Source organism: Rhipicephalus microplus, chromosome X (assembly GCF_043290135.1).
Source record: "Rhipicephalus microplus isolate Deutch F79 chromosome X, USDA_Rmic, whole genome shotgun sequence".
NCBI lineage: Eukaryota > Metazoa > Arthropoda > Arachnida > Ixodida > Ixodidae > Rhipicephalus > Rhipicephalus microplus.
Window position 1 is genome coordinate 83,845,973 of NC_134710.1, and position 115,000 is coordinate 83,960,972.

General features: G+C 44.4%; 1 long non-coding RNA gene across 1 annotated transcript; it reads right to left on the reverse strand.

Annotated features, from left to right (window-relative positions):
- Positions 1-14,010: 14,010 nt before the first annotated feature.
- Positions 14,011-76,424, reverse strand: LOC142776897 (uncharacterized). Its single transcript, XR_012887866.1, has 2 exons — positions 75,911-76,424; positions 14,011-15,368 (listed from the first exon to the last, which is right to left on the reverse strand). It is a non-coding gene; the product is annotated as an uncharacterized LOC142776897 (long non-coding RNA).
- Positions 76,425-115,000: the final 38,576 nt, after the last annotated feature.

Genomic DNA, 115,000 nt, shown 5'->3' on the forward strand with positions numbered 1-115,000 from the left:
ACGCTCTGTGACTCTGTCATTCGCGGTTCCCTGGCTCCAGGGTCGTACTATCAGCAATTGTGAATAATTACTGAACTGCAATGCATTGTAACCTCGCTCGGAAGTAAGCCGTCCGAAGGTTGCGAGTGAATTCGGAAGGTCGGGTTCAATTGAACCACGCTGGCGCCGACACCCTGTGCTGCACTTGCGGAGCTCCACAGATACATTGCGCTAGTAGAGGCAACTGATGACCGTCGAGAAATCCGTTTGCTCTTGCAGTTCGTCGCGGCGCTTCTACTGTGAATCGATTACTTGCCAAGGCGTGGAAAATTTTACCGAAGAGCAGAAGGAAAAACACTGCCCAACAAGTGGACGTTTACAGGCATGCGCGCCAAGCATCTTCCTAGCTTTGCTTTCCCCCTTGCCTCGCTTCAGTTCAGTGACGTGCCATACGTCGTGGAACGTAATAAAAATTGCGCCAAATACAAAGACCGAAGAGGTACAGTGCGTCTTCTAAGCTCAGCGTTTAGCCTTTAGCAAAATAATGATAAGTTCTTCGTTGTCACGGGAGAGGTGGCATGATTGGGGAGATCATAGCTGGGTAGGTGAACGAGCATATCCCTTGGCGCTAGACCTATAACTGGGCTAGTATGTCAAGGTGCTGTCTAACCAGAACGTCCTTGACCAGTGCCAATGTTTGGCCTTATTGATGTGACTTAGTAGAGTGTTGGGCCACATCTAACATAAATGTATCTTAGGTACTATCTTAAATAGTCTTAGGGTATCTTATATCTGTATAACAACACGTCTTGCAAAATGAGCATTTGTATTTCTGATACAGTCAATACTGTATCGTGCATCTTTAGATCCAAGATACTGCTAAAAACACCGCCACGCGAGGCAACAAACGTCGTTTTGCATTGTGGTTCTCGAGCTGCTATTGCTATCACCCAGGCACCTGAATAAAACTCACGACACTGACATTCTTGTTTAGTTCCGCCAGGGTGCTTCAGCAAGCAAAGGCGATGAGGTCCACGCGTCCTTATTGGTGAAACAGAGTGATGTGACGGCGCTCGAGCCATATTGACAAGAGCGCGAAGGTCTACGCGCAGCCTATGTTCAGTTTTTTCCTTTTTTCTTTCCTTTTTTTGTTCTGTTAGTGTGACAATTGTTCGTAGCCATGACACTGCGCTGCGTACTCTAATGCATGCGGCGTCATTCACTCTGATTCCGGTGCCACTATATTGTGGTTATCGGAAGTTTGTCTCGCGTGGTTCTTCGTTGCAGTCTCCATTAAGAATACAGGAATGTGGCGCCTTTGCGTCCCGCAGCTTTCATTTATGAGTGATTTAAAAGCTCTTTTGTATGTAAGCATGATTTACATACGAATGATATTCAAACAACCATCGCACTATCGGTGCTGGTGTTATGCAAGAAACAAGCATTTACGTTTCAGAAAATATTTTGATGTACCCTGTCTTTGTTTTTCCAGATGAATCATTCGAGTAATTATTTTATGGTGCCTGTACAATTGTGTATGTACAATATGTTTTTGTGCCTGCACAATTCATCTGAGACGTTTCTGGGCGGCTCAAGTTCTCTCTCTAAGAAGAAATGGTAAAAGATCGCACGTTACTGAATATGTTGCTAACGAATGCTTTTCGTCAGCAGATAGGTACAGTGTAAAAAAAAACATTGCAGTTTTATGTCCTCCATGAATTGTGAGTGCTGACTACGTAGTTCATTGTCTTCGCACGATGTGTCACAGACAATATTTCTACCAACGCTGTTGTTGCTGTACACATACTGGTTGATAACATATTCCGAAAATGGTGAAATGCTTGCGGTGAAAGCAATACTGCACAGCAAGACTTGTATAATTATACGGAGACGTTGTGCCGTATTAGCAACGTTCTTGTAAATACAAGTAAACTCGCTAGTTGGTCACCAAATTCAGCAGCAACGCCTATCAATTACAAAAATGTCAAGCAAAAACTACTAACAGCGCATCCATCAATGAGCTATCATGTTATGTAGCAAAACAAAACCCAGTAAATTGTATCAGAAAAAAAAACTAATATGCCTTGAGCAAGAAAGCCGTAACTTTTTGTGATACAAAAAGGTATTTTGTTAGAACTAAACAAAGTTGGTCGCAGTGAAGAAGTTTACAAGTAAACGCATGTTTACATAAGCATTTGCTGCTTCATTTCATAGATATATAATAGCTAATTTTTTAATGCATCAAAGTATCATAGGATACAGATGGGAAGTATCCTATCAGATACAGTTATTATGGAAGTATCTTGTATCAGTATATCAAGTACTTCTTCTCCGAATATCATGTATCGTATCGCGAACCATTTCAAAGTATCTTTGGCTGGCCCTGACTCAGTAAGGACGTAACCTGCTTGGGCAGGCAAGGCCAAATGGCTTTTGTAGGGCTATAGAATGAACTCCGAGTACTACTCATATTTGACGGGCAATGCAATGGTTGCGCTTCAGCTGATTTATCAGGCAGGGTGGCATGATCAACGGTGGTAAAGCTAGCAGAAGCCAGACAATGACAGCCCTATCAAACGCCTTATTGCATGCGAATTCCGCCTGGGCAATAACATGTCATCGAGTATTCTCAATATGTCAATGGATGTTGAGGCATGTGGGCACGTACGGGCAACGAAGACGGTGGCCGGCTGGTATCTTGGACAAGAAAGGGCAGCATTCCCTTATATGACGTTTCCTGCCAACTCGACCCTGCTCATCTACTGACTCGCTGCCAACACCTTCAGCATAACGCCATTACCTAAACGCTTGGACGTTCAACTGTTCAATTTGTTCAACTGTGACCACATTGTGGGTTTGATGGGTGTTATCCCTATTGGAGGTAATATGGTGCAAGAAAGAAAGCAGCATCAAAGGCTTTATTCTCCCAAATCAACATGTTCTGCCCCTTTCCCCATCTTAGTCTCCCACGTGGAAAGCGATAAGACTAGTCTTTTTATTCTTTTTTTTTTTCGCTTAGAGATTTAGTGGTAGTGGACTGTTGGCTTTTCGGTCGCCGAAAATTTTCAGGTCTATATATATGGCCAACAAGAAGTACCTTACATAAATGCGCGCAAGTCAACAAATTTCTAGAAGAGAGGAGTGTACTCTAAAATTATTAAGAAAACCTGTTTAGACCAGCTTTATACATGTGATTTGACCTGACCGAGTATATGGTGCTTTGCGTCACTTCATCTGTGAACTCTTTCTGCGTCCCTATAACTGTACTTTCCCGATTTGAGGGCTGCTACACGACTAAACGTTGTGTAGAGTTTTCGTTTACGGCATTCATAATGTTCGTGTAACGGTATTTTGTGTGAACGACACGTTTATCGAAGGGCACACTTTTGTTTTGCATTTTTATTTGTGCTGTTATATGTGAATGGGCTTTTATGAACCGTCTTCCTGACCACTGTTGAAGTTTTTTTATTTAATGCATTACTTTTCACAGATGATAACATCAGTAAAAAAAGAGTAGCCGACCTATATGCCAATGCGCCAGCATCTCCTACGTATCATATAATAATAAATGTTGATCGAAGCAAGAGTAACCACGAGGATATCAACGACACAGAAGATAGGCATGGGTTGGAAACCCGTATGATAACATCATTTTCAAAATGCATCTTCGATACTCTCCTGTAGGTTAATTTTATTGTTTAAATCAACCATCACGCTTTGGAGGCTTGTATGGCTTTCTTGGCGTTTCGAGCTTCTTAAGGTTTCGTCACCGCTCTCTCAACTCTCTCTCTTTCTCACCATAGATTGTGCGGAAGGTGCTTACCTTCCACACAATCCATTTACGCCTACTGTCATCAACTATATAGCATGTTACTGGAAACAGAAGTGAAATCTGAAAGAAATCACAACTGTCGATGAACGTGGCTCCTACCTATATACGTGACATGCCCTGCATGTGTCCGCGTTGCCTTCCGCGGTCACTCAGTGCATGACAGTGGCGGTCTGCCTGCGCAGCACGAGGTCGCAGGTTCAATTCCCACTCGCTGCGGATACATTCTGATGGAGATTTAATGAGAACATGCTCCTGCACCGTTCTTTATAAGCACGTTCACTAGCCCAATATGGCCGAAAGACTCCAAATCAGAGAGAAAGAAGGGAAACAGGGGAACGTTCAACTTCATCCGGTCTATCAGTCCTGCACTCTATCCTGCACCACTTCCTTCTTTCTCCCCGCCGCGGTGGTCTAGTGGCTAAGGTACTCGGCTGCTGACCCGCAGGTCGTGGGATCGAATCCCGGCTATGGGGGATGCATTTCCGACGGAGGCGGAAATGCTGTAGGCCTGTGTGCTCAGATTTGGGTGCACGTTAAAGAACCCCAGAAGGTCGAAATTTCCGGAGCTCTCCACTACGGCGTCTCTCATAATCATATGGTGGTTTTGGAACGTTAAACCCCACATATCAATCTATCAATCTTTCTTTCTACTTACGCAGCAAGTCTACTTTTAATTATGAACCAACTAGCTAGTCTGCAAACTCGTGTTGCTGCAACAAAAGTCCTAGCAATAGTTTGCCTCGGAACATTTTACTCGGACGTTAAAACCAATGGTCACTGCTCAAAGGTTGCTGTCTCGCACGCGCACACCGTCACCTGATATTCTGTATACTTTTGCAGACAAGCACCCAAGTCTGTGCAAGCGCCACGTATATCATCGGCGAGTGTACACTTTGAACTAGAGCATTGCACTCACTTCCTGGAAAACCGATACCCAGTCGTCACGCTATTTAGCAACAACTTTCTTTCCATGAAGTTAACTGTCCTCCAGAACACGCATCTAACGCCTTTTCAATGTCGCTACTGGTGTGCTCGCCACAAATATGTGAAGTACTACCAACAAAAATATTGAAAATCAGCTCTTAGGGAAGAAAAACAAAAATTGGAGAGGCCCTTAAGACATGACGATAAATCTCTCCACTATCAACTGGATCTGTGTACAGCGGTTATGCAATATCGATAATGGTTTAAAGTGGCCATGACATGGTCAGCCTGCAATTTCTTTTTTTCTGCAATAACTAGCAATATAGAGCCTATTATGCCTACAGGTCTAAAACAGGGGTCGTAAAAGAATATTTAATGAAAAAAAAACAAGCCCGAGAAGAAGCCAGCTGTAAACTCCGCCCACCCGCGGGTTCGAATCCCGGCTGCGGCGGCTGCATTTCAGATGGAGGCGGAAATGTTGTAGGCCCGTGTGCTCAGATTTGGGCGCACGTTAAAGAACCCCAGGTGGTCTAAATTTCCGGAGCCCTCCACTACGGCGTCTCTCATAATCATATAGTGGTTTTGGGACGTTAAAACCCCACATATCAATCAAACTCCGCCCACCACCGACGACTGCCATTTTGCTGTGGCGCGTGGGGCGTCATAAGCTGGACGGAGGGAAGCCGTCACATTCTACCAAAGTTTCAGCCATCGCACATCGTTCAATTTGAGTGTCAAGCTGAAGAAAGCTAAAATATCACGATTAGACGTGCAGCTTACAATGAAACATTAGCATTGCCGGAGCGCAGACGCTTGCTCAGCCAACTGCTTGTTACGTCACGGCTTGCGAGTGCAACAGTGTAGCCCGACTCACAGGCCACTCACGTGCTTATAGTATTATTTATTTCTGAATTGAGTGCTTGACCTTATACGTTAAAATCTCACCAGCTTATTTGTGAATGAGAAAAGAATGACCCACATAACACAGATCATGATCATATGTGGGTTTTAACGTCCCAAAACCACCTTATGATTATGAGAGACGCCGTAGTGGAGGACTCCGGAAATTTCGACCCCCTGGGGTTGTTTAAAGTGCATCCAAATCTAAGCACATGGGCCTACAGCCTTTTCACCTCTCTCAAAAATGCAGCCACCGCAGCCGGGATTCGATCCCGCGACCTTCGCCGCTAGACACCCGTGGTGGGGAGGATTGCGATCGGAAATTGGGCGGCTTGGTCCTTAAGGAGAGTAATGTAAAAGTAACGTTTTACATTTTAGTAAAGAGATCGCATGTTTATTTCACAGGAGGTTACGTAATTTCCGCGCGTAAAAAGGAAAAAAACTACACCCGAGAAAACCATCAAGCTCTTCAAAACATCCCTTTCGAAACGAAAGCACAGGCTTCTTGCTTATATAGTTCAGTCGCGTGTGCCGCAAGCGCTATAAAACGTCCGGACTTTGGCCAGGCCCATGGCATGTCGCGAGCCTCGCGGCCACGCCATGAGGCGTCACCAGCATCGAATCGACGACAGCGCACCTCCGGCGACGGCAAACAAAACGCCATTTCAGCCTTTTCTTTTTTTTTCTTGACAATTTTATTCATTAGATTTGAGAAGGGTAAGCATAAAAAACCGTTTCTCATTTAATTTTAGGTATTCAGAAGCATGCGTAGTGCGTACGCCTAAAAAATTGGACAGTGACGCACTTTAGGGGGCAGCGCGGACCAGAAAACAAACAGTCATGCCGCAGTGCTCGTAAAACGCACGCGAATACGTTGTTATTAATTACAGAAAGTTTGCCGGATACTGTCAACGAGTTGTTAGGACATTTTAGCAACAGAAGTGCTGGAACGTTACCAGTATACCTTTACTTACTACCGCGAAGGTTACGTGGAGTGCGGTGAATATATCAGCCAGCGCTGGACAGCTTCTGTGCTCCGGTCATCTGCGTTGGGGCTATGTGTAGTACGTACCTTGTTTACTCATGAAGCGTCTCTCATTATCATATGGTAGTTTTGTGACGTTAAACCCCACATATCAACATCATTGTTTACTCATGAATGCTAATGGATGGATATTTTTGACGGCGGTACATGTTAAAATGTTAATTACATGGCCTTTATTTTAAGTAAACATCGACTGACTAGCAATAAAACAATTTATTGCTGCAAGTTTGATCAGCGTTGTATCGCTTGGCCTGTATGCGGCATCACTCACTTATTGAAGTAGGTATGCCAGATATTTGTACATTGTACATTGCACTTCATTGTACTATAACAAAACGAGAGAAATTTAGACAGGGAGTGGGGGACAGCTATGACGCAGATGCAGACGGCGTAGGCAATGACGGTGTCGTCGGCTACGCAAACGGCTATAGCCGCCATATCGAAACGTCCTGGTGCTTTGGAACATATGTCGTTTTATACGCAACTATAATTTATACAAACAATATTCATAAAAATCATTTGTTCACAAAAGCGATTTGAGTGCACAAGATACTATTTTCTTCAGTTGTCAGTAAAATAGTAATCTTTCAATCTTTGTACAACTGCCACCGGAATCCAGACAGTGCTATGATCGCGTCTATTTTTTTTTTTTGTCCCCATTGGCTCTATGGACATGTTATTCCCTTTCTTTGGCCCGCGAAGCTCTCAGTGCTGATTGCCTTCACTTGTGAAAACTTGTTCCCGCTGTGCGGTCACCTCTGCCGCACCGCAGCACTCGTTCAGAAACTGCCGTCGCGCGCAGTTGAAATGCGGCTGTGAATGGGTGCTCGAAGATTTGCGGGCCCGCAGCACTCTTACTGCTTTTCAGATGAGCCGTAAACGTAATAACATCACAGCGAGAGAGACCGAAGTCAGGTCATGTGGAACAGCTTGTACGACAGTTTATACTATTTCGTAAGCAGTCACTCACCATGTTATGTTCTCGAGGATACGTATGAGCAGATTTCATTGCTCAGTTACTTCTTTCAATATTCAATAACATCCTTGCTTTTCAATATCCAATTGAATATTCGGCATTTGAGCCCACTATGCGGCACTATTCGACTCTAGTTAAATATTCACACAGGTCATGCTTGATGAGCGCGAAAAACATGGTGACGAAAGCAGGGCGCTTGTGCTGTGTGTATCTGATTCGTCTCCGCGTTTTTGACGCTTCTTAAGCATGAACTGTGGTTCTCAGGGAGGGTAGTTGGTTGACATTCATTATGACGAAACAGTGTAGATAACGTATAACAGGTGAAACAGACAATGGCATGTGTTATCTTGTGCTGCTCCGCTTGTTTCGTTTTCAGTATCGCTTTCTGCTTCTATATTGTCATGTGGCACCTCGTGCGGCAGTGACATGTATCATATGTATATATGTGTAAATAAATCAGTTGGTGACGAGCCTGTTGTTCGAGGTGGACGTTATTTATCTCGGTGCTCCGCGCCCAAGTCGTGGGTGGCTGCCACCGGCCGCGTCGGCGTGCTGCGGCGCTTCGTCCTTCTTCTTCGTCAACGTCGCGGCCAACTCAACCACGATACCATACCATGCCCCGCCTGATTTTCTTTTTCTCGAGTCGTACAGTGTGCACAAGGCAGGACGTACAAGTGACGCAGTGCTATGTACCTATAAATGACTCCGAAGGCTGGCACGAAAGAGCAGTGAAAAAAAAAAAGAAAAAATGGCGAAGCTTGCCCTAAGCTACACAAGTCTTCAAACAGTGAAACTGGGTGAATATAAAGACTAATCAGGTTGCTTATAGGTTTTTTACAGGCCGTATAGCTAGGTGATGGATGTTCTAGGTTGCTTCAAGGTTGTTGCTATGCTTTAGCACGGTGATTATAGGTTTTTTTTTCTACGTTGATTAAAAGCGCTGAAAGGTTTGAGTAAACCAGAGACACGGCACGGGTGTCCAAACTGCAGAGACCGAATGGGGCGCTAAAACTGAGCGTTCGCAGCTCTCATAAATGTACGGGTGCGTCGTCATCGTTGAATAGGCCTTCGAGGTCTCCTCGCTGCCGCCGTGCCCTTTCGCGTTGCCCAGCGTTCTCTGGTTGTGCGCACTCGCGGTCTTCAGCTCGCCGTAATCCCTCTGCAGCCATCGGTTGGGCCACCTGTGCACTTTCCTCATTTTTAGTGGATGGACCCAATTACTTTGTTCTACTTCCTTTTCGTTTATGTCATAATAGCTATATTACAGTTAAGACATAGAGATTACGTCCCCTGTATTTTACTTATGTAGGTATAGATTGGTTCCATTCGGTTGTCAAACAAGAATGAGGGAGCCCTCAATCAATCCTCCCTCTCTCGTTCACTAATGAAGCGATACTCAGCCACGGATTTTTCTCTTTTTTTAACCGTTCGGTATTGAAACCCTCGTGCCTCCAGAGGGTTGTGCAGCGCTGTTTGACGAGCCGCACTGAAGAGGCGCCACGGCCGAGCGCGCGAAGGCGGCCTTGTCCGGCCACGGCGCGGACAGCGTGAGGGGCCAGCTGGCCGGGGCTGAAGTCGTGGGGCGAGCCTCGGGCAACTATTTATTGAAGCAGCTCTACTCCGGGCGCTCTAAATTTAAACGGCCCACCCGCTCGTCCTCGCTGGCACCGAGCGCGGTTCGGTCGCACCTAGGCGAGAGGCGGGGTTCTGCAGCGCGACACGCGGCTGCTCGAGTGAGACGGATGAAGAAGTGGCGGACGAGCACGGACTGACCGCTGCCCCGATGTGCCGGGCGCTGTGTACTTCGTGGCTCAATTCATCTCGCGTTCGTTACGCAACGCACTGTATAACAACGCCGCGAAGAAGGTCACTGCCATTAAATGTGGTTTTTCCTTTACTCTTTTTTTTTACCATCCCACTCCGTGCGGCCTGCTTCTTAACGTAGTTAAGTGGAATCTCTATCGCATGCCATGCGACCTTACAAAAGAGAGTGAGAGAAAAACGGCTGTACGGGCCTTCAACATAAACTTCTCCCTCTTCGTCTTCTTCCTTGTTTTTTTTTTTTTTTTCAGTGCGTGCTTTAGTGGCGGCTTGCCGTCTACGTTACTATAAACTTATGGCGCTTTCAAAAGCTTTTGTGACGCAAGTATATCGGGCCTCGTTCAACAATTGGCGGGGGAAGATGAAACTGTATGCACATGGACGCATAATTGAACGAAACGGGAAAATTTTGCTCAAATACGCGTTTCGTATGCAACAGTGGTCCCGTAGCCAACAGAGATTTCCTAGCGCACCCCCCCCCCCTCCCCAATATTTAAATGATGTTTTTTTTTTTCAAGAATCAACACCGAAAACAGCGGTTTTTCAAGGCAGTTCAACAAGTGCCCACTTTCCCCCTCCTGAAACAGTTTCTAGGCTAGGTCTGTGCATGATGATGGAAATAAAACATCGCAGCATTTCGCACGTCTGTATTTCTGTTTCAACTTTTTGAAGTCGATGACTTATGTAAACTGAGTTCCAATCACTTCCCGCGTAAGTGCGCGATCCAAAAACCTGGTTTCTACACGCTCCAATCGTGCTTGTTTTTAACTGCGAGACGCTTCCATCAAAGCTGATGGGTGGTTACATGAAACGACGAGTTTTTGCCGTCAAGTTGCTTGATAACAGTGCCAAGTTGCGTGATACCATAGGTTCTCTCCTTGAAGGCTCCGATAGTCCACAAAACGCCGCTCAAATTTCGCCCTCTGTACGTCATTTCGATTAGGTTAAATTTCAAAAAAAATTAAGAAATATCCCGCGCTTCGTATACATTGGTCGCACGTTGAAGAGCTCCAGCTGGTCATAATTACTTTGGCGTTTCCCTGCAAGGCGTGCCTCACCGTCAAATCCGGGTCGCATCACAGTACAGCTCTAATTTTTTTTTTCACTTTGTTGACGACGAAGTCGCGTAATCGACGCAGAAGCATACAGAGGCCTCTGCTGCGTGCATGCAACAAACGAATGCTCAGCGACAACCGAATGCTGTGTTTTTATTTGCTTACATTTTAGCACAGAATGAGTCACCTTGAGGCAGCACGACAGATTGCTTTCGAGCAAGCAAACACTGAACAGTAAACGAGCATCGCGCGTGCTTTCTGTGGTGTTATTCGATCCCCGAGTCTGTTTTGTACGGTTTGGATCGATGACCCTAGCATGCCAACAAGGTTTTCATTTGCAAGCATAGAAACGCGCTAGCTCACAAGTGTAATGGAGAGTGAACATATAATTGGCGCGGTGGTCAATCACATTGTCGCTGCCTTGCGCGGAAGGACGTGAAAAGGAGCGATCGTAAGAATAGTGTTAGAAAAAAAAAAAAATAAGGCGACTTGGCACTAGGGATGCCGAGCTTGAAGGCAGTTTGAGCAAATATTGCTGTTATTTTATTACTTCCTTAGAATTCTATATAGACAAAATTGTTCAATTGCTCATTTTTTTATTCTTTAAAGTCGTCACTCCTCCACCTTTCAACCAAGCAAAATTGGGTAAACAATACAACCTTGTTTCACTATTTTATTTAGTGTGTATCATGTGTACATAATGCTCACCCTGCTTGGACTTTTGTCCGCAGTATGGTATAAATAAATAAATTAAGTAACTACGAGGGGGGTAGCCTTTTTCGTTTCCCTTCGGTTTTATCTTTCTTTCCACTTCTTTTTGGTATTTTTTAGTATTTGCCAGTCTTTCTCTGATTTTTTTCTTTTTCTTTCTATTTCTCGCTTGCTTCCTATTTTTCAACTTTTAATCATGGTTTTGACCCAAAAGTGCTCTGCAATTAGTAACACCATCAAAGCGCTCGGAGAACAAGGGCCTCAGATGGCTCTGCTGAATACGATGTGGTTTTGCCTGCGCCACGCCAGGCGACGACAACCTGCAGCACGCGATCGCAGCATATGGCAGCCCGGCCCCCATGAAGTGTTTTGCACTGATGTACGCGCACACACAGGATGGAATTTTTAAAGATTGATTGATATGTGGGGTTTAACGTCCCAAAACCACTATATGATTATGAGAGACGCCGTAGTGGAGGGCTCCGGAAATTTAGACCACCTGGGGTTCTTTAACGTGCACCCAAATCTGAGCACACGGGCCTACAACATTTCCGCCTCCATCGGAAATGCAGCCGCCGCAGCCGGGATTCGAACCCGCGCCCTGCGGGTCAGCAGCCGAGTACCTTAGCCACTAGACCACCGCGGCGGGGCTGGAATTTTTAAAGGCAGGCCCCCAGGAAGTATAACATAATTCCGCTTACAGTACAGAAAATGCTACCATGGGTGTCCCTCAGCGTGATGGTCCTCCGTTGAAGGCTTTTCAGATGCGCCCTACGGCGGGTCGCTGTGCCACACTATGTAAAATTTTCATTTTATAAGATTCACTATGTACCAACGCATGCTGCCATGCCATGTGGCGTAGAGTTCGCTATAAATACGCCAGAGGTAACTCTGGCGCTAGTGTCTTTGGGTGCTGCAAGGCACGGCGCTTCAGCGAGCATGGACATAACGAGTAGTACAGGAATTCGTCTAATCTTTGTACTTCTGGCTCCGTTCGACTTCACGCGGCTTGAAACTACTTTGTCACAAAACAATGATCTACAAATGTTCAGGTGTTTTACTTCAGTGTCTTAACCTTTTAGGCTCGCCAATTCAAATCATCGGGTAACGACTTTCAAAAGGGTTTGTTCTTTTAATCGCTTTGATTTATATGTGGGGTTTAACGTCCCAAAACCACCCTATGATTATGAGAGACGGCGTAGTGGAAGGCTCCGGACATTTCTACCACCTGGGGTTCTTTACGTACGCCCAAATCTGAGCACACGGGCCTATACACAGTACATTCGCCTCTGTCGAAAATTCAGCCGCCGCAGCCGGCATTCCATCTCGCGACATGCGGGTCAGCAGCCGAGTACCTTAGCCACTAGACCACCACGGCATGGCTTCTTTTATTCGAGACACGACCAAAGCACTGCAGTGAACGAAGTTACAAGTGCGTTCCGAACCCGCAAGCACGAAGTCATGTACTACTCATCATTCCCATGGTCACTAAACGATCGCAGCGCCAGTGTCCCCTCTAGGTAATTTTAGAAAACTCGATGTCATGTGTGATACCTTACCAGTGTGTACAAAATTGACGTTTCCGTAGAACGACGTAATGCGGCGCGCACCTGTAGGGTTGTCGAGCACATAACCGCAGATTCTCGACTCTGGAAGTACGAACCAACTACCCCAGCGACACGTATTGCTCATATAGCTCGCAGGAGAGCAAAGCTGGGGTCGACAACCATCTCGTGCCTCTTTCGAATGTGCACAATAGGCAGTGGCGTTCAGCCTATCGCCAAAGCAACGACAGCGTCTTTTGGCATTCGCGGCAAGCGGAAGTCCATCGATTTGGCTGCTCTGCGGTGGGGCTGTTTCAAAGTGTGCGCGGAAGTTTTCCAAGAGGTGCGAACTGTGCCAGGCGACGCTCGCTCTTCTAGGGGACGATTATTCTCGCGTGTGTGCAACTTTCAAGTCGACCAGCGGGGCAGGCGCGAGGGTGCGAACGACGGTAACTGCGCACTTGGCAGCGTGGCGCTTCTAAGGAAAGGAAGTGGGGGTGCTCTTCCACCAGCGCGCCGCCACCTTAGCCCGAGTGCCCAGGGGGCGCCTTGCGCGGTCGGGCTCGTCATAAACCGGTCACCCACGACCGTTGGCGCTGCATCCAGCCGGCCCGACATTTGTCTCCGATATGAGCGTCCCGTGACCTTCGCGACGTTCCAAAAGTCGCGTATCGAACTGAGCCAAAGAGGAAAAGGCAGCCGGAGCCGCTCATATGCACCGAAATAGCGTGCTATTCATCAGCGCTTCGTTGTCTTAGCGGGAGGCACACCCCGGCACCGCCGGAATTTGGCCGCGCTCTGCGGAAGGGCGCTCGGGCTCGGCCAAGGGTCTCGTGGCATCAGTCGACGTCATCGTGACATCAGAGGTGGTCCCCCGAAACTGCGGCGACACCGAACCGAAGCTGTTCGATCGGGGTACCCCACGAACGGTACCACCATCACCACCCGCACCACCAGACCACTATGGCTGGCGCGCCGCCTGAGAATCGATGCGTCACGGACACGCTCTCGCGCTTCGCACAGCGTTTTCGCGTTATCGCTACGCCTGTCCTCCGAACATCCCTTGCCTCGTCTAAGTAGCGTGATGCCCGTTGCTAAGAGAAGTTTTGTTGTGGAGACATAAGTCAAAACCTTTTTACCGATTAAGGTGATGAAGTGACTGTGTTTGAGACGTTGTAGCCTAAACGTCAGCGAAAATCCAGGAGGCTCCGTTTGAATCAGTATTTCCATGTAAATGCCTTTATTCTAGTTAGATTATTCCTTGATCTAGCTGATACAATAGGTGTAGTCCGGTCGCCAGGAAGCTAGTTTCGGTCGAAAATCATAGCAAAGTCAATGTGCGATTTCGAAACGTCTCCCACTGAATAGATTCCCGCAGTAGGAAAGCAGTCTGAAGAGCGACCTCTTGCAATGAACGTTCAATAATTTGCGAGAAGCGGATCCAAGTAATTTCAAGCCTAAACCCCAAATCTAAAAACAATGCCTAATCCATGAAGAAAGAAATATTCGTGGCTAACTCTATATACACACTCAGTCATGTCTCACAGTGGCTTTATTATTACTTATGGCTTCTTTCCGTGATAGTACCAAGCCGTTGCAGGAACTTGGCATCGGAACACCGTCACCGCGATGACACGTGCTCAACGGCCGGGGGTGGTAAGCAGAGGCGCTGCGCCAAGAATTAAGTGCTCTTGTCACCCCTGGATAACCTGCCGATGGTTAGCGCCAGCTAACAGGAGGAACAAAACATAGGCACTTCTTCTAAACGTAAAAACTCGTACCACTGGCTGTGTATGCGAATATAATTCATTCTTCTATGATGGTGTCGACAATTCGCTCTTCCGTTTTTATTTCTTTTGGGCCTGCTTTCAAAGAGTAGTAGCATAACGTTTAGATCATTGCACATAGTGTAAGATACATTCTCCACGCACATGCGTTGAACTCCACGTCCGACAGCTTGTCATGACGGATAACATCGGTTCATTAGAGCATGCACACAAGTCCTTGGCTAGAACTTGCGGTTGCGCCCTCTGCGTTGCAAGTATACTAATCGTGTAGCACGTCACATCGTGTATGTGTTCTACCAGCAACCCAGCACGGCTGCACGCATCTGCCAGGCTTGCTTGTAATTGCGACGGGTGACGTGAGGCGCTCCCCGGCTGGATACCGTTCGGCGCATCTCTTCGCCGCGGCGCGGGCCTTTTGTGCTGCGTGCGCTGCGTCGACGTGAAGGCGTACGGGTGTCGAACGGAAGGCGCTGTGCTGCCGCAGGGGGCGCGTCCCACGCGGCAGCAGAGGCTGCAGCCGTCGGCGTCGCGCCGCCCGAGGAGGACTTCCCCCAAGGCCACGCTGTAAGCCCGACCTTGAGGGCGCGTGCGTTCCATCTTACAAATGGCACGCCCCGGCCGGCCGCCCGGAAGACGCCGATCGGTTGGGCGCACCACCACTGCACCTCGCCCGGCAATGACAGTGGCCGCCTGCGAAAGGAAGCTGGGCCGTCTCGAGGGGCTCCCATTCACTGCAGGTGGCGCGGTGCTGTAGGCAGGTGCACGCCAAAGGATGCGCGTGTGCTGCAGCGTTCCTGCGTCCCGATCAGAAAGAAATCGAAGTAGTGATGTTTTACATCAATACTCTCCGGGAAAGCGAAATTCTCAAGAACAACGGAGGCATGGTATTAGCGTTCCTAAACAGCAAATAACAAAAGAAAGTACGAGTAAATAGCAATAACGAGCAATTATATCGACAAAGGTATGTGGATGATTAGCAAGATTACGAACATTTTGTACCGGGCTGGCCTATACGGTGAATCGACCACCTAGTAAGAGGGACACAACCAAGCCACGAAAAGAGCTTCATTATTACAACGGTTGGCCACTGCAAATACTGCCACTCGAAAATAGGTGATTTTGTCTTACTAGCATATTCAACCTCCTTGGTCTACGCTATTCTGCTCTTATCACTCTAGCATAACCGCCCGTCTACTGTGTGTTGTCAAACCTGTGCTACTCTTGTATTTTACTGCGGGTATATAATGTCAGTTAAAAAATAGCAGGAGCATTGAAGTCAAAGTGAACACAAAGCAAATTACCTGTTTTCTATTTTTATTTACCCATTAATAAAATTATGAATGAGCATCGAAGTTATGACGAAGTAGATAATAATACAAATAAGGTTAATTTCCTCTGTGCTTCTCATGCTTTCGTGCACTGTCTGCTTGCTTCATAAGCCGTCGCTACTAAAGACGAATCCGTTGCGTTATCGCGATAGTTGTTTCTCCCCTATTCAATCTTGCGACGTGTTGCAACGAGCATAGCCACCATTAGATGGAGTAGGATACCTATTATTTCGGTTGAATGCTCTATTGAGAAGAAAGTAGAGAAAACTGCTTCAAAATTGCCAGCTATATATATATATATATATATATATATATATATATATATATATATATATATATATATATATATATATATATATATATATATATATATATATATATTCTGCCCTGACTGTCTGGAAATAGAGTAGAGTAGATCCGTCAAATATGTTCACAGAAAAAATGGCCAAAACAATAAAACTAGTAATGCAGCCCTAAACCGCGAGAAGAATAAGCGAGCACGAAGCATTAACATCGAAGCAGCGTGAACCGTTTTGCACAGCCGTGGCCATGTCTTTGCAGAGCGCGCGAGGAGCTGGTTTTCGCTCCGCGGGGCGAAACATCGAGGCAGTTTCGGGCTCTGATGTGCTCAGCCTGACAGCTAGGCCGCACATGCTTCCGATAGAGCACTTCAGAGCCCGAAACTGCCTCGAGGTTTCGCCCCACGAAGCGAAAACCGGCTCCTCGCGCGCTCTGCAAAGACATGGCCGTGGCTGTACGCCTACCATGTTCAAGCCTCAGATTCCACGCGTATTATATTCAGAAGCCAAGCAACCGTAACTTCTCGATTACACCAGGACATCAAGCGGAATTTTAGTTCCATCCCATCATGTAGGCATTTTAATAACGATGGTATAATCCTACTGTTTGTGTAGCACATGGTGCCTTGACGATGATTTTGATTGATTTATATGAGGGCTTTAACGTCCGAAAACCCCCATATGATTATGAGAGACGCCGTTGTGGATGACTCTGAAAATTACTACGACCTTAGGTTCTTTACCGTGCCCCAAATCTGAGCAGACGGGCATACAGGATTTTTTCCTCCATCGAAAATGCAGCCGCCGCAGCCGGGATCTGCGGGTCAGCAGCCGAGTAGTGTATACCTCAGCCGAGTGGTACCTTAGTGCCACCACGGCGGGGTGTCCCGACGATTAGTGAACCAGCCTTAAGGAACGTGCCCCCTATTTGGAATAATGTTCACCGGGGATTATTAGACTTTCTAAAACAGGCCCAACTGTAGAGTATACACGAATGCGTAGCATCACGATGGCTATGAGTTTCCTGACACCGCTGTCGATCGATACCATATCGTCCTGTACGACCAACTTCTGTATACCGTGGACAATACTGATCTGCTGTCGCAGTCGGCGTACTTTCCCGAACAAGGACCGACGAGCCCCAGTGATAGGTCGCCGAGGACAAAAGACGATCGAGTTTAGTGTTTTAAAGACATTTACCTTTGGGCATTGTTTCCTTATCGAACGGTGCTCAAACAGGTGTCACTAAGCATGAACGGATGCGATAAGGGCGTGATCACCGCTGTTCTACTGCCAATATGGTACAGAGCGTGTTGCATTTCCCTCACTAAAACCAACCTGAGTGTGGCATCGAAAACAAAATCAGCCTAGTTTTATTAACTTATTTTACATGAATAATGTTTAGTGCCATGCTTAAATTCTTAAAAAAATAATTCACGAAAAAGATCGTTCGGTGAAGGAGTCCTGCCAGCAACTTATTACGGCGAGTTTTGCTTGTCACTGAAGTACACGCCTCGCAACGGCTCAAATTCGCGGCGGCGGCCACCGTCGCGCCGGCCACTTGAGCTTCGTGTGCGCCTCTTATCCTTTTGTGCGGGCGCACGCTTCTCTGCGAACGGTCGGCGCAGACCGCCGAGGCTTTGCAGGCATTGTGCAGGCCTTGGAGTCTGGAAGCCGCACAAAAATCTGCTCCTGCATGTGCGGAGGCGTGCGCAACCGATGAAGCCAGCCAGAAGCGGGACTCGTATAGGCGTCGTGTGTCCAAGGGAGACGAGCCCCGGGTTTTAGAAACGTGCTGTGGGAGCACTCGAATCCGTTCTCTCTTCCGAGAACCAAGGCGCGCACGCGAAAGTAACAGCATAACTTGTCTCGCGTAACATTTTTATCCTATTCAACTTGCAGATTGGCGCGACGACGCACGCTGCTGGAATCGCCTGTCTGGACCGAAGGCCGGCAAGTCTTGGCGCAAAAAGTGAAGTTAACCGGAAAAAGAACAATGTGTCTCGTGGAATTGGCCTGTAGCGTATTCCACACCTGCAATCATCGAGGTCAATTGTATAATTCTGTTTTCTTTTTTTTTTTTCGTTCCAAGTTCTTGTCTGGGAGCCTTTTTCCGAACGATTTAATGATTTCGAATGGCACGACTGCAGAATCTTGATGGCACGATTTGTTGATAAAAGTGTCGCGCCGCGTAGTCCCTTAAGGTAGATTCTTCCAGGTTTGCCGGACCTCGTGTGACCAACCGACAACCGCGTACTGATGCAACACGGTAGCAATCACGCTTCGCGGCACCGTCCTTTTATTGCTCCGTCCTTTTATTGCGTGCACGTGACCGCTGTTTCCTTTGCGCTGATCGACTCTGGTCGGCCGTGCTCTTGTTTTATTTCTTGTTTTTTACTTTTACTACCTCAGCTGAGTACACGTGCGACGCGCGCACTTCGCGAAACTGCTCATCCATTCTGTATACTCTCGAACTTGCCCGCCAGTCTCGCATGGTAGTCAGCCAGTCCGCGAAAGAAAGGCCGCAGGGAAAATTTCTGAGATTCACCGTTCCTTTCTTCCGTCTCTGGAACCGCTACGCTCCTTCGCGTCCAACTATGCACGCTGCACTCATATTAAGTACCTTTGTTCTTCGTTTTCACTGAACAGACAATATATATATATATATATAAATATATATATATATATATATATATATATATATATATATATATATATATATATATATATATATATATATATATATATATATATATATATATATATATATCGGTGTACACACTTTTTTTAAAGCATCGCTGTCAACTGTCCATACGGTAAATCGTAGTGGTGATGCGAGATGAATGCGATGTACTTATATTTAGGTGCACGTTAAAGAACCATGGGTGGTCGAAATTATTTTGCAGTCATCCACTACTGCTTACCTTATATTCATATATTGGTTTTGGCTCGTAGAACCCCGTAATTACAATTTTTATATGTAAATAAATTATTAAATTAATATTTGGATCAACTAATTAGAGATGCTGTCAAGGTCTTCCATCATTAGGAGATCCCGAGCCGACATCTGCGAGGTGTGCACGTAACGTGGGCATAGGAATCAGCAGCAGAAAATGAATACGTTCGATCATCGAGGCCTATAAGACTACATAATATGTCGTGCCAGTCTCTTGTTCCTGTGAAGTAAAAAACAATCCTTATATTCCGGTTCATTTGTTAGCAGTATAATGGCGTACTTCGGTGCAGCAAGTGGTTAGCGTGCACTCACTGGCAGCCAGCCAAGAGTCGGAGTGTCAGTTCAAAGGAGGTTGGAGTGTAAAATCATTTCCCATTGTGTCATCTTTGTTTTAGCCTGGTGAGTCATTTTTCTTCCGGCGCATGAGATACGGGAAAGCGAAAGGTAAAACGCGAAACGTCATCAGTGAAGCAGTTTTCTCTCTTTTTTTTTCTTCCTTCGCAGAGAGCCGCAGTCAGCGGGTATGTTCCGTCGTGTGACGACGTGAACCGGATCAGCGCTGCTGGCGTTGTCGGCGCTGGTGGTGGTGCTGGCGCGGCAAGGCGAAAGCCGGCTGCGAGAGCGAGCTGGGGAGAGGGGGGATGCTTAGTTCGGGACCTTGCCGCCTGGTAGCAGAGGGCGCCACTTGCTGGAGGGGGTACCCTTTACATCGCGACCGATGTTCGGTTTTCCGAGTTGGGCCGCCCTGGAGGAGTTGAGAAGTTTCTTTTTCGCAGCACCGCCGCCGCAGCCTCCTCCTGTCCAGGCAGCACTACGCTTGTTTAATTATGCGTCAAAACGTGCGCCGTCTGTGGAGCGGTGGCAGAGACGCTCGTCTAATTAACGAGTCACGTCTTTGTCTCTGGACGCATTAATTACGGCTCACAGTATGACCCGAGTGCAGCTCTGGGAGAGAGCGCCAGATCGACGTTCCGCAGTGAACATTTAATGGAACTCCCGCGGTCCCTAGACAGCACACACTGCGGCGGACGTAGGGAGCCACCACTCTGAGGGTCTGGACGCCGCGACGACCCTGGACGTCGCAGTAGCGCAGACAAAAGGGGCAGCGAGGGAGAGCCCGCTGTTTGGAAGTGTTGCATCAGTGCTTTGTCGGGCCTCTGCTAACGAGTATACTGAAAGGACTGCTGCTTCGTCAAAGGCGCTACTAGGCGACACCTATACGGAACATGCGCGCCAAAAGGGCAGGCTTCTTTGTCGAGGTGACTGCTTGAAGTCATGACGGTGGTTTTTAATTAGGGGTGCGCGAGCAGGAAATTCAGAATCGAATCGAATGCGAGTAAAAATATTATTCGAATAGTTTTCGTATAGTAGCCCCACCGCGGTAGTCTAGTGACTAAGGTGCTCGGCTGCTGCCCGGCAGGTTCAGGGGATCGAATCCCGGCTGCGGAGGCTGCATTTTAGACGGAGACGGAAACGTTGTAGGCCTGTGTGATCAGATTTAGGGGCACGTTAAAGAACCCCAAGAGGTCGAAATTTCCGGAGCCCTCCACTACGGCGTCTCTCATAATCATATTGTGGTTTTGAGACGTTAAACTCCGCATATCACTCAATTAGTTTTCGTATAATAATTAGGCAGCCATTTTCAAAACAGGTCTGGAATTCCACATTTTATTTCAAACAAATAATCACGCACTACAACAAAAACAAATGAGCAGTACGGTTACTTTTACCCAGCAGAAAATGTACCAGTTATGTAAACTGAGTTAAGTTTGTATACAGTAGCCACTAGAGTCTTCCAGATATTTCACAACTTTATGCTGAAATACTGTAATTATTTTGATATTAAGGCTAAAGCTTTGTCATTAGTCTTTAACTAAAGGTGACGCCCCAAAACTGAACAATTCTTCCCCAATAAACTTCATCATTGATTTCATGACGATGACAGTTGATTAGAACGCTTTTGTTTTGACAGCACTAGTGTTCTAAGAAAAGACACCTTCACCCTTTGATCAATATAGCATCGGTTGTGCAGTGAAGGCTCGGGTTGCATACATCTCGGCATTTCATTATTAATTATAATAAAAAGCAAGGAACCTTCGCTGTTCAATCTTCTGTGTCTTTGGGGTTTTCCCGTCGGTGCTCACTATTCGGAAAGTGTTCGACAAATATCCGGTATTTCGAATTTGCTCTTCATTAGATTCAAATTTCGAATGGAATGGGACACCATTCAATTCGTTATTAGAAACTAGAATATTCACGCACCCATAATTAATTACGTTCGTCCCCTATTACCACAGTGGCACCGAGTGTTACTAAGCACCACATATCATCATCCCGTCATGTTACCATAGTGGTTCCAGATGTATCTCTCCAAACGATAGGGTGCTGTGAGTAAGAAACAACACTTAGCAACTACTTGTGCTGTGAAGGAAGTGCTACTTAAATTGGTCTGTGGTTGGAATCTCAGGACGCGTTGCCACAGTTGTCGCACTGGCTATCAGGCATTTGATTGCGTCTGAGTAAGGTTCGACAAAGATCCGTGTGACCAGCTCAGCGTTGTGTCGATTATTCCTTGGCAGTCTGCGTGGCTGTGCACACAATAAGAGGATCATCTCTATGCAGCAAAGTAAAAAAAATGACGATACAATCGGTTGATTTCTGCCGACCAGAAAGGCTATGTCTTCAGGGCTTGGAACGCAATACGCAGATCATTAAGGGAGGAGAAGTCTCCGAATAATCTTTAAGGCCTTCCTTTTTCTCAACTTTTATGCAGTGCTGTGTTGGTAAAGCAGATTGTGTTCAATTATCAGCGGAAATTCGACCAGCTCCGCTTGGTGGACACAGATGAAACAGTGAGGCTGTTGGATTACAAAGAAGGCTTTTCTTCGCAAATTATTTTAGCTTGTTCAAGGAAGTGGGATTTTAATGAAGGGGGTTGAATGATGTGGGTGAATAAAGTGGGAAGAGTTGCCGGAGCATCGGAGTGGTGAGGGGTGGGAGTCATGAGTATATATATAGCGGCACGAACCCACTTCTGATCTATGCGACACCCCCACCCTTCCCCACCCCCCCACCGGACATGAAAGCCTCAATTAAGAACAGCTTCGTTGTACAAAAATAACTCACTCATTGTCTGACTGGTCACTTTATCAATGAACTGATCATTGTATTGATTCAAAGTAGAAAAACCTTTAAAAAATAAAGTGAGGAACCGCGAGTTGGCTGGCGCATGCATGACCTTTCTCGCGGGTCCAGAGTGTTAGCAAAAAAACTTGCGCGCTCACGCAAGCTTTTCATCTTTTCTGTGAGCCCTATGTCTGAGCTTGTATCGATCACTGGAGGTTAACATCTGAGTTATCGATCTCAAGGCACTGGTTTAAAAAGGTTAGCCTTTCCTCAAGCACACTGTACGGCAGGTGCATGCGGCCCCTTGCTTTTATCCTGTGGGAAACAACCGCCTTTGACATTTGTCATTTGTACCAATGCATGCAGCACAAGTTGCCATTTACAAATACGAAATATAACTACCTAAACGAAGCCTAACCAGACGTTTCTCGCTAATCGTAAATTTGAATAGAGTCACAGCGTGAAACACGTCGCGCAGGTACTCTGTTCATCTGTTAGGGCGGAAAGTGTTCGCACTTGCATGAGTGCATGAGTGTGCAGTGGCTCTCGTCCTGCGTCCGGTTTCAATGCCGCACTTTAACACTTTGTATTTCATCTGCTTGCCTTTTTCATTGCACTTTTCCACTGACACGCTTGAGAATCTGAGAATGACCCTAATCGTTTGTGGCTGGCTCCTTGCGGACATTAACGTAGTGAATTATAAAATGTTCTCGGAAATGCGTCATTCTTTCTTACGCGTTATATCAACCCATTGACCACATTGCGTGGACGACTCATTTCACTTATCTGTGACAGCGCCCTTTTTGGATTGGAAACCGAAAATTAGTAGATCAAGAGCCAGAAGGGAGCAATATAGGTTGCCTGTGTTTGTGCCGTCATGACTGCTCGAATAAAGGAGCACTACGCGACTATTGTTTAGAACGCCAAACAGGTTGTGTATCAAATAGGGCTTGTGGTGACCTCGCAATTAGCCATGAGGGGAAAAATCTTAGTACAGCTAAGCCTTTAATTTTCATTGTTAATGGTGAAAGTACGAGAAACTGCAAACATTGGAGAGGCACTTCGTGCAATTGAGGTAATCATATTTGGAGGGAAGCACTGGTTCATGTGAAATTCACGCTCATGTCGCTCCAGATTATCAAGAATGTATCCCTTACGTGGGATATCACATTCATTCAAGATCAAGGGTGATTGCTCTTAAGGGGAAATATTTCATGTTAGGTTGGCACTAACCTCAAACGCCCCGTAGAGAGCCGCCACCTATGCATATTTATTTCTGGGCAAGCAAGCTCCAGTAATCGCAGACAGCTGGCGTGTTCGCTGGTTACAGAATTATCGGCCGAACCGACTGTAAGATTTTCGGATAGAAACCAATAAAGCATACGATCCTGCTCTGTTTTCTTCACGGGAGAAATATCTTGATTGTCTTCTGTGGTTCTGGGACTGGCCGACGACTACACAACAAGTTCGAACCTAACAACTAGTCCGTGTGAAGGTATGCATCAAGTGAATGTGCAGGGAAAAAAAAGAAAGAAGCCTGAAACAGTCAAGACGGGCAAGTTCTTCTTGTTATAATTTACAATAAAGAGGCTTGTTCCATAGATCAAGTAACAAAACAAATATCATAATTGTTGGTCTGTCTCATTTTGCTTTTTTGGTGTACTGTGGCAAGCGCGAATAGTACGGGGAGCCAGTCATCTGGGAAACCGACCTGAATACATAATAATTCTGGAGATGCTACGTCACAAACCCCCGACATGATTATCAAGATGCCTCAGTGGAGGGCTCCGGTACAATGTGGTGTTCTTTAACGTGCGCCTAAATACAAATAGACGGGCCCTTAGCGGTTCCCCTCGATCGAAATGCCACGGCTAAGGTTGAACCCCGCGACGTTCGGGTCAGCAGTTGAGTGCCGTAACCACTAGACCACCGAGGCCATAGCTTAGTTCGTCAAATAAGCGAGTGAATTGAAGCAAGCCTATGACAACCTTTGTGGAAGTTACCTCAAGTACGAAGTTGAGCATGCATTAAATGCGCCCACATTTTTTTCTTTTTTTTATTCCGTAGGGTACTTACTGAATGAGCCTAATAGTTTTTGACTATGCATACACCTTCAATGCTGTGTCACCGCGTATGTAGCTAATCTCCTCGGCAGTTCAATGACAAGGATAGAACTCTTGTGCTCACTTAATTTACTGATTCTTCTCTTTTTGCGTTTAATTGTGGGCTACTGTTCCGTAACGGGTATTTTTAAACGTTCCTTTGCCATCTCGGTCGTGCGTGGTTCCTTTTACGCGACCAGTGGGTGCAGAGTCGGCACCACTCACGAGGATATGAAAACCAGAGAAGGAGGCGGCTCGCCGGTGCTCCCCAAGACACACATCGCACGCACGGAGAGCGGCCCGTCTCGTGCCGCTGAGTGACGAACGCGCCCAGTCGGCCAGGCATACCCATCGCTATAGGCGAAATAAAAGGGCCAGAAGCCGCACTTCCCTTTCAGGCCCTGTCGCTCCGTAAAAGCGGGCTGAAAAAAAAAAAAGTACCATCTGAAAAGCGCCCACCGGCAAACGCGCGCGAGCGCGCCAGACCTGCGCGACCTTGAAAAGTGGCCCCCACGTGACGCCGACGTCAGCGGATTCGGCGGAGGACAGCCGCTCGCCCGGAGACAGCACGCGCATGACGTCGCACGCCCGCCAGGCCAATTGCGCCGACCGCCGCCTGCGCACTACCGCTACTTGGAGCCGCTCCAACGCTGGCGGTTCTGCTACTTTGTAGCCCGCGATCGCTACGCCGTCTCGGCGGCGCGGAAAGTTCCGAAGCGGCCCGCAGAACAGCCGTGACTGAGCGTCTTTGAGAGCTAACTCCTCGGGGAGCCCGCTCGAGAACGTCTTTTGTTTTTGTGGAAGAGCTTCTATTGCGAGCTCGCCATGGGCCCCCCTGGGACGGAGCTCAATTCTCGCGATCGTGCGAGATGAGGCTTTCTTCGGCAGATCGCTCTTGCTCCCTCACAATGCCGTGCTTTTGCCCCGCTCGGCCCTTTTCCTCGACGGCTCGCACGGCGCTGACTCGGCGGCGCGTCATAGTCGTCCATTCCTGGAAGCAGAAAAGAATGTTCGCGTCGCGAGCGTTGCAAGTGCCCTGCAACCTGCTTCAAGCAACTAGTGCACTCGTTCGCGCGGGCCCCGTAGAAAGCCGGGACGCGTTCGGGCTTCCTACGGGGCTACACCCCCGGTTTGCTTAGCAGGAGTGGCTGAATATTTTCAGCTGACCTCGCTTCGGAACAAGCGATACATTATGTTGTCTCTGCCTGTGTGGCTGACCTTCTTCAGGATATGTAAACTGCAGCTTTTCTCTGCGCAGCATATGCCCTGTTGACGGGGTTGATGTGGACCACCTTGTCAAACTTCACGGAAAATATAACAAAATCGGTCTCCACACTCCTCACCATGACTTGACTGGAACTGGAAAAAATAATTGGCACATACACATGCAGACGGTCCGAATTAAAGTGTTGGGGGAAAGCTTGCGCAAAAAAAAAAAAAAAAGCAGCGCTGTTAGCCCAGCGGATCGACGGCAGCCTATTCATTCTCATTCAGAAAGATAAGCTCAGACACACGGGGAAAAGAAAGTGCTGTTCTTTCTGAATGAGTACTATAAAGCAGCCAGCCCAAACCAAAGTACTTCTATCCATTCTGCCAGCCGAATGATTAATCCCACCCACTATGAATTTTCGTTGTTATTAAAACCATGAAAATTGGTTAACTGCACCGATAACCCCAAGGGCGTTACTATAAAAAGTATTGCGGGCCTTGTGATCACCATCTGATGGGAGTCAATGAGCTAATCAAATTATCAAAGTCCCATTACTGCTTCTGATCAAGGCCCAGGGGCCATGCGCTGCCGTATCGACTGGCCGCTGTCTTCGCCTGCATACCGTCATTCTCTTTGTCACACCAATATACACTACTACTCACCACCACCGTTATTGACAGCCAAGTTAATTGCTGTTCTGCCACGGTAGAACGAGAAATCTGTCTAGTCATGACTCTTATGTACCCGTGAATTCATACATGCATTCTTTTTCTTTCTAACTTCACAGAGAATTATTCATTACAAAAAAAGTACCTGTTTTTCCTGCACGCAACATATTTGTGAGCACTTTATGATTGAAGGCGGCGTACAATAGTTGCTAGAGTTTTACGAGCCAAAACCGCCAAATGATTGACACACACCATGAGGGCTCAGGAAATTTTTCCCACCTAGGATCATGAAATCACATGACCGTGTCCTTCTATGAACGAAGTTCTAGTTACAGCGAGGTATAAGTTATTATTGCAGGTTCTTGGTGTGATAGTGTAACTCAAGTCAACTGTCTGTGCGCTATTGATACCTCACTCATGCCAGCCATTACTACTCTTCTCGAAATGATTGTGCTTCTTTTATTTTTACGTTACTAGATTTACCGGATTATTCATGCCTTGTTGCACATTAGCAGGCTTAAACGAATCGAATAGAAGCATGTGGTTAACATTCACGGAAAGTGGGATTGTCTCGCGCTTTCAAGTAATTGGACAAGAAATAAATGAAATATTACCGTACATGACTTTTTTTTTCCTCGTGAGATGGAATAGGAGCGAAACTCATCGTGGTATGTGGATTAGGGGCTTATGTGTTGCACTGCTATGTTCAAGGGCACGGGTTTGATTCTAGGTGAACCTTAAAGAAAGCCACATGGTGTAAATTATTCGGTAGTCCAGTCCGGTGTGCTTCATAATCAAAGTTCCGGCACGAAAACCCTTACAACTTAAGTGTAACACGGTTGGATGATCCTTCTGTGCAACCTAACAGCTTGTCCGGGACTCACAGTAGATTCAGAGAATAACGACGACATAGCCTCCCTGTTTCTCGGCCCTAACTGAACACAACACTCACAAGCATGGGCCGGTTAAACGCTGTTGGTCAATCGGTTAAAAACTGAAAGCTCAACGGCCTTTGTGGACTTCCGGCTCGCAAATATTTTTCCATACCAACGCGCACACGCAAGACGCAGCTCCGCTATTTGTTTGGTCCTCCGCGTACTTTATATACGCAACGCTGAAGAACAACAAACGAGCTTTTTATCCGCTTGTTATGAAATGGGTATAGTGGCAGAGTGCCCAAGTCAACGGGTGATTATGAAATGTACGGCATACCGAGGTATTCTTGCAAGAAACAGCTATGCCATGCATCAGGCGCAGCACCCGCTGGTTCGTTTCACTGCTATAAGAATAGAGACGCAGTATAACTTCTGAGGCTGATGCTACTCGTTCCGGAACTAACATAACACGCGAACTTAGATTCGTAAAATTAGTAAACTTTGTTGAAACCGATATAAAAGGAGCACACGTGTTTGTTGAAGACTGCGTGTGGTATAAATGTACGGTCTGCCCTGGTGTTGTTCACTTTTTGCGCAAGCATCCCTTTGTAAAAAAAGCGAAGGATTGAGGAAGTTTACATGTTTAAAATGAGCCTTTTGAGGTGCGCTTATGCCGTAAGCCGGAGGCTCAGGCCCTAACCTTGACCACATGGGGATATTCGATGTGCGCAACCATTAAGATATATTCCGGCGGAGTTATTTTTTTATTTCATTCTTCTATAATCACTTCCTTTGCCTCTTACTATGCTTATTTCATTCACAATAATTGTTCTTTCTTTTTCGATATATTATTCTGCAAGTCCGACGCACACTGATTTGTTCCCCGCTATCTCTAAATTTATGGGCGTATGCCTGCTCTACTTTATGCAGTCTGGCTTTTCCCCACTTTAGTTTAGGTTGCTTTCATTTTAGACGTTCAAAAACATGCAAGGGGCCACGCAGAAACGCAAGAAATTCCACCTAAATTCCGTAACCTTCGTTTTCGCAACATGCAACTCAAATAATGCTTGTAGTAATTCAGTCCCCTGGTGGCACGGAAGATTTATCTTCATTCTTCTCCTCCGTACACCTTTCCTCAGCAACTAAGCTTGCCCTACATTTTGAGACCCGTTCGATCTCTTCTTCAGGGGACAACTTCAGAGTCACCCCTTGAAGGAGAGACCAAATGGGTCGCGAAACGTAGGGCCAGCTTTTAATTTTTTTAAAATAAAAACTATAGACTGAAAGTGGCTGGAAAGTTTCTTTGATTCGTATAATTTTTACCCAGCCAGACAGATCTATGTCAAATATGTTTACTTAGAAAGCCATTCAGTTGTTTATGAGCGATTTCTTTATTATTTTTATTTTTTGTTCTAACAAGCATTTAGCGGACAGCTCATCGATGATTCGCTTCTTGTATTGTGCAGATGTGTTCGCATCTTACAGTGCCTTTTGCACCTGCATTAGAACAAGATAACAAATGGCCTCTGTGGGCAGAGTGGTCAAAAGAGCACGAGGTAGAAACCAAGGCGCCACACATTTAGCCTATGAGCTCATCATGCCATGGTAATACCTGTCGAAGTCGCACAATAAACGCCGAACCCCATAAGCACGAAACTACACGTGAAACAGGGTGTTCGCGCGACGTGTCGCGTGGTAGTTTTCGAGCGATCGCTCGGTTTTTCTTATTGGAAACCATCGCCCCATCGCATGGAAGTGCTGTGCTCAAAGCGCTGGAACAGGATGTACTACATGACAGACGTACTGCCGGTTCTCTCCATGTGCCGCGATACCACCACCTCCTCTCATGCACCCCTCCGCCCGAGTCACGTGTGCACAACGAAGTAATAACGTAATGTTTATGCACTTTCATATAACAGAAGTTCTGCACAGCAACAATAAACGCCTTCCGTTGTATTGAACAAGACATTTTATTTTTACGTTGCTTATTGCCAACTACATGGCATTTTTGTTACGAGTAGACGGCCTCATGCCAGCAACAGTGGAGTTGGCTCGCCTAAGCCACCGCGTGAATGAAGTTTGCCTGTGCAAGCGACTGTTCACGCGAAGGCAATCGCTAGTCGCTGTCGTGAGCATTTTTGCGGTTATGGGGTTCTGGCCTTAAATTCACAAAGCGACCGGTCACAAATAGTCTCAGAGGCTCGCTTTTGTTCCTGAAGCGACTGTTTTAGTTCTCTGCTTGATTGTGCGGTCACGCAAGTGGTACTAAGCGGGTCATAACAGTCGTTTTCACATAAAACTTGAACTTTTAGCACTTCGTTGCACTACGAAATTTGTCTTTTTCGCGGTGGTGTGACCTACGAGAGTTTGCGGTGTGATAGAACCTGGTGTGTGTCTCGGTACCCCCCCCCCCCTCCTTCCCCCGCTTTATTTTTTTCAGTGAGCAGTACCACTTTCTGCCCTTTAAGACAAACTTACCCAAGAATTTTTACATACACTTTAAAAACTAAGGGAGTGCTGGGAATTCTCTTTGGGAGAGTACGTGCATCCTCACGAAAAAAAAAAATAGCAGAACTTGGGCCGAAATCGGAATTTTTAATTGTTTTTGACGGATTTCCTGATGCGCAGATTGTAAGGATGGCTGAATAAGCATTACGACAAAAAGAAAGTTAAGTGTGAAAAAAAAATATATTGGAGTGAGACCCAAACTTTTGACCTCCAGACACACTGCAGATAGCGAGTCTGACACGCTAACCACTACACCACAGTAAGCGTTTATTTTTTATGTCATAAATATAACGTTGAAAATATATCTGCCTTTTTTTGTTTAGACACGTCGATTTGAGTGTCGCCGCGCTTCTGAAAACCAGCCAGACTGTCTTTACTGTGTTTGTTTTGTTTATTCGTGAGGTCAAAACACCTATGCGACATGTTTTTTGCAGTATAGAAAAAGGAATATTAGCCCAACCTATTAAATGAACGTCATTTACACTGACTCGCTAAGTGGTTAGTCATTTCTGTCTACGAAGAATCATGTTTATGAAGTGTACATTTAACATTTTAGTTTTATGGTACCCTCTTGGACATATCTCTGGTCATTCTTGTTCGCGTTCTACGACTGAAGCCACCATACTTCACTGTAGCCGTGCCGTACGTTAGGCTTACGGCGCCATCGCCCGTGTGCGATGGTCGTAGCGAAAAACATGAACGTATATATAAGGAGAATGTCATAGCTATTCACGTTGAGTTTAGATCGTGACCAATTGAATGAGATAGTATTCGCTTATTTCACTACGCAGATCCGAGAGTTAAAACGAGGATACTAAGAGTTCTGAGGACGTCACAGTGCGCTGAAATCCACTGGCGTGCGTTGGAAGCGCTGTTCCTTTTGTTAAACGTCTCTATCGTCTCAATAGATGAATACAGTGGTTTTACTGCATATATATGTGGTTATTAGGTAGTGCTAATCACTCGCGGTGTGCCTACGCATGTACAAGTTATCAAGAACAGGAGTATAATCACGTTTTGCTATCTCATGCCTGAAGAGTATATGGGCATTAAACACTCTCTCAAAAAGAGTAAGAGTAGAAAGCTGTTTCACTCTCTCGTTTCATACAGAGTGAAAATGAATTTGACTTATCTATCTGCTTCATAGAGAGTGAAAATTAATTTCACTCTATCTGATGTTTTGAAAGAGTAGAAGAACACTCTGAAGAGTAACTTGGCCTAGTTACTCCTGCGACACCCTCCGCAGTTTTTAGAGTGCAGGTGCGTTGCGAAGCGCAGCAATTTTCCCTATGCGCACTGATGCCGTATAATTTTTCGTCGAGTGGTGCAAGACTAATTTAAGCTATACTTAGTTAAAGGAGAGCACAGTTCAACAAAGCTCCATTGCGATGCAGAATTGTTCTGAATCGAACAAAGTGTGCATAAAGTGTGTCTAATTTATTAACGCATCGTTTCGCTAGCTAACGTTAAAAAAGAGAATTAGAAAATGAAATCAGGCCTAGGGAGTTTATTCTGGCCTAGGGAGTTTAAACAATAATAAAGTAAGTCGGCTTCGTGTTTAATATTCAGGTATGAGGCTCTGTCTTCAGCATTTTTTATCCTGATTAATCTACCCGAAAGTGGCAGAAAAAATGCGGGAGTAATTTTGTTGAGGTCGCGTGGTTACGTCCAGCATCGTATAAATCACCATACCTGAATGGGGTAATAAAAAAAACTAATTAGTTGCTGGTCAAAGCAAAGTTTGCTTCGCACTCTCGCCTATTTCTCACCTTCTGGCTGCTGCCTGTCGCTGGGTTACTTCTTTGCACGATTGGCTGGTAGCCGGCTATATATATATATATATATATATATATATATATATATATATATATATATATATATATATATATATATATATATATATATATATATATATATATATATATATATATATATATATATATATATATATATATATATATATATGTGTGTGTGTGTGTATGTATGTATATGTAAAGGGCTCTTTGGTCTTTTTAAAGGCGGAATGCACAAAAAAAAGTTGCACATGTCCGGGCAAGGGCAAGGAGGGGAACTTTCCGCATAGTGGAGTAAAGCGCCCGTTTTTTGGAGTAACTGCAGGGATGTTCACACCGTGTGTAAATGGCCCAACGGTGTCTATAGAAGCCTGTTTTTTTTTTTCTTCTGGGCGGTGCCTTAGCGTGGTTCGGTGTAGTGGTTAGTGTACGCGCATGCTGACTGAGTGGCCGTGAGTTCGAATCCCGTGTGCTAGCTGCAAGTTTTTCGAAATTTATTTTTGAATGCGATGCTTGCACATCGATTGTACATCTAATCAAACTCCAGTACATACTTCAAAAGACTGAGCAAGCCAACAATCACCTTATTTTTTTCTTTTGCTAACAGTTGCTCATTTGATGAGTAACCACGAGAGCGTGGTCGCTCCTTCGCAGTTACTTTCAAAATCATGCAATGGGTGTGGCAAGTTGGTACTCTATTGGAGCAACCTATATACCCCTTTTCCTCCTTTACTTCTTAGAGTACAGTAAAGGCGGCAACCAAGTTCAGCAATATGTGGCTGATGAGGTGACGCAATGATATGTTGTCTTTTTTAACGAAAGTTTGTTTTAAGGGAAATAAAGTTTTTTCATTCCATTCCATTCCATTGTTTTAAGGGAGGACATGAACCATGAAGCTAGGAACTTTCTGTTAAAGTGCATGTTTGATTTTATTACAGGTGCCGCACGTGACACTTTGGGCCATGCGCTCGCCGCACAGCCACAACGCACGTGCCAGCACACCTGCCCCACCCAAGCGGAGGGTGAAAGTGCGTCGCCAATTGGCTTATTTGTCCCCCGCTTGCGTGCGGCTGGGGTCCCGACACTTGCGTTGTGGCTGTGCGGAAGCTCATGTAAAGGCTCTCAGGGAGGATATCCCGCAATACCAGTGGTAATACATAGCAATAAAAATTTATGCCTGGCAGCAATGACGGCAGAACTAATAAATAACTAGCATAAACGACTGAAAAAATAACACCATCTCCCGCCGAAGGTAATTATGTGTAGATGCAAAGCAGCGGGTGCTAACGTTTACACTGGCGGTGGCATTGACGCTGGCGCTCATCGCAGCGTTGCACAGCAGAGGAACCTCAGGAGGCGCAACGCACGCAGTGCTTGACCAGTGTTTCCTACTGGAACATGCCAATCGCTGATAATGGGCAATGAGAGGCACAAGACTCGGATTGAACGCAGAGACCCGCAGTCCGCTTTTAGTTAACGCGCATGCGGCGAATTTTTATTGTTCAACAACGCACATGAGAAATCTTCCACCGGCACTTCCTTGGAGGTTAAAATCCAGTGCCATATATACGGGGTGGCCAGTGAGTGGTTGTGCAGTGCGAACAGTACGTTTTTTCAGTCAAGAAACTCGCTATCAAGCGCTGACTGCGTCGGCGTTCGTGGTCAGAGAGGGAGGGAGACGCGCATGCTCTATGAGGGTGTAAACGCCGCGGGGAAGAATGCCTAGAGGAGAGAGAAGGGGGAGCGAGTGTAGACTAGTACTTCATACGAAAAAGGCCCATACCTAAATTATACAAGGACGCAAATAGGGTGGAAGTTTCTGGCAACTGCCACAAAGTAGGGTACAATGTCTTCCTACTATTCAGGAAGGAGGAAATAGGACACAATAATAACTTGTGGGGCTGAACGTCCCAAAACTGCGATATGATTATGAGGGTCGCCGTAAGGGAGGGCTCCGGCCATTCGAACGACCTGGAGATCTTTAACGCGCACTGCAATATAAGTACATGGGTCTCATGCATTTTCACCTCTATTGAAAATGCGACCGCAGCTGCCGGGATTCGATCCCGTGACCTGAGAGTCGGCACCGTAACCACTAGACCATCAAGGCGCGTGAGCATTTAAAGTTAGTAAAACAGTAAAAAAATAGTTTGATGGCAGGCGGCACAGACAAAACCAAAGAAATGGCGTATTCGTCAGTAGAAATGGAATAGGCACGAAGGGAGGAAGAAAAGCGAGAAGTGTTCGTGAACGGTAGGCTAAATGAGTTTATTGATTGAATTGAAAAATTGACAACGCTTGATTATTTATTATCTCGGTCCTTCAAAAGTCCTACGTAACTGGTTTGCACAACTTGTAAAGATGTCAACTATAACTGAAAAAATTTTATTGGAGGTATGACGAAATGTACATGATTCGACAAATATAGCAAGCTTAATAGCGGGATAAATTCCATTTCCCGCCACGAAATGGAGGGAATCGGGTTGTAAGTGCGCCTTTTTTGAATTCAACCATTAAGTGTTTAGGCCGTTTCAAGAAATGTGTCCAATATTTCTTATAAATCAGCAAAAAGCACTACATGCTCGCTGTCTTCACAGTTGCTTTTTCTGTAGAGGCAGGAATCTTAAATGAGTTGGAGACATTATTTGTAACAGTAATTAGAAAGTGAAATTTACTTTTATTTTTGGCGTTAGGCAGTTAAGTCAAACGCGCGAATTGAAATGCTTCATGCGAAAAACCTATTGCCGCTTTGAGCTTTCGGAAAAGCGGCTTCTAGTAATAATTGCAAATTAATGAAGTTTTCCGGAATTTTACAGTGAAACCGAAACTAAACTACCGATGAGCGGAACAAGCAGACGACTATACAATGCCGTCGCTGTTCAAAACAGCGGTTACACGGGTGCAGTTCTTCCCCTTTCGTTAACGAATGTGTGGTGCGTCATGCGTGCTGTAATTGCAAGCGCAGTCCACACACCTACACAACGAAGTCGGTTCATGGTTGATATAACAAAGAGCTCGCTCAATTCGGATGTTTCAGAAGAAAAAGACAGTACGGTCTTTCGTGTTTCGGTGTCGGTTTCGGCGCACAATTTAGAATTCCATTAATTCGCGGTTACTACAAGAGGCCACTTTTCCAAAATCTCAAAGCGGCAATGGGTTCTTCGCATGAAGGACTTAAATTCTCCTAATACAGTTATCAGTCGAACTTCCCTAATTAAAAAGTAATTAACTTAAGTTTTCTAGTTACTGTTTCAACTGATGCCTCCAACACTCTTAAGATGCCGGCTGGTGTAGAGAAAAAGCAACTGTGAATACTTCGAGCAAATAGCGCCTTTTGCTGATTTTTAAAGAATATTGGACTGATTTATATTGCCTCCCCTCTGTGATTCTAACAACACTGATATTCTTCGTTGTAAATATTGGGACAGACGTATAACGTATTCTTGGTCTCGAAAACTTCATATTAAAAAAATTATTCACAGCGTTTAGAGCAAGAGTTTTATGTATCGACTGACAAATCTGTCTCATTTTCCGAAATTACCTGTTTAAGGGTTGCGGGCTCCTCAAGCTGCGCGTATGTATATTTTTCCTGCAGTCCCAACATCAGAATTTCCCGGACGTGACGGAAAGGTAAACAAATTACAATTCCATGTTCAAGGCCGCGATAGGTCTCGTCGCATCGAGGAGCACTCCCTCTGTAGCAAACAGGCAATCGTCGACGCACCCACGCTTTAATTAATGTTAATTATTATAAATAGCAATTGAAGTATACGGGAATTCACGGCGTTTTATTTTACGCTGCGCTTTTGTTTCGTTGAAAATTTGATTTTTATTTGAAGCTTATTCAACAACAATAATAATAATAATAATAATAATAATAATAATAATAATAATAATAATAATAATAATAATAATAATAATAATAATAATAATAATAATAATAATAATAATAATAATAATAATAATAATAATAAATTCATTTATTATGAGCATATTACGTGCACCTATTCCCTGCGAGGACTTTACCAAGGTCTTCTGCACCCTTGTACGGTCGCTGCAAAACACTGTTGACCGGTTCTCCAGTAAGACATGTGCTTCCAATTCGCCAGCTAATCTTGCTCACTATTTTCAACCACAGGTACCAGAAGTGAAAGGGCAAAAAGAAAAATAATATAGCCGTTAATATGGCGACAAGGCTGTCACAACTTCCGTGCCAATTATCGAGAAAGCATCGCGAAAGTACATTCATCGACATTCAATGAGAATGTGTATTAAGTTATGCAAAGCCTCGAAATGGGAGGGCGTAAAATGTTCGAGCCCAGAGCAATGACGAGATAAACTGAAAAGTATAAAAGGTATTCTTATGTGAATGTGTGTTTATGAGTTTTTTAAAGCATTCTTTAAGCCGGATAACCTTCGTGTTTATTGTGCAATGTAAAACTGATTTCAAAAATTCAGAAAATAATGTTATTGTCTAATACCATAATTTGCTATTTTTCGAGGAACAATATATCAGGAAAAATCACGCAGAATCATGTGTGTTGCAGCGGGCTCGAGGAAATTCACTTTCCCTCAACAGCTCAGCACAAGACAAATAGGCGCTGATTCGAAGTTAGGTATATGTTTAACGCCTCCAATGAGTTAACAAGGTTTGCATATACTGCGCACTTTTCCGAATATTCTGCAATGGACATCTTACTTTACTGCAATTAAAAAAGTCCGCCAGCGCCTTAACTTCAATCAAATGAACTGTAATATTTTCATTTATTATTATTTATCTATTTATTTATTTATCATAAATGATTAATAATCAAACTGACGTCTACTGCGGTGCTCCGCGACAAGAAAAGAAGCCTTCGTACTGGTGCATTTGAACGACGCAGATGTTGCAGGAAAAACAACGCGAGGCCGACGGATCAGTCGTAACAAATATGGGCTGGCGTAAAAAGTTGAAATAACCTACGACAACATAACTTAAATTTTTACGTATAGAGCATGGGGAATGCGATTTTTTAAATGACGTACACAACAAAGCTCGCCGAATAAGGGTTCTTATGCGCAGTAGTTGGTTAATGCACATTGTGGTGGAACAGCTCAATTACGCGACATTCTCCTGTGTGTCTCGATTTGCCCGGTGTTTTGCGCTGTCCTGCCGTGGTGCTCATAGAACAATTTGTTTCACATATCTAACGCGTGAAGAGTAGCATAGAGTTTCCTCGTAGTATGCGGTGGTACCTTCTTCAGGGGCGAAGAACTAGAGGTCGTTCATTCACGGTGTCAGCTGTCACGGTACCAGCACCGGGTAAATCGAGAACCGTGTATATAGATAACTCTTGCTGCAGGCGTAAACATGTTTGTGATTGATTATGAAGCTTCCAATAAAAACCATATAACGCACTCAAAACACTCCTGAAATATTTCAATAAAAATTAAATCAAATACTAATTAGAAGTATTGTGTTAAAATATATCATGGTAAATGATATGAATATTAGTTGAAAGCCCAAACTGCAGCAATTCAGGGATAGTTATTCATGTGAACAGGTCAGCAAAACTTCTGGAGCTCACTCGTACTCACAAACGAAATGTTTTTTAAGCCACACTCACTCAAGCTCAAGCTCACGAAAACTTTCTTCAACAGGACACACTCGCTCTCAAATTCACCAAAATTATACTCACCTGGACTCACTTAGACAAACGCCTCAGGGCGAGTCTGGTGGAGCCCGAGCGAGTTTCAGTCCGTTCGCATAAAATCAGTTTCTTCGACCGTGGTGTCAATGCTCTTTTGACACCAATATCTCACGTAATCGGTGCTCTTCTTGCTGCCGTTTGACATTGTATCTTCAAAAACGAGTTCGAGTGATTTCACACCAGTCTGGTCGTTGTTCTTGGATGAGATAACAGCATAAGATATAATGATCAAGAAATTCCCAAGCATAGTTCATGGTTAGAGGAGATTAGGGCACACCCCTACGTAATTCACGCCTCTAATTAATAAATATTGAAATGGTGTATGAATGACACTGCTTTGAATACCTGTGAGTCATCATCATCATCATCATCATCATCATCATCATCATCATAAGCCTGACTACATCCACTGCAGGACAAAGGCCTCTCCCATGTTCCGCCAGTTAACCCGGTCCTGTGCTTGCTGCTGCCAATTTATACCCGTGAACTTCTTAATCTCATCTGCCCATCTAACCTTCTGTTTCCCTCTAACCCGCTTCCCTTCTCTGGGAATCCAGTTAGTTCCCCTTAATGACCAGCGGTTATCCTGTCTACGCGCTACATGCCCGGCCCATGTCCATTTCCTCTTCTTTATTTCAACTATGATCTCCTTAACCCCCGTTTGTCCCCTAATCGACTCTGCTCTCTTCTTGTCTCTTAAGGTTACACCTACCATTTTTCTTTCCATTGCTCGCTGCGTCGTCCTCAATTTAAGCTGAACCCTCTTTGTAAGTCTCCAGGTTTCTGCTCCGTAGCTAAGTACCGGCAAGATACAGCTGTTATATACCTTCCTCTTGAGGGATAGTGGCAATCTACTTGTCATACTTTGAGAGTGCTTGCCGAATGTGCTCCACCCCATTCTTATTCTTCTAGTTACTTCAATCTCGTGGTTAGGCTCTGCGGTTATTACCTGCCCTAAGTAGACATTGTCTTTTACAACTCCAAGTGCACTATTACCTATCTCGAAGCGCTGCTCCTTTCCGAGGTTGTTGTACATTACTTTCGTTTACTGCAGATTAATTTTAAGACCCACCTTTCTGCTCTCCTTGTCTAACTCCGTAATCATGAGTTGCAATATTCGTCCCCTGAGTTACTCAGCAATGCAATGTCGTCGGCGAAGCGCAGGTTACTAAGGTATTCTCCATTAACTCTTATCCCTAACTGTTCCCATTCTAGGCTTCTGAAAACCTCCTGTAAGCACGCGGTAAATAGCATTGGGGAGATTTTGTCCCCCTGCCTTACACCCTTCTTGATTGGTATTCTGTTGCTTTCTTTATGAAGCACTATGGTAGCAGTTGATCCCCTGTAGATTTCTTCCAGAATGTTTATATATACTTCATCTACGCCCTGATTCTGCAGTGTCTGCATGACGGCTGATATTTCTACTGAATCAAATGCCTTCTCGTAATCTATGAAGGCTATGTATAGTGGTTGCTTATACTCTGAGCATTTCTCTATTACCTGATTGATAGTATGAATGTGGTCAATTGTTGAGTAGCCTGTTCGAAATCCTGCTTGTTCCTTTGGTTGATTGAATTCTAATGTTTTCTTTACTCTGTTAGCAATTACCTTGGTATATAGCTTGTATACTACAGAGAGCAAGCTGATCGGCCTGTAATTCTTCAAGTCCTTGTCATCTCCTTTCTTATGTATTAAGATGATGTTAGCGTTCTTCCAAGACTCTGGTACTCTTCCCGTCAGGAGACACCTCGTAAACAGGGTGGCTAGTTTTTCTAACACAATCTGTCCTCCATCTTTCAGCAGATCTGATGTTACCTGATCCTCACCAGCAGCTTTGCCTCTTTGCATGCTCTCCAAAGCTTTTCTGACTTCTTCTATCATTACTGGTGGGGTGTCATCTGGGTTACTGCTAGTTCTTATAGTATTAAGGTCGTGGTTGTCTTGGCTACTGTACATATCTCTGTAAAACTCTTCCACTATTTTAACTATCCCATCCATATTGGTAGTTATTTTGCCCTCTTTGTCCCTTAGTGCATACATCCGACTTTTGCCTATCCCAAGTTTCCTCTTTACTGCTTTGACGCTTCCTCCGTTTTCAGAGCGTGTTCAATTCTCTCCATGTTATACCTTCTTACATCGCATACCTTACGTCTATTAATCAACTTCGAAAGCTCTGCCAGTTCTATTTTGTCTGTTGTACTTGACACTTTCATAATTTGACGCTTCTTAATTAGGTTCTTCGTTTCCTGGGAAAGCTTGCCAGTGTCCTGTCCAACTGCCCTGCCTCCAACTTCCACTGCACACTCTTTAATTATACTCGTCAGATTATCATTCATTGTATCTACGCTAAGGTTGGTTTTCTCACTAAGAGCCGAGTACCTGTTCTGCAGCGACACTCTGACTTCCTGTACTTTCCGTCTCAGTGCTAGCTCATTGATTAGCTTCTTGCGTATCAGTTTCTGTCGTTCCTTCTTCAAGTCTAGGCGAATTCGAGACCGTATTATTCTATGGTCACTGCATCTTACCTTGCCAACCACTTCCACATCCTGCACGTTGCCTGGATGGGCACTCATTATAAAGTCTATTTCGTTCTTATTTTCGCCATTAGGGCTCCTCCATGTCCACTTGCGGTTTTCTCGTTTTCGGTAGAAGGTATTCAAAATCCGTAAAATATTGCGTTCTGCGAATTCTACTAGTAGCTCTCCTCTGGCGTTTCTAGTACCGATGCCGTAATCTCCTCCTGCCTGGTCTCCAGCCTGCTTCTTTCCTATCTTTGCATTAAAGTCACCCATCACTATAGTATACTGTGTTTTTACCTTACTCATTGCCGATTCCACGTCTTCACAGAAGCTTTCAACTGAAGCGTCATCATGGCTGGATGTATACGCGCGTAAGCCTGTACTACCTTCATCTTGTATCTTTTATTCAGTTTAATTACGATACCTACAAACCACTCTTTCATTAATGCTATAGTATTCCTCTATGTTGCCAACTATGTTTCTGTGAATTAGGAACCCCACTCCCAGTTCTCTTCTGTCTGCCAAGCCCCGATAGCAAAGGCCGTGCCCATTCTGTAGCACCGTATAGGCCTCATCTGTCCTCCTAACTTCACTGAGCCCTATTATATCCCATTTAACACCCTCTTGCTCCTCGAATAGTACAGCTAGACTTTCCTCACTAGATAAGGTTCTAGCGTTAAACGTTGCCAAGTTCAGGTTCCAATGGCGGCCTGTCCGGATCCAGATATTCTTAGCACCCTGTGCTGCGTTGCAGATCTGACCGCCGCCGTGGTCAGTTGCTTCGCAGCTGCTGGGGACTGAGGGCCGTGAGTTATTTGACGTATGCACGTGGGAGGTAGTGGCCAGATACTGCACCAGGGTGGCCAATCCTTCTCTGGTGAGGGAGTGCGTTCCCGGCGGTGGTTACCAGTGAGGCCGCACCCCAGGCCTCTTAATGCAGTTCCATCAACACGCGGATATTTTTTAAATCCGGTTGGGAACTTCGCGGCACCGGGATTTGAACCACGGACATAACCTCTAAATAATTGTTCCAGCTTGAAGTTCGTTAAAATAACCAGCTAAATTATAAATAAAACAATAGAGAAGAAATTGCAGCTGTTGGGAAGCTGACACACCATAAACTTTTGTTGTTAGCGTGTATGTGTCCACTGTGGCAAGGCGGCATTATATATCCAGTGGCTGCCATGTTGCAGGTTAGTTTAAAATTATCATAAAAGCCTGCAAATAGTTCAGTTTTTTTCTTCTAGTTTATAAGATCTAAAATTTTGGCTCCAGATTCATATTACAAGTTTTAAGCCGAGAATTCGGTTTCGCCATTGCGTGGCGCTATCATCATCAGGCTTCTTCATTAGGTAGCGTTAGCGTTAGTCACACTTCCCGACACCCATGATTGTACCAAATGTACTTCTCTGTGTAATGTGAGTACCGCAAAAGCAGTATTCAACTGCCTATAAAAGCAAGGCGATCTCAGTTGCCAAAAAATATTTTATGCAGCATTTTAGACTTTTAGACCCTGTGGGAATGTGCACAGCAACCGCAAGACAGGGTGCTGTGGGAGGCCATCTCTGACTACGGAGTTTCGGAATAAAGTGCATCAGATGACGATGAACAAGTGGGTGAATTATGCAAATTAGTTCGGTGGATCCCCGCAAGGTGTCGGAAGAGTTAAGAAAGAGTAAATATACAACCACCAGCTTATAGCACGAAGCCACAAGGCAATTCGGCGATCGGCTATTTTTCCTTTCTTAAGTGAGTGAATACTAAATGTTTTTAGTTCCCCTTTTTCTTGGGCTATATTGGAGTGAAAAGTTTTTTTACTTCAATTTGTTAACCCCGAAACAGACGTCGTACTATATGCAGGTTGAAACTAAATGCGAGTTTTAAGATAAGTCTCAAACGAACTGTTGAAGAACAAGAAACATCGTCCTAATGTCACTTATAATTTGTAGAACAGAGTGGTAAATAATCCATTAATGCTAATGTAACTATGGTGCAGTCACTGCCAGAGGACAATAGTATATGTGGAATAGATTTAGACTGTTCCAGCCCACGCTCTCAGAAGGATCAAAGTTAATATACAATAGTAAGTTTCTTTATGGAAATAAGATATATATCAGAAAAAATAGTAAATCCTAATGTAAAAGTATTCCTTCAGCTCCTGATACAAGGCAACTGTTCTCGAAAGCTCTTTGCCAGCACATGAGCCTGTAGGTACCTGAAAGGTCTGATGCAGGCCCACTGTCTGAACTGCCACCAGGCCCTGGATAATTGCAGTATGGAGGTGCATAGCCCACCATGCAATGGCAGTTACCACACCGCGACTGTTGCAAACCCCATTATTGTAACAACACATATAAACTCACCCAAACCGTTGCATTAATCCAGTAGATGTTGCATCTTTTAAGTAAAATGTACGAAACAGGTTCCATCGTACAAGTAAGACAATGAAACATCACTGAAGACTGGTTCACGAACAACAAACGCCCATGTACACACGTGAGTATAAACGTGAATTCATGTAAGGCTGTTGGTGATGCTGAAGATGACCCGATAGTACCTTGTGTCAGCAAAATAAATTGCAACTCGCTTAGACTCACTCAAGAAATATATTTTGTGCTTTAAACTCACTCAGAATCACCAAAATATTCCTGAGCCGAACTCACCCGGAGTTTACACGCACCAAAATTTTCTTCAACCAGACTCACTCGGACTCACACTCACAGCGGGATCTGCGTCTTAGTGAGTTCGAGTGAGTCGACTGATGAGTGATTTCGCCGACCTATATGCCCATGTGTCACACCACAACAAACCACATACAACTATTGGGTGCAGCTCTCACGCCGCCTTCGGGGAGCCTGCTTATTTACCTGCGGATGACATACTTGGCGTATATCAGAGAAGCTTCGCTTGAAGGAAACGAAGAAGACTACGGAACCGCAAAAGAAGCACAGAGAAGCGCTGAAGAGAGCGTTTGACAAACGTCATCATAACACATATATTGCCGTGATAGCCCTAGTTGATATAGTTCTGGTGTGGAAGGGTTATGGCGGTCCTAACACAGGACTTGTGGGTCCATTTAAAGGGGTGAGACTGGCCACAATAGAAGTAGTGCTCCAGACCATTGGGTACACGACGGTGTGTTGGAAATAGCAGCCATTTCCGACGTCTTCCCTTATTTGGAGTGGAGGGATGAAATAAAGGCCGGCAGAGTGTATTGGCTGATACTACGAAAGACAGATTTCATGGAAACGGGGTGAAGACGAAGAAGAAAAATAAGGACATCGTGCTTTGGGTCTATGCCTGGTTGTCGTGAATTGCGACAATAATTGCTTAATAAGTTGATACATGCCTTTATGAAACTGCGTTTGCAAATAGATACCCATGGTGCTCAACGTATGAGCTCGATCATTTTGCTACTACAACTTTTTTCCCTTCCATTGCGCACTACTAAGGTGTTTTAGAGGAACTTGCTTGGCGAGTTGGCGCATGTCTATGTTGGGAACCATTGCACAAACAGACAAACAGAGGAAAAACGAAGTGGATAGAAAGAGCACATGTTTAATTTGTTTGTTATCTGAATATATGTGCATTGTTCACTCATCACAATCTAAAAGAAAGGGGAATGGTAAAGATGAAGACAACTAAGTCAGGCCTGCCTCGCATCAACAAAAGCTGCTCAGAAACTTGGTGTCCGCACAACACCATGTTACAAAAATGTGACTTATATAGCAATCGCGCATTTCCGTTATGTAAAGACCTCCTAATGGCTGACGCCCTAATTTGTCCTTGCTTCTGCTTAAAATCTTGGCTCTTTTTTTTTTTAGTGCATAATGGCTTACATCCCAAGCGGGCAACGAGCGGGAAAGTTCGCCCCTTCTCTTTTTCCAACTAGACAGTTTTAGTTTAGCGGAAATAGCGGGATTAGCAAAACAGTAACCTTAACATAATAGTGGAATTGAAATGAGCATGTACAATAAGCTATAAGACCCACGGGGCATAGCTGAAGCATGCATTTCTCAAGTTCAACGTTATGCTGCACCGACAATCTCTATGTAGACTACGTGAAACGTCGTGGCTGTTTCGGACGGCCGCCTAAAACAGAATTTGGCGTTGATGCTGAAGGATTCACTTCGTTCGCTATAAATGTTGGCCTGAAACGGCGTCGTTTACCTTCAAGCAGCTTCGATGGCCGAATACTAGCTAACTTGGTGGAGTTATCAAGATCACTTCCTACTTCGATCGTTCATAGTGCTGAAGATGGGCATGTTCTCTTACCCATTCATTCACGCAGCGACCTGTTCGGCCCTTATATCATCGTCCCCACTTGAGAGGTATTGAGGTATTTCACATATTCACATACCCTTTTGGTGGCGTATTTCACGAGCGTTATGGTATGCTCTTTACCGCAACCGCTTCGCCAATCTCCCTTCCCGCTGACCCTTTGGCATAAATCAGCAAGCTTTTGTAGTTCAGAAAAGAACGATATGAACACAATGCCTGTTGGCCACTTTTTTCGTGGTATGGGCGACTGTGTATGGTCGACCTTGCACAACCATGCATTTTTTGCGAAGCAGACACTCTGTGCTGCAACCTGTTTTTGTTTTTGCCTTCCTAAGAAGTTCCTGAGCCGCAGCTGTGATGATATTGCCCGGTAAACTGGCTGAAAGCAGTCCGTTAATTAATTACAGAATCTGTCATGCGTGGCAAAATTTAGTAATGGTAAATTTCAAGCACGACCCTGTGATTGGCTCCTTAATTTTCTCAAAATTCGCAGAATTTAAATACTCTTTCTGCACATGCTTTGACAGTGTCTTGTGTATTTCACCGACTGAAAGGAAAAGAAACTAGTTGCATAGAGTCATTCAGAGTGGATCTATTTCAGATCAAGCACAGGCCGTGTAGAAGGCCCACAATATGACGGTAAGGGTAAACTTTACTGTCCCAGAGTGGGAGCTGCCAGAGCCAACCTAAGCGTTGATTTTCAGGACCTGAATAAAGTTTACCATATCATACTCGTGGGGTACATTACCAGAGCATATGATACAAGCCAAACTGCAAGTCAAGACCTAAACACTGCACTGAACCGTTATATGGTATTTTGAACGTAAACATTAGAACCTTGCCTAAAAATGGTGAATATTGGCTACAAATAGTTAATGTACTTACTCACTGAATCAGCTTACGTAAGTCATGGCGCTCTGTTCAAAAACACTACTTTAAAGATCATCCGCATATCTGAACGCAAGTACCCCTTGATAAACAAAGTTGTGACTCAGGGAGTGGTCAGTGGCAGCTAAAAATGTAATAGGTAGGGACGGGGCAACACTATAGAGTGTACATATTTCCCGCCACTGAATGTAAAAGACTTCGTTATACGAGTCAACGATAAATAACTCTATTGAAGACCGAATTACGACAGCCGGGTTTCCTCCTGACGCCTGAACGGGCGCGCTTAATAGAATAAATGGGGGTACTTCTGCGCCTACTGTACGAGGAAATAACAAAATTATGGGTTTGCATTTAATTGGCACTATCCATAAAAGGACGACAGGTTGGACTGTCAGAGCGGGGCCGTCACTAGCGCCGTGCATCTGCTTGAATACTTCGACGTTATCGCCGAAACTAGCCTTGAAGTATTACTTAGAAAATGCCGCTGATGAAATTTAGTAACAGAACCAGGCTTATAACAAAAAATTTTGAGGCCACAGTACTGCAGATATTATACATACAAATGAAAAATGATCATTGACCAATCAGGACTTGTCGAGAAGATAGCTGTGTAAGGCTATTAATACAGGAGTGCACAAGCTAAGGGATGGCTGAATGTGTCAAAATAGGCTGAGGTCGGGCAGCATAAGCAGCACTGATTTGTCGTCCCATTAGTGTGACCAGTGGGCATACGTGTATCATAAAACTAATAAGGCCGATGATCATTTAGCTGTATTAAACTAATCCATGCAGATTTGTAGCAAGAATATCATTTTTATAAGGAACATTCAACTGCAAATTGCTAGTTCTAAAAACTTTGAAATAACTGGGAGGGAGAAGAATCTGCAGATCTTGCACAACATTCATAAAGAGGTTAAGTTAAAAGGTAGGACTAACGTGAGTGAGTTTGCACGAACACGGTAAATTAGAATTATTTAGAGTCGTCGCAAGTCGTTATCAGTGATAAAAGGAGGCTCCATCCAGAAAAAAGTATATTTTTGTTTTGAACTACGCATTACACCACATGACAACTAATGCGAACAAAAAAACACCAAATAATTGTTCGCTAGTGAAGATTGATTGATATGTGGGGTTGAACGTCCCAAAATCACCATTTGATTATGAGAGACGCCGTAGTGGAGGGCTCCGGAAATTTTGACCATTTGGTCGCTAGTGAAGGGAGGCAGCAATTAGAGCACTTAAAGCATTTGCGGGCCTTGAAAAGAAGTACACGTTTTCTGTCGCAACGGCAAGTTTGATCACTATAGGGCCGGATGCCATCCCGGAATCTTATATAAGGCCCAAATAAGTGATTAATTAACATAACATGGTATTTTTGAAGAGAGAAAAGGTTGTGCCAGAGTTAATATATGGACTAAGCATAAAGTGAAACAAAGTAATAAATTAGAAGTAATAAATCTGCTGTAAGTGCGTAACATACACAATTGCACATAATATGCGAACACTTATACAGGTGTCCTGCTTTCATGCTCCTAAGTTTTGAGAGGGCGACGAAATGAGACAAACATAAATTATGAAATAGACAAGTCGTTGTTAGTATTTTGCCAGTAATGCTAGTACATTCATAATTCGTTGATATGATGTGGCAAGCAGTATACATTGTAGTATATTGCCTTATATTTTTTTTCTACTTTCAAATATACAAGGTGCTATATTTGGTTGTAAATAACTGTCCTTTCGAATTTATCTCTCTCTCTCTCTCTCATTTTTATTGCGCCTGTGTATCTGAACTGACACCAAACCATCCTTAATGTAACAACTTCTATTCAATTTCGTTTTAAGCCTGGGGTGCTATTAATGTCCTCATGCGCCCCCCCCCCCTCTCTCTCTTTAATGGGGCATTCCTATCCCGAAGGTTCTATTCTTAAGCACGGAGCATACCGCCAGGTACACGGCCACCCCACTAAACGTTAAGCGTGTTTTTCTCGCGGTGGGCCACTTATTCCTCCTATCTACCTTGTATACTATACTAACTATACGTGAGCGATATCCCCAGTTTACACGATGCCGTTCGTTGCACGCGATGACGACACCGCCGCGCGCTCGCGATGCCACTTAAGATGCGCGTTTTTCCTGCACGTTCTCTGTCGGGCGCGAGCTCGCCCGAACGATCAGCTGCAGCCCATTTCCCTCGCAGATGTCCCAGACAGTCGCGCGAGACGCGACTGTCCTTGACTCGGCGCCGCCGACGTTCAAGAGCACTCGCTTACAGAGCTCGCGTTTTCAGTCTCACATGCGGCGAATGTCTGCATATCCGAGCAGCGCGCCGCGCGTGTTTCCTCGGTGGAAGTTTTCTTTTTTTGTGTTTGTTTATCGGTCTTTCAGCTCTCTTCCAGCCTTTGAAAAAAAAAAAAAAAACGTCGAAACTTCGTTAACCTTGACTGAACAGAGATAACTGGGAGCAATTAGCAAAAAAAAAAGCAGAAAAGGAGAGAAAGAAATCTGTCAACTTTCCGTTTGGTTAGTTAAAATTCTTCGCTAAACTTATTAATGATTCGTTTTAGTGACCACGATGAGATAGACATCCTTGATGGCTAATTCCACTTAAAAATATTCACTCAAAGAACAAGCGAGAAAACAACTTCAGGTAAATTTTGACCAATATTTTCTTTCTTTTTTTGTTTTATAAGTTATGTGGCCGTGATGTGAGGGGTGATTGAGTGGTCGTGCCGAATAAGTCGGCAAGCATCCTGCGCATATATATATTTAAGTTTTCAGTACCTGGCGCCTCCTGGCCTTCCTTGGTAGCTTTTTTTTTCCCAGTTGAATAAGTTCAACATTTACCGAAAAATATGATCCCACGAACATTGTTGCTGCTCATCGACACTATGGGCAGGTCGAGACCGCAAGGTTAAATTGCACTTCGTTATCTCGCTGCCACAGGTTCAAACAGCGCTATTTCAACGTGTGCCCACGCAGATAAAAAAATAAAAAGGCCAGAAAAGTTTGCGAACGCAAGATGAGAACACATCGCAAATACAAAAGCTCGCTCACTCTGCAATAGCGGCTCTTTGAACGATCATTTGCTCACTGTACGTATAGAGCAACACGATACGTGGACCACGAAAACTGTTCTCTCGGGCTGTTGAGCACGTTTCTTCCTGCGCTGACAAGAGCTTCTAATGCGATTTCACGTCACGAGTCCACTTTCTGTCCACTGGGGGACGGGCCTCTCAACGAAATCCCCACTTGCCCTTATCTTGCGTAAGTGGCGACTCCTGCAAATTTCCCAATCTCGTCACACCATCTAATCCATCTGTGACTGCGTTTCTCTTCGCAAGACAGGGAGCCGTTTTCTCTATTAGGCTACAGGCTATCTTCTCTACTGATTACATAACCAGCCTGACCGAGCTTCTCTAATCTCAACTATAATATCAGCTACGCCCCTTTTACCTCAAAACCAGATTGCCCTCTCTGTGTTGCGAAACGTTACACTTATAACATTTCGGGTTACAACACCATGGTGCCATGGTTTCGAATTCTCCCTGGTTTCTTTTTTTTCGCCCTACATTCCCCACAAATGAGTCCTCGTAGAATAAACTGATCCTTTTTTTTGCTTGATAGAAGAGCCAAACTAGACGTTCTAACCTATTTCCATTCGTTTGAGTATCTTTTCGTGATCGCTGTCTTATGTCAGCGTGGTTGGTATTGGCAGAGGACGAATATCGACGAATAGCTTAGAAATACGGAGTCTTGCAGAGCTTAATTTTTCATACTGCCTGTCATTTCAAATCGTTGTTTTCTTGCGGAACTACTGAATATATTCAGTACATTTTTAACACGACTTATTGAATCACCCGGGTGGTTAAAGGCTGGTCGCTTTGCGAAAATGCACGGAGTTGCCGGTTTAATTCTTGACCGAGTGGGTTTCATTCCAATGGCTCTGCAATGGTAGCAAAAAAAAAAGCCTCGACGAAAAAGACCTTAATTTTTTCGAGCTTTTTCGCGGGTGGTAATAAGTCCATACCCTGTAAACTCAAAGTTAATTCAATACGTCATGGCGCAGTTTACAGACACGGACGTTGAGCTTCCCCACCACCATTAAAAAAATACCGCCAGGTCTGCGCGGAACACGCAGAAAAATCATAACTAAATCTGGAAGAGCGGATTTTCTAAAGCCCGGGTTAGACTCTCTTTGGCAGCTAACACAAGTACACGTGCAATGTACCAACTACGCCATAAATTATCAGTAAGAGAGAGAAAATTAAAGAAAGCCACTCAGATCAGTTGGACGTATACGTTTGGTTTGCTACCCTATTGTAGACAAGCGATAATTTGGTCTTAAAAGGAAGATGAAATGGAAATGAATCACTTTGTATAATTGCTCTACCTGTATGCAGTCGCTCTTGAAGTCTGTCGACTTAAGGAGCCGTATTCATAAATGCACATGCACACTTATTTGCTTGCCAATAAACTACAGATAGTTGAGCCAAAATGAACGGTGTGTGCAAGGTCGCATGTAGGAAACAAGCGACCCGGCTAAGCTACTGAACACTGTCATCGGCTGATTCAGGTATGTACAGAAGATTTTTTCCGGTCGCAAGAAAACATGAAATGACACGTATTCACCCCGGCTTTCATCATTTCAGTTCTTTCAATGCTCTTCAAGCATTGTGTTTGTTCAACGATTTCCACGCGTGCGGCAACGTATATACTACATCCGCTTTCAAAACAATTCATGTACATTATATGAACTCATACTTCTAGACATCACTACAACAACTACGTTCAACGCAGGCCCCAAACTTGCTACGGCCTGATAACAGACTGGAATAAACGGAAAAAAAAAAAGCAACACACTTCTTAGTTGTGCCGTGTATAAGAAAACTATATATACGTACGGGCTCTACTGATGGTGATTTGTGACACCAGCCTATATTCCATACAACTATGATGTTGATGGGATGGCCAACTCTAATGTAGCTTACCTTCCTAGGTACTTGTTTTCATAATTAATTAAAAAATAAATTGCATTCATAAACTAGCATTCTCGAATGAGTTAAATTCTTTGAAAAGGCGGTGCCCAATCTAGTGCTAGCACATATAATTAATATTTTCGAGATTATTCAAGGGACACTGCTACTATGTTGGTTAACTGTGTGGGGGTAATAGGGCTAAAGAAACAGAAACAAAGCAATCCCGAATCATATGCCTCATTTTAGCGTTCGTGGAATTTGGGTCGCTGTGGATGTGTAAACTGCACAACGACTCGAACCGCTATGCGAGGGGCAAATGTATTGGAGCATGCAGTGCGCACAGTCTACTTCGGCCAGCGCAGCGTTCACAAGTAGTCGTGTTCTTTGAGGCGACCATTTTGACACGTAGACGATGGTCAGCTATTCTCGTGAAATACTGCGAAAGCGCCGACAGTGATAGTGTCAGAAATGCAGCCTCGGATTTCACACTGATCGGATGCGCAGCTCTATGTGGCTTCTGACGGGGTTGAACGTCCCAAAACCACGATATGATTATGAAGGACGCCATAGTAGTGGGCTGCAGAAATTTAGACCACCTGGGTTTCTTTTACGAGCACCTAAATCTGAGTAAACAGGCCTCAAGCTCTTTGGACTCCATCAAAAATGTGGACAACGCGGCAGGTATTCCATCGTGCGACCTTCTGTTCAGCAGTCGCGCAGAGTGACCTCTACAAAACACCATTATTCGTGACGTCCTGTCATCGTGAGATCATATCGCGAGTGAGAAACTGTAGAGTAAGCAGCTCGTCACTATATTGTCCTTCAGGGCCCCCGACTCGGGCTGGTCACGGCAATAAAGCCCCGGAATGGATGGGGCGGCGGCCCAGTTGAGGTGACGCCCCCTCCGAGAAAGAACAGCTGTTAGCAACAGCAAGCGGCCTCCACAAGCAGCCTCAGTTAGTTTGCTTTTCTTTTTCACCCTTTACACTGCAGGTAAGTGGCCAAAATAAAGCTTATTTCCTCGCACTCCTCGCACCGTTGTCGGCTCGTGTGATAGAAGAGACCCGTCTATAGATAGCAAAGGGCGAAAACGCGCCTTTTCGAGGAAAGTTGCAGCGCGTTCGTATCATTGCGTTCTAACTAAGTTGCCGACGTAAGGGTTTCCGCGGAAGTGAAAAAACCAAAGCTGAAGTTTCCTTCGGCTCATTGTTTATGACGGCTCTGGGCGTGATACATCTGCCTCACTTAGTTCACTCAGTGCTTTTCATGCGAAAGATTCGCTTACACCTATACAATCTTGCCAGCCAGCCACCGGAAAGAGTTTTTATTCTCATTTGTCCATAACTTAATTGGCCGTCCAATGAAGTTTGCCTTCGTCAATATGTATGGGTTACGCGTCAATGTTCAAAGCGTGATTTTGGTGCAACGGCGTTTCTAAGCGGTTATCACGTAAATTAAACCTCGTAAACGAAGTTTCAGAAAGCTAAAGTTTGATTGATTATCTGCCAGCAAATGACAAGACATGGAGCCAACACGCATTGTTTAAATATGGAGTTTTATTCAACGTGTCCTATTACAAGCAGCCGCACCACTGATTCTTGCAATTTCAAGTTTACCCTTCCCTTAATTAAGGATGCGCATATTACTTTTAACGATGACCTGACATATAACTATTCCAACAGTTCAATTCTCATTGATGGCAAATTAGCTTTCGGGTTTTTCGTGGCTTCGATTTCTTCTGCATCATGTGCGTCGATCTTGAACTCTACATGATATGGCAGACGCCTCCGCTGCACTGACACGCATCGACAAGTTTTTAGTACATGACAGTAGTGGGCGCTGATTGTCTGCCAAGTCTCATCTCAACATTTGCAGTCTTCTTTTTTTATTTTTACTTACTTCGTTGTACACTACATTTCTATGCTTCGCTGTCCTGACACTACATGGGGCCCTGTGAATATGTCTGGCAAGGTCAGCTAGTCCGATGTGAGTTCATACGCTCCGCTTACTGATCTGACAAATCAGAAACTCGTTGTACAAGTGGCCACGAGACTAGACAAAAACGTGTACCATTGAATAGAGTGGCGTTCCTGGCGTCGTGTTCGTTAAGCAACGCCAGACAAACAGCAGAAAGTTACCACTTGCAAAGCGTGCTAGGAAGCTGTAAAATTATCGCCTGTGATGACAGTTCGCACATACGACAGCTTAGGTGATACTTCATGCGTCGAATTAAGTTCAAGCTGGCCTATCAATAACCTTTAATAATCCATATACTGCTTGGTGAGACTGCAAAGTGTCTTATCGAAGATATCGTTTTTCTGTGCACTGAACGTTACAGCATAAAGGAGTGTGTTAAAAGATTGATCAATGCCCCACCGCGGTGGTCTAGTGGCTAAGGTACTCGGCTGCTGACCCGCAGGTCGTGGGTTCCAATCCCGGCTGCAGTGGCTGCATTTCCGATGGAGGCGGAAATGTCGTAGGCCCGTGTGCTCAGATTTGAGTGCACGTCAAAGATCCCCAGGTGATCGAAATATCCGGAGCCCTTCACTATGGCGTCTCTCGTAATCATATGGTGGTTTTGGGACGTTAAACCTCACATATAAATCAATCAAAAAATTGTTCAATGTCTGTGTTGTCGAAATGAGAAAGTGAATTGGCTCACGTTTGAGGGCCTGCCATTTTTTTATTACTTACTTGTATTTTGATTGAAAAGACGCTTCTGACAGTACAGCTCCGTGCAGTCACAAAGTAGCAGAGTAACCTAGCTCATCAAGGTAGCATTGTTAGCCGTAATTAAATTCTTGCATTTAATCGTTAAATAACTGTTTACATCATCCCGACGCTTCAATAACAGGAACTATGCTTTCAGCGAATACAGCACGCCCCTTATGTTTGTCGTTTTATACTGAGTGATTTGGGTAGGTAGGTAATGAACTGTATTAATCTAGCGTGAAATTCTAGGCCCCATGCTACGCCTCCAGTGGCCGTCGTCCTGGGAACACAGTGAGTTTCTTAGCCATAGTCCTGGCTCGCTGGACAGCCTATATTTGCTCCTCCTAATGTGCGTTGAAAAGGCGGCTCGCCACCGCTCAGCCACTCATTCTGGGGACAGGCTTTCTCGTCCTTGTAAGGACGGTGAAGAACGCGTTCGCAGATCAAAAGTACGTGAGCCATGTGGGCTGTCTTCTGCTCGTACCACGGACAGCCTGGTAACGGGTACAGTGAGGGACACCATCTTTGCAGGTGCCGAGGGTTTTCGAATGTATTAGTTTACAGACGCCTCAGGTCGGATGCCTGAGACTTGTCAAGCTGCTTGTAAGGTGGTGGGTGAAGTTGTCTTGTTTTCCTGTAATAGCTGTGTATTTCATGGTACGTGGCCAAGATGTCCTTAAAGTCTTGTATAGCATCGGAGTCTGTTGTTGTAGAGGCATATTGTCCTTCGTCCCTGGGTGCCTTCCCATTGTCCAGGTCTTCCACATCTGTGGCCATTTCGTACACGTCGCAGCCTGACAGGGGTTTCTGATGCAAGTGAAGCGTTCGAAGTGATCCCTGGAACCTGTTTCGGGACACATTCAAGGCATCCTCGAATAAATGTGCGCAATCTTGTCTGCGTAATTAGTCATAAGAGCGGGATTAAACCAAGCCTTGATTCGTGGAGATACCAAATCATTACATCTGCTGCTACATTTTGTTGGCTGTAGTGCTTCAGACTCAACTAAGGAAGTAGAAAAGAGAGAAGGGCTGTGACGTGTAACTTTAAAAAGACATTGTGACACACACACACACACGCACACACACACACACACACACACACACACACACACACACACACACACACACACACACACACACACACCAAAGAGGCATAAAAACCAAAGAGGCATCTGAAATGAATATTTTTAAATACATCCATAACACGCAAATAATAATGATATTCAACAAAAACTAACACGTATTGTAGTGAACCGTCGGGGTCGTTTATAGCTAGGCGCATCGAAGGACCAGGGACACGAACAGGTGTGGCAACAACTCCGCACAGGACTCGTGTGGGCATTGGTCACCTTCGGTTTGCCTGACCGGCCCGGAGCCGACTTCTCTCTGAAGGAAAACAGTGGTTCTCCCCGAGGGCCAGGTCCCCGTGAATGCCTTGGAGACAATATATCTTCACGAATCACCATAACGTTCAACGACGTCATGCAGTACATGGTGACTTTCGAAAGAAACACTCTAGAAGAATTTTTGCAAAGAATTTTCCATCATTACATAATGACTATGTCATCTGGATCTTCATTAGGGAAAAGCTCGGAGACGGGGATGGGAAAGAAAGGCTGTATTCTTGATTGATTGATTTGTGGGGTTTAACGTCCCAAAACCACCATATGATTATGAGAGACGCCGTAGTGGAGGGCTCCGGAAATTTTGACCACCTGGGGTTCTTTAACGTGCACCCAAATCTGAGTACACGGGCCTACAACATTTCCGCCTCCATCGGAAATGCAGCCGCCACAGCCGGGATTCGAACCCGCGCACTGCGGGTCAGCAGCCGAGTACCTTAGCCACTAGACCACCGTGGCGGGGCGGCTGTATTCTTGAAGTACACTTAGTTGACTGATACGCGATAAGGCTTTAGGCAATGAGTTTACGGTATTACGAGGTCGGCACCATCTTTGCTGCGGTTCCACAGTATAACTCTCGCGGACTCGCGTTTTCTTGTGCTTGTCCACTCTATATACATCTGAAACACGTGGTGTGGTTAAGTGTGGTTCATATTACGCATGTAAAAAATGATTAAACTGCAAAATAAAGAGAAGCGTAGAGTAGCCTACTACACCCTAAAATAATCCATCGCTTCTAATATTTTGTGTTTATTTGACTTGCCTCATATATAACTCTTTTAACGAGACCCATTAGCTTGCTTTGGATATCACTACTCACTCTTCAGAGAACCGGGGGACGCACGTCTCTCCAAAATGGAGTTAACGTGTGTTTTTAAGAAGATTGAATATGGGAGGTGAATATTTATGAAAGAAGATTCAAAGTGTTCCTTTTTTATTTAAAGTGTAGGCAGGGCGGTGCTCGCGCAAACGTAGTAAAATGTATCGTTACTCCTACTGTTACCTGAGCGTGCAACTTAAGATGTACGGTTAGGCGTAACAAGATGAGAGCATGTCCAAACATCGTTCAGTACAATTGAACATTACGCAATCCACTAACTACTTTTATACGAGTAGTAAGAAATAATCAACACCTGTGATTCGGCACCAGTGAAAAAAGCTAATCTTGTTTTTTGGGTCGTTTTTCCGTGGTGTTGAATGTTGTCTCGATAGGTGGCTCATATCTGCGAGCTAATTTTGATAAAGTGTACCTCATAAAAAGTGCACGTATTAATTAAGGACAAATGAAGTAGGCATACAATAAAAAAAGAAACACTGTGTGACGTGAGGGCAACATAATTTCAACGTATATATATATATATAAATATATATATATATATATATATATATATATATATATCCGCGCACCAAACTACGATTTTATCCTCCGTGTCTGCTTTAGCTTAAAAAATGATGCTGACCGTCTGATGTTCGGTGTTAGACAAAGACCTTTATGCAGCAGCTGAAAAACGGGGCTCAACAAGAACATAAATATCCTTTGTTGCCTTCAACCAGCAGCAGTCAATAAAGGTGTATAGAGTCAGGTGCCGGACAAATCAGAAGCTCTTGCACAATGTCTGAAAAGGAGTGCTCATGGCACCCAGAAAAATTCTTTATGGGCAACGCAGATGCGGGTATGGGCATTTCTGAGAGTGCTTCCATGCGTTTTAGAATGCCTGTTGGGCCAATATAAAGCCGCTTAAAAGCAATTCGCATCGTTTTCCTCATGCTTTCTCGTGAGCCGATACATATCCATATTCCTCCCGCACGACCAGCAACTGTGGCCACCTTCAGCATCTGTGCCCACTCAAGGAACCCTTTCCTCGTCATAGCTGATACTAATCATTGTGCAGGTTGTTCGACATCGAATTCTCGGATACCATTTATAATATTTCACCAGGTCCACGCCCTCAACGTGTTTACGCGTCGTCTACCGAACGGAACAGACACGACGGAAACACCGTGCAAGAGTGGGATAAAGAGAACGCATCATTCGCCCCGTCCTCACTCTCGCTTTCCAGGTATCGCTGTTTACTCTGTACTGCAGGCCATACTTAGGTTTAAATAACCGTCCACTGCATATCAGTGGCCAAGGCTCGTTGCCTGTGCGCGCGCCACCGTCGACAGCAAACTTTGAGCGCTTTGCTTGTGCTTCGAGTCCGCACGCGTCACAGCCAATGACACAGTGCCTCCGCACACGCGCGCGTTGCCCCGCAGCCATCTTTGGCGACGTGGCTGTTTTGCGGCGGCTTCGAAGAGTTCCATGTCCCGTAGTCCGCCATTACTGCGCCGCCTGCCGCCTGGCGTGGCGAAAACAATGACTCAGGCTGGGCCCTGGTAGCAACAGGACGGCGCCGAGACACGAAGGCTCCGCATCCGACGACGACGTGCGGCGGCGCGAAATATGCCGAAGAGCGAGGAGGCGCGCCCCAAGACGTTCAAGAACCTCAGGCAGTCAAAACAGTTTCCCAACCACGACTGGTTAGGTTGGCTTACTCGACCACCAGCCAAGGCCACGAGAGAGTGGGCGGGCAGCTGCGCAGCGCAGCGACCCATGTAAAGGCGCTGCTGGTTACTCAACAGTTAGAAGTGGTTAGTCGAGATGCCGTTCTCGGAATGCCGCTGCTCACATCCGCCGAGGCAGCTACGCTGCGAACCGTCAGAGCGCCCTTTTCTGCTGATGGTTTTCACAGGCTCACTCTCCCTTTTTTTCTTCGAGGCCTTGTGCGGGGGGAACAACAGGAAAGTGGCGCGTTCAAAACGCTCGTGCGGTCAGCACCCCGCGCGACTGCCGGACGTCGCACGCACATAGCCGCTGACCACGTGCCGCCGCGCAAACACGGCCCAGGGCCGAGCATGCTCGCTGCGCGCGCCACCTTGTTGGTGCTGCGCCTGCAAAGCACGTTCGTGAAACTCTGTCATCGGGAACGTGTCGTAACCCTCACGACTAAAATGTCTGCGCACGTCCTTGTTTTAATAGTTAGGGGCCGCCTAATGATAACGTATAGTGAAAATAAGTCTCCTGAGTAGCATTTATAAATGCGCGGCAGCACGTTAACTTTATTCTCTCGTGCTGACGATTAAACAAGATAGGTTAGACGCCGTTGAAGAGTGGTAAATATTTATTCATCTCTCTCGTGTGGATGACCTGAAGTGAAACCCATTCCTGGACTGAAAGACATGACGCCATATATGTTGTAATCATAGCTTGGCTCCATATCCTTGACATGGTTGCTTCATCCTGTCCATATGAAGCAACCATGTCAAGCACATCCAACGGGAATAGCAAGGTGATGTGGTGCTCCGTCGTCAGACAGAACTAGAACAACTGCAGTGACAATCACGAGCTGTCCATCTCAAAGGAAGTCGTATAGCAGTGCCAACCAGTTTGATGGCTCGACGGCAGAGATTAACTCCTTTCGGCATTGGCGTCTTTGGGGGATTCTTTGAAAGCATGCAAGTATACAAAGGCAGGATCAGTGTGGTTTCGTATGTCATTTTAGATGTGTTGTTATCTGAACGTCTAAAAGGGCAGCATATGGCCTGCTGAGAAATATTTTGAACAAATAGCCTTTGGATATAACTCTACACAACGTATCACAAAGCCAGCAGCACTCTGGGCGCCACCATTGACTGCAAAGCGAATGCGTTCACTGAGAAAAAAAGGCTAGCCCTCCAGGCGTCACCGTCAGGGATGATGTAGAACTTAACACGCACACTGTCCCATGCAACTAAAGAGGGAGCACGTAAACAAAGAAATGGTACATGAACTTCTTATAACGTGCCCGCGATTATATCAATCTGGTGACAAGTCAGTGTTGTTTACTATAAAGAATATAGCGATGAACTGTGCATCGAAATTACGAGCATGAAATTGAACCACATTCTATGCATGCTATAAAAGCCAGTGGTCGCCCGGAGCCTTCAAGAGAACATGGAGGCCTCAGGGAAAAAATACTCATTTACTCCTTAAAAACTCGCGCTAGATTGATCTGTCTGCAGCGGCGGAGCGAATACGAGCATCAATCGCGAACGCGCTGCAGGGCGCTCTATAGCTCTCTTTTTGCCCTCCCTGGCCAGTGGCTCCATCATATGCACCACAGTCACTTTGAATAGCTTAAATATCCCGTGAAGATGCTAATCCTACCAAAGCCCGTCATCGCTTCCCACGAATCGAAGTTTGGCCCCGATATAGCTTCCTTATTCCACTACAGTGCCGTCTTTGCTGGAGTCTTCGTGAGCAAAAAGGAAGGAATCAACAGAATGAACGGCAATGTTTTGGCCTCAGAGGAAGAGACCCTGCAATGACATACATCTCAGACAGTGACAAGGCATAAAGAAAGGACATTCTCCCTGAATAATACTGTTCTCACTTGACAAAGAATATCTACCGGTGGAAAGCTGTTTCCTTTACTTACTCTCTCTCTCTCTCTCTCTCTCCCTTCAAGAGGGTTGTAACGTGCTGTGCTTTCGCCCACTAATTTATACCGTTGCGAAAATGTTTCGAGTCACGTGCATCCAAAATGTTAATTCATAGCGAATCAAGTATTATACTTACCCATCGCTGACATATTTCATGAACAGCTTTCTTTTAGACTTTCTCTTTTACGATGAACGAAAGAAGCAGAATTGATTTTCATCTTTTTCTCAGACAAATTATATAAGCCAGCTTATAATAAAACCAAGATAGGCATATAAGGTGTTTGTAGTTCTTATTCGAAGTGTAGTAGTAAGGTTTGAATATTGAATGCGAAGAATTTCTTGGGGAACCAAAGGCATATCAACCATTTTTATCTATCTATCTATCTATCTATCTATCTATCTATCTATCTATCTATCTATCTATCTATCTATCTATCTATCTATCTATCTATCTATCTATCTATCTATCTATCTATCTATCTATCTGTCTGTCTGTCTGTCTGTCTGTCTGTCTGTCTGTCTGTCCGTCCGTCCGTCCGTCCATATATCTATCTATCTATCTATCTATCTATCTATCTATCTATCTATCTATCTATCTATCTATCTATCTATCTATCTATCTATCTACGACTTTTAGCTCTCCTGGTCGTTTCGATAATGTGGTCTTTACAAAAATTGGTATGACATAACATGACTGCATCGTGAGCACAAGTGACTAGTCGTTTAGATGTCATGGTCTTGCTGGTCTTCTGAATGTTTCTTTCCCATGACATATTGCAAAACTGGTATGGTATGACAGGAATGCATGGAAAACATTAGCGACATGCCCTAACGTGGAAATCATGACATGCACGTCATGTAACTCATGACTAGACGCCACGCTCATTGTGCGCTCACTGTCGTTTCGTTAGCTTCAAATATACCAAATCTAGTTTTACTTGACCTTAATGGATGCCGAAGCTAAATGACACGTCAAAACATAATAATCATGATAAGCATGTCATGTAAAAGGCGACTACATGCTACGCTCATTGCGCGCTCGCAGCCGTTTCGCTAGCTTCATATGTACCAAATTTGGTGTTACGTGACGCGATCAGATGACGAAGGTAAATAACACGTCCGAACATGATAATCATGTCATGCGTGTCATGTAAAACATGACTGCATGCTATGCTCGTATACTGCACTCGCGGCCGCTTAGCTAGCTTCACATATGGCGTTAATGGAGGACGAAGGTATATGACTCGTGTAAACATGATAATCACGACGTCCATCATGTAAGAACATGACTACATACCACGATCATGATGCACCCACCGTTTCGCTAGCTTCAAATATACCAAATTTAGTTTGACCTGACGTGAATAGATTAGGAAAGTAAATGACACGTCCAAACATGATAGTTATGATATGCATGTCATGTAAAACATGACTGCATACTATGCTCATTGTGCGCCCGCGGACGTTTTACTAGCTTCACATAGACCAAATTTGGGGTGACGTGACGCGATTGGATGACGAAGGTAAATAACATGTTCGAATATAATAATCATGTCATGCGTGTCATGTAAAACATGACTACATGTTACGCTCATACTGCACTCGCGGCCGCTTAGCTAGCTTCACATATGGCGTTAATGGATGACGAAGGTATGTGACTCGTGTAAACATGATAATCACGACGTCCATGTCATGTAAGAACATGACTACATACCGCGCTCATGGTGCACGCAGCCCTTTAGCTAGCTTCAAATATACTAAATTTAGTTTGACATGACGTGAATAGATTAGGAAAGTAAATGACACGTACAAACATGATAATTATGATATGCATGTCATGTAAAACATGACTACATGCTATGCTCATAGTGTGCTTGCGGCCGTTTGACTAGCTCCACATATACCAAATTTGCTGTTACGTGACGTGAATGGAAGGCGATGGTATATGACTGGTGCAAACATGATACTCATGACATGCATGTCATTAAGTACGTGACTACACATCATGGTCATGATGCGCTGGCCGGCGCTTCGCTAACTTCACATATACCAAATTTGGTGATACGTGCCGCGAATGGATGGCGAAGGTAAATGACACGTTCAAACGTGGTATTCATTGATTATATCAAATCCCAAAACCACCCCAAAGCTATCCCAAAACGACCATATGATTATGAGAGACGCCGTAATGGAGGTTTCCGGAAATTTAGACCACCAGGGGTTCTTTAACGTGCACCCATATCTGAGCACACGGGCCTACAGCGCTTTCACCTCCATCGAAAAGGCAGCCGCCGCAGCCGGGATTCGATCCCGTGACCTGGGGGTTAGTAGGCGAGTACCTTAGCCACTAGACCACCACGGTGGGGTAACGTGATATCCATAATGCGCGTGTCATGTAAAACATAGCTACATGCTACGCTGATCGCGTACTCACGGCCGTTACGGTCGCTTAACATACACCAAATTTGGTGTTACGTGACGTGAAAGAACGACGAACAAAAATTACTGGCACAGCTATGATAATCATGGCATGGAAGTCATGTACAGCATAATTTACGTCCACTACGTAACGTCGTGCTGGTTTTAAAGTGACATATCAATCTTCCTCATCCGTGCTTCGCATATCATCGATTCCCACTGTACGTGGGATCTGCCTTTTTTTTTACCTTTCATATCTGCATGCGCGAAGTAAAACCACTACTTCTAGTTTTCGCAGAAAACCACATATGGTTGAATGACCGTGTCATGGCCACTTAGAGCGACTTTCAGTCCGGTTAGGCTGCCTCGCTAACTATATAAAAGCTCAGCATCTGTCACGGCGTACTATAGCTGTCATTCCCACTTACAAAAACAACCGCTTGCCATTCACATAGTTCGTAGTCAACTCTAATGGGCAAATTCCTACGATCAGATTTTCCGCGCATCATTGCGTAACATACGGTCAGCCGTCTTATTCAAGGTTCAATGCAACCGCGATTAGCGGGGCGGCGTGATGATATAGCATCAGCCGACTATGGGGTATTATCCAAACCCCACTTAATCTCTTATACGGTGTGTCTCAATTCGACTCTTCATCTTCCCCGATGAGAAGTCAGTGCTATGTTGTGTATTTTTTTGCGTATATATTTTTCCCACTTTGAGGGGGTGCATAGCGAAAGTGGGCAGGCAAGAAAGAAAGAACGAAGAAAGAAAGAAAGAGTTATAGAGTCTTGGACTCGGGCAAGCTCAGACCCACCTTCGGCTATCGTGTTACCGCGATGGTACAACTGTGCTTGGCGCCGCCACCACGGTTTCTTGACTACGGCGAAAGAATGCCGATATGTCATGTGATGACATTCAGGAGACAGTGAACGAGCCTTGGAGAATCGCGCCAGACAGTGAACTGAGACGGAAGCTACGTGGAAAGTTAACTGAAAGGACATAAGCTTAGCCTCTCTGTATCTGTGTGCTCGTGTGACCATTATGTAATACAGCTTTTATTCGTTTTATTGTCAAACGTTGTCGACGTGTCTTTGATTGCTCACGACTTTTTATGCGATAGTCTCAGCATGCAGCACGTCTGTACTGATAGTCAGTGTTCATCGATAGAACTCCGTGCCGCAACCATAGGTCGGCAAACTCACTCTTGAGTCGACTCATGCAGCCCCACTCACACTCAGAGCGAGGCCTGATTGCCAGTCTGGGTCCGGGGGAGTAGTATTCTTGGAAGTGCGAGTGGTTCCAGTTGAGGAGAAATTGGTGAGCTTGAGTCAGAGTGAGCTCTAAGCGCAAGATGTTTTTCATGAATGAGTCCGGAAGAGCTTGATTTTTAATGCGAAAGCAATTATATGAACACTCTCGGCTGGATTTTGGCACCGGCGTCGCCATCACTAACCGTATATACATACATACATACATACATACATACACACACACACACACACACACATATATATATATATATATATATATATATATATATATATATATATATATATATATATATATATATATGATAATGCAAGCAGAAAAAAATCCAGGAGGAAAAGACTCCGGTGCGCGGAATCGAACTTCGGTACTCTGAATCGTGAGTGCGAGGCGTTAACCACTGAGCCACCAAGGAGCACGTCCTTCACCATTCAAACGGCAAGCTATCTATATCTACCACTTACCGCTGCTGACGGGCATCTTGGGGGGGGGGGGGAACTGTCGTGTTTTCAGCCTTACAAGCAAGATGCGCAATGAGCGAGCGTAGCAGCATCGTCACGACGCGGCGGCCGCGCTCTCGTCTCCCACGCGCACTTTGCCTGCAAAGAACAGGGGGTTGATGCTCCTCGCGCGCGCTTATCTCGCGGTAGGGAGGATCGTACATCTTAACCGGCGTTCACCTTTTATTGGAACGATTCTGTTTTAGTTACCGGGCACACAAAGGTCACTTCAATTATTGCACAGTCTACGTTTGCGAAAAGATTATACTTTTCAGACACAGTGAAGTAACAACTCAGACGCTTATTTGCGTTTATCTGTACCTAAGAGTACGTTTCGTGCGTCATTTGTGCGTGGAAACGTGGGGCACGTTGCTATCTGCTGGCTATTCTGCGCGTGACCTTCCAATTTGTTGCTATCGCGTTCTTTGCTTCGCCTCTGGGGCAAATCTGGGACTTTATTTTTTTTTTTTGCCGACCTATGGCCACAACTGATAACTAAAGATGTTTCCGTTGCCCTTTCAGGCATCGACTCAAAGATGTCGGAGTATACTTCTCACGCTGGGGCAGAATATAAGGATCCTCATCGCAGCAGTCACTGAGGGCCACTGTTCGTAATTGCTCCGTGATCACTCTAAAGGTTTCCCCTTCCACTCCTTGAGGAGAAACTTCCAGACGAAGGACGCTTGTTTACACTGCAATTATTCTGTCCATCTCTGTAGTGGGTACTTGGATATTCAAAGAAACGTGAGAGACTCTTGGGTACCGCTGGTATCTTTCTGTCAGAACTCATGGTGATCCTTCGCACATGTCACATACGCTTCAAGGGAATTTAGCCGGGTTCAAACTGCAGTCGCACCTGTCATGACTCATAAGAGAGCTGTATCGTCCGCTTGCGTTGCTAGCGACCGCGTATGTTCACGTTGATCATTTCGATATGATACGTTTTTTATGACGTGCTAATCACCCCTCTAATTGTACATTGCATCCTGGCTACAATTGTAGCCCAGCATGGTTCGCGTGTTCGGCCATGGCTGGGCTGGTTGGGTTAAGAGAGAGACGCCACGAGTGCTCTAATTAACGCACGTAGCATCTGCCCTCTGGTTGAGCCAACTAATGCACCGACACGCTACTGCACGGTCTTCAAGATGCATTTGGCAAGGCCGGAAGCCCTGCGAACGGAAAGAGGAAACCGAAAGTCCTTTGCCCATTGGTCGTATTTAACAGTCGCATCAGCAGTTGTCGTAAATGTCGCGGGCCCACCAGCATTTACGTCCCTTACGTTGCAATATTTACGCTAATTACAACAACGGCTGAACAAGCTCCTCACGTTGCTTGCGTTTACGCTTACGGTCCTTACCGAGAATCCGTACGGAGCGCACATAATCTGAACACGGCTTTATACGACACGTCAAGATATTTTAGCACCTTCGTCGTCGATTGAGTAACATCGGTGGCATATTAATGTATTTGTCTACGTATTTACAATTGATTAGCGGTAAGAATTTATTTAGTGAGTTTTCGTTATATTCGTTGTTTTATGGGTGCTCGACTGTTGACCCAAAGGTCTTGGGTTCGATCCTGGCCGAGGCGACCGCATTCCAATGGAGGCGAAATAGTTGAGGCCCATGTGCGGTGCGTTGTCAGTGCACGTTTAAGAACACCAGATGGTCGAAATTTCTGAAGATCTCCTCTACGGTGCATAATCATGTCGTGGTTTGGGACGTTATAAACCAGATATATTTATTATCGTTATTTTATGTGACGGCGAAGGGATGTTTAAATAGGCTGCGTATAGGTTAAAGCCAGGCGCTCTCAGACTCCAAAGAATGTGCTATAGAGCAATCCTGAGAATGTAATAGGGAAAGAAATAGGGGCAGCTTGTGTTAAGTGGCGCAAGGCTGAATTACTGCGGAGCCGGTGGTTTCCTAGCTAGCTCCGGCTCTCACTGGTCTCAGTGGTCACAACTGGCTGCTGGTGGCGCTTGATATGAAGGCCTCAGAAAGGATGAAAGATCATTCTGGAGAACCGCCCAAAAAGAAGCAAGTTTGACTTGATGACAAGTTTCTAAGATTTAAACTTGGTATAGCTTGGCCATTGTATCTTGTATGTTACTTCGTTAGCTTAATTAACATTACTTGGTATGACTGGGCCACATCTGTCTCAAATATCTAGGTTGGGCTTGGTTCATTCACACACAACTCAATTAGTGTCAATTAGACATAAACTTAGAGCAATTTACCTTGATTTTTCTTAACTATATTCTAATTAACCACGTGATACTATCCTCAACTATGACTAAATACTTTTTATTACACTTATTTTGCCTCAATCGGGCTTATCTGAACTTAAATTTGCGTAACACGGCAAAGGCAAGCTTGGCTTGGTTTAATCAGATTTTCTTATAAACTTAAATAAACTTGCGCTGATAGAGAGATATGCTTGCCAAGGTTTAGTTAGGTTTTCCTATACTCACCTGTGCTTAAGTAGGATCATCTAAGTTTTAACTAAGCTCAACTTGGCTAAGGCAAGTTGGGTCGAGTTTGTGTTTACAAGGAGCTGTTAAAACCGAAAATAAAAACAAAAACCTAACAGTTAGGTTGTACCTTAATCGATCCACACGTCAAATCAGTTGCCACGAATGCTTAGGATAAGTATGTACATTTACGTCAAACCTCCTGGGAAGTGAATCTTGAAAGTGGCGCAAGAACAACGGTACAAAGATGAAGCAACCAAAAAATCACACTGAGCGAAGTTTACTCGCACTGAGTCAGCGGACAGAATGTAATACGGTATGCCAAACGTCTAAAAGAATGTATTAGTTTTTACGGAAGCCGCGTTTTTTGCTCTGCAGCTATACGATTATTTTGGTACTTTTTCCGAGTCATGAACGAGTGATACCCTGGCGAGGAAGTTCTGAGAGGGTTAATATTATGACCCTGTCACTGCTTTCATACTTGAAATGTTAGTCGTTACGCTACAATTCCGTCTTCTTTAGCGGTTAACAAGAAGAGTGTAGATTATTATTTAACTCAATAGCCCCCATACAAATTCATACGAATGAAGAAAGAGAAATGGATTTTTTTGGTGGGTGGGGGGTTAATTTGCCAGTTTTGATAAAGTACAATTTGCATCTAAAATTTTAGCAAAAACAAAGTCGCTGTCTACGCTAAAATATTTTTATTAAGACGTTATAAAACTTATATGTCTTCAAAAATCACGGAAAACTAGAATCTAAGCAAAAGAACCAGACCTATAATGCAGCAATAAAAATAAATAGTATCACAGTTCTGTGGCTATGCTCTGTTTACAAACATCTCAAGTAAACGAACTTTATGAAGCATGGAAGCCGCTCCTAAATACACCTCTAACTCGTGCACGTGGTTTCGGCAATATTCTCCAAAAAATTACGACAATTTCTGACACCGTGACACACTGCCATTGGCAGCTTTAGAGATATTCTAATAATGTAACTTCCAAAAAATCTATCGTTGAAATGAGCAATTTATAAACATAGTGCTTCAGTTTTCTTCTTGGGTTTACCTACGAATGTCTGGTAACTTTTGTGAAGCGAAAGATTTTTTCTTTAAATATGTCATCCTCTTGAACAGTCGGTAGAAACTGGCTCTCTCCCATCAATGCAATAAATGTGGTAGAGGTCGGGAGGGGTTCCCCTATATAAAGTGTCCCCGAGTGTCACAGTTATGGAACTTCACCATCAAAGTTGAAATCTAAGACGAATGTTTCCGCTTGAGGATGCACTCACAGTACCAGAATACAGAGACTGCGTCTGTGTTCAAGTGATCCTTTAAATATGTTAATGTAGTCCAGAGAAATGTAATTTTGTACAAAAACACTCTACAACGCTGATTTTTTTACTTAACATATCAAAGTGCCTGAAACAGAAACTTACTTTCTCTTCGCACGCACTCAGACAGGAATTCCCAGAAAAACAGCGCAGAAAGAGAGACAACTATAGAGAAAGAAGGACGCAGGTGGTTGGTCCACAGTAAGCTTCTTTGGTACCCTGTCTTTTTGCGCTGTTTGTATGTGAAGCATGTCGTACCGACTCCCCCGAGCTTTTAACTGAGGCAGGAGTTCGGAGAGGGGTGCAATAAAACTAAGTGATGACATATTTGGACCCCGAAAACGAAGTAGCATTTCGAAATACACTTTAAACAATGCAGAATAAACACTCATCCGACTCATGCACACATTCTCAACGAGACATGAAGTGTCAAAAACGTGCTCCCACATCGTTATATATAACGTTTAGCTTCAATATTTGTGCCACGAAAGTTGAACCAACGCCACTATAAGCGGGGCTGCGGTGTGTCGACTTGCGCGAATTGGGTCATCGTGGTTTTGTGTTACAACGCATTTAGGCGCAGAACCAATTCTCTTCGATAATGTGTTCGTGCACTGTATAGAAAGAGGAACTATAAGCTCGGGACGGTTCTATGCGACTTTCTTATCTAAACTGCCCCCCCCCCCCCCCCCACTCGATTTACTTGCAAGCTCGATGTACGACAGTATCAAAATTCTATCAAGTGAAACATCGAGCTGAATCTTGAGGGTCTGGATCTTAAAGTTGAGACATTTGATTGTTATTTCAGGATTTCAGTGCTGTTTGTTTCAAACTACTTTATACGGGTTTACTTTCTGATGCATACGCTCAGCATAACAGTTGCAGTTATCGTAAGAACAAAAGTATTTTTTAGCATTATTTCTCTGACGCAACTTCATAAGGGAACCGAGTGTGCTCTTAATTGGTTATTGAGGCTCGTACAGTGATTTTAAAGAGGACCATACGAACAGCAAAACTTTCGAATCCAATCCAACACAAATCTAACAAGAAAAAAAAAGCTTCCCTTCCGTATGCGATGTCCAATAATTCCGTATGTTTCCGTAAGAATCTTACGGAAATATATGAAAAATATATGGGAAACATATGTATTCTTTATGGAAACATATGGAATTATTGTACTCGGATATGGAACGTTTCAGTAGGGTTCTTTCGAAAATCAGATACTGTGTTGTTTCAATTGTTGAGCAAAGTGGAATGCGAGGGTTGCGCGTGCTCCATCAGGCAACAGCAGGGTTAATAATGCTATGCCATACTTCTAGTGGGGGTTGAATGCCAGTCGGCAGAGAAAGTTGGGAATCCGAAGTGAAAAAGTTGAGGAAGCTTCGCACTACTCATGCCAAGCATGTAAGAACAATGGAGTTGGGTGGCCTAGCTCGTTTGTTCTTTATTTGTCTCTTTCTCTCTTTCCAGTCTCTGGTTCTTTCTTTCTATTTTTCCCGCTCCTTTGATCTTCACTTTCCTATTTTCTATTTCTACCTTTTTGTTTCTTTGTTTGTTTGTCTTGCCCTTTGTTATTACTTTTTTGCTTTTTGTAACTTTCTATCGCTTTGATACTGTTTCTCTGTGTATTTTTCTCCGTGTTAATTTTTAAATGCGACTCACTTCTTAGCTAAATTCGGTCACTTTGAATCTATCTATCTATCTATCTATCTATCTATCTATCTATCTATCTATCTATCTATCTATCTATCTATCTATCTATCTATCTATCTATCTATCTATTATGGCATGTCGTGTGCAACTTGACTCGCGTGCCCTGCTCATCGCTCGCTCGCAGCCATTTTGCTATCTTCATATACACCAATTCTAGTATTGCGTGATGTAACTGTACGATGAACATGAACGACAAGTGGTATTATAAAAATCATGACTTGTCATCTACAGCATGACTTCCATGCCATGCTCACGGTGCACTTGCAGCCGTTTCGCTGGCTTGATATGCGCTGAAATTGGTATTGCGTGACATGGCTGTATGACAAACATGATAGGTAGCTGGCAACATGAAAATCATGACATGCATATTACATGCGACATGATCTGGTCCTTACTGGCTGCTTCGCATTACATCGAGTCCCGCAACGCGTGAGATCTGCCTGTTTTTTTTTTCTTTCTTTCTCTTTCCTTTTCTTTGTTTTTGTCTTTCGCTTGCTTTTTATCTGTTTGTGTTTTTTCTCTCCCTCTCCATTTGTTCTCTTTCCCATCCGAGTTAATGCATACCAAATTGGAGAAATTTGCGCAGCGACAAAGTCTGTGCCCGGCGCACGTGAGTGAAGCAGGAGATGAAGGTAAGGGCGAAGAGAGAGAGCGCCGGTCGACTTATGGCGTCGCATACACTAGAAAGGCACAGACCGTTTACGATTACGATGTTTTTTTTTTTTGTTGTTAACTCGAGACAGCACAACGGCGAGCTTAAAGAGCTACATTGTTAAAAGCAGATGGGCCGCATCCACTATATAGAACAATGACGTTCATGACAAGTAACATGACGCTGCCGAATGCACTTAAGCGTAATGTGCAGTTGTTCGAGGGGCTAACGTACCATCCATTGTTTTGAAGGATTACGAATTTGATAAAACTGTCCTTAAAATAAATTAATAATGTAAGATTATGCAACTATTTCATGAGAGCAGCTTGGTCTCACTGAGGCATAGCAACGCAGAAAATTTAGAGGTATCGTAACTACCATCAAGAGACGTTACAGTGCTAGCCGCATTTTGGGATGTGTTATACTAAGGCATTTTAGGCCCTTCTCTCAGTTTCAATATGTTTTCATTGAAATTACGAGCACACCCACGCACACGCACCCGCAAGCACGTTTCCAATTACACTTTTTGGAGGGCTGCTACTATTTTTGCTACATGCACTACACACAATGTATGAACACTTCGAGGTGCAAGTCAAAACGATTGAAATCAAAATGTTTTCTTCAACCATCATGTGAGGCGTTCGGTCATCAATCCAAATTCCACCAACGCTGTTCAGAGGCCGGTAACGTCTAAGTGGTTGTTAAGTGAAGTGGTTTTCAAAGGCCAAATCTACGCAAGTGTCCTGGTTGGTGCAGCCAACTGCAACGCTCAGAGCAGTTTTCTTGTAGCACACGTAAAAGACAGGAAGAAATGAATATATACAGACATATCTGTCGATATGTTCCTGTCTTCTACGTGCGATACAAGAAAATTTACTAAAGATGAGCTAGCAACAAGCGCGCACCGCATCTCTATGAACGAGACATCATTTTGCTCTCTTAAGCTCGAGTACAAGCTTTCGCCCACCGAGCAGCATTGCTCGTCTCACGAGCTGCACGAGAGGGAGGTCACGTCTCTTTAACGATCACCTGAAGTACACAAGAAATACACATGAAAGGTATGCAAACAGTAAAAGAAAACTGCTACACTCAAACATGGGAATCGCTGTGGTGGACCCTATCACTGAGGTGGGCCCCACAACTTCGGCGACCAACTCTAGGCCGTACAGCAGGCCCGTGAGGCAGCACTGAGACAAGACCTCTACGTCCCATCGTGGGAGAGCAGAGCCCGGGTCACCTAAAACCCTGCTGGATAATCTAGTAAAGTTACAGCCAAATAACAAACCGACCAAATCGGAAATGTACGATCCCGTAAGGGAAAGTTGGGTTCATGTTTTAAACAGTGCGAAAGACAAACATTAAGAAGATGACTGAACAACAGTAGCGCTGGAGTTGCTTAGTCCTCTTCTGTGGGTTTTTGTCTTTCGCGCTGCTTAAAACACGTAGGATCCCACACCTACTGGTATCATTTTGAATCAAGCGCATACTTAGACACTTATGGCTAGCGCCATAATAAATCACACTTAGAGACAGAGACAAGGAATCCAGGGATTTCAAGAGAAAGTAAACGTGCGAGGGGGAAACAGAAAGTCAGGTGGGCAGGTGAGATTAGGAAGTTTGCAGGTATAACGTGGTCACAGCAAGCACAGGGCCGGACTGACTGGCTTAACATCAGACAGGCCCTTACCTCGAAGCGGGCGTAGTCAGGCTGATGATGCATGACGAGAGACAAGGACTGAGGAGGCAAGGCAACACAAGTGAGTGTCTTGTTTTGCGTCCTCTGTCTCTCTGGTTTCAGCTATAGCTACGTCGACAATACTTTCGCAGCCTGCCTAAGGCTTGGCATGTTTATTTAATGCCTGGAATCAATTGCGCAGAAATGATCGCCTGCAGGCGATTGCTCGTCTGAAGAACAACATTTGTCTATCGGTCACAGAATTGTCGGAACAGTTTCCAGTTACTGTCGTTTTCTCTGCGTAGATTGCAACGATCTATGTTACACCTTGCTGTACACTAGCACGCGAGTATTGTTATTTGATCTATCTGGTTTTTATATGCGCATTGCATCACTTTCTATTAGCGGTGGCGTTATTGTAAACATATATGATGGTTATTTAAGTCACATTTATGTTTTCTGTTTTAGCATAAAATAGACACATATATTGTGCCTATTTGCAGCAAGATATGTTACACACGAGTTTGTAGCCTTCATAAGTCATTTACACGTTGCGTCTGAATTATAATCTATGTAATTTCGTGTCTATATGTCTTATGTATGTGTTTAGCTCAACCTTGCACTTAGTGATTCTCGTTGAGCCATGGTACACTGGACATGTATTTTCGAGCCAGCCCATGCGCCTACTAAAGAGAGCATTGAGACGTTTTTTTTAAATCCTTGTTAATTGTGTGGGACGTAATAAGATTTTCTAAACAAACAACACACATGACTGAGTTCGACGAAATCGAACTGCGATTTCTCTAATCAAACATGAATGGCACAGGAATGAGTGCTCGAAGCGTAGTCGAAGACTCTTACGCCCCTCTAGTTGAAATCGTTAATGCTCATCCTATGGTAAGTTCACTTGCAATCACTTAAGCTTGCCTTGACCACGGGCTGATGTCGGCAGAAACTGTATTAGAACTTCGTCCATCGCGTCGAACGTCTTGTGGAATTGCTGGAAGACAATAGACTTGCATAGGCCGTTAATAGTGATGTCGGGGCCATGAAGACTGTGACTTTCTGCGCATGTTCCCCGTGTCTCCAAGTCTATTTTTCTCTCTTTACCTTTCAAGCTCCTTAATATCATGTTCCGGTATAGCGCAACACATCCGTTTTACCAGACTTGTTCAATTCGGCACCTCTACACTTTCTCTGATTCTTTCCTTCCTTTCATTGGTATGATCTCGAGTGGTTCCCAGAATCCCCACGAGAGCAACAGAATCAGGCTTGCAGCGACCCGATTCCATTGACCTGCAAAAAATAAACTTAGAGCAGAAGTAGTCGCACGTACCCGCTTATACCCCGGCGGGGAACCAAACGATAGCCGACGATTTTTGAGCTTTTGCAAGCGTTGGTTCGTAAGGCGGCTCCAAGATTATTGTTAACAAAATAAAACATTCGGTAGAGTATGTGCGCAACCGTCCTCGTCACTGCGGCTATTACTGACACAAGTTGTGCAGGCCCTATATCACTCAGAGCGAGAAGCAGTCCGACAGATTACGGTAGCATCGAACGACGCCTATTTTGGGATTGTAGAGAAAAGCACATAGTAATCAGACAACGCATAAGAAAGCGCTAACAATGACCGAGGTGTCTGTGTGCACAGGAGATGACGACACCTCGTTGTTGGAGTTTAGCCGAAATCAGGTTGGATCAAAGCGGAGCCCTCCGTGGCAGAGCGGGTTGCTCCTAATCGACCAGTGGAAAAGGCGAACTTGCTCCAGATCGACCAGTGGAATTGAACTTCTCGGCCGCGGAGCAACAAAACCTGCTCCAGGTTGCCGGGCGGAATTCAACATTAAGTATACTGTGTTCAAAGGACAACATTCAGGATTTTGGTTACACGTTTGCGTTCGGAAAATATACAGAACGCTGTTTACTGGTCGGCGATGAGATCGAAGAGACCCTGTCATGCTGATGGCTGACGTAGTATTAGCTTAATGTATATTTACTTCAGTTACTCTCGAACACTTATGTTTTCATCTTTTTTATGTGAGCATGAATGTGTCTTTCGTGCGCTGCGTCATCAAAATGATGGTGGGCAGTCAACTATACGGGCTATAGCTTAGCTGAAGCAGCTGTTCTGAATGGGTCAAAACCGCAAACAGGCTGCCCATTGGCGATGGACGCCAGTTTTCTAACCTTATGTTTCGACCCTATGCTAGTTAGAGTATGCCTGTTCTGGGATCTCGTTACTTTCTTCTGTATGACAAGGTGTCGCGCTTCCATCCACATTCCCGACAAGGAAAGCTGCAAGGTACATCGGCCTAGATTCGGACCGACAATATGACTGCAGCACCCCCTTTAGCCCCCATCAGAAATGTCTCGTGACACCCTTAGAGCATATGCCCACACACAGTACTTGGTATAATGACAAAAAGAAAGTTATATTTGATTATAACTTTGAGTTCTGTAAAGAGAAACTACGAAAGCCCAAATCTTAGCCAATCGTGTACGCTCTGCTGCCCGTGTATTTTCAGAAGGAAAAATATTCAGTTTCTCACATCGAGCCCGACAGGGACGCCTGTCAACGTCCCAGACAGGAATCTCGACGTAACCGAACGTCAAGCTCGAGCGCGTGTTGCCCAAGCGGCGGCCCGCACCGGTGCAGGTGGCGGCCCTTTCGGTGGCTGCGGGTGGCGCATCGCCCTAGTGGCCGACTGCTCGGTGCCGCCGGCGGAAGCGCGAAGAGGGAAGCAGCGTGGCTAAAAAAAGGCCGCCGAGGGGGAGGGCGGGCACGATGCGCCCTTGTTCCCCGAAAAATCGAACCCAGGGCCGGCACGACCTTGGGCCAGCCAGACGGTCGCTGCCCCGGGCTCTGCGGCAGCAGAAAGAGCCGCCCACTGACGCAATTGCGCCGCGCCATTATTTTAAATGCACCCGCTACGGAATACCATAAAGTATACGAGGCCCCACACTCCCATCGCCGAAGAATGGCTCGGGCTGCGAGGGAAATATGGCAAAAGAAAAAGGTGGCTGGCCGATTCTTTCGTTGGCATTAAAAAAAGAAGGGTCCGCACTTCGGACGTCCTTGAGAGTGTCGCGCGCGCCGTGTCGCTGGGGGAGGGCCTCGGTGCCAAGGCTCGTCTCGCAGGGTCACGTGAACGGAATTGGCGCTCGGGAGGCGCGCCCTGGGCCCTCACTGGCGCCGACCGGGCACATAGCTCCGGCTGCCGGCTCCACTCCAGGCCCATCAGGCGGCATGCTAACAGATGCCTTCAGCGGTCGGCATCGGCTCCCGGGCATTAATCAAAAGTTGGGAACACCCGAGCCACTGCGCATCGCGAGCCACTGCGCACCAAGTTACTTTAAAACCTCAGAATGATACAGTAAAGCCAGATAAGTGGCTCTATACTGTCAGCGTAAACTTGATGATTCAGTGTTCCAAGTTGAACCAGCAGTTTTTTCCAGAACGCGAAGCTTGGCTTCGCATGCGCGTCACTGTTTCAGCGATAACGGTGCGCAAACTATGTCAGCGAACCCGGAGCTCTGAGTATGTGTTTGTAAAAAATAAAAATATTTTAACAGCTCAGCAGGGTAGCTCACTCATCGATTACTTAGCATACTTTGCCTGCTCTATAGGTCTTCTTATTCAGGCCCGAGCCTAGCAACTAAAGCGAACATGTCTCAACTCAAGCCCATGTTCATTAATGTTGGTAATCACAATCGCCATGTCCAGACAGTGAGATTCCGACATCACCGCTTGACAATCAAGCTTTTCACAAATTTCTAGCCATGATAGTTTATTATTTTTAATATTCTGCATTTTTAATATTCTGCAGTTTAATATTCTGCATGTCCCATCACCTGCAAGTACGACCACGCTCCCAATAGTCCGTCTCAGTGGTTCGTTCTAAAATGAAGCAAAATTTTTCGGGCATGACAATGCGACCTTTTTATAGAAACATAGCTCTTTAGCATGAATGCCTGGTAACATAATGGCCTTCCCGTAACGTTGCCTCTTTTTCTCTGTCTCATGATCTGCGAAGTAATATCATCTTCATGAAGCATGAAAAAAAAAAAGACATCCCCATTCATGTCTGTCGCGCAATGGCTATGCTCTGAAGTTGCACAGCTAGATTAAATTTCACTTCGATTCATTGTTCGTTCCACCTATGCAGACAACCAAAACCAACTATCAAAACAAACTAGCAAAGTATTAATAAAAAAGTATATATGAAGCTATGTCACGATAACTCGCTGTTTTCTTTATAAGTGTGTTCTTTATTCATGACTGGTCGGCATTGAGCCGGAAGTATGATTTATGACGATGGCTTGTCTGTAAATGAGTGACAGCTCATGGCGACAGATTTGTACGAGTCCTTACAGCTTGCATGAAAGCCGGGTACTTCTCTGGTATAATATAAAGAAACTGAATTAAGGAGACGGGAAACAAAAGCCTGCGGCATCTGTATTCTATACAGCTATCCAGTGACATATTTCAGACGGTTAGGTTCCTATCTCCATGCTCTCCAAGCACATTGTAGAAACCACCACATATTGTGGAAAGCAAGTTTTGAGGACTATTTTTCATTTTAATATTTTTCGGTTGCAATCTAGCTTTCATGAATGTCTAAGAAAACTGGAGGTCTAATAAGAATGTACAAGTAAAAAAAAATCATCTTACAGCAATGACATGCGTGATTTTAACGGTATACCAGTAACACGCTCGCATGTCGACTAAGCCTTTTGAGACGAAAAAAAAACGTAAATTACCAAATAGAAACAGTTAAAGTATTTATTTTCTTGACTTTGCGCACGTTCCATAAAGAGCAAACACTATTCAAAAAAGAAAAACAAAGAAACGCGCTGCCATTCGTTTCGCGATCGTCCTCGTTTTCCCACAGGCAATTGCTATCGCTCCTGCCTCGCCATCGGGCGGAAAACCGAAAGCGAGGCTCTCACGTTCGTCGCTACAAAGTAGCCAGCCGAGTATCGATTTTTTTCAGCCGCTTTGGTGGTGAGGCAAGAACGGAGAAAAGGCTCGAGGATTCAAAGGGCGCCGAAAGCGAAGCGAATCGGAATTACAAAACGGTCTCTCGAAACGAGGAACAAAAGGTTTGCTGCCTTTCCTCCCACACTCCCCAAGTTTACTACTATTCCTCCATTGTTTTCTCCCTGCATTTGAATATATATATGACAAACTCTCTTTTGAGATAATGAGTAGACAAATTTAAATTGATGTCCGCAAGACAAAATATAATTATTAATGCAATGCAATCAATTAAAATTGTATATGGCTATACAAATTTCATGATTCTACAGCAATACGTAACATACTTATATATACATAATGGTATATTCTGGATACCCTAGACATGATTACGCTGCACGCAACAAATGCTGCCGTGTATCAACCTCAAATGCAACCCAGCAGGAAAGAAATTGTCATGCTTGCTCATGCATGATCCTGTTCATGGATGTTACGTTTCAATAACTGAACCTATCCATGCGTTTTACTTACCTATAGGATAGAACAGGTCTTCTCTGACGATCCCATGCGTGAGATAGAGCGTTCCTTACAAGGAAACAAATCTTTTCTGCCCGTCTGTACCGTGCTTCCTTGCGCGCACCTTGGCGGCGCATTCCGCTGCGTTTTATCGTGTCGTACACTATGTGGAGACTTCAATGCACATATGAATGCCGACACACATCCCACTAGAGTAGGATAAAGGTACTAGGTAATAAATAAGTATGTTGTGAAAGAATTCAATCCACAGAGGCACGCGTAGAAGAGGGCAAACTTGCATCAACGCATAAACAGAAGGATACAATTCGCTGTTGCATTTTTCTCGTGCGTGAGCTGTGTTTTTACATCATAGCGGCAATACACTTCGTTGCGCGATGCTTCTGGACTAGAATTGGGTGACGCGTTGCCCCAACGCGCGAACCTCGCGAACAGAAATCGTGTCTAGCGAAATCGCGCAAGTGAATCGAATTGACGTGTGATGCCCACAAGGGCGAATTCGCGTAGAAAGAGAAAGGATGGGAGAGAAAGGTGACCTCTGCAGTAAGCGGCGGGCCAAGAAGTTCTGTTAGGAGTAGAAGGCAAATTCTGCAGGTCACTTGGCACTATAGCTGTTGTTCTTGAAGGAAAGAAGGAACCACTGGAGGGCAGAGGCTGGTCATCTTTCTGCCTCCACTACTTTCTCCGCCTTCATTTTCGCCGAGAGGTCGGCCCACGCGTTGAGTGAAACTCGGAAAGAGAAACAACTGCGCGGACCCAAAGAGAAAAAGGGGGTGGAGGGAGAGAGATGCGGGGGGGATTGACTTCGTGCAAAATATTTTGAACACCGATGCAGGAATAGACGGCGCGTGTGGATTGACTACGAAGTGCCGGAGCAGCTGAGCGGTGACGAACTGCCCGCGGCAGCCCGTGCACTTGAACGCAAACGTTGTTTGGACCTGCGTGGCATGCACGCTTGTTGGCTTGACGGGGCCGGTCAGATTTACATCTGCTGCGGTCGCGCCTCTCCCGGAGCAATGCCTCTGCCTGGGCACAAATGAGCTCGCGAGTTTCGAATTTCGTTCAGGTGACTCGCTGAATATTTACCGAAACACGCATCGTGTTTTGCATTGATTGTTATGTCTGAGAAAGGCTTCGGGTGGTATACCCTGAGTTATTTCTTTTTTGCACTGACCTGCATGAACAAAGGGCAACAATGCGGGTAGATATAAAGTTGCAAGCCAAATTTACTTTGACGTATACACGGCATAACATTACGGCGGGTGTCAAATATCATTCCATATATTTGTTTCGTAGAATTACCACATTTACTTTACAGTCTACATTCTATATCACACAAGCATGGAGAGAAGAACACGTAAAACTAAACTATACTGCAAGGCTTGCTGCAAAATGGCTCTTCGGCGCACACAGTGGTCTGGCATCTCTAGGTGGTAACTGTCTAAGTGGGAACATAGAACACAAATCAGACCACATGTTACGTTTTTAAGTAACTAAAGGCAAGTTCAGCTTTCCTAAACTGAATCCTGGCATCAAATCAACATTTGTGCAATGTGTTTTAAAACATGTATTCTAAAAGCAAGTCAAGGATTAAGGTGGTCACCTGTAGACGAGCTCTTCTCTCTCAATGTATCTTACACTTCTTCAATTATGAAAAAAAACGAAAAAAAACGATGGAAAGTTTATAGCAAAATGTATTCTTGGACATTTCTGACGTAGTCACATTCAGCTGCACCGCTACATTGAGGGGTTGCAGCATTTCTAAGAAGGCAATTCGGCAACTGTGTAGTCACGGCCCCTTTTTTGTCACCTCAACACGACACTTTCGGAGCATCATCAATACTAATTTAGTAATTACAATCCCTTCACGTCATGTTTAACGTGTTAAGCTTGAAGCGCAAGGATCACTCGAAGGAAACACCTTGAACTTGATTGAGACGTAGAGAAGGAAATATTTTGGACCTCGATGTCTCTATGCAGTAGCCCGTTTTTCACAAAACGACATGAGCCGAACTGTTTATTTTTGTGCCTCAGGTTTCATACACGGTGTGAACCAGCTTGGCTAACCTTGCCAACGTACGTAACTATTGAATAGAGGCGTGAAATGATGATGGGCACAGTGAAAGCGTTCTTAGACTTCGTGACCTTCAACTTTCAAAGTCCGTCTGGGAAAGAACCCGCACAGACAGGCGATTCATCCTCTTCTACCTTCGTTTTATTTACTTTTTTATCAATCTTTTAACTAGTAGTGTGCGTGCACAGCGCATCGCTCTTGTCAGGGCGAGCTTTTCTTTTCTTAGTTTTTTTTATTATTTTTCTTCTGAGTGTGTGTGTTCTCGCGCCATGCGAGAATAGGGACGTAATGGAAGTTGCAACTTGTGACCGAGTGGAACACTTTGCCGCGTCGTTTTACGCCGCCGTGCTAATGACGGCGCGCTCAGTGGGCTCCCTCTTCTCGGCCGAGGTTCCTCCCGGCTGTCCTTTCTCTCCGGGTTTCTCAGGCGCGCTCTCCCGACGGCAGACTACCCGTTGCCGTGGCAACTTCTCAGGGCGTTGTCCGCTGTGGCGGCCCAGTGCCGCTTGTCGCACCGTGGCTGTATGCGGGTAAGAGACAGAGAAAAAAAAAGAGCTCTCTAAACGAAGAGCGATAGCAGTTTACTACAGCTGGCACTGCAGAATCGCAGGGTGACCCGGTGGCATTCATTCGGCCACCATGGCGACGAGGCCGGGCTTTATCTCTGTATATACTGCCACTCTGCTCCGTATTCAAGCGGAAGCTCGTTTTGATTTGGTCATCCATACGTGTCCTGAAGTTTCTCAATGCTGCTGCAAGTTGCTTTGCTGCCTACATAGTTACCTCCTCCCCCCCCCCCACCTACAAAAAAGAGAAAGAAACTGACACACACTAAAGTAGCTGCATGGGATCATTTTGTTTCTGCTTTGCTTTTCGAAAATTAATGAGGCCAATATCTCGCATTCCGATTGATATTTACGCCAAAGAGGAAGGGGGCAAAGAAGCCTGCTCTTGCAGTGCTCTACCAAACGGGCAGCTTACGCAATTCTTGCGCGTGTGTGGGCACTCATATCCGCGCGTAATCTGACCTCGAGGGTGTTAGGACGCAGTTAATGCTAATAAAAACGAGTGTGGTACACACTGCCCGTAAATACCTCAGTATGCTGTCAATGACAGCGAGTCGGCAAACCTGAAAGAAATCGCCGCACCGTTCACTAAAACAACAGAGAAGAACGAGTGAGCCGGTTTCGACTGAAACGTTTATGCCAGTGAAACAATAAAATGGCTGAAAGATTAACTCTCACTTCTCCCTTCCGTCGTGAAATTCTACAAACTGAAACGCTTAGGTTCAACTATGGTTTATGTGAGCAATGCTTGCTACACCGTGGAAGGCGTGCTTCCTGTCCCTCAATTCTTTCCCTGTTGCTCGTTTTGTCTGCTGACGGCGAGACCATTATACCTAACAATACTCCTCTTCAGTGAAACATCGTTCCTCACTTCGAGTGTCCTCGAAATGCATATCATTGCCACTATATCCTGACTGCTCTAAATCCGTACTACGTCGGCGTTGCGCACTCCGCTGAGAAAACCAAGTAGAATAATTCTTTCTTCCTTCCTTCCTTTCTTTTTTTCTTTCTTTTATCTTTCTTTTTTTTTTTTTTTTGCCTTGACGCAACCGTTACGCTGCATCAATGGGGCCTATATTTTTATAGGTCCGACTAAGAGCAAGACAGAGGTAGAATTTGGTAATGCCGGTCTCTAAGATCCATTGAATGATATTAAATAAGCAATTTCAATAGCATGGGTAATCAGCACTGTCATATTATTAGCGAAACACTGCTGCAGTGTAATGCTCCAAGAGCACATTCTCTATTGTTCTCGTGGGTACAAATTGAAAGAGATACAGATTCAGAGAAGATTCAAAATTGAGAGAAAAAACAAATCGAGCATAACCTTTGAAATTCCTCAAGGTCATAGGGCTAAATGCGTGGAGCAATAATTAGATGTTATAAAAAACGTTTTGCCAAGTGGAGTGTGGTCGTTTGCGTTACGGCTAGCAGGGTGCTGTACATTTTCAGCATGTTGTTAACAAGAATCGCTATTGGCGGCCTTAGATGTACAGATATGTCATTGGCTCAGCATCCCTGATATATATATATATATATATATATATATATATATATATATATATATATATATATATATATATATATATATATATATATATATATATATATATATATATATATATGTATATGTATGGCACAATGGGAGCACTGTCAACAACATTGATTTAAATAAATACATTGAATACAATAAATACATTGATTTCCCAACAGCTTCGGGAGGGTCCTCCTTTCGCCAGGGGATGTGTTATACTAACATAGACGTTCAAACTTCGTTGCTGCCGCGTCCCTCTCGCCTTGAAAGATGTTTACTAGAGTGAGAGATAACTAAAAAAAGAAAAAAAAGAAGAAAAAACCCACTGTCAACACTAAGCACGAAACCAGACTGTGCACATCCAAATGCCGCGTAGTCCACATCCGGTTTTCATCCCGTGCTGGCCAGTTCTCGACGTGTGTCAGTCCACCCAAGATTGTCGCCGCGTAAGGAAAGGCGTGCCTAAGAAAAGGGTTTCACCTTAAAGGGTCGGTCGGCTCTTTACCTTTCATCTTCGCCCGTTTCCCCTCAATGGCCGTCAAGTGGTAGGCGAGCGTAAATGTAGTATGTGCACGTGAAAAAAAAAGAAAGGACAGTGTACACGTACGAGTCAGTCAGAAAAAAAAAACATGGTCTCCAGCTATGAATCCTTGTCCCCAATTTCCTCCTGGCTTACTTCTCGGAGGCAGGAGAGTCTTCCAGTGTCCTCGTTGATGCCGGCTACTAATGTTCTAAATTTTAAAATAAAATATGCCTCACGGTGTTCGCGCTCGCGCCTGTTTGAGAAACCGGACTGTAAAAGAGTTACGCTGATATTTTCAAAACTGTGGTTAGGCAGGCGCAGATGTCTAGATAAAGGTAGCTTCGGCAGTGAAGTGGCGTGGTACCGGTGATTATTGAACCGCAGCCGAAAGGGCGTGTCTCTTTGGCCGATATATTCTTGTCCACAGATGTTGCAATGTAACATGTATATTACGTTACTGGAGTCACAATTACGGCTTTCAGTTATGCAGAATTTGAAATCGGGGAAGTTCGCTCTTGATTCACGTGTTGTGACCATCTGTGGGCATACCTTGCATCGAGCTTTTCTGCAGGGATGACACCCTGATTGCATTTGGAGGGGTTTGTTTTTGCTCAGACAAGAATGTCCTTCAGGTTTTCATCCCTGTGGTACACCACCTGATGTGCCCCGGGTCTAGTGGCTAAGGTACTCGGCTGCTGACCCGCAGGGCGCGGGTTCGAATCCCGGCTGCGGCGGCTGCATTTGCGATGGAGGCGGAAATGTTGTAGGCCCGTGTGATCAGATTTGGGTGCACGTTAAAGAACCCCAGGTGGTCTAAATTTCCGGAGCCCTCCACTACGGCGTCTCTCATAATCATATAGTGGTTTTGGGACGTTAAACCCCACATATCAATCAATTACACCACCTGATGTGGCTTCGCGAAAATTGAAGTTAGTCCTTTGCTTTGCCTGATTATGTTGTAATGGCGGGAAAGTATGTTGTTGATTCGTGGCGCTGATGAGGAGTAAGTACAAGGTTCGTTTGGGAAGTCGTTTTAGATACTCTTTTTGGTCCCTTATTTATATCATTCCGGTTCACGTTGTGAGCACGTAGTATGGCATCACCAATAATGTCTTCGGGATAACTTTGTTTCAATGCTTTAGGTGTTCTGTGTGTCTGTCAAATCGGTGCATATTCTTCGGTACCGGTAGGCCTGAGAATATGGAATACCCGTTTTGCAATGGTTTGGATGGCTGCTGTTGAAATGTAGGTACATTTGACGGTCTGTTGGCTTTTTGTAAAGGTTGGTTGACAGTGACAGTGACAAGCGGTCATTTTTGACCGTGATAGTGGCGTCCACGAAGTTGATGCTAGGTTTTGAAATTTGGTGCGTGAATTTAGTTGACGGGTGGCACTTGTTAAAATCCTCTATGAAGCGGAAAAGACTTCCCTCATCGTGGTTCCATATCATAAAATATTGTATGAGTATCTTCTGTAGTAGAAAGGTTTTAAGGTGCGTCCCTCAACGAATGGGATTTCAAGTGAAGCTATAAAGGTGCTCATGAAGTTTGGGGCCATTTTCGTGTCCATTGCAGTGCCACTGACCTGAAGGAAGACTTGTACTAAATAATCCTTTTGAGTTCAAGTCTTCCTTCAGGTCAGTGGTACTAAATAACTATTTTGAGTTCAAGTTCAAGAAGTGTGAACAGTACCTCACCACTTACACTAGTTGATGAGTCAGATTTTACATATTTAGAAACCATAGCCGCTATTCCGTAATGGTGGGGTATGTTGGTTGGTGTACAGGGAGCAGACATCCATGGTCACCAGAAAACTACCGCTTGGGATGTTGAGACTTGAAGTTTCGCAGATGAAGTAGTTTGTGTCTTTTAGGTAATAGGGAAAATTTGGGCGGATGTCCTATATTAAGGAATTGATGAATTTTGATATATTTTCTGTTGATGTGCTGACATCCCGGATTGCCTGCCTTGTATATTTTGGGGAGCAAATAGAATCGACCGGGAACAGAATGAGCCGGTAACATTGCTTTTGCCAGTAATTTTCTCGTCCCGGCGGAGATTCCTTTTCAAACGGACCCGACTCCCTTTCAAATTCGGGAGTCGGGTTCGTTGGAAGTTCTTTGTAGAATTTTGTGTCTGATAGTTGTCGTCGCCCTTCCTTTAGGTACCCTTCGTTTAAGTAGTCAGACATGTTACTATGCAGCCATGTTACTATGGTTAATTCAGCGTTTTTTTCGGGTGCCCTTCGTTCTGACTTTGATAGGTTGTTTCGAGATGGCCGATTTTTTTTCATACGCTCTTTTTGAACTGCTGGTATATACATATCGAGGTGTTTGTCTGTAGGTGTTTGTCTCTGCTCACCTGGACACCATGACTTGTCATGATCAATCAATCTATTCTCGTCCGTACAGTCCTTTCGATCATGAAAGTATTCATGGAGGTGGAGATTACGCGCAAAGCTATCGCGCAAAGTTACTTTGAACTTGCATTCAAATTCATTGAATCCACCGGATGATGGACAAAAGGCAAAAGTTGTAGCTGAGCGGGTGTGAGCGGACAGATTGAGGACATTTTTCTCATAAGGCGTGGCATGGCAGTGTCAGCGTCAGAGAGGCATTTCTATCAATTAGTAAAATCATTGAAAACGGGTTGTCGCTGTCATTTCTACTGTTTAGAAAAATCATTGCAAAACAGGTGGTCCCTGTCGATTGGGAAAATTATTCAAAAACGGGTGCTCCCAGTCATTTTATTAATTAAGAAATTCATTGAAAAACGAGTTGTTTCAGTCATTTCTGTTAAATAAGTAAATCATTGTCATTTCTACCGATTAGAAAAGTTATTGATAAACGGGTGGTCTCTGTAATTCAAAATCATTCAAAAACGAGTGGTCTTTCTTTTTTTCTACTGAATAAGAAAATCATTGAAAAACGGATGGTTTAGTCATTTCTACTAAATAGGATTATCATTGAAAAACGGGTGGCTGCAGTCATTTTTACCAATCAGGAAAATCATTAAAGAACGGGTGGTTGTAGTCATTTCTACAGACTGGAAAAATCATTCGAAAATGGGTGGTTTTTGTCTTTTTTACTACATCAGGAAATCATTAAAAAACGAATGGTTTCAGTCATTTCTACTAAATAGAAATGTCATTGAAAAATGGGTGTTGCAGTCATTTTTACCAGTAAAAAAATTCATTAAAAAACGGGTGGTCTCTGTCATTTCTACTGATTAAAATAATCATTCAAAAACGGCTGGTTTTTGTCTTTTTTACTGAATGAGAAAATCATTCAAAAACGGATGATCTTTGTTTTTTCTACTGACTAAGAAAATTATCGAAAAACGGATGGTTTCAGTCATTTCTATAAAATAAGATTGTCATTGAAAAACGGGTGGCTGTAGTCATTTTTACCAATCAGGAAAATCATTCAAAAACGGGTGGTTGATCTCAATTTTACTGAATAAGAAAATCATTCAAAAACGGCTGGTTTTTGTATTTTTTACTGAATGAGATACTCATTCAAAAACGGATGGTGTTTGTTTTTTCTACTGAATAAGAAAATTATTGAAAAACGGGTGCTTGCAGTCATTTCTACCAATTAGACAAATCATTGAAAAACGGATGGTTTTTGTCATTTTTACTGATTTGAAAAATCATTGGAAAACGAGTGGTTTTAGTCATTTCTACTGAATAGAAAAGTCGTTGAAAAACAGGTGGTCTTTGTCTTTTTTACTAAATAGGAGAATCATTCAAAAACGGGTGGCCTTTGTCTTTTTTAGTAGATAGGAACATCATTGAGAAACGAATGGTTTTAGTCATTTCTACTGAATAGGAAAATGATTGAAAAACGGGTGTTTGCACTCATTTCTACCAATTAAAAAAATCGTTGAAAAATGTGTGGTCTTTGTCATTTCAAATAAATTGAAAAATCATTGGAAAACGGGTGGTTTTAGTCATTTCTACTGAAGAGAAAAGTCATTGAAGAACGGGTGGTCGCAGTCATTTGTACCAATTAGAATAATCATTGAAAAATGCGTTGTCTCAGTCATTTCTACCGATTAGAAAAATCATCGAAAAACGGGTGTTCCCAGTCATTTCTATTGATCAGGAAAGTCATTAAACACAGGTGCTCTCAGTCATTTCTACCAGGAAACTCATTGAAGAACGGGTGGTCCCGGTCATTTCAATTAATTAGGAAAATCATTCAAACACAGGTGGTCCCTGTCATTTCTATTGAATAGGAAAATTATTGAAAAACGGGTGGTCCCAGTCCTATTAGAAATCAACTAAATTAAAAATGTAAATTGAATAATTAGAAATCAATCTTTTTATTAATTACGAAAATTATTGGAATTGGGTTCTCTCAGTCATTTCTATCAATTAGGAAAATCATTGAAAACCGGATGGTCTCAGTCATTTCTATCATTGAAAATCATTGATAAACGGGTGGTGCATGTTTTTCGTGCATCCAGGTAGGTGCACGAACAATATGCGCTCGTGGGGGGTTTTCGGTTGTGCACATTGTTGTAAGTTAAGCAGTTCGTTGCAGGTCTTCTTGCGGTGGTCGCTTCATAAGTGATCGCTTGCAGTCATCGCTTCATCACGTTTCAGTTTTCTTGCTTTTTGAACGGCGTCACATGTCGGGGGTAAACGAAATCCTTAAACGACATTACAACATTCTGGAACAAAGTGAACGTCTGAAGCGCGCATTCCCATCCGCTCCTGGCATCGTTTACCGACGACCACGCAACGTCAAAAACACACTTGTCCACTTTCAAATCAATACCTGACCCCCTAAAAATTCATGCCGACCTGTCTTGTCTTGTATGTAAAGCGATGAAAGAAACACACAAAGCAACCAGCACACAATTTAAGTTTTCAATTATCATACCAGAAAACCTAACATGCGATTCCTCTAATGTGGTATACCTACTCGAATGCAACGTGTGCAGTATGCACACGTTGCATTCGACAAAAAGAAATACCATTTAGGATTCGCTTCAATAATCACAGAGCCCATGCGATGTCAGCCCCAAGTCTACCTCTATCAAAACATCTCAATCTTCCCGACCATGCATTTGACAAACTATCAGTAACACTCTCCTCTGAGAGTGTTACTCGAAATCCCGCAAATATACGGGATTTCGGGATTCTCAGAGACGGAATTCCATCAAACCGAGAACTCACGTTTTCGGTTGAATGGAGAGTCAACACCCCGATAGAGGAACAAATGAGAATCCGGGTACACTTGCAGCAACTAAAGCATTAGAAAACAATAACGGCAATAATGAAAATAATAACTGAGTTCACAGCACTGCAGCTGCGAATGGCACTGGACAACTCTAAATATTTCCAAGTGTAACTACTCTTCCTAAGTACAGCTGTCGTCTGTTTCTGTTTTTACCGTACTATCCAATCAATTGTGCCAAGCATGACATGCACAACAGCAACCCTGTGCATAATCGGGAGGCCCCTACTGCACGCGTAATCCAGAAGCGGGAAAGAATTGACATTGAACCCGCTAGCCAGTTTCTGCGGCAATAGGCGGTGCCCCTCTTTCAACGACGAGATGTCGACGAGGCGCTAAACTTCTTACGAAATCTCTTTTCCCCCACACCAAACCGCCAGAACCATGCGGCGCCGTCTGGTCGGGAACAGTACGTTAGGGTACACAGAAGGATACACAGACCGCGGACATCTTCAAGGTGAAAAGGAGAAAAGGGAGAGAGGGAGGGGTAAGGGGAAGGAAGAATGAAAGGGGGTGCCCGGGTGGTCCCAGTCATTTCTATCAATTACGAAACCATTGAAAAACAGGTGGTCGCAGTCATTTCTACCGATTAGGAAAATCATTGAAAATACGCAGATGATACAGTGCTAATGGCCGACAACAAGGAAGATTTGCAGAGATTGATGGACATTTGCGGTAATGAGGGAGATAGGTTAGATTTCAGATTCAGTAAGGAAAAATCAGCAGTCATGATTTTTAATGATAATGAAGGTTTTGAGCTTAGGATACAGGAAGTCACGCTAGAGATAACAGGCATATGGATAAGCGATGGGGCCGAGCACCTAAGGGAACATGAAGTATACTCGAGGACTAAAGGTAACAGAAATGCAGCAGTGATGAAAAATAGTGCACTATAGAATTACAATAGGTATGATGCGAGAGGAATATGGAAAGGGGTCATGGTTCCGGGTCCGACGTTCGGCAGTGTGGTCTTGTGCATGAGATCAGAAGTTAAAGCAAGATTAGAAATTAATAAAGCCGAGCAATAAGCAGAACGGCTTGCTAACTAAGCAGTAGGTAGGCTTGCTTCTTCTTCTTGTTCTTCTTTTTTCAGGGGCCAAGCTCTTCTTAGTCTAATATTCCCATCCGCTCGTGGCATCGTTTACCGACGACCACGCAACCTCAAAAACACACTTGTCCACTTTCAAATCAATACCTCGCCCCCTAAAACTTTATGCCGACCTATCACTGGTCACGCGTAACTGAGAGAAAAGACGAGAAAGAAAAAAAGGCTAAAGAATTTCTCGTCTCAATTTCTCGACGGCGTTATTCTGCCACTACTCTCCGATTGGCTGCTACGCGCGCTTTACCTGAGTGCGCGGAGAACGAGTGCGTCTCTCCCTCTTCTGGATAGCCACCACACGTGCCGGATCATTGGTGGGGCATGGACGAAGTAGAGTGGCGGGGGCGTTGAAGACGCTTGTGCTCGGCTTTTTTTGGCTCGCGTCTCGTCGGTGTTACCCGCGCACCGTCTGCATTCTCGAACGTGATCGGACGCATGCACGCTTGCACAGATGGACGGATGGATGCTTCGCCCAACTCATCATCATTCACTCTGTGAATGGTGATGAGTTGTGATTTTTTAACTAGAACGAAAACGTAAACGACATATTATCAATTATTTCGTTCTGGAGTGAAGCCAAATTTTTTGTCGTTTTTTGGTTCACGCGTAAACTTGGCATTCAGAACAGCCGAGGTCACGCAACGTGAGCAATAATGCATCACTCAGAGTACAGTACTAGCGCGTATCTCAGGCATCAATTCTAAAGTAAGCATGAGCTGAAATTGTGCAAAAAATGACAACAGTGGCAATCAGAGATCTTTGTATTAAAACAAATGGACTTTCGTGTGCATGTCAATCATGCCAGCTTGGAGAGGTCATTCTAGGCACTGAAATTTGTTTTGTATGAACATACATACATACATACTTTGCATATGAGAAGTGCACTTGTTGATGGCTGCTTTTAAAGATATGCTCAATTGTTCGACGCAAAGCATTGAGTCTGCTCGAAAATATCGTAATTCACTATTGAGAAAGTATATTATAACTTACAAGGGCGCTGGTTTGCACTAATTTGTGGGAGTTCGCGGTACATTTCATTCTCCTTCTCTTAAGAACGTGGGAATAACAGAACATCTCTCAATTTCTTAAGAGGAGCGTCCGCATACGACAAATGCAATATTTTTATAGTTACTCTAACCTAAAATTTCTGCATACAAATGAATAATGTTATGAACCGTCAATTAATTTTTATTTTTCATTTTGGAGCAGAAACGGAACGAAACTTTTTGTGATGAAACGACACTAAAACAAAAAAAAAAGATTCGTTCCAACACCCTGCTGGGTGCTGCCATAATCCTCTATGGGCTGTCGTTGACATGCGTGACACCCCAAAGATGCACTGACGAGGCTGCGATGTCAGCTTTTGTACTCCCGACTCCAGAAAAAAGGGGATTCTTCGTTGAAATGTTCTATACACGGCAATGTCATGCTCTTCCGTCTCCCTTACTACTCACCCTCAGTTTCCTCAATTGACTTGATATATAAGGTGCTGGTTGCGCGACGCCAAGTGATGGCATGAGAAACAGCATAGGATGAAAACATGCTCCCTTCCTTCTCGCCTCCCTTTCCCGCCCCTGTCCTACACACCGTTATGATCGGAATCCTTGGCTTGGCACCGTTCGGACGCGTGAGCACGTAGAACTCAACGTCTTCGCACTGTGCTGTGTCGTGCACGTTTTGCAGTGGTTTCTCCCTCACATTGGGGCGGACTGGGCGTGCCTCTTCTTTCTTTCCTGGGTTGGGAAGCAGGCGGCGTTTCACCTTCCCCTTTTGGGGGTGGAGGAGAAGACGACAATTTCATTGGACTGTCCTGGCCTCTACTGTTTTTTCTTGCAGTGAATCCTAGGAAGGCCAGCGCATAAAACGCGAGCGCCGAGAGGCTCGAGACCAGCTTCCAGAAGCTCCCACCAAGCTTTCATCTAGAACTTCCATGAGGCTACGCACCACTATCATGTAACACGCTACCTGTAAATAATGTAAGCAAGAGTTACTGTTAACAGCTCCGGGTTACTCTCCTCGACATCTCCCCGAGACTTTGGCTGGCTCTGGTCCTCTGGGCAGACCGCCGTCTACATCAACACACCTACACTATAGACCTATTCCATGTTTGTAAACACAAGTAGGCCCACGTCAACATTATGGGTAAAATTATAGCGACGTCCGCACGTAACTTCCTCCATAAGCGCTGAGGGCTGCGATGTGCGCCAACAAACAAAAATAAGTTGTGAGACGCGACTTACATCCAACCGCGAAGTTCGTCGGCATACCACTCTTTTTTTTTTCTCGTTGCTTGACTGAGAACACCACATGCACCATTCACAACCCAGCAGAAACCGTGGTAGGCAGGGCGTCTTTTGCCTACCAAGACAGCGCCACCGCATTTTCGTGACGTAAGTCCCGTGGAATTCGTCTATAGGCTACTGTGCTATACATGACTCGATTTCCCCAATGCCATTCATGAACATGCTATTCTCTACTGTCCTCCTTTCCATCCTACTCACCATTACATCCCTTTCACAACCCTCTTTATTGTTGGCTCTTTTTTGCATAATTTCGCCCGCGCGACGGCATACATGACTGTGCTACGCTTCAGCGCATCTACCACTCACTTGATGAGAGCATCTACCATTCACTTCGACAACGTCCTCAGTAACGACACTGTATCCCTCGCCGTTATTAACCGTCAATTTAGACCCTTCGCTTCAAGGCCGCTTAACGATGCTCGCCTATTCTTCCGAGTCCTCCAATATGAGGGAAACAATGTCGTCATTGAGGGTGTTGTCGAAGTGAATAGTAGATGCGCTGTTTGGTGCGTCGGTTTTGGTTTCGCCAGCTAAATTGGCCAGGTTGCATCGCTCCGCCGTGATTACCAGTGGCCACTTTTCTGAAATTTCAAAGTAGCCATAGGCTATTTGTGGGACTGGACTGGATATTACTACTAGTTAAAAAGTTAATTTGTGAAGTTTTAAAATCGCTGCCGTAAATATTGTTTGTACCCATCTAAAGATGCCTTCTACCACAGGAAGGCAATGCCGAAAGTAGCACGCAGGTACCTCCTTTCTGTAATTTTTAAAGAATGTTGGACACTTTTCTTGGAACACCCTGAATAGCAGCTGCATCTTGCCAGTACTTACCTACGCAGCAGAAACCTGGAAGCTTACAAAGATGGTTAAGCTTAAATTGAGGACGACGCAGCGAGTGATGGAAAGGAAAATGATAGGTGTATCTTTAAGAGACAAGAAGAGAGCAGAGTGGGTTAGGGAACAAACCACGATTAAAGACATCATTGTTGAAATCAAGAAGACGAAATGAACATTGGCCGGGCACGTAGCATGAAGGCAGGACAACCGCTGGTGATCAAGGGTGGATTTCTAGAGAAGTCAAACGCACGAGGGGGAGACATGAAGTTCGGTGGGCTGATGAGATTAAAAAGTTAGCAGACATAACGTGGCAACAGAAAGCGCAAGACCGGGTGATCAGGTGGATCGTGGGATAAGCCCTTGCCCTGCAGTGGACATAGCCAGACTGATTATTATTATTATTATCATCATCATCATCATCGTCGTCGTCGTCGTCGTCGTCGTTGTTGTTGTTGTTGTTGTTGTTGTTGTTGTTGTTGTTGTTGTTGTTGTTGTTGTTGTTGTTGTTGTTGTTGTTGTTGTTGTTGTTGTTGTTGTTGTTGTTGTTGTACTTTTTTAGCTCGTCCTTATTCTTCGAAATTTTGTATACGACGAAACCGTCACTTTCGCAGCACCTTTTCTTCAACTGCAGCGCTCACTGGGGCGAAAAGCGGAAACGGAGGAACCGTACCGAAAATAAAGAGGCCCCTTTTTTTAAGACCCGAGCGCTTCGGGAGGACTTCGTCGTGGCTTTCTTCTCGCGATCGACGGCCCGGCGAGAAAAGAAAAATAAAAGCTAAAAAATGGCACGTGCCCTGGCGTGCATAAATTAGCGTTCCGCTTTGCAGAGCTCATTCACGGTCGATGGTAAATAAACTTTCCCGCCGCTTCAACAGCCATCCTTTCATCTCTGCCTTCTTCCTCGCTGTGCTTCAGCGCTCCGTCGGTGCAACCGAACTGAACTAAACTATCCTCCGAAAGCAACAATCTGGCCGCGAGAGGCATTGTAATGGGGTGCTGCCGATTAGGTTTGACCAACCGAGGCTCTTAAAGGCGCACGCACAGATGAACCTGAAAACCATCATGTTTTTTTTTTTACTTTTTTCGCGTGTTCCTATCACTAAGTGCTCCGCTTAAGTGGTTTAGAATTGAACATATGTAGATTCGTGTTTATTAGTCGAGATCCATAGCCACAAAACCAATGATTCTCTTATTTTTTGTGAACTAACTCACAAACATGCTGTGTCGACCCATGGTGTTCTGGATATATTTTTATCATGTTTTACGGCGAAACGAGCCATAATTCCGAAAGACGACCACCGACTGACCGATTGGTTGATTGATTGATTGATTGATTGATTGATTGATTGATTGATTGATTGATTGATTGATTGATTGTGTACGTTTGTTTGTGCTCTTAACCTCAATATGTGAGTGTTCATACAGGATTTACATTCTGTTCAAGATATGCGTAAACCTATCTTCCAGTATAATTGCTTCTTACATGTTATTTATATGTTTAAAAGCGTAATTCAGTGAATGACATAACGTTTCAGAAATTAAAATTGGTCGCTAATTGTCTCAGTGCTAATAATAAAAATCATTTACCTTCAACTCGGAAACAAATTATTATCAATACTTTAAAAAACACCAAATCAAACGAGAAAACTGTCCGAATTGGCAGGTTAGCAAGTTATAAGTAACAGCGCCAGCCAAACAACCGTCAGGGAAGGATTCAGACAACACAGCGCTCGTGTTGTCTGAGTCTATACGCGTTGCTTGCTTCGCGCTGTTGTGTCAAAGACGCGTGAAACTGAAAACAAATACACCAAGAATGCGAAATAGGGCTTTAGAAACAGAATCAATGACAATAACGTGCGGAAGTATGCGTGGCCAAGCTATAAACACCGACGTTAAAAATAAATAATAGGTTACGAGAACAAGCGTACGAATGCGGTGATGTTTTTTCAACACAATAGCTGTTTACTATGCCGCAGGTTAATCAGAAGCTTAGAGAGGATGCTGTCATGCATAGCAGTACTAACATTTTCGTACTATTCCTCAAAGCTCCTACCATGGGCAGGAAAGAATAATAAACACAGAGTACGCGTGTTCGCACCCGCAAGCGTGCTTCCCTGCATTTCTTTGATGCACAGCGTAAAGTGGACATTCGTGGTGCCTCACGTTTCAGGATCACGCAATAAAATAGTTTTTATCCACATCGATGGAAGCGTCTTAACTTCTCTCTGTTTTCAATCACATTTTCATCTGTTTCTTTGAATAGTTCTCTTTTTTGCATGTTTGTGAACTTGGGCATATTTACGCGTAGCGTTATTTTTATTAAATGCATGACTAATGATTTTAAAAGGACACTAAATTCAAATAACAATTTACGTAAGAGTGAAAACTCAATGTGTGGCAACATCTAAAAAGGCAATATTATCAACAGCAGTGCCCTACTTACCGAGAAATTAAGGTAAATGTACAAGAATACATGCGCCGCTGTAGGACATTCTCAAAATGATCCCAATGACGTCAGACGAACCACCTACAATTGATTACTAGTAATTAATCTAGCTGCACTAAATAAAGAACCTACCATGCACCAAGAGACGCAATAAAATGCTGCTTTTTTTCGTTTCAGTTTGATTCACGGAAAAAAGAACCACCGGACGTTCCTATGAGGAATAGCGGGAGTGGTTCAAAAAATCACTTTTCGCGTGGTTAAATTGGACAGGTCGTGCCATCTAGTGAGGCTCAGTTGAACTAAAACATGTCTGCTGTTTTGGAGCCAATGGAAGGAATTTGATCAATGACCGATGTTGCTGCTGTGGTTACTGCTGCTTTCGTTCCGTTGCTACTAGTGTCGGTGGCCGCACAGTAAAGGCGGGCAACGTCGTGCACGGCCATGGTGACGTGAGATGGTCCACTTCTTGAGACGGGTAACTTGAAGTTCGCTAACCCGATGCGGACCACTAAAATGTGATTCTATTTTAAAATAGGCCCTTCCTTGGCACAAAAGTAACACTACGAGGTTTTTGGACGGCTATTTCAACAATCAACGTCAACTTGATAGTCGCCTTAAGTGTCCCTTAAGGGGTGCATTGTGACTGCCAAGCTCAAGTGAGCTTTTATGCTTTCTAAATATTTTGATTGAGCCCGTCATCACTTCTCGAGAAATATAAACTGAATATATTCACCAAAATGCCTTCTTTTCTGAGTAAATATGCATGCATAGCATTATAACTTCAAGGAATGTTGCTGAATAATTTATGTGCTTGTCCCCCAAGACTGTCAAAATACGCAGTAAGAGTGGCAGGGTTATGCCCTTTGAAGCCATTACGCTAAAATTATTGGTAATATTTTTTTAAATGAAAAAGTGTATTAGTAATTTTCGGTTGCGTTTTGATACCCGCGGCTGGTGGCAAGCTTTGGCCAACAAGTATGTCTAGAATATTGTATTTTCCCCAATCTTGCAGAAACACTCGGTAGACACGAAAATATCAGTGATCACTTTTGCGCGCAAAGGTAATGCAGATGAAGCAACTGTACAGAATCGCCGCTGTGCGGTTGGTTTGGCTCCCTAGACGAAAAGGGGTTTATCATAATCGTCATATAGTATCTTTGTCAGATACGATAAAGCTGTTGATAACTAGATCACCAGAAGCTAATGCATTCGCTCGACAACTTATACGCTAGCTACCGTCATTTTAGGTGCATTTTAACTAACAGCTTGCGCCTTTCGCATAATAAAATGGTTCATTGCCTGTTTCATCTCTCTTTCTCAGAGCACTGAGCCTCGCCGCGGTGGTCTAGTGGCTAAGGTACTCGGCTGCTGACCGGCAGGTCGCGGGTTCGAATCCCGGCTGCGGCGGCTGCATTTCCGATGGAGGCGGACATGTTGTAGGCCCGTGTGCTCAGATTTTGGTGCACGTTAAAGAACCCCAGCTGGTCGAAATTTCCGGAGCCCTCCACTACGGCGTCTCTCATAATCAAATGGTGGTTTTGGGACGTTACACTCCACGTATCAATCAATTCTCAGAGCACTGAGAAAGAAATCAAACAGTTTAGCTTGCTTTTAAAAAAATACTATGATAGGCGTGTGTTCATCGAGTACAATCTGGACCCTTAGAACTGTTAGCAAGCAAATAATCAATTAAGCTTCAGAAAAACTTGGGTCGCGTTAAGGTTACGTTTTCTATTAGCTACCATTCACCTCTTTTGTTGTTACTTACACCTGTAAAGAAGAAAACAAACATCAAGCGTTTTTTAGTCAACAGTCAGTTGACTAATACAAATTACTCTTTATTTTTCTCTCACACAGCTCTCATTTTTTCCTCAACTGATCTCGTTGAAAAACGTGGCCACACATTTCAACGTGACACGAATAATGATGAAGGTACGTTAGCAAGCGTTGCACGATAATGAAGATAATCTGTCAGCGATCACCTCCGTCCAGTTGCTTTTTTTTTAATGCGAAGTAGCTTTTGCTCGGGGCTGTGTCCGTCCCTTGGCGACCATCCGCATTTCCTACTGTGCATGCGCCAACACTCCCCTTCCCTCTCCTCGCGTGAGCATGAGGAGGTGGGGGGTAGCAAGTGGCACAGAGCTGCCTCGGCTATGTTTTTCCTCTCTCGTTTATCTCTCGGCCACAGCTGTGCGCCCGTATATAATTCTGCGTGCACTCACCCCTTTACACTCTCCTAGCAGCGCAGGTTGTACACTTAGCGGTGCACACATGGTAATACACACAAATGTGTGAGTGGGGGGGGGGGGGGGGTCACACAAGCAGTACACAACATATACACAGCTCCAAACGGAAATGGAACGTGCACGGAAATATAATTCGATGTTGTGGAAACTCCGACTCTGGAAATCCGACTCAGGAAATCCGACTCAGAAAACACAAGTGAACACTCGCGCTGCTTAGCATACCCACATGGTTGCTTTTAGTGGCAGATGGTGCAATTTTATTTTTTTGCATGTCAGCGGAATAGTTATGGAGAACAAAGCTTAATTCATCGATCTTGGCTTAATCTGCACCGCGTTTACTTAAGCTCCTTGTGGAACTTCTCCCGACACGCGATGGTGGAGGTTGCATGTTTGCTTTCGCTTCTTTAAAATAATTATCGAAAATAATATTTTTTTTCTCAGTTTCTCGCTGCCCTCGCTTCGTTTGCTAAACAAATTTTGCTACTTAGACTGACACAAAACGGGCATTCTAACTGTGGTACCCCACCTGGCTGCTTTATCGAAATCAAAGTGTCACGTGTGCCGAATACCTATGAAGCAACGAATAGCAAGGACGCTGACTGAATAATGAAGACAGTGCAAGGATCTTCTACGTATGATTCGCACGTGTTCATGTTGCTGTATTTTTTATTTTTCTCCTTTTTATCAGCTTTTCTTACGTGGTGGTGTTTCTTGGTGCTGTTTATTTATTCCCTACCCCACGTTGTTCTTTTTACGTTTTTTCTTGTTTTTTTTTTCGAGTTAGTATGTTCTAGGTATATAGCTTTTAAGAACTCTTCTACTTCTGAGACTTCACAGCTAAATTCTAATAAACACTTCACAGGATGCTGTTTTTTTATCATTCAAATAACCTTCACACTTACTAGTGAAATATGCGGCGCTTTAATTGTAATTCGAGTCCTTTTGCCAATTGTGTTCATTGGTTGCTAGCACATGTGTTTACGAGCGAATCAAAACAATTTGTCAGAAAATCCGTTCGTGTTGGCGAAGCTCAAACCGCCTCTAAAGGGATATACGAACATTAGATACGTACGACATCTCTCCGTCATTTTCTTGAGAACTTGAAGCGTACCATTCTCACAGTGCAATAAGTTCCGCGTATTCATCTATTCATCATGGCATAGTTGCTTCTCTATCGCCAAGCTGCTGTTTCAAAGCTTCAAAGAGAATGATCAAATAAATAAACAAATAAACAAATAAACAAAAAAGAGGCGATGCATGTACTGTGCCATCATTCATTGTTTCAGTACTTGGTGCCTTTACAAGAGTTACAAGAGTGATAGTTACAAGAGCGATAACAAAATAGCACTCCGGAGGCGACACAATAGTCTTGCATGTAAAATCGTAAACGCTATAGCGTCTTTGCAAAAAGCTAGTTAACAGGGGCGCCCACGCTGGTTGGCTTCGCTAATGATATAGTCAACATCGGTATTGGCCGAAGTATTCTTTGACGAACGACTGAGGCGTAATTTGTTTTTACAGCAGATTTGTTATCATCGAGGTTTGCGGAGTGTCGCAGATAGAAAATTATCAGCAACGTGAACCGGCACACGCAGTCATCGTCTTCTTCGCTTCGCTTCCGGAATACACGCGCCAATTTGCACGGCTTGGGATGTAATAAGTCTGATGGGTGAGAAAAAGAATACGCAGGGGAAAAAAAGAGAAAGAGAAGAAATTCTTGGGAAAAAATTCTTGCTGAGGTGAGATTCGAAGCGACGTACCCACGATCTGAAGGAAAGCGCCATAACCACTCGGCTGTCCAGGTACGCTAGCAGAACATTGTATTGCATTTTCTAATATGGCACATTAGAAGGTGGAAAAGAGAAGTAAGGTTGAGGAGGGGGGAAAAGGAGGAGAGGAGAACGAGTTAAGTGAGAGAGAGAGAGATAAAGCGGTGAGAACGAAGAAAAATTGAGGAATAGAAAGAAACGTTTGAAAGCGACAACCAGAAAGACAGGTATAGAAATACACGTAAAGATAAAGAGATGAGATGACACAGACATTGAAAAAAAATTAAAAATAAAAAGATTGCAAGCGTATTAACATATAGAACAGTGTAGCGAGGGACGGCAAAGAGAGAGGCGACAGTGTAAAAGCAGTCAAGTCAGGACCACGCAGTTAATGTGCCCACCAGTTCTGCTGTGACGTAACCTTGCACAATTTAGGGCACGCTGCGCTAATTTCTGGGGGGGCGAAGCTGCTTATGGTCTAGGGCAGTCCATCCCTCTGGCATAGCCTGCACAGACAGACAGACAGACAGACAGACAGACAGACAGACAGACAGACAGACAGACAGACAGACAGACAGACAGACGGACGGACGGACGGACGGACGGACGGACGGACGGACGGACGGACGGACGGATGGATGGGCGGATGGATAGATGGATGAATGGACGGATAGATGTAAGCACGCACGCTTCACCCCACTCATCATCATTCACTCTGTGGATATCATGTGATCTTTTAATGTGTTTTTTTTTATATGCGGGCCCCGACGCGGAAAGCTGCAAAATAAGTCTAACTTCAATTACATTAGTTATAGCTGTTCCTTCGTTTTCAAACATTAAAATAAAAGAAGAAATAATATAACAAAAAATCAAGTGAAATTAAGAACGCCTCACTGCATAAGTTGTAAGTTCATATCTATCACCAAGCGACGCTTTCACTCGAAACCCGGCTAATAAAATTTCTGTTTAAAGATTTTGCGGAATCACCTCCCTCATTCACCACAGAATGGCGTTTACCACTACAATTATTTCCAAGTGAAACGAATGCCTAAACTGAAGGGAATCTTTCGCCACAAAGAAACACTCTTTTCGTCAACATTAATTTCACTTAATGTAATAGTAAGAGAGCAGAGTGGATTAGAGAACAAACGGGGGTTAAGGGTATCATAGTTGAAATCAAGAAGAGGAAATGGACATGGGCCGGGCATGTAGCACGTAGACAGGATAACCACTGGTCATTAAGGGTAACTAACTGGATTTCCAGAGAAGGCAAGCGGGTTAGGGGGAGACAGAAGGTTAAGCAGATTAAGAAGTTTGCGGGTATAAATTGGCAGCAGCAAGCACAGGACCGGATTAACGGGCGGAACATGGGAGAGGCCTTTGTCCTGCAGTGGACGTAGTCAGGATGATGATGATAATGATGATGATGATGAATGTAATAGTTACTACACTACAGTTAAAGACAACTTTTATTGTCACATATGTTTTCCTTGGTCTCATGTTCCGTTGTCTTTATTTGTCAAGGTCATATTAAGCTGTGCGACGAACTGTAACGTTCGAATCGTGATGATGAACATCTTGTCATGGTTATTTAGGCGACGATGAAACTTGATTTTTATAGTATAATGACTCAGATTGGATAGATACTTGAGTAACACTGTCTTGTAATTCTTAAAAAGCACATTCAAGCAGGGAAAGTGTAAGATGATCCAAAAAGAAGAAACTGCAATCCAAATGACAAAGTGTCAGACTATTGAAAGCTCCAAAATATCTCTGCGACAGGCCAAGCACCCCGAAAGAAATGAAGTAAAGCCTACATTTGCAGCCTATCATATGATGCGCTGCAACGCCGCCATTCGAAAATCCATTTATAGATTGTCATAAAGTATCACTCAGTGGACCGAACGTCGTAAGAATAAAGTATAAAGCTGTATACATGTGCGCCATTTCTTCGACACGCAAGAAAAATGGGATGGGATAGCCAAGCAGACAAAAAAATGAGCAGAAGCGAGCTGTTGTAAACGTGGCAAACTAAAGCACCGAGACGAGGTATACCGTAAGATAGCCAATGGTTTGTCCTTTCCCACGATGGCGTTCCCTCGCGCGTACTTGTCTGCCTCTCACAAAGTCTGCCAGGGACCGCGACCCAGAAGCAAAAGCCCGCCAGACGTGCTGCCAGGCCCGCCAGGAAGAGAAATACGGCAGCCGGCAAGTAAGAGAAAGTTCTGTTTACTACGTAGCTCGGCAGACAGCGCCGACGGTGAACGGCCGGCTCGTTCACGTGAAAACAACGAACGGCTTTTCGTTCTCATATGGGGCGCGTCGGTGGGTTTGACGTCGTTCTTCATTTATCCGCCCCAGTAGACCTCCGGGGATGCAACTTTTCGTATCGTAAGACTGGCTGTCAGGGACCAAAAATCAAGTCCCCAAACAACACGGGGGGAAAACGGGCGTTCTTTGAGGAGCAGACGACGCAGCACGTTGCTGTTGCTGCCGTGTCCGGCTCGTTTTCGTGCCGCCATCTCTCGCCAGGCGGTCGAATCGGGCGCGCCACCCACCCCGGAGCAACGAACGGCGGAACTTTTTGGGCCACTTGGCGCGTGTGTGGTATTGATCAGTCTGGCAGACCGGGTTAGGATCCCCCCTGTGCGCGGACTGGGGCACCAGCGGAGGAGGGGTCGTCTGCTGGTGGGGTGCCCTGGCGCAGACGTCTGGCCCGTATTGCTCTTGGTGCTGGTCACGTGGCACGAGTCGATCGCCGCCGTTCGCAGCGCCGCTCCCTCGTTCCTTTTTGGGGAGTGCGGGAAAATGAGGGCGGCCTTGCTCCTGCCAAGTAAATTGCACCAAAAGCGGCAGCTCGGGGCGCTAGCCCGGTTCAAGGCCGGTCGCTCCCAATGTCGGCCAATGTCAGGGCCGCGCCCGCCGCGCCCGCTTGCGACAGCGCACCGCAGGAATGCCGTGCAATGCAGGAAGCGGCAGAGGAAGCGCTCGGCTCCGGCGCTGCAACCCTTTGTAGTCCAGGTGCCGCCATGGGGATAGAGAGAGATGGGCGCTGTCGCGCGACTCATGCCGCCGTCCCCTCGGCAGGGAAAGCAGTCGCGGGCTCGGACCCTGTGCGAGAAGCCACGGGGAAGCGCCGGAGAGGCACGGCCGCTCCTCCCGTTCTTGCATCACGATGAGCTTGGCCGCGATTCGCGAGCGACTGACGACACCGTGCGCTTGCGTACAGTGCGGAAGCAACGCAAACACGCAACTATTCAGGGAACACTTTTTCGGGCTCTCACTCGAAAGAGCTTGCCCAGGTGATCGTATTACTGGTTAGAACATTTACAAGCTCATTTTTTTAAAAACTGACTTCTTCCGTGATGGGGTAATCAAGTTCCCAGTAATTGCGATAAAAAATAATAACCACTGAAAATAATCAAGGTTTCTCTACTTTCTACAATGATTAGCAGAAGACGCGACACCACTACTAATGTTATCTCAATTTCAATTGATCCGTAACATGCAAATACTACACACTCCATCTCGCTTTCATGATGTCTAAAATAACACCGTCCCCACTCTTTCCAAGTGCTAGTTAACTACACACACGACCTATGTTGGTGAAATGAATCTGTAGCATTAGTCATTAAACAGCACTTTTTTTTTGTCAGCACTAACATGATGATTTCATTGCGGGGCGTTTACGTGTCAGACTATTGGAAGAGTCTGTCGGAATTTATAGAACATAGTGGGGTCCAAGTGACGTGAGTGAACATATTATTTGTGGCGCAATATTGAGACAGGAAAGGAAGAAAAAAAAAGATGAGAGCCATCTTTCTTAGTTTTCCGTCTTCATGTTCCAAGCTTCGCGCCACAAATAACGCGTTGAGCCAAATTTACGCGCCAACTCGCCCAGGAAAAGGTTCTTCTATATAATACATTCCACTGATGTTGCTCGCCGGGTCTGCCGGCGTACCATTAGTACGTTGTAGGCGGCTCATTTATTGCTTTTGCGTTCAATATATTCGTTCCTCCTTTCCATCCTTCTCTTTGGCGCGCATTGTCACACGTACTAAGAGCAACCAGTTTACTTTAACAACGCCACCTCCTTGAAACCTAGGGTCAGCACTTGTAGAGTATTTCTACCATGTGTCATCGTCGCCTGACGTCGGATCTCGTCGAAATTTCGACAACGTGCCGTTGTATCGAATGATACACGAACACCGACAAAGCAGATTAGTGTTCGTTGATATGAACTCACCATTCAGTCGGTTTGATCTCGTAAAAACGAGTTTATCGCGTTATCATCCTGGCCGCCAAATTAAGCTTTGCGACCTTGTTCAAACAAAATTTTCCGGGATTTCTTGTTTTCCTCGACTTATTTTCTCTCAGTTCCGTTTTTGCTGGTAGATTAGTATTGCTGTATATTATGCTCTTAATGCTTCCTCCAGTAGCGAAGGAAGAATTGACGACATAGTAGCTATTGCTGCGGTATGGGAATGAGTATCAGCGATATGGCTCTAACGAGACATTGTGGTTTCCTTGACATCACACGAGCGAGATGCTGCACTGACGTGAGTTTCGAGCAGTGTCGGTGGCCTAAACAAGTCCACCTGAACTTAGCGTACGTCTTATAGTTTCAAATGATTTTTTTACGTTCTTTGCGTTGAAAAGGGCCGCTGCGTACCGCTTCAATATGTAAGTTAAAAACGCTGTTGAAAAGAAAACTGTCATGACATTCTCCTCGCACACGAGGACCTTCCATCTTTTGCCACATCCTTCTCATAGCTGCAATGAAGTCATACTTTTACGGACGTACGCTCTTATTATGCCCACTGATTCGGAAAATTTTCGTGCTCACATCTAGTATCGCAACTTTATCGCAGCTAGAAACATCTAACATCTAGTATCGCAACTAAAAACATCTAACATGCAAAATGTCACCTCGCAAAGCATAGCTATCGACGCTCTGCACTATCTTTCACTCATGTCATGCTGTAAAAGCTCGCACAAGGCATTCAATTTTCACATTTCTAATTACGTGGCATGAATGGCCGTGTGCTATGCAATCGGCGCTCACTGGCTCGCCGAACTAGAGACTGCACGAAAGAAGTAGAATGAGAGCCCACTCATTTCAAGCTATCCGTTCATGTTCGGTGCTCCGGCGCGCTCACTGCGGCCCCGCGAGCCGGCTCCGTTTTTTCTTTCATTTCTTTCTTTTCTTTCTGGCCACGCGCCCTGCAGTGACATTGTAACACATAGTGTTCTGCGCCAGCGGCGCCGGTGTAGCACCCACACGGCTCAGCGAAAAGGAGGGGTGCGGGAAGCCCGGCGTCTGCATTGATCGAACACGCCTGCGCCCTGGGTCTCAAACGAATCGCGCGCCTGTAGGTTCGGCGAGAGCCTGCTCTGTAGCCGGACAGCTAGCGCCGCCTGGACGAGACCTTCACACTCGGCTCCACGGGGTGCGCAACCCGGTTGCCATGCGTGCCCGCCCTGCCGGCTCACCATGCCCGGCCGTGATAGGCTCAGGCAGTGCAGGACGATCGAGCAGGTACAAAAGTAATCAGTTAAAATAAGTGAAAATAAAGTAAATAAAACGAGAAGAGCAAGCAGGTCATACCGAGAGATGCGGCAAAGTGTTGCTTCAGGGCACTTGCGTACGTTTGTTAGCTCAACTGCAGTGTAGCAGATGTTGGTACAGTCCGGTAAGGCTCATTAAATAAATGGCATCATGAAGTAGAGAATAACTGTATCGGGTTGGCATCTCCAAACTGCTTACGTAGTGCTCCGCCCACTAGCGAGCTCGCGAACCAGAAGCGAGAACAATATTATGCGCTTTGATTTCTTAAAAAAAAAACGTGCAAGAAATACAGTTGCTCAGGAGTCTTTGGCGCTAAGCATCTCCGGTCACGGGTTTGACCCGGCTATTGCGGCTGCATTTTGGTCGGGTAGACATGTCAAAACGCTCGTTCACACGTACATTCTGGTGCGTATTAAAGATCCCGAGTTAACAAAATGACCCGGAGGTCACCGCTAAGGCGTGCTTCATAATGGTGGGATCGGAATCAAAGTGGCAGTGCGGACCAGTTCGTATGGGCGTGTAAATGGGACGAACGGCAGAGCGGAAGCGTTCGTCCTGCCTACGTGGTTTTTCTTGTGTTATTTGTGAGTCCAATTTGCGACATCAAGGTGTGTGGGTAAATCGTGATTTCGGCACTTCTTTTTTCGCGAAACAGGCAGACTGAAGTTGCTGAAATACCTGTCTAACAGAACTTGCAGGTTATATATTCACCGAGAATTCACTTTAACCTCATGTGCCGCGGGTTCGTGGTTTCTGTATTTCTGTTTTGTTGCTTAGGCACAGGAGTATTGGCCACTAGATCGAACGGAGTCGCGGCCTGGCGGATTATCGCTGAACCTCGCATAGTTCACATGACCGCAGAGATTTCACAGGCATTGAGACCACGAGTTTCAAAGGATTGCCAGTCGTATTGTCTGGTAGCACGTGCCACCACCGCTAAATCAGACCTCTTTGACCCAGCAAAAGTGCTTATATGCGTATGCAGCTTTGTAGATATCCTTAAAGACTGTGTAAAAAGTTCAGACTTATCAACAAAATCAGTAGAAAAGCGTTCCTAACACCCGTTGAAAGAGCACCACTTACCGAACAGAGACGCTGTCGACGAGGGATTTTTCATCTTGCCTCTTCCATTTACAATATCGACGTGGCACTATAGTCGCGTATTCACAACAATGCGTTGACGGAGCTGCCACCTGCAGACCAATCTCAGGAAAAAATACAGTGGTTGGTACATTTTCTTCATGGTGACTCCAAGGAATATTACCAAAGCTCGCTTGCAAGCATTGCTTGTACCATTGCGCAATAGTATTGAAGGTCCTTTTGTCGTTTTACTAGCGATACGTTCGCGTAATGTTCTTTCCTATCGCACGCACTCTCGCGTATCGCTATTTCTCTTGCCACACGTGGCTGAGCGCAAGTTTCCGTTTTTGGATGCGTTAACAGTGCGGCACTTAACATCGTTTTCCATGCTCGAAGGCGAACATGGAAGTACTTGCCTATACTTACCAAGCAATCGGGTTTCTTTGGTTTGTCTCGTTTGCAATGAAACTGGAGTTATAATTAAATTTGGAGTGTTAATTGTATTGTATTTCAAATTGTATTACGGCGATTTTTTTATCAAAGCAAAACGTTTTAGTCCTTACCGTTCATGAATAACTGTAAAAATAATTGAAATTATTCCGCGCACGTACACCCTTCTAATACAATAGCTTCTTATTGATGTTTGGTGTATTTGGGGGGAAAAATGCCTACTGCTTTTTCGAGTTGTTTGGATAATGGGGCAAATGTAATAGACAGGAAAATTGACTTCGAGGTATTGAGTGTTAAAAAATCATTTGACGTTTAGTTAAAAAATGTACTTAACAAAGAAATTAATAGCTAGCTGTGTACAGTATTCACACGAATCAGATTTTTGCTTCTTATCTCGTTTTCTTGGTTCCCTGGCTTAGCTTTGTCATATCTCCTTTCTCTCTAATGGCCAAAACCGTCGATGGCTCTCTATCTCACCCAACCACATAACACGTGTTGCACCTCCACGATATGTTAAATAGCTCAAAACGTTTACTCGGGCCATGCAGGCCTTTTGGAAAGTTAGAAATAATTGTTTCAAAGGTTGTAGTATTACTGAGGGCCTACATTCATAATAGCACAATTCATGTGTTCTTTATGGGTGCCATAGTTCCTCTGCACTCTGTGATGACAAAGACATTCGCAATCACGGTTTATAGAAGCTCCACATCGATCAAAGCTTAACCATGGTCATTACAGGTAGTATTTTGTCCTTGCAGTGACGCGTAAGAAGGAAAAATCTTGCTTGCTAACGTGCTCCCAGGAGTTTTTACGATCTCGTTTCTGTTTGTAGCCAAAGCTTGTCAATTTCCCATTATACTGTGCTTTCTAAATAGACTCTTTGAGTTGTCAACACAAGAACATCTTTCGCTATCCACAACAAAATCAACAAAGGGTCAACAAAACTCAAAATAAATGCACAGAATCACGTTTCCGAGCGCGTTTCTTGCGGATAAAATAAGTTGACTCAGTAAATGCCGCAAGTGCTAATAAAAACTGCACCTTGCACCGTGTGCTGTTAAGTAGCCAGAATACTTTATTTAATACCTACCAAGCTCGGCGAAACTACCACCTTTTATTTTTTTAGAAAATCACTTGATGTAGAAAGTTCAGGTTGAGCCCCACCTGAGAAAAAAAAAGGGGGGTGGGGAGCGGGCTTGAGTGCTTGTCAGTTAGTTTCCAAAACCTGGGCTTCTTGACTCATTCAAAGCGCGCAAAAATGTGTGGGGCACCGGATATTGCTAGGAAAGGCCTTATCATTCCGAACACGTCAAAAACCAAATTTAGACTTGAAAAATATACACTACCCTGTGCCCTTACTAGGAGTCGATATAATGACGTTTACTTCCCTCAGAGGTGTGGCAGGACGTTTTTTTTTTTGTTTTTTTTTTTCGTAGAGTGGCCAACCCTTCGGCTTATGCCCTCCCTCCTTCCCCCATTTAACGTCTGTTCTTGAGCGCAATATACATGTATACGCATCTATATATACACACACAAAATGTAAATAGCTAAATGTAACCGGTCGAGTAAGGGATGCGGATCTGAACATCTCAAACCAACTCTACGGCAACGCCCCTGGCTTACCGAGCCAAAAGCTTCCGATTCGAACCAATGAGGCTAGGCTCAGTTTTGTTACGTTTTGCGGCACATTCTTCTTTAACAAAAGAACGTACGCGTGTCATAAGCCAGAATGCTATTGTTTGACAATATAATTTGGGCCGCATGATCAAAGATTGCGAATAATTATTATTCGTGCCAAATTGCGACCTAATCAAAGCGGTCAATTCCATACAAATATATTTTTGTTTATTTTCGTTCAGCCTAGACAAGAAGTTTTTTCTTCTCTCTCTCTGTCAACGTGCGATAGCCGAGCATGTAGATGGCTGATAACCGACATACAAAATAGATGGGGCAGCTTAGCTGCAATGGCGTCGTGCTCCTCGAGATGACTTTATTGATTTCAACCACGGCGCCAGCATTTCGATTGCAGGACCCAATGCGAGAATTCTCGTGCGCGTACATTTAGGTGTACATGGGGTACGCGTTTCAAAGCCCCACTTTGTCGAAAATTACTGCGCAGCTCTCAAAAATGACGTGCGGAATGTCATCCTTGTTCATCATAATCATCATAATGTCATCCTGGTTCTGGCGTGCAAAACTTCTGAATTCTTAAAATTACTTTGTTTACTAGCTAACTGAACATCGAATTTTCTTCGAAAAAGCATTATGTATGAGGTACGTTTCGTGCTTGTAAGCTGTTAAAGCGGAGGAGGGGATGAAGTTCAACGGGATTAACAAGAGACTCAGAGTGATTTTGCAACACTAAGAAACAAACTTTGGTTTAGTAGCAGCAAACCATGGAAAGCCTCATGAGGTCAGGATTAATACGGAGTTTCCAACACCGGCGTTCCGCGTAGTTATACCATGTTTTTGGCACGTAAAACCCTAGAATTTAATTGAAGTGACCTGAATTTAGCAGCATGATTGTCGGGGTGTGTCTCGTTAATGCCGATCCGTGGAAAGCACAGAAGAAGAGTTTCAAAGACCTCGGAGTTGAAGGCATGTATAGCGTTTCCGTTGCTATCTAGACCTCTTGTGTGAACCTATCTTCCGCGCGGCGTTTCTTTCTTTTTGCGCGATAGATCGTGACGTGCGCGTGCAGCTTATCTCCGTTATACCTCTCATATCGCCAGTCGCACGCCTGGGCCCGCTGATAGCTACATCGCGTACTGGAGCCCGTATCTTATTGTCTGACGATTAAAACCGCGCGGAGGGAGGGACGTGTACGTGGCTTGCGTTATCGCATACTACAAACATGCCGAGGACAAGTGGCTGCCATATGGAGTGCATAAAGTGGTGTAATGTGAGGACGCTACGACGTGTAGTGCGTCACTCGCTTTTCTCTCTCTCACTCGCTGTTCTGACAACCCCAAAGATCGACTGTCGTTTCGCGTGGCTTCCCAGTTCCTACTACGCCCTTTAACTTTTCTTTTTGCACTCATTCAAACGAGGGGAGGAAAAGAAAAGCTTTGTGGACGACCGAGCCTTCAAGTTGGGCTGCAAGTTTTTCTTGGCGACAGTTTCTTTTTCCTGCAACACACAGCGAGCTACCGGCCTCGAAGAGACGGGTATAGACTGAAATGCAATACAAGAATGGAGCCGCAATGCTATAGTTAAAAAAAAAATTACCATGCCTGTCATCCAGGTGGCCAACGAGAACGTGGATGTCTGTCTGGTCATGAATAGTTAAAGTCTGCTGTATTATGAGGAACAGCTCATTTCGAATGACACGGATAGAGGAATAGCAGAAGGGCCGGCCAATAGAAGTTGTCGAATGCATATGGGGGCAATGGGGCATACGGACATGTACCGTTCTACGCTAGAGTATGCATAACATCAATGAGCAGACCTATACCGGCTAAAGAAAAGTCCTTCCCCGGATAACGAGCCATCCACTTGTTCCATTTCTTAATCCATGCTATGCGAACGTGTTCGTTGCGTGCACGCAAAATTTCCTCATATGATTGATAAGAAATTCTATATATTTTGACCCCAAGCAGGAGTGGTACATAGTGGTACAATAAAAGAAAAGAGAGAATGTTTATTCGGAAGGCAATTTCCAGAGTTCGCTAGTTCAGTAGCCTTTCTGTGCTCTTTCCGGCCTCTGCGCTGCTTTGCTTTTCTTTCTTTATTGCTCCCACTTTGTGACCATCGCACACGGAAAGTCGGCTTCGAAAAGCACACGCACTGCCGGAGCGCCGCATTTTCTGCTGCGTTCTGAGAGAGCACGGCTAGAGTGACCAGCACGCGGCATTTACGGCAGCGCGTCCGCCAGCGCTAGTAGAGGAGCAGCGGCAGTCTGCGGTACCGCGCAGTTGAGCTTTCTTCAACAACTGTCAGATGGCGCTGGCCGAGGCTTCGGCAAACAGCGAAAGACGATCAACGCCTCGCGTAAGGAACGGGACTTTCCCGAGCCACCGCCCCACGCACTTGTAGAGGGCGGTCAAGATTGTTCGATCTGTAAGACTGCTCGTCACCGTACTCGTTGCCTCATGTTGTAGTCATAAGGAATAATGAGTGGCAAATGAAGACAAGATTCGAGGTAGGCATGCGTAAACGGGACCTTTCTACCCGTTTACGCATGCAAGCTCGAAAGGAAGGAAAACCTTCCTTTCGAGCTTGTTCTGTTTTCTAAAACAGAAAAATTAAAGAGACGAGAGGTAAAAGAGCGCAACAAACGAAGTTTAGGATGTTGATAGCAATCGCCAAATTTATTCCTAAATATTAGAAAAAATGCTTCCTTCTTAGCGCTCTATGGTTTTCTTATCGAACACTATCGTGTTATTAATGGAACATCCTTCAGAATTAAAAAAAAAGCAACAATGAGAAAAGCACAACAAGTAACTATAGTAACTATACCTTGGTTCACCCTCCCGTGCCAAAAACAGGGTTATTTTTTCTGTAAATTCATGCTTGTATGTACGCGTGGGTCAGCATCTAAGGAGTGCAAGAGTGGCTCTCTTGATTACCTTTCGTCCCACCTGAATCACATGAATGGGGCATACGTGGAAAAAACACTAAAGGGACTTGGTTCAACAAGCAATTCGTTAAAGCAATGACATGCGATATATCTGTAAGCTGAGTAAATGTCCATTAAATTTATTTTGCGTCACTATTAATCAGCAGCGCATCATTTTATCGAATTTAAGTGGGAGTGGGTGAAGTTCCGCGGAGGCTGCAGATCTTCACTGGTTGGCAACAGTTAACAAAGGTCTGTGAGCCGATGCACATTGGAGGCCCCATTGGGTCAAACCATAAGGGGTAAGACAGCGCAGGGTACTACTAATCAATCAATAAATCAATCAATCAATCAAATTTATTTGTGCCCATTCAACAAACAGACAGAGGACTGGTGAATAAGAGCTGCCTTCAGACAGCTTGACGAGCCCGCCACCCCCATTTACAAGGGCTCACGGAAGCACAGCGATAGCTAGACTTACTATAAATGAAATAGATTTACATATAAATGAAAAAAAAACAGAGAAAATTACATCATTGTAAAGAACAGAAAAAAATTGTAAATAGTTTGGAAAAACGGCATTGAATAGTGATAAATGATTCAAAATAAAAGAAACGAATATATAGGTATTAACAACCAGTAGCGTTTACAAATTTCAAGGGTAACTTGCTTGATGAACAACAAAACAGATCAAAATTACCTCATGTGTATTGATTGAGAAGGAAAGGCAAGGTATGACACAAGTATTGCATTGAAGAGTTTAAAAGCACGGCTGGCACCGTCCATGTCTCCCCTTTTTGTGTCACATAATACCTGTTTTTTTATTTTCCAGGTAAGCAATCTCTCTTAAGCAATTTAGGTTTTCCTTAATTTCAAATTTAAAACGAACACTTTGTCTATAACGATGGAAATGATGAATGGTGATAATGTAAGCATCAATAAACAAGTCTGTCCTGAAAAGAAGATTATAAGCAAGCCAAATGAACTTTTTTGCATTTATGTATTTTTGAAAGTTAGAGAGTGTCGTTGTGCCCCAGATAAGTAAACAGTAGTTTAATTGAGAGCAAAAAATTGAATTGTAAATAATTCATTTAACCCGTGTGGAGGTGTTTAAGGTGACCAACTATTCCCGTTATGCCAGCACACTTTTTTATTGCTGCATTGACATGACTATCCCAGGACCTACTTCCAGAAAATACCACTCCTAAAATTATCAATAATTTCAATGCTACGATCGTTCAAAACTGCTGCGGGGGGGGGGGGGGGGGAGAGGGCTGATTTTTTATTCTTTGCTCTTTGTTTTACTTTCATTATTTTCATGCCATTTATTAACGACCTTGCTGCTAGTTTTTGTAATGTACCAATACAGATGCTTATGAGGTCATGTATATTGTTACCAGAACAGAAAATGCTGGTGTCGTCGGCATGTATAATGAACTTTGCACTGCAGTTGATACATACATACATACATACATACATACATACATACATACATACATACATACATACATACATACATACATACATACATACATACATACATACATACATACATACATACATACATACATACATACATACATACATACATACATACATACATACATACATACATACATACATACATACATACATACATACATGAATAAGAGATACAAGATGAAGGTGGTACAGGCTTACGCGCCTACATCCAGCCATGCTGACGCTTCAGTAGAAAGCTTCCATGAAGACGTGGATACGGCAATGAGTAAGGTAAAAACACAGTTTACAATACTGATGGGGGACTTTAATGCAAAGGTAGGGAAGAAGCAGGCTGGAGACCAGGCAGTAGGAGATTATGGCATCGGTACTAGAAACGCCAGAGGAGAGCTACTAGTAGAATTCGCAGAACGCAATAATTTACGGATTTTGAACACCTTCTACCGAAAACGAGGAAACCGCATGTGGACATGGATAGCCCTAATGGCGAAAATAAGAACCAAATAGACTTTATAATGAGTGATCACCCAGGCATAGTACAGGTTGTGGAAGTGTTTGGCAAGGTACGATGCAGTGACCATAGAATGCGTGCGGTCTCGAATTCGCCTAGACTTGAGGAAGGAACGACAGAAACTGATACGCAAAAAGCCAATCAATGAGCTAGCACTGAGAGGGAAAGTACAGGAATTCAGAGTCTCGCTTCAGAACAGGTACTCGGCTCTTAGTGAGGAAATCAACCTTAGCAAAGATACAATGAACGATAATTTGACGAGTACCATTACGGAGTGTGCAGTGGAAGTTGGAGGCAGGGTAGTTAGACAGGACAGTGACAAGCTTTCCCAAGAAACGAAGAATCTCATTAAGAAGCGTCAAATCATGAAAGCTTCAAGTACAACAGACAAAATAGAACTGGCAGAGCTTTCGAAGTTGATTAATAGGCGTAAGGTGTCCTATGTAAGAAGGTATAACATGGAGAGAATTGAACACGCTCTGAAAAACGGAGGAAGCGTCAAAGCAGAGAAGAGGAAACTTGGGATAGGCAAAAATCGGATTTATGCACTAAGGGACAAAGAAGGCAAAATAATTACCAATATGGATAGGATAGTTGAAATAGTGGAGGAGTTTTACAGAGATCTGTACAGTAGCCGGGACAACCATGACCTTAACACTATAACAACTAGCAGTAACCCAGATGACACCCCACCAGTAATGACAGAAGAAGTCAGAAAAGCTTTGGAGAGCATGCAAAGAGGCAAAGCTGCTGGTGAGGATCAGGTAACATCATATCTGCTGAAAGATGGAGGACAGATTGTGTTAGAAAAACTAGCCACCCTGTTTACGAGGTGTCTCCTGACGGGAAGAGTACCAGAGTCTTGGAAGAACGCTAACATCATCTTAATACATAAGAAAGGAGATAACAAGGACTTGAAGAATTACAGGCCGATCAGCTTGCTCTCTGTAGCATACAAGCTATTTACAAAGGTAATTGCTAACAGAGTAAAGAAAACATTAGAATTCAATCAACCAAAGGAACAAACAAGCAGGATTTCGAACAGGCTACTCAACAATCGACCACATTCATACTATCAATCAGGTAATAGAGAAATGCTCAGAATATAACCAACCACTATACATAGCCTTCACAGATTACGAGAAGGCGTTTGATTCAGTAGAAATATCAGCCGTCATGCAGCTGCGGAATCAGGGCGTCGATGAAGTATATGTAAATATCCTGGAAGAAATCTACAGGGGATCAACTGCTACCATAGTGCTTCATAAAGAAAGCAACAGAATACCAGTCAAGAAGGGTGTGAGGCAGGGGGACACGATCTCCCCAATGCTATTTACTGCGTGCTTACAGGAGGTTTTCAAAAGCCTAGAATGGGAACAGTTAGGGATAAGAGTTAATGGAGAGTACCTTAGTAACCTGCGCTTCGCCGATGACATTGCATTTCTGAGTAACTCAGGGGACGAATTGCAACTCATGATTACGGAGTTAGGCAAGGAGAGCAGAAGGTGGGTCTTAAAATGAATCTGCAGAAAATGAAAGTAATGTACAACAACCTCGGAAAAGAGCAGCGCTTCAAGATAGGTAATAGTGCACTTCAAATTGTAAAAGACTATGTCTACTTAGGGCGGGTAATAATCGCGGAGACGAACCACGAGGTTGAAGTAACTAGAAGAATAAGAATGGGGTGGAGCACATTTGGCAAGCACTCTCAAATCATGACAGGTAGATTGCCACTAAACCTCAAGAGGAAGGTATATAACAGCTGTATCTTGCCGGTACTTAGCTACGGAGAAGAAACCTGGAGACTTACAAAGAGGGTTCAGTTTAATTGAGGACGACGCAGCGAGCAATGGAAAGAAAAATGGTATGTGTGACCTTAAGAGACAAGAAGAGAGCAGAGTGGATTAAGGAACAAACGGGGGTTAAGGATATCAAAGCTGAAATCAAGAACAAGAAATGGACATAGGCCTGGCATGTAGCGCGTAGATAGGATAACCGCTGGTCGTTAAGGGTAACTAACTGGATTCGCAGAGAAGGCAAGCGGGTTAGGGGGAGACAGAAGGTGGGCAGATGAGATTAAGAAGTTTGCGGGTATAAATTGGCAGCAGCAAGCACAGGACGGGGTTAACTGGCGGAACATGGGAGAGGCCTTTGTCCTGCAGAGGACGTAGTCAAGCTGATGATGATGATGATGATGATGATGATGATACATACAACATCATCAATATACAAAATGAGCAACAGGAGCCCTAGTATGCCCCCTGTGGGACTCCGCAGGGTACCCTAAGAACCTCTGAACGTGCCTTATCGATTTCGACTATTTGTGGCCGGTTTTTAGGTACGACCTTATTAGTTCAAGCGCACAGACCCGTATGCCATAACAAATGAGCTTCTTGATTAGAATTTTATGATTAAGTAAACCAAGTGTTTTGGTATAATAATTGAACACCCCAATCGTTATTAGCTTTTTTTCGAACTGCGTTAACCTATACTCTTTCTGTTGAAGGAATTCCAGATCTGTGGATTTATTTCTACTGAAACCGAATCGGCATTCGGTGAGTCGTTTTTTTTCAATGAAATTAATGATTCTCTTATGTAATAGCTTCTCCAAAACTTTCGAGAAAATTGGCAAAACAAAAATACGGCTGTAATTTTTTTCTATATGATCACATTTCTTATACAACATTACTTTTTTTCGCAATTTGCATTTTAATCATTAACATGGAAGTATCTCGAAACACACATTGTATATATAAACGAGAACAGGCACTAAGATACCTGCAACAAATTTCACTGGCAGTATCTGGACACCACCTATGTCACTGCTACTACTATTATTCAAGCTTTTAATTATAGTTAATAACTCACTTGATGTGCAGGGTGCAAGAACAGCGAATTCACAGACTCTTGTTCCAAATAAGTGATATGTGGGGTCTAACGTCCCAAAACCACAATATGATTAGGAGAGACGCCGTAGCGGAGGGCTCCAGAAATTTCAACCACCTGGGGCTCTTTAACGTGCACCCAAATCTTAGCACACAGGCCTACAACATTTCCGCCTCCATTGGAAATGCAGCCGCCGCAGCTGAGATTCGATCCCGCGATTTACGGGTCAGCAGCCGAGTACCTTATCCACTAGACCACCGCGGCGTGCCGACACGTGACAAGACACCTGACTATATATGTAATAGTGAACAGTTTGTAATCAATAGATCTAATACAGACTAGGAATCGGTTGTTATACGTTTTGGTTGATTAATGACATTAATGAAACCGTTCGAGTGGGTAATGTTTCCAAAGTTCGTAGAATTCGTATTGCTATTGCCCATACCAATATTAAAATTCCCGTTAGATATTAACTCGCACTTCACCTCAGACTCACACATATCTGCTAGAAATTGGTTGTAGAAGTCCAGAGATCTTCAGGAATTGTCATTTAGAGGCCCGTAGCAGACACTAAATAATGTATGACCACTTAGTACGGAAAGTATTTCGTGGGGTTTCTGTTCAACTTGAGGGAAGTTGAGGAAAAGTTTGGTTTTGAGGAAACACTAAAAAACGCGGAGGAAAGGAAATGGGTGGCTTAATAGCACAAACATCTGCCCTTCAAGAAGGCGGAGAATCGGGAAGAGGCAACCGTGTGCAGAGTAATGGAAAGTATGTAACTATTAATCGACCACCAGGAGTCATAAAAATAAGAGGTAGAGGAACATATATGGTGCGAAAAGTAGAAACAAGAAGGATTATGTAGTCTTACAAGTTCGAGAAAAAAAAATCAGAAGGGAAACTGTGCTATTACACGGGATGGCCGAAGGACAGAGAACATACCAGTGTAAACATTTGCAGTATGAGTTTCGTAACTTTCCGATAATGTAGATGCCACTAGTGTGGCAAAAACTGAGCACATTGCAAGGTAGTGCCAGAATATTTTAAGCGCCGTGTATAACGCATCCACCTTTCAGGGCTGCTGTGATTGACAGTGGTAGAAATTAAGTACGATCTGGTGAACACTGGAGATCAGCAATAGCCTTTTATAGAAAAAGTGAAAAGATACTGTTCCTTATAGCACATGAAATAAAACCATATAGACAGGCCAGGCGACTGTAGGTGGATACAAGTGGTGGTCATCGGCACTGTATAATGATAAGCGCGACATTCTGTGTGAAGTTATACCCTGCACCTCCACCGAAATGTCACGGGAGGGAGAATACCCGATATAAATGAAGCAGTAAATGTATTTATAAAATGTACATGGGGAGTCCACCACCAACAACAACACGAGCCCTATAGCAATCGTCGTCTTCATCGCTTCGATGGAGCATTCCTTCTCGTTCGTCGTGGCTTGTAACAATATGGTAGATGCAGGTTACTGCTGTGCCGATAGCATGAACAAACTTCGTGAATCTTGGTATGGTTGTGGCGCACACATTTGGAAGTATTATACGCAGGCCTCATGTAGCAATGATGTTAGGCAACTTTGCAAGACATTTGATACACTGTAGGGGAAGCTAGTGACGACATTTGATGATAACATGCTGCAAAGCCTTGAGATATTTTATTGATAATGCTTCGAGACTTCAAGCTTACCAGCGTTCGTAAAACGGTAATGTATTATTAATAGTTAATAAAGGCGCTACCATGTGAAATAATTATAGATAAACTTGCTTTTCGGTTCGAGAGGAACTATTTGCCAAGGACATGTCTAATGCAATCAGGGCAGCACTAGCCTCCATGAACTCCGAAAATCGGGTCGCTTCAGGAAGGGCATTTTATTCTGCTGTAAATGTGGTTGTCT